Consider the following 114,362-nt stretch of genomic DNA (forward strand, 5'->3'; position numbering starts at 1 on the left):
GCAAGCAATTGTTATGTTTTACGTTCGTTCGTCATCCATTTTATTTCATTTAATTAATTGCTATGCTTTGTTGTAATTTTACAAAATTAGGTTTTAATTGAGACCGCCTTTATCAACTGATAATGATAAAATAAAAAAATCGTTATAAAGGCAAAAGGTATAATTTTTAGATAAAAAATCTTTTTGACGTCAATGCAAGTTTTCTTTAAAGCAAGAGCTATTTTTTTTGTCGAAGGAAAGCATTTAATTTAACACATTATTCCTTTAGAAGGTTTGTGAAATCCAAAATAATTGGTTGTTTAAATGCGCCTTCTTAGATATTTCATTAAAGAGTTTTGAAGCATATTATTTTTATTTGTTATGTTGAAACCGACCAACACCATGCTTTTTATTAGTTTGCTGGAAGACAAAATCTAAACCAATCGAAGCAGCCAAAGTACTAGAGTACCAATGAAAGGAATATAGGGGTCATTTGCCATTTATAAAGAATGCAGTCCAACGAAAAAAATGACATTTTTGTCAACAACAGATTAATCAGTATAAGAATGTCTATTTCAACAATCGTCAAAACCAATTTTAAAAGGCAATGATGTCATAATAAAGCAATTAACGCTAGTATTTCAAGACTTTCTGTTAAACATTTTATTTATTTTCATCACTAGATTTTATAAATTACATTAAAATGCTACATGTAAGATACATACAAAGATTATATACAGCACAAATACCTTTGGTATGGAGAAACGTGTGGGTTATTTCAAAAACCTCTTTTATAAAAGTACATATTATGTCATCAGTTTATGTTTCAGGAATGTTTTCTTTTCTAGCAAATAGTTCAATAAAATGTGATGCGTACTACATGTACTATTAATGTAAGTGTTATTTTGTTGTTTTGCAATAAACTGATACAACAAGAATGTAAATGAGATTTTATTGAAACATTTATTTCACAGTTCTAGTACAAAACACCTATTAAATCGATTGACGTTGTTTGATAGTGACAATTGGAACTGTTCTTTATTTGACTTATTATGCAACTGAAGAACCTAAAACCACGTTTTCACGTTTTATACCCATACTCGCAACTTTTATGTATGTATAAGTTGCAACCGGAACAAACGACACTAATAATTTCTTTAAAAGTGGATCGGAAAGAATGCTCTAAAATTAAAGCGCATGTTAATACTACATAAAAAGAACAACGTAAAAATACAATGTTGTTTATAGTTATTCAAAAGCAAACTTGTCTGATTATAGCTACCATTAGAAGATACCATATTTGGAATCATTAGCTTATCATTTAAACAGTAAGGAGAAACAAAAGATCTATAAAATATCTCTGTCGTTTTGTTGTTATAAATTTTAATGCTTTCCATTATAATAATTGTTTCAATCCTTATGTTTTGCAAATATAACTTGAACTCATATGATACTCATCAGCCGTGACGACCAGGGTTTATTAATAGAACGGCTGTTTCTGTTACCCTACCGGTCCATGCCCCAGTTTTTAGTGGAGTCCCAGTTGCTGATTTGCTTTTGTTACTTTGTATGTATGATGTTAGTTACTTTATGTTCTTTGTTCTGTATGTCTGTTTTCCATGTCTGGTCTTTGTCCCTGGGTTACATTCGTTTGATTACCGCTATAACCTTGGTTCCTTTGATTACTACTCTCTGTGCAAATCTTTTATTTTTCCTTTCCTTTTGTATTTTACGTTAGTCGTTTGGATGTTCCAAGCAATTTTGAACTTGTGTTATATTAGAAACTAGAGTTCTAATTTTGTTTGTGAAAGTATTCCTCTTCATCTCTTCATTGCATATTATTATTTTTTTCATGATGATTATTAAAGTAAGTTACAACAATTGATAGGTATATAAATGAGGACAAATTGTGACCCTTTTCAGATGTTTTTGTTCGATATCTTACTCTTGGAATTTTAACACCAATATGGGTCTTTTTTGAACCGGCCAAATTTAAAATGATTGTGATTATTAGTAATTAACCCCACCGCATATTTTTTGCACCTGCCTCAAGTCATGTTTGTCTTGTTGTTTTCACTTAAAGTTGACTTTAACGTAGATGGAGTCTATAAGGACAACTATATCGCTGTACCAGAGTATAATGTTGCTTTGAAAACAGCTGCAGTCTACCCTGTGTTGTGAGTGTTTCTTCGTCGGTCTTTGCAGATCCATGGTTGTCCTTGTGCTAACATTTGTTTTTATCCCATTTGGGTTGTTATCCTGTTGACATATTCATTAAATCCCTTCTCGTTATATTGAAGCAGGTACTGTTTTCAAAATATCATAATATTCGGAACTATTGTAGTTACATCACATTAAAACGAAATAGCAATTCTGAAATTCTATGCGCCTAGATTTAATTGACACAGTGATACAATTATAGCCTTATTTAATCTACAATAAAGCAATGTGTCGTATCTTTTTGTCGACAAAGATACGTCATAAGGAAAAAAGAAACCCCATTTGGCATCGTAAAAGTAGTTTAGGTGAGAATTTATTTGAAAGCAAGTCTACAGTTATTGCGATTCATTAAAGAATATGGCAGCATATAAACTTTCATTTAACAATAAAGAATAGTTCCCCATTGCATCGCGCCCAATAAAAACAAAATGTGAAGCCTAGAAATTCATTTATTTTAATTCAATGTGATTAATGAACGATCCCAATAAAAACAACTTATGTCAGAGGACTACGGATTACTTTAGTTCTTCTCCGCTTTGATCCCAAATGACTAATTAAATTTATATTTGTTATCAGATTTTTTGTAACGTCGTGAATGAATGACATGAATCGATTACAAATCAGACGTAAATACTCATAGTTCAAGGTAAATTTCAACTAAATACTTGTTATTAATCCACCTTATATAATATATGATATGTTTATTTTATATGTTTGCTACTGTTGGGGGAAACACGTGATCAGCATATCGAAAATAGCAATACATGTACATGTATATACATGTATGACTGGTATTTTTGTTTTTATTTCATCACAATTACACTTATAATAACAAAAATACACAGATTGCTCATGAAATTACGATTGATCGCAAAACCTTAAGAGGTTATCATCTAAAAATCTTGGCATTTAAAATTTTCAGTAGTTTGAATCGTAACCGTCTTAAAGTTTACATAGTATCGGCTGTGTTGCTAAATTGTAGGTATGGTTGAAAACAAATTGAAAGCGTAAAAATGCACCCAAAGCTAAGATGGGGATGTGACAAAATCATATATCATCTAACTTTTTATTTCATAATGATTTAGGTGTATCATTTTGTCTTAATTGCTTCACCTTGGTATCTGTTGTGGGAACTGATATCTGTAGACGACATTCGAGGAAATGGCAGACTCTCTCTCCCACTCGCACCAGATCATAACAATCTGCAGGATTCTTTCATTTATTCACAACCGTTATATCACACAACTGTACGGAAACTATCTTTGTTGTGAGATTTGGGACGACATAAAACTAGAGAAAAGCTATCAAATTATCATTGCTGGTAGCACCAGTTATGATTATAACTATAGCGTACGCTAAGATAGCGTTCACTTTATGGATGGGAATGAAATTAGATTCCAAATGTAAACACTGTAAATTCCTATGTAAACATCGTGGTATCATCGAATTGGATTGTATAAGGTTGTACATTTTAAGGGTATCAATTAACACAATATTAACATAAATACCATAACAAACAAAAACCAATAATTAAAACTATCGGACTAATGAAAGAGTAATCAAAGGAACCAAGGTTATAGCAGTAATCAAAAGAATGTAATCCAGGGACAAAGACCGGACACGGAAAACAGACATACACAACAAAAAACATAAAGTAACTAAATTCATACATACAAAGTAACAAAAGCATATGAGCAACAGGGACTCAACTGAAAACTGGGAGCATGGACCAGGTGCACCGATAGGGTAAGCGTCCTCTGCTTTTCTAGACCCACAGAGTTGCTCATAAAAATGTCAAGTCCGGGGTAGACAAACGAGCAAAGGAAAACTATGACCCGTTGAACAAATCAGTTTTCATGGTGCAGATGGATACACCTTAACGATCCACGAGTTCATGATGGCGACCATAAAACCTCTGTAGTGATGACTTCAATCTTGTAGCAACATAACCCTGTTTCAGAAGCGTTCAAAAACGTCTGCATAGTTTCGGCAAGCTCTGGCATAACCTATGAGTTGTGATATGAACACTGCATACGCAGGTGCTGAAGGAATGTTTCCACAGATGAAAGGAAATTTGACAATTCTGAATGAAAAGTCAGTCATCACGTTTGTCGTAAAGTTTGGTCAGTAGTTTTCATTTATCATAGATTTTAAGTGTAGGTCAAGATATGAGGCTGACTTCACAATGTCTGTAGTGTTCTTTAACTCAAGTTCTTTGGGGTAGACGCGATGTATCAAATCCCCCAAATTAGGATTATTTAAAGATAATACGTCATCTATATAGCGGAAATTAAGATTAAATGATATAGCTAAACGATATTCGTTCTTTCGGATCAGATCAGCTATAAAGTCAGCCTCATAAGAGTGAAGGAATAGGTCAGCAAGTAGAGGAGCACAATTTGTTTCCATTGGAATGCCGACCGTTTGTTGAAAAACGCGTCCAGCACACAGGACAAATATGTTGTTGATTAAAAATTCCAACATTTTGAAAACATCTTTTTCTGTATATTTGGAAGATGATTTGGAATTATGTCTTACAAAGTATGAGGAATCTCTACCAAGAATTATATATTTGTATCTAGATGTACCATCTTTTTTTTGGAAAAAATAACGATATATAATGTTTTTATGTCGGGATTTTAGCAGAGTATGGGGAATAGAAGTATACAGTGTTGACAAATCACAGGTTTCAATGCTATTATATTCTGATAATAGTCTTGAACTAATTGTCTCCAAAAGATCTTTCGATTTTTTTAGGATCCACATTGAATTAATACCACTACGGGAGTAACAAGTGTTGTGGTATGACTGCAGACACTCTTTGACAGCTGAGAGTATAGAAATTAAAAGTTCTGAATGAGGTTTGGTGGTATATATCTAGAAAAGCAGAGGACGCTTACCCTACCGGTGCACCTGGTCCATGCTCCCAGTTTTTAGTTGAGTCCGAGTTGCTCATTTACTTTTGTTACTTTGTATGTATGATTTTAGTTGCTTTATGTTCTTTGTTGTGTATGTCTGTTTTCCATGTCTAGTCTTTGTCCCTGGATTACATTCTTTTGATTACCGCTATAACCTTGGTTCCCTTAATTACTCTTGCAGATCCTGCTATGTAACGTTGTTTGTATAGATTTTTGTGGAGTTTATGAATTCAGTACATAGACGGTAAATCACAATCATCGTCCTTGGTAGAGAGACCAAAAGAGGATAGCACAGATTTATGGTTTTTCACAATCTCTTCTTTGGAGAGTGTGGTAGCAGTATAGGTCTTATAACTGCTATCATATTCTACGTCTACCTCTGATAATAAACATTTGATGAAAACGTTTTGCAGACAAAAACAATGTTGTTTTGGGCTTTGTCTGCTGGGACGACAACATATTTGTTATTTTTATTAGACAATTTTTTTGCTACATCGGGGTCTTTGAAAACTGATGTAGCTTTGGGGCTTACTGACCTACTTAAAACTTTCATGCGTTTCAAAATTAAAGACCTCACGGCCTTTAACCACTCTGACAGAGAATCAAGGTCTCTTTGTTCTCTTTTTATCCATTTTCTTGCATAGTCCTCGACGGCATCCATAAAAACTTTAAAGTCATAATTCCAATTTACGGAGCGTGGTTCACGGTACTTGGGACCTTTAGAAAGGATATTATGTAGAGATTCGTTTTCGATGATGGTTAAATCTCCTGTAACGACGTGCCCAGAAGGATCATATTTGAATGGAGAATTTTTGCAAGAACATTCAGGTGGTTTAGCCTTGAACTCCTCTATCTCGATGTTCTGTAATAGCCTTTTATAATTGAAAATTTTGGATGCAATGGATGAAGTATGGGAATATGAAATAACTGGTATGGATTTGTCTTTGAAATAAAGGGGAATTTTGTTGGTGACGTTTTTGTGATGGAGGATGTTAGCCAAATTATTTGCATCTATACATTTGTTGACAAACGGTAATGGAAGAAATGATCGTTTTTCTTCATCTTGACTTTTCACACAAACTGGTTTAAAGAATCTGTGGAAACCAATATCTAAAATGATGGCAACAAGTCTGTATAATGATGAGGTGGAGTCAGAAACAGGAGTGTCAAGACTTGTTTTGTAAAGGGAGTGTAGTAGGTGAGAGGTATAGAATAAAGTTTGGTTCTAATGTGATGAAATCCAAGAGGCTTGTATGAAAGGAAGGAGACCATCTATGGATACATCATGTAACTTAGGTGACGTATATTGGCGATGGCCATGTATCCTTTCCTGTCTTGGATTTTTGCAGCAAACAGAATATACAAGTGTAAACGGAAGAAAAGGAAAATTGGACATCAAACATACAGAACTAAAGCACTGGCTTAATAAGTGAGTGTGTACGTGTAGTAAATTTGATTAACGAACAGCACACATTATCACTGATATAAACAAAACATTTGTATACGTATTAATATTAGAATAGGAATACAAGTTGTCATAAAGGTCTATCACATTAAAGGAATGTGTTTCTTTGTTGTTACATTTCCTCAAAAAAATAATTCTTGATAAATAACTACACCGTGTACTTACTGAACCTTTGATATTAAGAGATCACCAACAAATACTAATGAATTCGTAGGGAGAAATGCCCTTTCTTAATAATTCAACTTTCCTCATTAGGTTCAATATTCGTTAAAGCAGAAATATTGATGCATGATGTTTTGCGTTTGTTGCCAAATCAATTTTTCAATTTTGGATGTATATTTAGGAAAACTCATTTCTTGAACTAAATTGCATTTTCTTGTTTGACATAAATGTAATATAAATCAACTAAATACTTCCAAATGATAAGTCGATGTTAATTGGTTTATCCAATTTTTGCCAAGGCGATTTCTCTATATGTATTGGAGTTCACATGTCTCTATATGTCATTTATTTGTCCTTTCGGCCAATGTATCTTCAGTTGGAATGATTAAGTTTGTTCTTACCAGATTAATTAATTGTTTTATCCATATTCTTTACCAGGAAAAAAATCTCCCTTCTCTTTTTTTTTTCAAACAAACGAAATTTGTTTTATCTTATGGCATTAGCCTTCATTTGGCTTTTTCTTCATTTACAATCCTGATTTGCCCTTTGCCCATTTCCATCTCCCAGATGGCAAAATTTTACTTCCTTGCATAATAAATTCTATTGAATTCAACATCTATTCTTCTTTATATATTAACATCCAGCGAGACGTTATTCCGATGTATATTGTAGCGAAAAAAAAAGGAAATTAATTATGTGTGGAGTAAAAATATTCATATAATTTACCATTGACTTGTCATTTATTTGAATAAATGAATATTCAGTTTAATGCACATCACACCGGACGTTAACGTACACTGATGATGGATTCAGTACACCTGAGTAATAATTTTGATGCTTTACGTCACCATTTATATTAACATATATGATCGATATGGCGGGCTGCCAATGTACACTAAGTTAAGAAATGTAGAAAACATAAATCAGGAATCAGATCATTCAAAATGGAAATAATTTACGGTGAATAATAGTAAAGCAATAATGTGCGTCTAAAATATTTTTTTCGATTTAATATTTGATACTTGATTTCAAAGCAATATCGAAAGGAATATTCACATGGCATTACATATATGTTTAAAAATATATTTTTATAAATCATCGTAAAAAAATTAATGATTTTAATAAGGTAAGGTTTTCTTGTTTCGTTGTTTTTTGTGCTACATCGGAAATTTCAGTCTATAATATGACAATGTTCCTCCTCGTCCACTGATGATCAAAAGTCCCTACATCGTTATGTATCATTGTACTCGGATTTACTTTTTAGCATCGCATCGTGATTAATGTGATTATTCTCTATTCTTACATGTCGTAGTTAATTTCATAATAATACGTTAATTGTCGATATTAAATAAAAAATAAATGACCACAAATGAGGCCACACAATGTCGTCGTCGATGGACCGACATGAGAAGAGAATGATAGTCTTAAATGTGTTTGTGTCTTCAGTGGTAAACAATGATGCTGCTTTTTTCAAATTGAAAGAAAATTGTAATAATGATAATGTAAGTAGTCTACAACTGGTAATACATTTCATCTGCATGGCGTAAAAATATTCTTACAAACACCCGATAAAAACAATATCAAAATTGAACAGACGTAAACTGATATCTGAACAAAAGTAAGAACAGATAAAAAGACATGCACAACGCAAAGCCGTAATGATTAAGGTCTCACTAACCACTTCTAATATTTCCATTACTTTGCATGTTAAAAAAGTACTTTTCAAAGTTTCGCTGTGAATTCCCAGGACAAATGACATCTTAAAGTTGCATACCGCTGCAAAGCTTGGAAAATAAGGCTTCCAAAAGCATTATGCTAATGGTACGATGATTGTAGAAATTCTTCACAAAATTTACTTGAATAAATAATACTGAAAATCCTCATTTTATGATTTTAAAGTACACATTCTCAGCTTTATTTTGAATACTTTATTAGTTTTATGGTCGTTATCATGAACTCGTGGATCGTTATGGTGTATCCATCAGCACCATGAAAACTGATTTATTCAACGGGTCATAGTTTTCCTTCCCTCGTTTGTCTACCCCGGACTTGACTTTTTATGAGCAACTCGGCGGGTGTTTCTAGAAAAGCAGAGGACGCTTACCCTACCGGTGCACCTGGTCCATGCTCCCAGTTTTTAGTGGAGTCCGAAGTGCTCATTGACTTATTACTTTGTATGTATGATTTTAGTTACTTTATGTTCTTTGTTGTGTATGTCTGTTTTCCATGTCTGGTCTTTGTCCCTGGATTACATTCTTTTGATTACCGCTATAACCTTGGTTCCCTTGATTATTCTTTAATCATAATACATACAAATAATGCAGTTATAATGCATATGTCTAGGTTCAGTGTGTTTTTGGTACTACATAAGGGGGTGGCCTTTTGACCCGGAAGTGGTTAGTGAGACCTAATGGTGGAAATGTATTAAACAATAAAGTTTCTATTAAGAGGAAGCCAGTGAGGCATGTTATTTTAGAGGAAGAAAGATACATGAAAAGTATAAAGAAAAACCGACCAACTCTTCACGTATTGGCAACCAAAGATAGCTTCGTCGTCATGTGTTTTTGTCGTTGTATAGTTAATTTTGTTTTATAGAATAATACTCGATTTAATGATACATATGTATCTTTGTCACATTTATCTTATATAATTTGAAACAGAAGATTGCATATATATGAATTACTATTTTGTAGGAGTACTCTGATAATAACTTATTTGTTGATACTGCCGTGTTGTACTGGGTGATGTTTTAACTAACCTTGATATGCAAGGCTTGATAGAACAACCGCTATGTGCCTGCGTAAAATGTTCAACTTAGAACGCCACTACATACATAACATATGCGAAAATGATTTTGAGTCATTCTTATTTCCGACCCCTTCACGAATTTGACGTTGCTGACGCTTTGTCCTTTATGAAACAGCATCAGTTGCATAATAGCTCAACCGACTCGATAAGTTCGACAGAAAGTCACGATGAAGCAACATGCCAATTCTTTTTCATTTATAAGGAGAAATAATCCGTGTATTTTTGTTTTAATTTTCACCATATTCGTTCAAAATAACAATAAACAATGAGTATTGCTTCTGTGGGTATTGTCTCTTCCGTTTTACACAATGAGTATTGCTTCTTTAGGGTACTATTTCTTCCGTTTTACACAATGAGTATTGCTTCGTTAGAGTACTATTTTATTCCGTTTTAAACAATGAGTGTTGCTTCTTTTGGGTATTATGTCTTCCGTTTTACACAAAGAGTATTGATTCTGAGGGTATTATTTCTTCCGTTTTACACAATGAGGATTGATTCTGTGGGTATTGTCTCTTCCGTTTTACACAATGAGTATTGCTTCATTTGGGTACAGTTTCTTCCGTTTTACACAATGAGTATTGCTTCATTTGGGTACAGTTTCTTCCGTTTTACACAATGCTTCTTTTAAAAGAACTACGTCAGAATTCATGTTATCGTCTGTGCACTATAATTTGGTCATTTTGTACATAAGATGTAAAGAAACATGGTCTGGTTAATAGTTGTAAACTCTAGATTTAATTTTCAGTTTGATGTACGCAATCCGTTATGATCTGCTTTGGACACTTAACCTATGAAATCATTGGAATAAACTGTTTCGTGTATTTACTTAGGTTTTAATTCATTGTTCGGACACAAATGCTTTATTATTTATTAGCGTTTTTCAAGATGAAACAACCTGAAGACGAGAAAGGGAAACCAAAGAAACCATCAAGCGAGTATCAAAACAACATAATCTAATGACAAGGTATATAGACATAGACATAGACAAGCTTTATTTAAAGGCGACAAGACGTAAAAACAATAAACATAAGCTCTTATGAGCTTTTGAACCGACAAACATAATATTTACAGTCATACATAATTATGCAGGTGAGTAAAACAAGACATACATATACACACAGAAGACATTTAGACTAACATAAAAACAAATATTCATATCAGTCAGTACTATGATAAAAACACTAAAAATATTACATTACTACTACTAGCTAAAGAATAAAATAATAAGCAGATCAGGAATAAAGGTATCGTGCAACTACAACAAAGTAACTAAAAATAATAATAAAACTGAACCAAAGTAAACACACACACACACACACACACACACACACACACACACACGTTCACACATGTACAAACACCAAAGAACTAGACAAAGCCAAAATAAACGCACATAGAAACAAAAGTAAATAAACAATCCGGAGCCGACTATAAATAGGAGTATTCTGGTAGGATAAGCGTCCTTTCTTTAAAGAAATAAGAATAAGTGACTGACGTCTTAGTGTCTTAAGTTTCCTTTATCTTAAGTGATTTGGGGTAGATTCGATGTATGAAATCCTCGAATCTAGGATTTCTTTTACAAGACAAAACGCATCTTTATAGCGGGAACGGAGATCCAACCATCTGGCTAAACGATTTGTCTTCTTTTGGATACGACCAGCTATAAAGTCTGCCTCATAAAATTGAAAGAATAGATAAAAAAATGAAAACAATCAATCAGTAATAGGAGATAATATGACGTTGATGGACAAAGCATGTTATACTAATGTTATACTGAATATTTTTTCTCTCAAATAACACAATAATTACAAGTCTAAGAAACAAATAAAACAATAATGAATTGGGTCTTTAAAAAAGTAACCAAGGAAATCAAGATTCTAGCGAAAATCAAAAGCATGTAATCCAGGGACGAAGACCAGACATTGAAAAGAGTAATCAAAGGAACCAAGGTTATAGCGGTAATCAAAAACATGTAATCCAGGGACAAAGACTAGACACACACAACAAAAAATATGAAATAATAAAAATAATGCATACAAAGTTTCAAAAGTAAATAAAAAAATCGGACTCCACTAAAACTAGGATCATGGACCAGGTGCACCGATATGGTAAGCGTCCTATGATTTTTTTTACAAATATCCAGCGAGTTGATCATAACAATACGAACAGACATATCTTCCTCGAATTAATGGCGTTATATTGAAAAACGTTGACATATAATTTTTTTTACCCGAAAATAACCGAAAGCTTAAAGGTAGAACGATACTATATCTGATGATATTCAAAATCTTTAATTCATTTCAGATTTTAACATAATTCTACTTGTAACAAAATGCATTTTGTTTTTTTTTGAAACCATTTAATAGAATATGTTTTTGTTTGAATGTGTGTACCAATGTCAGAAAAAGGGTTTGACATCAAACATTATCTGATTCAAATATAAACACAAATAAATGGTCTTGCATTGCATTTTAGTGAGGGCAATGAGGATATAAATGGAAAAAAGTCAATTTATGGTCCCGTCATTGTTTTTAAAATTTTAAAAGAAAGTTTCACTATTATCGCTTGTGGAGAATATATAGTACCGTTTCACCTACAGCATTTAATATAAAATGTAAAAGAACATTTTACCATTGTAATAAATATGTTTAAGTTATGGAGTTCGTCACACTAGAAATAAACATGTTAATAACGGCGGTAGTAGAAAGTAATTGAGATATACTAGACAGCATGCGGGGTAAATTGACTCAACAAATGATAACATTTCTGACAACGTCAGAAATTTAAACCTGATACACCAATTTAAAGACTTGAATAGAGCTATTAAATAAAAGTTACTGTTCGAAAAATATCGAACACAAAGAAGAAAGTCATTATATCTTGACTATGATTTAAGCAATTGACTTATACAACCTTCACTTATGATATAGCAATAGATTAACGAGTCTTTCGTTTTACATTTCATTCATAGTCATAAATATGGAGTCTGAATTTAATATTTGTTTGAAAAGTGAAGAATTATATATTCATTTGTGGTTTTGTTTCTTATTTTGTGCTTATATTTTTAGTCAATTTTACTTCTGTGTTCTATGAATCATATTTTGTAGCCTATTAAGGTTTTATCTACTCAGTTAACTTTATTGTAGGTTCAAGTCTTAAGTTTTAAGTTGAAATATAATGATAAATTTTGTTTGTGATCAAACGTTTTTGCTTTTGAGCTTGTTAATAAGTTCAAATTTTGTTTATGTTTTCATGAAGCTATTTTCGTGGAAACTGACAATATTTTTATATACCGTAAAATTTTATCAAAATTTTATATTTCTCCCTACAAACCGAGGATTTTTTAAATTCAACTGCGGCTCGGCGTACTTGCAGTCAGAAATTTTCATTTAGCGAAATATCCTGCCCCGTTATTGAGTGTACACTGGAAAGAGCGGCAACTCCAGTATTGCTCAAATGGAGACCGGGTAAAAAAGTCGACCATGTATTAGAAGTACACGGTCTTCGTGCCTTGCTAATACCGGGAAGAGATTCACTGATTTATATCAGAGGTGGGGTTAATAAATATATAAGCACCATTTCAATATCAATTCTGTAGATCATTATTACACGAACAACATACATTTAAAGCCTTTTCTTGAAAATGGACACTCGAATGCTATGAAAAAAAGTGACTTACACATGTTTGACTTCACAATTTAATACAATAATTTTCATTGTTGTATAATGAAAATTGCTATGGAAATCACAAGACAACAAAACGGTAAAGGATTTTTGACCTTTTGAGAAGAATGACAAAATCTATGGAAGATGGATGTGATATGTGGTAAAGATGTTTTAACTTATACCACTTCTTCAATGATTAATTAATACAATATCGTGAAACAAGTCTTAAAAGCACCCCGAATAAATTTCTTTTTATTTATCTTAATGTCAGTTAAAATGCAGCTAGAACCTAGCAATCATGACATTTGCCTTAATCAGAGTTTCAGTTCTAAAGAAAAGAAACCGCGGTTCCACTGTGAAATCGAATGACGATATGTTAAATGTCATTTTTGAATTTAATGTACAATGTTCTGTACATAACACAACACCTGATGGGCACTGCATCAAGTTGGATGTTTAGAAACATGTCATGATTGTAAGTTATGAAGATAAATCAGCATGAAAACAAATGGTTTATCTTTCTAGTAGATAAAAACCTTAATTCATTTCTAACTCATCAAAATATTGTAGAAAAAAATATCCTGAAATAAACAGCTGCATGCGATGTTCTTGGGTACCGACTGAAATAGAATGGTCGAAATGGGACATTTTAAAAATAGTTAGGACAGAGGTTAACTATTTACGATGTATTCTTATTGAATCGTTTATTAGCATTGAGATAGATTTATTTCATGGGGATGTAACCTGTGCAAAATTATTTATCCTGTAGATGTTTCCGTGTGCCACGAAATGTTCATCAAATCAATACAACATATTCTATTTAATATTGTAATATCAAAAATTTTGTCAAATAAATTTTAAACGGCACAAAAAATAGATCATAAGTTTTAAGCAATAGCAGACCAAGAAATAGACCACAGTATTAAAGATTGGCAGAACAAAAAATAGACCACAGTTTTAAACAATGGCAGACCAAGAAATAGATCACAGTTTTAAACAATGGCAGAACAAGACATAGATCACAGTTTCAAAGATTGGCAGAACAAGAAATATATCACAAGTTTAAAAATCAGTTACTATACCTAATCAAACTAAGTTCGCCTCAGTTGCCTTAGATGAGTAGGATGATTATGATAACAAAGCAGTTTCATTCATATTAGCATCTTGAAAATAATTTTGCACAAAGGAAACAGTTTTAAGGTGCAAACTTGATCAGTTCAATTTGCATGGATTTATGTGATGTAGCTCAAATGTCAATGGCCAAGAAAGTGGTTAATTAAGTTCCCGTATATTTAAAAAAAAGCATGGATCGATATTTCTTAGATATCGGCTTTGAAGGATGCTTGTTAAATAGACAAATTGTTTACTGATTAATATACTGATATGTATATTTGTGTTGAGCACGTCTTCCATCTTTGAATTAAGCATATAACAAGTTCCTCATATGACCACCAAATGTTAAAAGAAAATAGGAGATATAATATATAATTTTAGAAGACGATGAATTATTCAAATGCGAGTTCTGCGATTATCCAGTACCGTATACCGGACCTAAATTTAGAATGGACAGTAATGATACCATTCTATTGTTTGATATTTGTTTTGGCGGTTGTTGGTAACTTAATTGTAATAGTGACACTGGTACAGAATAAACGAATGAGAACTGTGACTAATATGTTCCTACTCAATTTGGCAATCAGTGACTTATTGATAGCAATATTGTGTATGCCGTTTAATACAATAACTTATATCTTACATAACTTCGTTTTTGGAAAGTTTGTATGTATTTCAGTACGATATCTACAAGGTAAGTAAGATATCTTGTCAACAAAAGACAAAAACGCGGTTACAATACAAAGTGCTTGATATTTTACAATTCATTTACAGAACATCCAACCATTGTCTTTTACTAGAACTTTTTCGGCCTTTTAAACCAGTTCTAGTTGGTTAATTGATTGCAACAGTTTTCTGTAACCTAACTGACTGTTAATAATACGCCTCTTAGTAATAAGTAATTCCTCATGTTTTAAGTTTTAAATTTATTGTTTTAAGAATAAGAAATTCAATACAATTTAGAAATTGTATTACCCTTTTTTGAGATACAGTGTGTATCTCTTCACATGTATTAATATATATATATATATATATATATATATATATATAGAAAGGTCTGAAAAATTCCCAACGATGTTAGAACTGTCAAATTTGCGATGCAAATTTTTTGTCGTTCCCTCCGCGGGACTCGAACTCGTACTGCTGTGACGTCTATGGCAACACCGTCTGCACAAAGTCCAGCGCCCTAGACCACTCGGCCAGCTAGGCTATATAAAAAAAAAGCTTTCGCTGGCCGGGTCATTCCTCCTCGTAGGATTAATCTAGGGCTGTAACTTAGTACACAATGTATGGTGGTACGGGACAGTTCATTTAGATGTTAATATGTAGGATAGAGGATCAAATTAATGATGCATGTCACAACAAATCAATATTATACAACGTCTCAGAATGTGACGACTCTATTTGCTACACTGCTCCATCGGATCAAATTGATACAGGGAAGATATATAAACGTATAGAAAGGTCTGAAGAGTCGTCACATTCTGAGACGTTTTATATATATATATATATAGCCATTGTATGTTTATGTTTTATGATTTTTTTTAAAATCATCGAAGATTCGCCTTTCATTTTATGTTATAACTCACTTACGAAAAATATAAATTTATTTTCTTTTCATTTATGCAGTCAAAAATTGTTTCTTTCTCCTTTTTCACGCACACTTTTTCCATGTGAACATTTATATTAGTAAAATATGATAATACCATCTTGTAAATCACTACATGATGAAAACAATCCCTTCTATTGCTTCTTTACTACTACAATAATCAAATCCACAGTTAAAAAAGCGAAATGGCATGGCTGTTTCTATCAACCTTCGACAGTATAGATATGGAAAGCATCACAATTATTGGACTTCTTTTCAAACTTAAGTTGGCTGAGTGTTGTACATCCCGGAGTTTCAGAGTTTTTTCAAGCACGACTGCATTTATGGTAATGTTTAGAATTCGTCTGCATAAAAGGTAACTACAAAATTATGCAATAGACTTATGAAGATTTTAATTATCAACTTTGAGGTGAAAGGGCAAACATGAAACGCAATGTATTTTGTTTACATTATCTCCTTACAAAGAATTGCAAATTATGGGTACTTGTTCCTCTGGAGACAGAGCGCTTAAAACACAGAATATTCATATATAAATTATTTACATGTTATTACTTTCGACTATTTTCTGCGGAAATGAACTTTTATCAACAAAAATCGATGTTAGAAAAACTTAGACTCTAGCGTTAAACCGTTGAATATGCGATTGACGTTAAGTACAGTGATTCCTTTGAAAATCAAAGACTGAATTCTCAAAGTCGCTAATCGTCAAATATTCCATGCCACTTATTTGTCCTGTTTTCAACAACCGAATGCCACGAATGCGATATGCTCTAAAATCTTGGTTCCTTGATATTAGTATTCCTTCGTAACCGAGATGACACGAATGTTTTTTTCTATAACAACAACTGGTTACCAGGAAGTGCGGGTAATGTTTTTGTTCCACAAATTTCTCTCATATATTAAATGATCTTTGGGTCGCTTTAACTAGAATAATTCAAGCCCTCTCCGATTAATATTGTAGTGATCGATAGTGAGTGAAAAATATTGATTGAATTATTCTGGTTAGTCTTATGATATTGACCAGGGAACCAGATTAGAAACCAGATAAAAAAAAAACAAACTGACAATGGCTATATATAAATATCGGGCCTTGATAATGTATATGACCTATATTGTCAATTGTAACGAGTCACTGAGTATTTTTTAATGCTTACCGAGTATTTCATGTTTAAATGTAAACTTCCTGTTGTCATACAAGCAATAAACACACGTAGAACACATGTGAATGATATTTAAGAAATACAGCTTGATCTCGTATGATGCTAGAACTATAAAACGATATGGCAGTAAATACGGCAGATTACTGTGGAGTAGCAATATATGATTATGCAAATCATATAAGAAAGTAAAGTACTGTATAATTCTAATCATGAGATTCGTCATGCTTATAGCCGTTTTTGATTGTTCGAGAACGTCTTTGCCAGAAAGTTCGTACTTGTATGAACTTCGCCAGATCGTTCATACATGCATGAAAACCAGTCAACTTGAAACCAATATGGCGGCTGTGTACTTCGGAAGAGTGTGGCAAAAAACTAAACGGCATAATATAGCCGTAAGAATATTTTATTTGACCACATTTGACACCGGTCAAGTTTGTTTACAGAGAGCAATTTTCACTCGGGGAAAGAAACTTATAAATGCTTTTAAAAGTCTAACTACCAGTAAATTCGCCCCAAAATTAAATTGTCCCAGAAATAGGTTTTATTAAAAAAAAATAATTCCCAAACATCGGAATAGAATTATAAGGATGAAACAGCTATTTTTGGTCGTTCATGCATATATAAACGGATTTCTCCACTTTTATACATTACATGAACGGCCTTCGTACAATACTTTTTTTTTTCAAAATACTGTTACAGTATATGACATTTTCAGTAATAATTTTGTTGTGAAATTACATTTTAATACATACACACATTTTCAATATTGATATGGTTGGCATTTTTTGTACTTAATAACTAAAGGTCCAACAAATACGGTACGTTGACTTGTTTTCCCCAAATGTATATCATATTCTATTTATCTGCAGTATTACAAATTTTAAAATGCCTAAAACACTGAGGCTTCGTTCCTTGTATTTCAGTTGGTAGAACCTCTAGGGGATAAATTTGGCCTCGATATATTTTCGATATATTTTGTTTTGAGTACTTCTTGTATATTTTTACTTGAGTTTAATTCTGCTCCTTAAATTATGTGTACTGCATATCGAAATTTGTAATATTAATATGACTGGTATTTATGTTTTAGATGACAAAAATTAGCTAAACTAGTATGAAAATAGCACAATCTACCTGCGCTTCAAAATATATCAGAAGTTTAAAAAAAGTGTAAGTTATATTGTAAAAGTTTGTAAACAGAAATTATCATAAATTATCAAAATAAAGAGTGTTAATGCAGGTACATGTTCTGCGTAATGATGGAGTCAAAGTACATATGCGTAATTTACGCCATTTTGCTTATAAAAAGACAAAGAGATATTTATACTTATGCATCGAAGGCAAAGCTATAATCATTTACATGTGTATAAATTAAAAGTTTAATCAGACATTTATCATATTCATTCTTGTTATATTTCTTTTTATAAAACCCGATCAAACCTTGACCTTCGTATGTTGCAACATTTCAATTGAGTTATAACTTTTTCTAGAATTCCATTCATCCCTTCATACATTTACTTTTGCATATATAATCTTGCTCGATATTTCTTTCTTCAAAGATATTAAAATATTCAACAGCTTTCATTAACAAATTCCTGGATATCGATGTGTATTTATACAAACATAAGACGTAAATCACATCATACAGCTTATTAAGCCCGTCCAATTTGTATTTTAGATATTCATCAGATGATTTTGATGTCGGCTTTGAATTGAGATAAGTATTGCAGTCTTGATTTGATTTATTTTTACCGCATTATATTCTTGAGTGTAGACAAAGCAATTATACAATAATTAACAACGGATATTTTATTTTTTAAGGCACATCATTTATAAAATGAATGCCTATTATCTATTTTCAATATAAGTATACGGGAATGAACATGGTGAATTACGCAAGGATGCAACAACCCTATTGGGATGGAAAATGTCAGCCCAAGGCCACTCATCATTCTTCAATGAACGACAGGTAAACCCACACATCGCAGGACCGGATAACTAAAGCAAACTAATTATTCTAATATTTTGGTAAACGAACTAGTTTGTTAGACCAGCATCGTAATGTCTGGATTGAACGGAAATGAGCATAAGGCGACTTATCAAGTAGTGTGGTTTCATAACGGCCTTACTGTGTATCATCCAGTACTCAACATGCTGAGTTTGACTTAGAACTTAGAAAAGCGCTTTTATAAGATAAATTTCCCATTGATTGAGATCAAGATTCTAAATAAAAAACTAGAATGATACTTTTACTTTTGTGTGTTAAACTATTCCATGTTTGTCAACAGGACTGTCGTATAAATGTGGGTTCGGAATTGATTTAGGAATTATATAGAATGAAAAAGAATTATAATAGCTTTTAAAAAGTAATTATATATACTGTAAGATTATTAAGAATGCTCATTTCAGAGTTGTGATGAAATGGAAATTGTCTTTTGTCAAAGTACAGAATGCTGTCTCGAATTTGTTTTATCTATTACAAATGGGATTGGTTTGTGAATAAACAGCGGATTAAAATGCATTCCCTTAGCTTTGTTTGACCTATTAAATGAGTAAATGGATGATTGTCATTCAGTTAGAATGACAGGTTATATTCTTTCACTTTAATGCTATTGCTTGTTCTGATTTTCTTTGAAGATACTAAATAAAGTCTTGTTACATTCCTCCGACAAATCGTTCCTATAAATGAGTTATGATAATATTGATACATAGCACGACAGATTTGGTCTCTTTAAGAAAATACTAAAAATGTCCTTCTAATAATCCATGTCAAAGAGTAATCAAAGGAACCAAGATTTTAGCGGAAATATGAAAAATGGAATTCAGGGACAAAGACCAGACATGGAAAACAGACGAACACAACAAAGAACATATAGTAACTTAAATAATGCACAAAAAGAAAAATAAATGAGCAACTCGGACTCCACTAAAAACTGGGAGCATGGACCAGGTGCACCGGTAGGGTAAGCGTCCTCTGCTTTCTAGAAACACCCGCCGAGTTGCTCATAAAAAGTCAAGTCCGGGGTAGACAAACAAGTAAAGGAAAACTATGAACCGTTGAATAAATCAGTTTTCATGGTGCAGATGGATATACGATCCATGAGTTCATGATGACGACCATAAAACTTCTGTAGTGATGATTTCAATCTTGTAGCAACATAACCCTGTTCCAGAAACCTAATTATTAGATGTCTAGCGCGATACAAAAGGTCTGCATAGTTACGGCAAGTTCTGGCATAACGTATGAGTTGTGATATGAAAACTCAATACGCAGGTGGGGAAGGAGCAAAGGAAATTTTACAATTCCGAATGTAAAGTCATCATTTTTGTCGTAAAATTTGAACAATAGTTTTTCTTCAAAATCGATCTTTCACCATCGACAAATGAAAATTTTGAATACTAATTGCTATTTTAATTATAGAATGGATATTCATAATGACCAATGTAATGCTATGCTATCTAGACGATATCTTGGACAGGATAATTATATAAACAAGTGTATTTTGAAATATATATTGTTTTTGTAAATATATGACACTCGTCCGTCCAGCGATAGCTATAAAAAGTCTACAAAATGACTTACAAAGTTTCAGATATTAAACTGCGAAACAAATCATAAAAATGACGACTGACTTCAATATGAGTAGAATCCTATAGTTTCATGATTACTGAGACTTTTTTGCCTACTAATGCTGATTTCCCTGTCACCAAGGTGAACAGTCCATTTACGGATATTCGTCTTTTTCCTTAAGGATGAATTCAAACTCTCATTGATCCATAGGTTTAATAAGTGTAAAATACTGGGGTCTATAATGACTCAATATTCTATAATACTCATCAACTCCTAAATCTAATCTAATCTAATACAACTTTAAACGAACTGTTTCACCATACACCATCTCTGCTTTCACATTTATTTAATCTTTAATTGGATTTTTCATCATTATATTGCTTCATCACAGATTTGCAATTGAAAAGGGTAATTATTGGCTTTTACTCATATATAATCTGGTGAGTGCCGCTGTCGATGGAAAACATGCTTACCCTTCCGAGGCACTTGATGACTTGAACCGTTCTTTTTTGTTTGAGGTGAATTTGCAAGTGCTTTATATATGTAAGTAAATCATATTTTTGGTCTGTACTGTATAATTCTCCTCTTCTCATGTTTTGTGTCGTCCTTCTATTTTGATAGGTCTATTTTTTCCAGTATTTTTCAATTTAAATTATTTTAGTCTTAATTTCAAATATTTTAATCATTGTCTGACATGAAATAAAATATCTTTTGATGTTAGTTTTAACAGTAAATACTATTGTTTTTGTCAGATATATTTCATTTTTAAGCACTTCTTCTATAAACAAATGCTTAGACTGAACCTTGTTTTGGAATATAAATCAAAGGAACCAGACGCTATTCGATCTAAATGGAAACTTATTGTATTTCATATGCACTTGAAGTTAACTTCTGTTTATGTTTACGGTTTCCACTGATTTATTTTTTTTATTTATGATGGAGAAACCGAGTTCTAAACGATCATTTAGGTAAAGCAGAATAACTTTAATATAATGTCGTTTTCTTTCCTCTATTGGACTTGGTAGATTTTCTCGGTGCTGGATTTGGCTTTCCTATTTCGATATTTGTGGTTTTGATCATTTGTTAACAATTTATTTGTGGATTCGACCTTCCATGTTATTTTTTGTAATTATATATTTTTTTAAAAATAATTCATTGCTGTTTTAAAATTAATTTTATTTTTTGTGATCAATGAAATCATAAAGTAGAAAGAGTAAAGTGATAATACGTTTTTGCGAGAGAAGGACCGATAGAGAAAGTACATAACTTATCAAACAATCGAATTAATAACTTATTACACAGAAAATATTCGTCAACGCCCTTTTACCATAGAAAAGGGAACGATTTTGTAAACCAAAACCTATCAAAAAACAAAACGGTGAACCAAGAGCATACTTTCTCTGATATGTAGTGGTATTTTGGCTATAACGTGCATAGGCTGTATCTGTCTGAAGATTTGACTGTCCGGTGTATTTTTTTTTATTGCAAAGAGATACAAATCACACAAAATGCTGACTGTAATTGAATCTCACCTTTACCGCAAATCAATACCAACACATACATTCATCTTATTATTTGCTTGAATTAATATATATATTATATATCCAGAGTTAACTAATCACGTGTCAACTTGCATCACTTAAAAAAACTTCTGGAAACAAAATGAATGGACGTTATAAAAGTTCAACCAATCTTAGAAATAGTCCAACAAAAAAGAAATCAAGTATGTCTTAAGGCTACTTCGACAAATTAGATTATGGTTCCGCTGATTGAGTTAAAATATAATTACTCTGAGTTTAAGGTGTTTCACATTGATCACACTGCGTCTCTCTTTAGTTAATTGCAACTGTAGGTTGAACTAATTCTTAATATCTTCAAATTTACAGTGTTATACGACCCCAAACAATTTGTGTACGTAAAATGGTTTCATGCTGTCATCGTAGTCTGCTTCATCGTCATCTGTCTTTCGTAAACTTTTTGATTTCCGAATGATAACTTAATTAAAAGTGTATTCATCTTTCTGAATTTATATCACAAATGCCGTACCAGAAAAAAGAAAGACTGTGATCAATTGTGACGGATATCACTCGAACCGTTCAGGAATTATGGAAACAAGCAATTTTCATCAGATTCGGACAATAACTTGTGTATTTGCGAATGGATCGTTATGAAATTATACCACGAGGGGTCATATCTTAAAAGAATGGCTGGGATTGAATTTTAATGGTTGTTGCTGAAACTTTTTATGAATAAGGGACGAAAAAAAGACCACTTAGATTATCGTCAAATTCTTTTCCTGTGTAAAATATTTCAGGCTCAACCTCTGCGGTCGTATCCAGTTTCGCTCATCAAAGCATTTAACTTTTGTTTAATTTGTTACAATTGTCCTTTGAAGGAATTGCTGTAAAATTACTAAAAGAAAAACCGTAAATGATCAAATGAAACAGAGACCTCCATTGTAAACCTTTAAATATGATAGACTTTTGATAGTGCAAATAATTGAAGTCAATCTAAATATCTTTTGTTGCAGTATAATTACATTTTTATTATTTTCCTTTATGTAATTCCTAGGTTCACTGTCTATAATGTGTACGCATACGTGGGGTTATTTTACAATATTTGTAACTGATATTTCAAAATATACTTGACGGTGTGCATTTAAATAAAGGTACTATAAACGTATTAATTTTCGCGGATTCTGTACTATGAAAACATTCGTGGGTACCAATTTTCGCGGTTTAAAAAATTGCATATGTTTCATTGTGATTTTTCGTTACCTTAGTCTAATTTTGTCACTTTCGGATAGTTATCCAAGTTATCTACTACGCTTAAAGTATAACGAGAATAGGTATAGTGAACATGTCAAAGAGACATCAAGTCCACAGGGATGAAATGTCAGCCCAAGGTTACCCATTGGTCTTCAATGAACGCCGAGGAAACCCTCACCCACAGGATAGGCTGCACTGGCTCAAAAACATCATTATACACAGATACAGCGAAAGAGATGCCCCTATATACTGAAGTAAGATAAAAGAAAACTAATTGTTAGAACGAAATAAGACATTCAGAGGTAAAGAATTCCAGAATTGGGACAGGCATGATACTTAGTTAAAATGAATGATGACACCGTAAAATAGATAGTGGTTGACTCGTGTCGCTGAGTTTTATAACTGTTTCTATATCATTACCTGATGAAAATCACTTGCAATATGGCGGTTATCGCTATTGGAGCAGGACACGTGTACATTTCCGGAGCAATTGATATCACTCGCGGTTTTTTTTGTGGGAGTTCATATTGCTACTTGGTTAGTTATCTGTGCGACCTGCCTTCAATTTTGATGTGTAATCTATTTTATTCAGTATGCTACTTTGTGTATGTAGATTGGCTCTGTTTCATGTGTTCACGTTTAGGTCAAATATTTGGGTTTGGACGTATTTGAATCATCCTACAGCAGACGCTACGGTTTTCTTGTTGCCGATATTTACAAGACAGTTATCACCTTATTCCTATCTCCTTGAAAGTCTCGCCTATAAAACACTGAAAAGAACCTAGGACGTAAACTGCTGGGTCTGTTGCTAAAATTATCAGATATACAGACCTCATATAGGACGTTTCGTGCATTGCTCAACCGTTAACAATGATGACGTTATAAACGGACGTTCTCTAGTATTTCATATGTCATATTGATTTCTTGTTGCTTATATTGCTTAAGATTAGAGACATCTAGATAATCATCGTATAAAACTTTATCATTTTGTATTGAGTATCTATACATGTACGTAAATCTTAATTTGAATTTGCATATTGCATTATTAATGCATTTCAAGCGTTCTTTTTTTCATGCCACGATAAAACAATTTATCTGGTCTTTTTTAATATTGGATGAAGTCCTGTTTCGCATCTTATTTTTAATTTTTAAGGTTACAATTCCTTTTGAAATAGTACATGTGGTTTATGTTAAAGATTTATTTGAAAAACGTCATATTATTATTGCAATTCTCAGATTATTGTTGGCAAATAATTTACTGTAAATTGAAAATAAGAAAGAATTCAACTTTGTGTTGCTTTTAATATAGTCATGAATTTAAAAACCGAGAAATTAATTACAATTTAGTGGATTGGATGAAACAGCAAGAACAATAAAACATCTGCTTTGATCCTTAAAACAATTGTTATGGTAGTTATTAAATTGTATCCAAAGATGTAAACTAATTAAATTAACTTAAAACATTAACCAAAATGGAACATCTCGAGTGCAAATCTTTCTCTTTTAGTTGCTAATGATAAATGAACATCTAAATAATCTCTTGTGTTAAATGCTCAGCAATGAATCAAAAAACAAACAAACAAACAAACCAAAGATGATAACGATTTAAAGCCGGGGTACAATATTGCCTGGCTATGAAATCAATTTTATCAGTTGGATTGATAGTTGTCTAATTCATTTGAAGGTTGGAAAGTCAAACGTATGTAAAGGGTAAAAACAAAATTACCTAATTGATAGAATCTAGTCAATGAGCACAAGATTAGGATTTACATAATGAAATGGATAAAACACGAAATCTAGTTTAGTCAAAGAGTAATCAAGGGAACCAAGGTTATAGCGGTAATCAAAAGAATGTAATCAAGGGACAAAGACCAGACATGGAAAACGGACATACACAACAAAGAACATAAAGTAACTAAAATCATACATACAAAGTAACAAAAGCAAATTAGCAACTCGGACTCCACTAAAAACTGGGAGTATGGACCAGGTGCACCGGTAGGGTAAGTGTCCTCTGCTTTTCTAGTAACACCCGCCTAATTGCTCCTAAAAAGTCAAGTCCGGAATAGACAAACGAGGAAAGATAAACTATGACCCGTTGAATAAATCAGTTTTCATGGTGCAGATGGATACAACATAACGTATCCACGATTTCATGATGACGACCATAAAACTTCTGTAGTGATGACTTCAATCTTGTAGCAGCATAACCCTGTTCCAGAAGCCTTTTTGTTAGAGTTCTAACGCGATACAAAAAGTCTGCGTAGTTTCGGCAAGCTCTGGCATAACGTATGAGTTGTGATATGAATACTCCATACGCAGGAGCTGAAGGCATGTTGCCACAGATGAAAGGAAAGTTGACAATTCTGAATGAAAAGTCATCACGTTTGTCGTAAAGTTTGGTCAATATTATTTCTTTATCATCGATTTCTAAGTGTAGGTCAAGATATGAGGCCGACTTCACAGTGTCTGTAGTATCCTTTATCTCAAGTTCTTTTGGGTAGATGCGATGTATCAAATCCCCGAAATTAGGATTGTTTTAAGATAATACGCCATCTATATAGCGGAAACTGAAATTGAAGGGTCTAGCCAAACGATATTCTTTCTTTCTGATCAGATCAGCTATAAAGTCAGCCTCATAAGAGTAAAGGAATAGGTCAACAAGTAAAGGAGCACAATTTGTTCCCATGGAATGCTTGCCTGAAAACCAGGCAGAAGATTATGATTAGTTATTTGACGCATATCCCAAATCAAAAAATCTGTTGATTGGAAATCTTTCAGTAGGCCTAATAGAAATCGTATTCAACAATAGGAGCGCAAATGAAAGTTGGTTACTGGGGATATTGATACTTAAAGTTTGGTAAGATTTTTTTGAACTATAACTAGTCAGAAACGATTTCACAGTAAATTGGAGAAAGTAGGAAATGAGTGCAGAAAATGTTGTTTTAGGAGGTTACATTTGTATTTGAACAGTTTCATTGGTTACGAGATATGATGAATTACCCACTGCCTGATTTGTATATAGACGAATTGTTAATATTTAACAAAACCAAAATTTTGCAATAAAGAAAATTACTGTTCTTTAATGTCGTAATTTATACATTCAGCCAAATATACTCTGATATATTTTTTCAGGTGTGTTATTTTGTGTTAACTGCTTTACCTTGGTAGCAATTTCTTTGGAGAGATACTTTGGCCTTTGTAGACCACTGCATTCCCGGAAATGGCAAACGATATCACACTCCCACAAGATCATAACTATTTGCTGGGTCCTTTCATTCATTCTTGTCATTCCATCTGCCATCCACAATCGTTATATAGAACAGCCATACGGGAATTACCTCTGCCGTGAGATTTGGGACGACATAGAACTAGAGAAAGGCTATCAGATTATCCTCGTCATATCATTGCTGGTAGCACCTATTATTATTATGACAATAGCGTACTCCCGGATAGCGTTCACTTTATGGATGGGAATGAAATTAGACCCACAAAGTGGACAAGGTAAATATCTAAAAAAGACGCTTACATAAAGATATTCGAACGCCTTAAAATTACATATTAAGTAATCTTTAAATCAAAACGCTGCACGATATGGTAGAATATTGCAAAGGGCAATCTATAGTAGACACTTTTATTAGAAACTAACAAAAATGATAACACATGATAAAATTATTTCAAATGAAAGCAAGACCCCAAAAAGTGAAGTTATTGACATGTTTAGAATAATACAGTGGAACTGAAATATAATATATTGTTCATATCTGTACTTTTTCATTTCAGAAATTTTTGGACTAGTGTTAGAACCTGCCCGTAAACCAGGTAAAGATCCATGTGAGAAAACGACATCATCTCGATTAAATAATGCCAATGTTATGCGAACTAGCAATGGTGAACGAATACGATCTTCAAAGAAACGTGTGGTTAAAATGTTGTTTGTGGTTGTTTTTGAATTTTTCATATTTTGGACTCCGTCTGTCATAGTACAATCTTGGATAACTATCGATAACAAATCCGCCGTATATTACGTAACGAATGAAATATCATCTGCTTTTCTTCTACTGTCTTACGCCAGCACTTGTTGTAATCCTATCACATATTGTTTCATGAATCGTAGTTTTAGACAGGGCTTTCTGTCAGCGTTTAAATGTTGTCGCCGACGTCATTTAAACCAGCATTCCCGCTGCAGATTTTTAAACAGGGAAAATGAAAATTCTAACAAGAACTCAAGAGTAGGAAGCGTTTTATTAAGTAAGCGTGTCAATATGTTTACAAAACAAAATGTTTCATGGGATACACACCTATGCGATCATTAGATGATAACAATAAGTCTTTTCATTTAAAGACAATAATACAATATAACACAATATACGTTGTATTATTATACGGTAAAATCTAGAACATGATCAGTTAACTTTTTTCTTTGCTCAAGTAATATCATTATGTTCAATCTTTTTTACAATATTCATTTTACATATGAATTTACTAATATACCTTATTTAGCTGGATAAACACGTGGTGTATTATTTGCATCATTTATTAGTCATCCATAAAAAGAATACAAAAATGTGAAAAAGCTACATTCCACAAGTCAATGTATGGAAGAGTAATGAAGGGAACCGAGGTTATAGCGGTAATCAAAAGAATGTAATCCAGGGACACTGACCAGACATGGAAAATAGACATACACAACAAAAAACATAAAGTAACTAAAATCATACATACAAAGTAACAAAAGCAAATGAGCAACTTGGACTCTACTAAAAACTGGGAGCATGGACCAGGTGCACCGATGGGGCAAGCGTCCTCTGCCCCTCTAGAAACACCCGCCGAGCTGCCCATAAAAGAGTCAAGTCCGTGGCAAACGAAAGAGGTAAGGAAAATTATGACAGGTTGAAAAAAATAAGTTTTCATGGCGCAGATGGATACACCGTAACGATCCACGATGACGACCAGGAAACCTCTTTAGTGATGACTTAAATCCCGTAGCAACACAAACCTGTTCCAGAAGCTTATTTGTTAGATTTCCAGCGCGATACAAAAAGTCTGCGTAGTTGTGGCAAGCTCTGGCATAACGTATGAGTTGTGATATGAACACTCCATACGCAGGAGCTGAAGGGACGTTGCCACAGATGAAATGAAAGTTGACAATTCTGAATGAAAAATCATCACGTTTGTCGTAAAGTTTAGTCAAAAGTTTTCCTTTACCACCGATTTCTTAGTGTAGGTCAAGATGTGAGGCGTTTTCAAATGGCAACTCGTACTTTATGGCATATCGTTAACATATTATAAAAATAATAAGGTCCTAATATACTTCCTTGAGGAACTCCACAAGATATATTTTGAAAAACTTGATTCTACTCTGTTTACACGAATCTTTTGTTTTATACCAGTAAGATAAAACTCAAACTATTTTGTAGATTTCACACCCATAACCTTTTACTTACTACATAATTTGTTGTGGTAAACTGTACAAAAGCTTTCTGTAGGTCAAGCATTATCATACCAGTGTATAGGCCCATAGATTGTTGTGATTTTATATGATCCAACAAATGTATCAAGCATGTATCAGTGGATTGTGAATTTCTAAAACCGGACTGTAAGCTGTATAATAAATTGTTTCGGACTAAATATGTTTCTAGTTGGGAATAAAATAATCTTTCCAACATTTAGAGACTACAACATAAAATATCAGCGCCATCTTTAAAAAGAAAACGTGATGGAATTCCATCTAAACCTCTTACTGAGGTTAAGTACCCGCAACTCTTTATTCACATAATCTTCTTTGACAGGCGACAACCTAAAAAAAAAATCATACCATAATTACAAACTTTATAATAAAATTTTCTAAAAATCTTACAACTGTAGTGAAAATGTTTTGTTGTCTTTGGTAGTTTTCTACAAGTGAAGAGGCTACAGTAGCAAAGAAAGTATTAAAATAATTGATAGGATGACATTGGTATCATGTATAAATAAAGTTGATATTAATACTCGAAATTTGTACATGACTGAAAGCAATTTAAAAAAAAGCCAGCAAGCTAGTTATAATTGATAGTTGTTTGGTATATGAAGATCTATATCCACATTTCACAATTTTTTTTCTAATACAAATATCTACTATGTCATTTATCACACTCTTCAAGAGGGCTTTGATAAAGTAACTAGTTAGTAGATAAGGAAACAGATCAATTATTCATTTAACAATACTTTATATACGTTAAGACCAGCTATAACAAATGTTTGTATCCTACAAAATAATTATGATTTTTAATTTCTTGTAAGGGAGCTTAAGCAAAATAATAGGAGAAAAAAAAATCATTTAGTCAATTTCCAAGTTTGTTGGAAGCAATACTATATATTTTTATAAGAAAGGTCGAATATCTAGCTATTTTAGATGTGCTTGCATATATCCTAGATAACGACAAATAAATCATTTTATTGGCAAAGTATTTAAAGTAGCAAAGGAATTTTTCTTATCTACATTTATTTTTTACATGTATAATTGAAGTAGTTTATTCGTATGGTAAATCATAACCTTCACCATATAAGCTACTCACGCACAATTTATAATTATAATAACCTTTTCACGTATAATACCCTAATATTAGTGTTTTTGACCAACAGCAAAAGAAAAGGGTGAGTAAAAACTGTTTTCTTTCTTTCTGATACTCTTATAAATCAACATATGGCCACTAAATTTCCAATAGTATTAGCAAATATTAAACCAAATAAATATCGACAAAACTACCGAAGCGTCTGCAGTTGCATGATACAAACAAGTCAAAATGATAATTATAAAAGACTAGTTTATTCTCATATATCTCATAATACAAATAATAGAAATATGGAATGTTTTCCATAAAGAAATAAATTGGTAGTCAAAACAAATAGGCGGAAAAAAACTCAATATACATGTACTGAATAAAAAAAGCACACTGGTCACAACAATACGGCAACATACAAAAGATGTACCTATTGGAAAGGCAGATTATAGATGTAAGAATACCACTCCTAAGGGAATTCGATGATAGAGTTTGAAAAGTAATGAATGTGGGAAATACACATCTGAAATACACATGTAAAGATGAATTCATATTGGCAGTCGTTCAAATACTGATATGTGCATGTAAGATAGGAATGTGTCAAAAAAAGAAAAGAGATAACAAATCTACCAAAATATGGACAATAAACAACTAAAGGCAGTCTATTGGCCTTCAATTAACGGTAAGAAATTTGAACGTCTGCCTTTACCATCAACGTATAAAATACAGTGTTCTAAGTCGCACACTGTTAAAAAAAAAGATATCCTTTCCTTGGGACAGGTGCAAAAAAAGTTTTTATGTTGAAGTAATCAGACAAGGCCTAAACTTTAACTCTACTTCAAACAATTGCAGATACACATTAGCACAAGAAATTACTTCATCAAAAAAGTAAAAATTGAAATTATAGCAAACAAAACATAAAAATATCAACGCAATACTACTTCTACTACTGACAAGTCAGCTCCAGACCTCAATTGAACCAATGCTTGTATCACATCACTTATAACATTTGCCTTTAACGTTAAGTACAATGTTATAATTAACTACCTTAGAAAAAACAGTCAATGATTAGATTAAAAATATTATTAATTTCGATAAATGGCGCTACTCGGAATAGCTTATCATTTTATATTTTCTGGTATTGATTACAATTTTTCTTCAAGTTTACAAAATGCATAATTTGGAAACTTGTGAATTCTGCATTTTAGCCGCAACTTCAAGAAACCGTACTATGTGATCAATAATGTCAACAATTAGGTCAACAATATCGTTCTTAATTGCGATATACAACTCCTGGTAGAGAAACAGTTGATAACTTCAAATCTGTGTAGATATATCGTTTTAGAGGCTATATTTTTTGTAGCATTGTTTTTATTGTTCTTAAAGGGGATACGGCTATCAAGAGAGTCCAACTCCGAACGTATAAAACGTCTAAAAGTAGAATTATACATTTTGGAATTATGTTTTTGTAGCGACGGTGAAATTACATAATATCGAAACCCTTGATGTTGCATTTTTTAAAGGGAATCACACAACGTAGACAAGTTATTGCAAATACGAATAATTCTGAAAGGATGTGAAACATCACCGACATATGAAGGTACTAGAGATTCATCAGCAACCAAAAAAAACGACCGATAAACTATGGGACATGTAAGAGTAATCAAGGGAACAAGATTCTAGCGGAAATCAAAAGAACGTAATCCAGGGACAAAGACCAGACATGGAAAACAGACAAAAACAACAAAGGAACCTAAAATAACTAAAATAATACATACAAAGTAACGAAAGTTAATGAGTAACTCGGACTCCAAGATCCTGATGCCTGTAATAGCTTTTATTTCAAAGTAAATTCTGACTGATATATGTTTTTGGATCTTTCTTTTTTTGTGTCTACTTCAACGCACAACATGTGTGGTGGACGTGTTTTTCAGCAAACGGTTGGCATTCCAACAAGAACCAATTGTGGTCCTTTACTTGCTGACCTATTCCTTCACTCTTATGAGGCTGACATTATAGCTGATCTGATCCGAAAGAAAGAATATCGGTTAGCTAGATCCTTTATTCTCAGTTTCCGCTATATAGATGACGTATTATCTTTAAACAATCCTAATTTCCGGGATTTAATACATAGCATTTACCCTAAAGAACTTGAGATAAAGGATACTACAGACACTGTGAAATCAGCCTCATATCTCGACCTATACTTAGAAATCGATGGTAAAGGAATAAAATTGACCAAACTTTACGACACACGTAATGACTTTTCATTCAGAATTGTCAACTTTTCTTTCATCAGTGGCAATATCCCTTCGGCTCCTGCGTATGGAGTGTTCATATCACAACTCATACGTTATGTCAGAGCTTGCCGAAACTGCGCAGACTTTTTGTATCGCGCTAGAAATCTAACAAATAAGCTTCTGGAACAGGGTTATGCTACTGCAAGAATGAAGTCATCACTACAGATGTTTTAAGGTCGTCATCATGACTTCATGATTTTACCCATCTGAACCATGGGAACCGTTTTGTTTACCATGTTATAGTTTTCTTTTCTTCTTTCATCTATCGCGGTTCACATTCATACTGGTCGCAGGCTCGGCCCACATTAACTTTACCTAATTTGTGGGTTAATCTTAACCCGGGTTCACTTTGAAATATCCCGGTTAATTTATTTTGGTAAATCCCGGAGTAAATAGCATAGGGTGAACGGGGACTATGTTTGCAACAACTAACAAAAAAAATGTTAAAAACTATTTCAAAATATCTATATACATTACCGGTTACAATTTTGAATACAAAATTACCAATTTCATCAGCAGCATTAAAATCAAATATGTAGGATGATCTCAGTCAAATGTACACAAGAAGTACTTAAGACAAAACAGTTGCAATCCAACACTGAGAGGCTCTACCATGTGCAATACAATGATGCCTCAGTATTTTAGGTGCAAATTTCGATTAAAACAAAGGTATCATTCACACAAATCATGGAAACATGCAGATTAAACTAAAATTAGCTAAACTATAAAAACTGCAAACCTCTCAAACAGGTATATGTTTAGTTTAATCATTGAGAAAACAAAACAATTTCGTTCATCAAGAAGAAAAGACATTGAATTAACCATAACAGCAGCAACACTGATAAATATTTAAAGATATTGATCAAACTTTGCTGTACCCAACCTACTATCTTCAGTTTACTCCTTATAAAAAATCGGTTCTAGATTACACTATTTGATTACTTCCACGAAAATAGAAAAGAGAGAGAAAAAGAAGACATCCCCTTTTGTAATCAAGGTATATAACCCATGCTAAACATTTCTAGACCGAAAAGATATCTCGAATATGTTAAGGATTTCATTTGTTGGCCCTCTCTTTGCATTTGAATATTACCCAAAATACAAGATACAAAAGAAGTTGAAAATTGTGAAATATGCATCCATCATTAGGTTAATATTATCAATGTGTAAACATTTCGATTAAATGTTCAGGTGTATAAACCCAAGGCCCAGAACCATTGATCGGTCAAAAGGAATGTACCTGGTTTATCATTATGTTTCTCTTCGAAGAAAAGACTAATTTTTGAGTGTTTGTTTTAAGTATTTTATTAGTATTTAGTTTCATTTGCCTTTCAAAAAAGACTACTTTTGACGAATTTAATAGTCATACGTATGATAAAATAAGCAACGTAAATTATTATCATTATTGCAACACATCAAGTATGATATACGTTTAAAAAATCTATGCGGAAGGTGGCACCTTACAAGCCAGCAAATGATTTATTTCATTTTATACTCTGTCGAGGTCGACATGTGCCTAATTTCTTGGTTTGGTCATGTAACCGACGATATTTTTGAAAAATATGGCCGCTGTTACTAAAATAGACCATAGGGGTCAAGCAGAATTGCTAAAACCTTTTGGCTTAGCAAAATTGAAGGAACTTTATTAATTGTTAAACAGTAAAAAAATGACTTAATTTTGACGTAGAGATGCAATTACGAGTCGACTAACTCTATTTGTGATACCAAGGTTCAAAGAATAGACAACAATTTGAAAATCGCGCCCTTCACGAATAAATTTATATATGACAGTTTTTTTCTATCGGATTTGTTTCAAAGAATGTGCTTTATAGACTATATTTCCGTACACAATTTAACTAAGATTATGTTATAGTATCAAAGCTTAGCTACGGTAAAAAATACAAGACCGCACAAGGAAAACAGACGAACAAAACAAAAAACATAAATTAACCAACATAAAACATACAAGGTAATGTTTTTAAATGAGCAACCCCACTTGAAATAGGAGCATTGACCAGGTACACCGGTAAGGTAAGTCTCCTCTGCTTTACTAGAGCTGCTCATATAAAGCCAAGTCCGGGGTGTATGAAAGAGGAAATGAAAACTATGGCACGTTGAATAAATCATTTTTCTAGGTGCAGATGGATATATGGTACTGATCCACGAGTTCATGACGACGACTACAAAACTTCTGTAATGATAACTTCAATCTTCAAGCAACATAACCCTGTTCCAGTGGCCTAATTGACAGTGTAGTGCGATACAAAAAGTCTTTGTAATTGAAGCAAGCTCTTGCATAATTTAAGTTGTGATATGAAAACTTCAAACGCAGGTACTGAAGGGATGTTGCCACAGATAAATGATAAAAGTGATGACAATACGGAATGAAAGTCATCGAAAAAAAAGAAAAAGTTTTTAGAAGTTTGTGATGTCGATTGGCCTGGTGCAAAAATCTTTTTTGTGAGGAATCCGCTGCGTTCATTGAAATCTGACACTGTTTTACAAAAATGGGCAAAAATTGTCAATGTAAAAACTGAAGGGGAGTGCTTATGAATTATCACCATCTAGGAATAGAAAAATTACAATGTGAAAATTAAAATTATGTAAACAATTATTTTCATAACATTTTTGCAGAAGTTGTTTATTGTGGTAAGAGTAGAAGTTGTGGTATCCAGTATAATGTCAGAACGAGCATATGATCAATGTTAGTACACACAAAACAGCTGATTTATTTTTACGACATATAATAACCATGTTAGCCGCTTTATCTGCAAACCAAATTCCTTCCTAGGTTTAACTATTTTTTTTACACTACTTTTTGTGATTTTCAAGTCTTTTACAATGTCAATGAATTATCTGTTTTTTTCTTCTAATTTGTCGTTTTCAGCAAGCATTTCCTGAATCGTGGATAGTGTTACAACATTTTAAGTCAATCAATTTCGAAAGGAGGACGCTATTTAGGTACTTTGGCCCTTCGGGAAAATGTATCGTATGTGCTAGACTCATAGGCGAAGTCAAGGAAGTAAAAAGCCAAAGCCTAATTATCCTCGGGTAAACGTATCTCTGGGGAAGCAGTATGAGGCTTCAATTTTTACAAGGCAATATCAAAGTGACAGTTAACTTTTCAAATTTGACCTCGGAATGACAGATAAAACATTAACATAGTTATCAAAGGGATGTATCTGTTGAATTTCAACACAAATTTTAAATCGTAATCAAAGAGAACCGACAAAAAAAGGGAGATTATTAAAAGTCAACTAAATTGAATTAGTAATACTCAACAACAACAATATACCATAATGTCTGAATCAATTGGTCTCAAAAGATAGAAAACACACGTAGTGCAAATGTTTAAAGTTAGTCTTTTTATATGAGCCCCTTTACTCGTCCAAATATAAATGGGTATGATTGCAACACAACAAATGCTTCTCAAGACCTTTGCATTTTTATAAAAATACAAATTTTGTCACAATTCTTAAAACGTACATATTCCAATGTAACGTTTGTGACTTAATCATACTAATTTTCAACGTCCCATTTTCCATCAATAGTGTACGAATTGTAGTTTAAAAGCTCTTCGCAAATAAATATTGATCATATAATCTCTAAAAGGATGACTTTTAGTGTCCACAAAAGTTAAATTCTTTCCTTGTTATTAAAAAAGATACTAATTTTCCACAAAGTAAAGTTTTTAGACGACAAAAAAGTTCGGAAATGTTAGTTTTCAGTTGATGAGTTTTGTTGTGGTCAATTAAGAGAAAAAAAGTAACTTTATTTGTCTTTAAATTAAATTAAATTAAATCATCAAATTAGATTCATGTATGTAAGTATAATACATGTACATGCACTATCCACATGTCTGTCATGACATTATACATAATACAGTGAAAATAAAAAATAAAGAAAAATAAATAAACGATTGAAAGTATGCTTAATACTAAAAATTTAAAATATTGGTAGGTTTAAGATAATATAAAATTACAAATACTCACGATAAAAAACTTATTGACAAATAATCAATACAATCATATTTTCCATTCGCTATAAATGTATCCTATGTAAAAAATAACGTCACGTGATGATGAGTTATGGGAAATATTTTTTTACGTAATCGATGTCTAAAACAGAAGGCATAAGTCAACAAACAAAAAATACAAGTAATAAAGCTGTACTGAATTGTATACAAGTTGTACCCTAACATAACATATTCATATGGACAGTTTGTCCTTGTAGGAAAACCAAGGAAATCCATTTATGTTGAAACATCTTGTTATCACAAAAGTTCAGCTTAGTTTTGTTAACAAAAATTATCATTCATACTTTAATATCAGAGTAATCAAGATATCCAAGATCGAACAAAGATCAAATAAATAGAATACAATGATACAGACAGGGCAGGAAAAACATAGCAAGAGCAATACGGCCTCAACTTGAATCGGAGAGCATGGAACAGGTGCACCTCCGTTTTTTTTAGAAACATCAACCAAAGTGTAATAAAATATTAAGTCCAGATAGACGAAAACGAAAACGAAAAGGAAAACTATGACACGGTGCACAAATCGACTCTCATGGTGTAGATGGATACACCGTATTGATCCATGATGACGACCATAAAACTTCTGTAGTGATGACTTCAATCTTGTAGCAACATAGTCTGTAGCATGAATACATATTTACAAATACATTGATACCTATAATAAAAGTGTTGCACATTTAGGTGTTTTAAGGAGTAACCTTAGGAAATTCAATTTTCAAAGAAATAGGTAGCCAAAGTAAGACACGATAACTTCTACAAATCATATGTTTTCATTGTTGGAATACATTTATTCCAACTCAACAGGACAGATATATTATATTCAAGTACTTGTACCCTGCTTGTCGTACACATATATATGTGACAAAACTTATTCGAATATCAACAATTGTTTTAATTAGACATAACATAACTGTCGTGATATTTTGTCACCTGAGGTAAGAGGAACAAGCGGTTCATATGAAAGGTTCGGATGTTGTTATTAAAAGGAAGATATCATTTTGATAAGAAATTAATACTACAAAAAGAAGCTGAAGTTACAATGTTATCGAAATTGAATACTAAATAATAATAATAATAATAATAATAAAAATTCTTATCTAGACATGATTCAAAGAATATGTAGTTATATCTATTTATATTCATACAGCACATGGAGTTTCTAATTTACATCATTCATCTAAAAGAAAGATCAGTATTTCATTATAACTAACGGTAAACTATCTGTTAGAGTTACTATTGCGTTAAAGGTGGTAACTGTAATTACGTTTAATATCATACATTGGCAATAAGCATTCCTTATAAATACTCAAAATTGCTAATTCTCAAAGTAGAACATCTGGTTAGCATGAACAAAAATTCCCAATAGTATATATATCAGATGTGTTGGTCAAGATTGCACATGATAATACTATTTATTATACTAGCCTTGACATCAATAAATGTTCTAGATGGTTAAAAACAATGTCACTATCTAATTTACATGCGGGATTAACGCCAGGAAGGATAATGATACGTATATATGGCTCCAGCTGGCAAGGTGGGCGATTACTTAATAAGATCTCAATAGTTGACACGAATGAAAAGAAATTAAAGTGACCAATGCTATATATCTATAAACCGTTTTATCAACTGGACGTATAGGGTTGATTTATTGGCAAGCACGTTCATATTTTACGTAAACAGTTCTAAAGACAAAAGTGGCTGTTATTAATCAAAGGTAATCTGCTGATTTTGTCTCCCTCGAGAAACAGGTTTAAATGTATTATACTTAGACCATATCAATTATATTTGCGACTTGATTGCTATATCTAACGTTTAAAAAGGTGTTGCAGTGATTGGTATAATTTCACTGTGGTGATTGATCTGGAGTACTATTGGTCTAACCGCTGATTGGCTAATGATGATTCCGTATTTATTTTATTACCATGTTTATCCAGTAATTATATTTCTTCGTAGGCTGTCAGGAGAATTGGACGACTTTCTGGAGATAATAAACTGTGTGTATTTCAACCAAATGTTTTTGTCGTATAAGGCTTAGTGAAATATTAATATATCATAGGACTTCTTTGATGTACGTACAGTAGTATGAGGCATTGAAATAAAAGATGCAATTCAAATCGTACTTTTTATAAGGAATTTCAAGAATCATGAATAATTCAACGACAAATACAAGTATTCAATCATACCGTATACCGGACCTGAATTTAGAATGGACGGTCTTGATACCATTTTACTGTCTAATATTTGTTTTATCAGTTGTGGGAAACATTCTTGTAATAGTAACATTAGTACAGAACAAACGACTGCGAACCGTAACTAATGTGTTTCTTCTCAATTTGGCGATCAGTGACTTATTTATTGCAATATTGTGCATGCCATTCAACACGATACCTCAGATACTGGAAAACTTCATTTTTGGAAAGTTCGTGTGCCTTTCAGTGCGTTACTTACAAGGTAAGATTTGTTGAAGCTAACTATTATGATTTATCTAACAATCAGTTACTTCATTGACTTCTGGAAAAATTCAAATTTGAATAGTGTTTAAATGATTATACATTTATCAATGTGAGCAACTTAAAAAAAAAACATTGGAAATAAGATCTGAGAAAAAAATGAAAAGAATATATACCAAGAATAAAGACTAAACACACTACAAAGAACATGCAATAGTAATAATTAAAAAAAAACACGCATCAAAAACTGAGAGCATGCACTAAGTGCACAGGAAAGGGAAGCGTCCTCTGCTTTTCTAGAAACGCCTGCCGAGTTGCTCATAAAAATGTGCATCTGTCCTTATTATAAGAATGTCATCTCCTGTGTGGACGAAAGAGGAAAGGAAAGTATGACATCGTGAACAATTCGGTTTTCATGGTGCGGATGGATACACTAATACGATCCAGGAGTTCATGAAAACGACTATAAAAGTTTTGTAATGGTGCCTTTAGTTTTGTACTTACATAACCCTGTTCCAAAAGACTTATAGACTAGCATAGTATAAAAAGCCCACATTGTTTCTCCAAGTTGTGTCTTCACTTATGAATTTTATATGACGACTCCAAAGGATAGTTGACAATAGAAAATAAGAAGTCATCTCATTTATTGTATAGTTTGGTCATGTGTTTTCCTTTTCCATCGATCTCCAAGTGAAGGTCAAGATATAAGGCCGACTTCAAAGTGTCTGTAGTGTCCTTTATCCCAAGTTTTTTGGGTTAGATGCGATGGATGTAATCCCTAAAACTAGGGTTTTAAATTCCAAATGAGCCAGCATAGTTGTGCATGTTAATCTGGTCTAACAATCAAAATATGAAATTTCCACAACTGAACAACTTTAGAATGCAGGGTTTCTTAGCAAGTTAAAATCGTACTTATACAAATTTAATTCAACACTTTTCCCGAAAATTCTAAGAAAGAATTTATAAAGTTATTAAGTAGAAGTACTAATTGGGCCTAGGACTATAGTTGCATGTCGCATTTTTTTTCAAATAAGGCAATTCTTAGTGGAATATTTATCATACGAGAATCTTGACATAAAGTAGAATTATCCGATTATGTTTACAAAGATATCTAACATTATAATCACTTGTTGGTATAATATTCAAAATACATGTACTATTGTTTACCTCTTATAGTAACTTGCATATCATATCGAATTTGTTGTGTATAAATGCAAAATGTAAAAATATGTCTTCGGAACATCACTACAACAAAATTAACGAAATCGAATCCTAAACCCACTCTTTAGAAAATCTGATATCGAGAACAAATGAAACAATTATATTTCAAATAATGTAATCATGCAGGAAAAGAGCAATTGCACAATTCTTAATGGAAGTTATCATGAGAACTATTCCCTCTGCATAAACACATTTGACGTTTAGTTTTAATACCAAGACTCCAACTGTTGCATAGCCTGAATCAGTCAAGCAAGTGTTGAAAATGTCAGTTATTTCTGTCAATTAGTTTTATCAATCTACGTTTTCATGCAATCTTACTTGAATAAAGTCTTAATTGAACTTACTTTCCTCATTTGCGAACTGATTAAATTGGAGATGAAAGAAAGAAATTTTTAGTATAAATAGAATTGGGTAAATTTTCAAATTTTTCTTTAAGTCATTTTCTGATATGACAGGACTAGTTTTATCAAAATAACTAGAACTCGTATTTTAATTGCTTTGGCAGATTTTTTTGTGGTTCTTGAATTGATGAATTTCATTTATGTGTTACTTGATTTTGTTATTTAATGATGTGAAAGATGCTAGATCTTCAATTTTACATTGTGGTTATTAGAATTATTGTGTCTTTTGTTCGATATCATGTTTATTCAGTGATAGCAAGTTTCTTTTAAATTTATATATTCACACTGCGCAAAACATATCGTAGGGTAATTCATACTTAAAACAGTTAAGATATGTTTGCATATGTCCACTAATGCTAGGTGTCGGGTCAAATAATGGTTAGTGTATCATCTTAAGCATTATATATAAATAGAAGAAGAAAGACGTTTAATTACTTCAGAGCACTGAGCATATTGCAATAACGTTAACTTGTCAGCGTCTAACGATAAATGCTGCCAACAAGACACACTCTGAAAACATGCCGTGCAAACTCTCATCTTTTAGCCAATAATAGTGCACTGACTTGAACTGAAAATTATATACGGATGGGGATAAGAAACCAGGGGAATGTGCACCTTTTTCGTATATTAAAGTTTTTTGTGACATAAAAATACAATGTATGTAACTTTTGTGACGTCACAACAGAAAGTTATCTTCAGTCAGTGACCTGGTATCATTTGTACACGGTCAAAGCATTTTGTCAACTCAAATAGAATGGTTGCAGTATGAATCATATTACCAGTGCATTAAAAAAAGGACTTAAGAACATGACGATTGACTCTCAAAAATACAGCTGTAGTCAATTAATTTTGAGGATGTTCTTTCTTGCGAATTATGGTGAGGAAGATTATTATTAATATTTATAGATGTTATCGAATAATATATATTTAATTGAAGTTAATACGTTTTGTGTATCATTTTCCATCGGAAATATAGGAATTACAACCGTTAACATGAACTTTGTTTGATCCAATAAAATGACGTTTACAAAAGTCAGTCCATATCAGAAGAGGTGTTGTTAAAAAGTTCATTAATGATATGTAAATTATGATAATGTTGTTTTGTAAAAAAATGCCTATTCTGTGGTCTCAATACGAAAAAAACATCTAACATTATGATTTCCGAAAAATGACAAAATGAAACAATAAATAGTAGAAATTTAAAGAAACGCATAAGTTATTTTATGCTATTTTATAGAAAAACAACATCCACCTGTATACAAATGTGTTTTCTCATCAAAGCAGAAACATAGAAGTATTTTGTTTACTACTACGAAACTTATTCAAACTAAGTTTTTCAAAGATCTTCTATTTAATACTAGAAACATTTGAACCAAAAACAATATGTACAGCTTCACATCACCTGACAAGTCCTCGATATTTGATTTTCGTAATGCTTTTGCAAATTTGTGATGATGATGATTTTTACCGCTTACATTTCATTAAGTTAAAGTAGACAATAGCACTATCAATCTAAATGAGAAGGAAGATTCCGAGAGAATGATACGTCGTCACTGAAAATTCTAAAATCAGAGCATCACTTAAATAATACTCTATGATGACAATAAACCTTGAAAAGGGTAACATTAGATAATTTATAAAGTTTGCCAAGGTAACATTAGACAAAAGATGTAAATGTCATTTACAATTTTCATTTTGCTGTTAAATAAGCTATGCATTACTGAGTTGAATCATACACATTTGAAGTTTTCGGAAATAGACCCAAATTAATTTTTTGTTATATATATATATGGTACATATGTCTGCCTCAGAGCCATATGCACGCTCTCAATCATTTTCCTTATTGAACGTTTACATTGGAACATGATAAAAGGAAACATATGAAGACTATTACGATTTAATTAAGGAACAATATGAATACAAAAATTTATTATGGAGCACTGGTCATGAGAATGCACAACAAGGGATCTACGTTAAATTCTATAGAATTATCTTGAATAGCGCGAGTCTGGCGCTGATCTCACGGCAATTAGCGATTACTTGGATAACAATACATTTACAAATAAGTTCAATCTTTACCTGTTCTGGTTTTTTTCTTACAAACAAGAATGTGACATTGATTATGAGAAATTGATATTTTAATTATTTAGAAGAATCTTAAAGTCGAAAGATTAATGCACAATTACAAAAACTGGCATGAAAGAACTGTTGTATATATATATTGTTATATATATATATATATATATATATATATATATAAAGGTCTGAAAAATTACCAACGATGTTAGAACTGTCAAATTTGCGATGCAAATTTTTTGTCGTTTCCACCGTGGGACTCGAACTGGTACCGCCTGCACAAAGACTAGGGCGCTGGACTTTTATTATATTATGTATTATATATATATACACATGCAGCTTTAATACACTTGTCAGTTGTTTCATAAAGCAAGTAACGGGTAAACCGATGAAAATTTCTTCGTCAGATACGATTTTGTTTCCACTCGAACTATTCACATCGATCAAAGCATTGAATTATTACATTCAATATGACGCATTAACTTTTAATAACTTATTCTATCATTTATCGTCTTTTTAAATGAAACACACATGGTTTTTTTTATCACCTGTCTTTCCCTATCTAGAGTGGCTAAAAATCTATTTTCAAATGTCATAATATTCGTTAAAGGTAACAATGTCTCTTAGTAAAATCAAAGTAAAGTTACAGTGATTAATAGATAATATAAAAAAACATCCAATCATTAGGTTTTTCATTAAGTACAGATTAATGTAAAAACAATACAGATTTTGTAAGTGTATTGAATGATTTTTCATGAGAAAAACTTTTGCTAAATAATTGTAGTGAATGCATCTAATTCAGCATAATAATAACCATATTACATTTTGATTTGCTAAACAAATTTCCAATCATTTTTATTGAAATGCACTGCCAATTTTTACACTTCATCACTTCTTATGATGATTTCCTATATTACCAGTCAAAATTCAGTATTCTTCTTTAGACCTTTCCCACAGTTTTGTTTCTAATAAGGAAGTGTCATTTACCTGATGTATTTAATTGGTTTCGGCAATTGTTCTCTAATAATAACCCCCTGCCTAATTTTGTTATAGTTCGTGCTTACAATTCCTAAGAAATATAGTTGCTACTACATATTCAACGTTACGATACCAATTATATCATGAAACTACCTTTATTTCCAACTGAAATGTGTCTCATTCAAATTTCTCAAGGGGAACAAAAATAAACGTATTGAACCGAAATATTCATTGAACGAATTGTTAATTCAACATGAACATATATATGTGCATGTCTTTACAATATATCAACTGACTGTACATGTACAAAAAGGACAGTCGAAAAAAAAGTTGGACCAGACATGGCAGGTAGTTGAAAATTTACCTTGTTACATTTATCGGCGATACAAAAAGTTTGAAACGCGCATTGTTCTTCAAGATATTGTACATTAGCCTGATCATGAAACGTTACAGGAAATAAGCCGATGAGGTGAAAATTCACTTGAAAAGATTAAATGAATTTGTTTGATCGACATATTGAATCATTAATCATTATGGAAGACGATTAACTATTTCTCTGTTCGCAGTTCTGTCTCATCCACCAAATTGCAAGATAACTACAAGTACTTCAAAATGCTCAATATTGTAAAAAAAGTATTACATTTAAATATTTAAGTCTGTTTAAAAACATAAATAAAATAATGCCATTAAATATACATTGTTTTATATACAATTTTTCATGTAGTTACATGTATGACATATATATGTCCTATCCTTTGGACATTAATTTTGCTTTCACAATCAATAATGGAAAATGTATGACAAAAAATTGAACTTATTGTGGCTATCAATTGTCAAACAATGAGCTTCACAAATATGGTAGAATAATACCTTACACGCAAATAGCAAAGGATAAACATCAAGTCAGTTTGATAGAATCATCAGAAAAATAATATCTATTGAAATATAATATAATAAGTTCAGGTACATGTTCACCTAGGAATCAGGCATATGTAGTATAAACCGGAATCTTCTATAGTAAAGACACTAATTCAAAATTCCTTTGAAAAAAATACTTCACGCGATATTTCAAACTTGAGATCCTTTTATGACTAGTCAATTTTGTCTTCACTTTTCCAACCACCTTAATCAATTTTATCCCTTCTGGAATCACCTAGGCAAAATTAGGCAAACCTGCACTTAAATAAGTCTGGAATTTCTTAGTGATAAAAAATGAAGGAAATACAAGACAGTGCACTAGTTCAATATCAAATATGAATTATAACTCCAAAAACATTGAATTGCTGCAACTGTAAATATAAGACGATGATTTTTGCATCTGCGTTATTGTCAGAAGCATGATATGATAATTCATATATTCTGGAACAAAAGTTGTGTTTGCTCCGGTAATTAAAAATTACCAACAGATTTTTTGGCGAGAATCTCATGACATTTATCTGTTAACTCTACCTTAAGTCTGAATGCAACAGTTTGTAAATAATAAAAGGCAGAATATATAAATGTACAAAGATATGATTGACTACCTTCTTACCATCTACGAAGTATGCTAAGGTACATGTAGTAACATTTATAAAGTTAAAAAACTCAGATGCTTTTTTTAACAAATGAATAGTTCATACCTTGAGTAAAAAGCTTGTCAATTTTTAGATAATATGATTAATGCACTTAAAGCAAAGCTGGTATTACCGAAGCAATACACGCCTATATGGCCCTTTATCCAAATACACGTTTTTATTTATGTTTTTAAGGGTTTATATTGTATATGTAGAGGGAAAGAAACCAAGGAAAATAAACTGAAAAAAAAACCTATTGATCCCAATCGAATGTGTAATAGAGAATTTAATTCAAGTACTACGGAAACAGGAAATTACAAAAGCAAGTGAAGTAAATGAAATAAATACACAGAAAATCAAAAATATAATAGGCAACTCAGACACGTTCGTACTTCACAGAAAATTCTTTTTTTTAAACTTTAAATCTATTCCAGTCGAAATATTAACAATGAGTTCGTATTCAGAACGTTACTTATTGTTTTGTATCGGACCAGTCGCGATTACTGACGTCACCTTATAGAAGTCATGTTATACAAAATAATCGGGTTTGCCCAAAGAGAACCAACCAATCAAAAACTGATTAAAGTTAAATTAAATAATTAACAAATACCATGTTTCAAAACAGTCGCTGATACAGTAATTTTAAACGTATTTTATATATTATTACCTTATATTATTTTAAGTGTTTTTTTTTCGAAATCACATTTAACATTTTCAATCCCTTGTTAAGCATATTCGACAACAAGCGAAGACCTAACCCTCAAATAACTATTGAGTGGAGCATACTTTATACTGCAGCAGCTGAGTCTGTTGAACAATAATCAAAAATTATACCTAACACAGTGAGAAGAGACTACCACGTAACAAGGTAGATACAAACAATAAATAAAGCGTAATACTAACCCCAAATACAGTACACCAGTTGTTGCATTGGAAAAAAAATGTTTTCTGTTTGATTTTAAGAAATTAATATCTGCCAAATGCTTTTTTTAAATACACATCAGAGTATAAGTCTATTGAAGTGACCAATAACATCCTAACAGAGGGCAACATGTTATAAACCTTTTGATTAGATTATACAAATGAATATTTTAGATGATTGATGCCTCTATGATATAAAATATAGCATCATTATTTTTAGAAAATAATGTTATTGGTTAGACCTGTAAGTAGTGGTTTTCTTTGTTAACTATAACCCATTTAGCTCTTACTGAAACATACATATATCATTCTCTTATTCAACTTTGATGATCTCAAAAGGTTAAGTACAAGCTAATAATGCAAGGTGCGATTTACATGTCTTTACAATTAACTTAATTGAGTTGCCGATGAGGGGTTATTACTTGCAACCTGTGTACAGCATACCGACATGTCACTATTTATGTTATTGGTATTTTAAATAAAGTAAAGCACATTGGCATGGAGAATCATGAAACTGCTGGCTTATTAGTTGACCTTACCGGATAATGCCGCAAGAGGGTTCATTTACTCCCAAGCGAAACAGCTATTTTCCCGATTTATTCCCTCCCATGTACAAAACTTCATAAATATAATAAGATCAAAACGCATCATGAAAACAAAATTACTATGAAGCATAAAACCAAAATGTGGCAATGGAAAAGTTCAAAACCCATTGTCGGTTTACTGTAACAGTATATGGCTACATACATATGATTATCTAGACCCTGTTTCCACTCAATTATTATTAAAATTAACATTTAAAAAAGGTGTGGATAGAACAGTAACTCGTATACGTAGGAAGTGGTTGTTTTCCTAAGTCTTTACTTTTATCAATGAAAAAATGGAAATACCGGGATGTCAATAAAAATGTATTATTACAGATATGAAATATATAAATACGCTCTAAGATGATTAATTTGAATCCAACCAAATATCCAAGCTGACGTTAGATACGGAATTGTAAATAGGACCTTGTTTGTCATGCTGCGGGATTAAGGTCATATCCGGTAGAGAGTATGAACTTTGCGACATATCTGCATAATATTACTTTGAAGTATGTCATGGTGACGACGGTTGAACTTTTGATGTCATGCTAAGAGTCATGCTAAAAGTGTCATGCTAAAAGTGTTTTTACAAAATACCCTTGTTCAAATAATTTCTGTGCAAGCTGCGTAACCCCTACAAAACCAAATTTCAATTCAAAAATAACATAAAACGTTTTTATGTGGTATTCGAGATAAAAATAAAATGCTTAGAAGAAGACATAAGATAATTAGATTTACCAAGAAAATGTCATACATGTGCACAATAAAATACAAAAAGAGGTAAGAAAATCTAAACCCACAGTACGATACACTGTATTTTATCATGCAGGTTGGTTCCGCCTTGGATCTAAAAATAACAGCAATAAAACAAACGTGCTATCAGTGCATGTAAACCTTGCCACTTGATCTTTTGTCTGTAAAATTCTCCTAATTGTTGATGAAAGATTAATCAAGGGAACCAAGGTTATAGCGGTAATCAAAAGAATGTAATCCAAGGACAAAGACCAGACATGGAAAACAGACATACACAACAAAGAACATAAAGTAATTAAAATTATACATACAAAGTAACAAAAGTAAATGAGCAACTGGGACTCAACTAAAAACTGGGAGCAAGGACCAGGTGCACCGGTAGGGTAAGCGTCCTCTGCTTTTCTAGAAACACCCGCCGAGGTGCTCATAAAAAGTCAAGTCCAGGGTAGACAAACGAGGAAAGGAAAACTATGACCCGTTGAATAAATCAGTTTTCATGGTGCTGATGGATACACCATAACGATCCACGAGTTCATGATGACGACCATAAAACTTCTGTAGTGATGACTTCAATCTTGTAGCAACATAACCCTGTTCCAGAAGCCTATTTGTTAGAGTTCTAGCGCGATACAAAAAGTCTGCGTAGTTTCGGCAAGCGCTAGCTTAACGTATGAGTTGTGATATGAACACTCCATACGCAGGAGCCGAAGGGATGTTGAAAAGTCATCACGTTTGTCGTAAAGGTTGGTCAATAGTTTTCCTTTACCATCGATTTCTAAGTGTAAGTCAAGATATGAGGCTGACTTCACAGTGTCTGTAGTATCCTTTATCTCAAGTTCTTTTTGGTAGATGCGATGTATCAAAAGATAATAAAGTGATACTTTAATGCCATTGCAATGTATCTTCAAAGAATTTATACGATTAAGTTTTTCGATGTGACGTATTAAGTCGCACGCATCTTTCTAAATATATGTACCACAAAGAAAACCGACGCATTGTAATTAATCATTTGTGGACGATCATATTATATCATTTGATGAATACCTGACCAGTTTGGCGGTATTTTAGGAAAAGCGATGGACGCTTACTCTTCCGGTGCACCCGGTCCATGCTCCTATTTTTCATGGAGTCCGAAAAGCTCATTAGATATTGTTTCGTTGTACTTGTTCTTTTTGTTTATTTCATGTTCTTTGCTGAGTGTGAATGTCTTTGTCCTACGATTATGTCATCTCGATTTCTGCTCGAATCTTGCTTCACTCTTAAACATGTCTCTTAGTGTTTTTTGGCACTATTTCATATTTGGTTTTTGTAGTTGTAGTGGGTAATTTGTGATTTATACAGTTAGAATTATAAAGCACGTGTACCCAGTCAATACATGTATATAATTTAAGAAAAGGTATACGTAGCACACGAACTTTCAGAAAAAACAGTCCACCTTTTCACATCATGAACATTAAATGCTATTCGTTAAAAATAAAACTTACATGCAGTAAGATAAAACATAGAAATAATGAATATGTATTTGCTTTTTATAATGATATAAGTTGTATGATGTAACTGCAGTACTAATTTGCCTTGCATTGAAAACACTCGTCTTTCAAGGACATTGGTCCTCCAATGAATGATAAGCTCGTATAATGCAATTACAAAAAAGGAGAACAAATCCAGATTATAGAAAACACATTGTTGTCACTTTCTATGGCGAACAATGTCTTTACATCGTCTTAGTGAGCGGAAAGGATAGGCTTTTGTATGATGTTCAAGTTGATTAAGTTGCATTTCTATATCATTGTTCAACTTTTGAAATGCAGAAAGAGTGGAGTGTCATTAAGTAGAGAAGGCAGGTTAAAGTCGTGCATGTCATTCGTGAGTACGTTTTTTTTTGCTGTTCTCCATATTCCTGAAACAGATTCTAATCTATCATGCAAACCAACCCGTAACGTTAACGCTTGATTAAATATTGCAGTCGTTCAGTAGTAAACATAGTTATTCATAAATATTTTTTTCTGGAATGGCGATATTTTAACAATTGGGGTTACAACCCCACAGATTGGGAACGTATAAAATATTATACGTGAGTTAACACGTGACACAATATATGACTTTTATTACTAGTCGTTTACTATAAAATCGATCATTTACTATTTTTATCATAGAAATATTGATGAAGCCACTTTAATTAAAAGCTTTCTCTTTATAAGAGATTTTGACCACACATTAAAATGACCTGACAATTATTTGCTTTGGCTACCAGTTCAGTATTGCGTTATTACTTCATTGCAGGTAATTTTTAATTTAAAAAAATCAGAATATAAAAACACAAATACAATCAAACAAACAAACAAAACAAGAACAAACAAAAAACGTCAATCTTTAGATGCATATATTTACGTTGAATCAACGGGGATGTAAGAGAGCATTTAAATAAATTGAAGAATGGTCGCAGACTCTATTTAAATAGTGAAGACAATCTCATTTGGAAAAGTACTTGTAACAGTTTCCTAAAACATGATTTAGTTTCGAGTTAATATTTGGAATTTCAAACAAAAGAGTCGACTATGAAATGTAAGATTGATTGATAAAGACGATTTTTCTATTTCATTAAGTTCTATTTAATATAGTGAAAGGGAACATTTTCATCCTTAAATGTAAATGAATCGTTCGTCTGTGACATGTGTAAATGTTACCATTTTATAATACAAATGAACGGCTGGCCATTTTTGAAAATGCCAACAAGAACTTTATCCATTGTACAAAGAGCAATCAAGGATTCTAGCAGAAATCAAAAGAATGTAATCCAGGGACAAAGATTAGACATGGAAAACAGACATACACAACAAACATAAAACATACAAAATAAAACGTACAAAGCAACAAAGGTAAATGAGCAAAGGAAAGAACAAATATCACATATCGGTAAATATGACTTTACAGTATCTGTAGCATATCATAAAAAATGAATACGCCTTTTTAAATATAAAAACGACGGTGTACTATACTGAAATTTTTTTATTCTACCAAGTAAGTATCCCATAACATAAAATTTATGATTTCTGCCACCTCTTTTTCCTTATGAATAATAATGGATAAAAATATTTGTAAAGAATAAAGTAAGGCTTACCGGAAGAGCTTTGATACGAAAAAAAAATGAAATGTTTAACAATTTAAAGAGTTTGATAAGTAACACTACTCGACAAAATAATGATTGATATGGCCATCCACAGTCGTTGTTTGACTGATACAGACACACATGTCTCAATCAACACTTCTGTCTGTGTAAAATACATGTTGTCTACCACATCGGTAAAAAGTTTTGTATCAGTCATTTGGTTAAGTTAGACAAAAACATGTCTACATCAACACTTTTTGCGTTTGGTAGACAAAATGTGTCTACCTTAGCGCAACAGAATGTTGTGTTAGATGTAGACACTTTGTGTCCTACTCATCACTTTAAATGCTTTGATGTTGGTCATAGTTTTCCTTTCCTCGTTTGTCTACTCCGGACTTGCATTTTTATGAGCAACTCGGCGGGTGTTTAGGAAAGCAAAGAACGCTTACCCTACCGGTGCACCTGGTCCATGCTCTCAGTTTTTAGTGGAGTCCGATTTGCTCATTTGCTTTTGTTACTTCGTATGTATGATTTTAGTTACTTTATGTTCTTTGTTGTGTATGTCTGTTTTCCATGTCTGGTCTTTGTCCATGGATTGCATTCTTTTGATTACCGCTATAACCTTGGTTCCCTTGATTACTCTTTAAGATTGTCTACTAGGACGCATATTTGGGTTGAGTTCGACAAATTGTGTTTTAATGGACATTTTAAGTGTTGATATGGTTTTAGATGTATTCTTTATGTTTTTTTTAAAGCAAACTACATTATTTATGGTCTCTTAAAGACACGAAGTTTCAGTTGCACTTTTTCATTCTGTTTGTGAATATTGACAAAAAGCTGGTTATGATGTGAATCAAGTATTCGAAGTCAATAAATATTAGAAGGATTATTCTATAATTTTAAAACAGATATCTGAGCTAGTCATTTTGTTTATTCTAGACATAAAGTCAATGATGGCAACGTCCACGACGTTATGTTCTTTTTTACGATGCTGAATTTAGTTTTGGCATAAAAAAAGAAGAGAATTTTTCAAATGTTTTTTTCAACCGATACAAACAAGAGAATAAAAAAAAAAAAAAGATGTCGCTTAACGTTAAATTTTTATTATCACATATTAATCCACACGAAGAACGAAATTTTTTATTCCTTGTACATTACATTTTCATGGGAAGAAAGGGCAGGAAGAATGTATAAGTTTTATTAACATATTCTATGATGTTTTTGAAATAGTGCAGTTATGCCATACATGTTTTGTGCGATGAATGGGAGAAACGGAAAAGACAAGCGTGTTTTTTTTATTTGTTTAAAAAACAAATAAAACAATAATGCCCTTTCAATGTAATGATGTAATTATGTCTCTAGGTATAAATAGATTTGAAAACAAATTCTTAGTTTTCTACCTATCTACAGCCATATTTGACTTAAGCATCCTTTGTCATTTGGAAGAACCCAAAGCTATGTTTACTGATTATATGTTTATTGATTGTAGAACAATTGTTATACATTTAATATGAGTTTAAATCTTTGTCAAAAAAGGCTTGTTATTGAAGAATAGTTATTATTTTGTCCATCAATAAAAGTATTATGAACTGACACGAATATGTAATTATCACATTATAATTATTGTATGTTTTTATTGGCACTATATATAAACATTGAAGGTGCACTGACAATGAGGCAAGCCTGAGGTCAATACAGGTATAAGAACTTAATTATCACTGAAGTATGCGATAATTATTTTCTTATTGGGTGGATGGTGGATATGTTGCACTCTACTTGAGTGCTTTAGTGTAGTACAGAATTTGATATGTATTCGGGTGATTACTTGTCATAGAGTACATGACATCGTGTTTTTGTTTTTGACGGTTCAAATATACTTTTAGTCTCCCTTTAAAATATGATGTTTTTCATCTTATACAAAGTGCAACAGTAATGTTTAAAAGCAAATATTATTCGCAATAAAAAAAATAACCATGACACACTGCATAAAACATAGATTCTTTGTTTCCGTTTTCTTTTGGAAAAAGACAGTTGAAATATGGGTTCATTAATTAGATGGATTGGTATTCTGTCTCAGTTCAGGACAGGTAAAGTATTTTCTGGTATGCCTTCCTGATAATTCTCTACAATATACTACGAAAAGTCATTGAGGGCAATGTGATAAAAAAGTGAAGTTGGGCAAAACCTGACACGATTTAAGCTTTTGTTGAATATTGGAATGAACAATAAGTAATGAGATAATGCACTTTGAATGTACACTAGTGATGCATTTGATTCAATTAATTATTTATCGTCTGATACATCTTTTAAGTAGATCACACCTAATCGGTTGAACAATCTCCCTGTCATGATAATGTATCATGCTACTTACTTTTTTTTTTAATTTAAACCATCTTAAATCCTGTGAATAAAAAAAAAACTGTAATGAAGGAATCGTTTTTTTCCAAAATATCCTGATTATATGCATATAAAGTACTGTCTCTGTTTCTTTTAGTATTGTTTAATTAGATTCTGAGCTTTAAAGAAGGGATTATCTAATTCACGTTTGATAATGTTTATCTTTATCTATATTCATATATTGTCTTTAGAGGTACGAAGAGACGAAATCCATTTTTTAAAATTTTTAAACGAATATGTGCATTATACTACGTAGGTACAAAATAAGATTCTACAAACATATATATTTTGCTAATCGTAATACATGAAAGAAATTAGCCATATTCAAATACTGATGTTTATTAACATTAACAGTATACAGGGGAAGCCAACGAGTGCTTGATTTATCAGTTTTTAATCAGCATTTCCAATTATACAGATACCGAACTGGTTTGTCGGTTTCAATTAAGTTAAAAGGTGGAAATACACGTTCGTAAGTCTAGAAGTTTGGGGAAAATATTGAATTGATGAGATAGTTGGTTATACACATGTAATTACAATATAAAAGAAAAGGTTTATTAATTACAATGGAAGTATATTCACTTCTTAGCAATTGTCTAATTGTTTGTACTTTCTTTAAATTATCAGAGACTCCGAGTATGAATTCTCAACGGCCTCTCTCAATCTTTTTCATTCGGTTTGCTACATATTGTATGTAGATCGTCTGTGTTACACGTTTAGACCGTTTTTATTTATAATGACGTATTTTGTGTTTTAGTGATCAGGAATTGTTGCATGTATATTATGCCACGAAGGGAGATAACAGGATATAATTTTTTACCACAACATGATAAGAGAAATTAAAGTTTTAATAGCAACCACGGTCTTTACAAACACAACAAATATATAACAACATATCCTGATACACGTTTTCTGATTGCGAAAATAGAATAGTAATGCGTTCATATTCCATATAGTCCAATACGAATACGTGGTATGGACTGTCGAGTTTAAAACAAAACACTTGCTGTAGCACTGCATTTTGTTGCACAATGCGGTCTTAGAAATCAAATTATGTTTTGTTTGAGAAAGGTGGAATAATTGTAAACATCTTTGTATTTGCGTTTTTCAAAGTTATGACAATCTGCAAAATGTAAGATGCCTTTCAAATAATTTTGAAAATAATAATCTCTCTTCATTCACGTCTGCATATCTGGCCTATACTCTCAAGTAAGTTTGAACAAAACCACCAAATGACGTAAGAATGCATTGCTTAAATGAGACACACATATGTTCAAATCCTGAACTCGATTATTTCTTCTTTTATGCTGCCACATATATCTGTCCTTTCTAAATAACATCTACTACATGTAGTAATGCCTTATATTTCTTGTTGTAAGTTCCATCGAAATCCCTTGAGTTGTTTAATGTGAGTTGCATCTCAAAGATATTGTGACCGAAAGGACAATATATCAGACAGAAAAACAGGTGAATTATAAGTTACACAAAACTGTGTTCCCTATGTGTATTTTTTGCCTTAAATTTCCCTGGGCCCACTATCTATTTATTTATTTTCACCTTTTCCTGATGTGATTGGTCATACTTTTGGGGTTCCCTCAGATTTAACGATGCTGAAAGATGTTTGAAGTGAACAAACACGGGCATAAAATGTCGCTTAATTTGGGGTACTTCAGGATAGTAATTTTGCAAGTATAGTGAAATTTATCGTGTTGCTCATTTGTCTGTTCCATTAGTGATTTTATTTCTTTTTCAAATGAATGTTACAAAACAATTGTATGGTCACTGAATGTTACGTTTGATTTGATTGTTATAGATTGAACAAAACCCACAGAAAACTTAAGAAAACATTGCTCCAATGAGAAACACATTTGCTCAAATCCTGGACTTTGATTATTTCTTTTTTTTATGCCGCCAAATATATTTGTGTTTCAAAGAGCAATCAAGAGAACCAAGGTTATAGCGTTAATCAAAAGAATGTAGTTCAGGGACAAAGACCAGCCATGGGAAACAGACATAAACAACAAAGAACATAAAGTAACTAAAATCATACATACAAAGTAATAAAAGCAAATGAGCAACTCGGACTACACTAAAAAGCTGGCAGCATGGACCAGGTGCACCGGTAGGGTGCAAAGAAATAACACAAAGAACGTGACGGCATAAAGAAGATATAATCAAAGTTCAGGATTTAAACAAACTATGTTGGCAGGGTTAAAATGTTTGTAAGCGTACATTTTCTCCTAACCTGGGACATTGGTGGAAAATACAACAATAAAATGAATTAATTTGGATGTAACTCTTGAGATTGATACAGAATACAAACACCTTTACAGAAGGCAAAAAGCAGTACCTTCCTCGAAATAGTACTCAATGTTTCTGAAAGCTAATTCAAGAAACAAAGGCAACTGATAAGCTCACATATTTAACTAAAAAGTATCCATTAAAACACGTCTAAAAGGATTAAGTGAAAATATTTCATAAAATGTGAAAACATTTTCTAAAATGTCTAAAACTGCGCTAATACCAGGATAAAAGTATTGATAGGAATTAGGATGAAACATAATAAAGTTAATTCATATCTAATTTACATTACAACTATTAAACATAATTGAAATATTTAACAATGATACAGTGAATATAACTCTTATAGATAAGTTTATTTATATCTAATTGCAGCAATACTTCGATAAGTTTATTTATACCTAATTGCAGCAATACTTCGATACGTTTATTTATACCTAATTGCAGCAATACTTCGATAAGTTTATTTATACCTATTTGCAGCAATACGTCGATAAGTTTATTTATACCTAATTGCAGCAATACTTCGATAAGTTTATTTATACCTAATTGCAGCAATACGTCTTGTCTACATCTGTTTTTGTTTTGATATTCCTATGAAAACATTATTAATTCTTTAGCTGCTTATTAATCCACAAAAATCCTTTATTCATATGTAAATGTAGCTGATTTCCTTTTATTTTTAATCATAGAACAATTTTCAAGATTGAACAAAGGAATAGTAAATTGAAATTGTTGAAAATTACAATTATTTGACCTTTATTTATTGGTAATCGATGTGATAGGCGGCAGTTATTTTCGCGAAAATATTCGGTAAAATGCGGAGATGTTGCTTTACCATTAAATGAAATCATTATAAACTGCATACGCAAAAATTGATGTTTAAGACGGTTGCACAATCAATCAAACACGATAAGTATCTTCTCTGTTCAAAGTCACTCACCTCCTTAATTCAACTAAGAAAGATTTCTTTTTCACTTTAAGTTAAAGAGTGTCATCTGGATAACACTATATAATTCTGTACATTCTCTCTTCGTTGGTGAGAAGAATATTTCTGATGCCGATAGCAGATCATTTCATGATTCCATACTGTCTATCAGAAGAATGATAAACGGTTGATATTTCTATGCCGTTGTTGATATAGTAAAAAAACAATCTTGTCATAAGATCAAGATTAGTACGATGATGAATATAACAAGTCTGACCAACAAGATATCCGCTCTTTTTTGTTGATTAACATGCATATCTTTCAGCGGGAACTTTCAAGTAACACGGTTCAAAGATATCATGCATATGTATGCCGTTGGCACACCTTTTTTGATAATAGTATGACGTTTAACTTAACCAGAATAAAAACACCTAAACAATTTGTAGAAATCACGGAATTTTGTACCTGCAAATTCACCTGCACTACATAGTTGTAAAAGCTGGTTATCAAATAGAATCCATGATGGATTTGATACGAGTTCGTGTCATTGTAATGGATGTTTGTTCATTTTTATAAGAGTTAAAGTTACAAAAATAAATAGACCTTATTACCAAACTAAACTTAATCTAAAAAAACGCATAAACAGAAAAAAGAGATGTCATTTTTCTGGAAATCAAGAAAACAGTTACTAAATGTATAATTCAAGGCAATGGTTTATCACTACATGTTTTAGTTTACTGGCAAGACGATGGAAAATAAAATATATCGGAAAGTATGATAATACAACTATTACAACAACCACAGCTTTTACTACTATAATATGGAAACATAATTTATACTCGTAATAACTTCACTTGAGCTAAGTCTAAAATGCAACCATTAAAAATATATTTTGTATCTTTTATAACAAAAAAAATACTTGACACAATTTGTTTTTCTGCAGAATATTAATTGAAAACAAATTTTGAAGTATTTAAATATGAAAATCTTTTAACTTAAAACCACTTTTCCCACATACACTCGTTTGTTATTTTCTCACAATAAAGTAGAATAGTAGTTTTGAATGAGTTATATACTGATCATGTTGTTCATCCTTTTGTCTATCCTCAGTTCTTATTCGAAACTCCTCTGAAATAGCTGAATGCAATTCAATAACACTTTACTTTCACATACTCTTTATCAAATGATACCAATGTGAACCTCCTATTTTGTTTGTCAATCTGATTGTTCCCAATATGACTTCTCGGGAAGGAGCACGAGGTATAACCAAGTGATCTCGCTCAAAGTTTTTTTTTCAAGATTTTTAAATTATTTAAACTCTGAAAGCTTATTTTGTTTAGCTTCGCTTGTCATTAAAAATCATTTTATCAATTTATAAATATGAAAATATGAATATCTATGGTTAACCAATATATGTCATCCTGGCGAAGGTCAACAATAACTATTGCTCTTAGTAATTGAACATTACAAAATGAAATTGACACAATCTTGGTTCTAGCAGACTTAAGAATGAATTCTAGTAGCCAATTATCTTTAAAGGATTCTATGATAAATCAAATTGCGGTAATTCAGATTGAGTGTAAATCACATTACTGTGATTCGAAAGTGTTACAAGATTTAAATTAAGGCTTTCATTGTACATGTATTTAATTACTTTCTTTGCCTTTTATTGCCTACTGAACTTCGATACAGATTTGACTGACATACGGTTTATAGTGTCGATTAACTAACTAGAGAATCCAGGTCAATTTCGGTAAACCTTTTAGTCTGTCATATTCGTTTAGCGGATAAACCTGTTGCGCCAAGTATTTAGGCGCATGTATAAAATCAATAATATGACATATACGCGTCAATAGATGTCATATAACATTTGTACGATGATGAGAAAGGTACTAGTATTCGGTCGAGATATAATTTGGAACAACATAGAGTCGTAATATATGATGTGATCTCCTGATAAGATTCCAGTATTCAAAATTTTAACATCGATGTACAGCTCCCATGTTCTCGGAAAATTTACAAAAAAATATACTAAATTCTTTTAGGTTATTGAGTGTTATTTTCTTTGAGTGTTGTCTTTAGTTGTTTATACTTCGTTATATTCATTGAAGATAATGAATGGTGAAAACAAGTTATAAGATTTTCTTCCATATTTATATTTTTTATCATTTAAGTTTCGCAAGAACTTGTTAAACGTTTAAATCTACCATTCTTGGACCTTGTCTGTAGAGAGCGCAGATATTATTAAATAAACTTCTTAATCAAGGGTATTTTCAGCCTTTGTAAATACCATCACTACAGAAGTTTACCCGTCAACATCAATATTTGATTGAACAATAAGAAGTTTCAATGTAAAAAAATCAGACAAGATATCTGCAAAAACAATCGACGTATTACCGGATTGACTACCTGCTGAACTGACTACATGGCTAGGTCATATGATTCACTACGGTTCTCTTACACATTTGTAAATTACACTGCTATCCTGGAGAGATAAACTATTTTATACTGATTTTTCTTTTCATTTTAATGACTGTGTTCTTGTCTTCGATATTATGGCTTTGAATAATCGAAACGCATTTTATTTCGACTTTTAGTCTATACATAATCATATAAATCTTTTTTTTTTTAAATTATGTCCAATATTCGAGGTACACGATAGTGAGACTAAAATAAATATTAAGAATTTCGCATAAACTCATTTTATCAGTTTTTAGTGGAGTTCGAGTTGCTCATTTGTTTTTGTTGCTCTGTGTGTATGATTTTAGTTACTTTGTGTTCTTTGTTGTGTATGTCTGTTTTCCATGTCTCGTCTTTGTCCCTGGATTGCATTCTTTTGACTACAGATATAACCTTGGTTCCCTTGATTACTATTTCAATGTTTAATCTGTTTTATTCGATTTGCTTTATTGTGTAAGTAGATCGTCTTTGTTTTATGCCTTTGCGTTTAGGCCATTTTTTTATAATGACGTATTTTTGTCATCTCACTACTGACGCTTCGATATTTTTTGCCGAAGTTCAATATATATTGCCATTTGTATCTCATTCATAATAACTACAAGCAATAACTTCGATTCAGTTACATGTGCTCAGATTTAATTGACGCCATGAAATGATTTGTAGATTACTAGATACCAAATACAGCATCTTTTTTTATAAAAATAACTGAGTAATAAGAAGGGAAAAAGTTTGATAGGCAGTTTTATAAAGTTCGATGATTACATAAAAGTTTTATTCGAAAAACCAAATATATAATTATTATTTATTATTAACCTGTGTAATTTTATATGAAAGATAAGACAATTTCTCATTCGATCACGCCTAATAATCACAAAACTAAGAGCCAAGAAATTCATTCATTTCAATTCAATGAAATATAATATCTATACTTTATTAAAAGACATTTTATACAAAGATAAGATGTCTTCCATGCTTTTAGTCTTTAAAATACAATCCGTTTTAATTATTTCAATAGAAATTTTAATGCAATACAACTGACATTAAATCAAATTGAATGTCAAATGCACAAATATATAGGTTGGATCGAACCGTATCAGATATGTATGATATCACCTTGATTACATTATTTGTTACATAAACATTTCATGTATTAAAGAAAACGGTTTTGGCAAATTATTGTTGACACAAAATGAAGGGTGTTTATAAACTTATGATTAGTGCTGATGAAACTTAAGTAGATGTAAAAGGTTATAACGGCTTAAGTTATGCAATATTTTCCAGTGATGTACATTTACCATTTATGTCAGATATTTTCAACAAGAATGCGTCATCTGATATAAAGATTGCAAACTTTAATTAAATTCGATCCTGAAAAATTTAAAAGGTTTTCTGGAATCCCTCAGTTATAGATTATTATCAGTATACAACAGCATTAAAACCTATGTTTATACTTATATTCCCTATACTAAGTTGAAAATCAAAAACATTATACATCGATGTTACGCCACATACAACCTACATACAAATATTTTTTTCTTAGTAGAGATTACTCATTTGTGAAAAATAACTACAAATCATCTTCTAAATATACAGAAGAAAATGTTTTAAAAATACTGGAATTTTTGATCGACAACATATTTGCGCAGTGTGATGGAGGCGTTTTCTAACAAACGGTCGGCATTCAAATGAGAACACATTGTGCTCTCCTACTTGCCGACATCGTTTAGCTAGATCTTTCAATCTCAGTTTCCGTTATATAGATGACGTGTCATCGTTAAACAATCATAGTTTCGGGGATTTAATACATCACCAAAGAACTTAAGACATTGTGAAGTCAGCCTCTTATCTTGACCTACACTTATAGACCGATGGCAAAGGAAAACTATAAACTAAACTATACGACAAACGCGATGACTTTCCATTCCGTATAGTCAACTTTCCTTTCATCTGTGGCAATATCCCTTCAGCACCTGCGTATGGAGTTTTCATATCACAACTCTTACGTTATGCCCGAGCTTGCTGTAACTACTCTGACATTTTGTATCGCGCTAGACTTCTTATAGATGGACTTCAAGAACAGGGTTATATTGCTATAAGATTGAAGTCATCATTACAGAAGTTTTATGGTCGTCATCATGAACTCTTGGATCTTTACGGTGAATCTGTCTGCACCATGAGAATTGATTTGTTCAACGTGACAAATTTTCCTTTCCTCTTCTCGTCTACCATAGACTTGAATTGGGAACCAAGGTTGTAGCGGTAATGAAAAGAATGTAATCAAGGGACAAAGACCAGACATGGAAAACAGACATTCACAATAAAGAACATAAAGTAACTAAAATCATACATACAAAGTAACATAAGTAAATGAGCAACTCGGACTCCACTAAAAACTGGGAGCATGTACCAGGTGCACCGGTAGGGTAAGAGTCCTCTGCTTTTCTAGAAACACCCGCCGAGGTGCTCATAAAAAGTGAAGTCCGGGGTAGACAAACGAGGAAAGGAAAACTATGACCCGTTGAATACGTCAGTTTTCACTTTAAAAAGTCAGATGACGCTTACCCTACCGTTGCACCTGGTCTATGCTCCAAGTTTTCAAGTTATCATGAGTGCGATTTACTTATTCACGTTTGTTACTGTGAAAGAACTATTGTTTGTGGATATCAATTTTTGTTGTTTTCGTGGCTAGACGATAGCACAAAATTTGATTCCCAACGAAAGGGAGATTTCCATTGATATGTATACAGAACACTTCAAAACCACGAATTCAAGAATCTGCGAACATTTTTCTTCCACAATCCACAAAAATTGGTATCCACGAATGAAAGTACTTTCACAGCATTTTTTATGAAATACTTTTGTTATTTTATGTTCTTTGTTTGTCTGTTTTTTTTTATGTCTAGTCGTTGTCCCTGGATATATTTCCGCTAGAATCTCTTCAAATTGAGAAACGATGTAACTTTGAACACAAGTTGCCATCTGTTTTGTCATGGTACTCTAGGAACTACTTTCAATTTACTACCGATTTTAGGAGCATAATTACATTATGGCGCTTTTTTTTACTACTTTTTGTTTTAGTACTGCAAACTCCTTTTCAAATACAAAAAAATACCAGTTTTATATGTTGTAAATTTCGATATGCTGTACACGTGTTTCAAGGAGTAAACTCTCATTAGCAGCATTAAAATCAAATATGTAGGAAAATCATAATCAAAATATTAGTTGTATACAAGAAGTACTCATAACCAAAACTACGAAAGAGGAAGCCAAATCCATCACCGAAAAGTTCTACCATATGCATTGCAAGGAATGAAGCCTCGGTGTTTTACGTATTTAAAAATTTGAAATACTGCAAGATTTCATAAATAGTGTAGATAAAATATGATATTATTCGGGGTCAGACAAATCTGACTACTGGGTTGGTGAATACGCAGGTCCACCAGCAGTGGTATCGACCAAGTGGTTCTTACGTTTGCTACAATGCTAACACCAAATGCTATTGTAAAAATATAACAAAAGTATATAATTAATTATTAGATTATTCATGTTTTAAGTGAAGGGTATTATGTATATGATATGTGAGAGTAATCGAGGCAATCAAAATTCGAGTCGAAATAAAAAGAATATATTTCAAGGAAAATGACTAGACTGTAAACACTCACCCACACACACCCACACACACACCCACACCCACACCCACGTCCACACACACACACACACACACACACACACACACACACACACACACACACACACACACACACACACACACACACACACACACACACACACACACACACACACACACACACACACACACACACAACCACCCACCCACCCACCCACCCACACCCACACTCAAGCCCACACACACACACACAAACACACCACAGAACATGGAATAACCAAACTAGCACGTAGAAAGAAACAAAAGTAAATGAGCAACCCCAACACAGAGCATTCACCATGTGCACCGGTATGTGAAACATGCCTTGTTTTTTTTTCACTAGAAAATGTCGTGCTTTTCGAGTTTGAATGTATAAGGAATAACTTTACATTTTCTTTTCCGACCTATGAAAAAATCGCTATCATGTAGTATGCACTAAATGACCTGTGTTATTTAAAATATAATGAAAACAATACAACAGTCTATGTTTTTAATATGATTTTATTATTCAAAATTCAAAGAAAATTCAATTAAAAACGTTGATAACATCGAAGTCATATTAAGAAATGTGATCTATGAGATGATGGACAAATTTTTTATCCAACCAGAAAGCGCAATACTTCTGAAATCAAATTTTGTAAAATGTTTGTGAGGCATGTATAGGTAGGCGTCTAAAACTGTAAATGAAATATACTATATGTAAACATAAATGAATGTGTGTGTATGTATAAACGTACTTTTTATAAAGAAAGGAAAAGAAATCACGAAATGTCTACAAAGTTTTATCCCCTATCGTATCTTTTTAGGTGTGTTCTTCTGTGTTGGCTGTTTTACCCTTGTTACCATATCGTTGGAACGATACTTTGCCATCTGTAGACCACTGCATTCCAGGAAATGGCAGACTATTTCCCACTCGTACAAGATCATCACAATCTGTTGGATCCTTTCATTTTTTCTCATGATACCATCAGCTGTTCACAACCGCTACATCGCATTATCTTATGGGAACAATGTCTGTCGTGAGATTTGGGAGGATATCAAATTGGAGAAAGGATACCAGATAATGCTTGTCATATTCTTGCTCGTAGCACCTGTTATAATAATGACGATAGCGTACGCTTTAATCGCGTTTACCCTTTGGATGGGAATGAAATTGGATTCCCAAAGCGAACAAGGTTTTTACGTTTACTTTCTAAAAAAAATTAAATAAAATAATAAACTGCATTTTCATCTCAGAAATAAATCATATCAGTAATTCAGCACATTTATTCTATCGAAAAATTATAAAGAATTTTTTTCAACGAGTTCATGAAGTACAATACTTGGCAAACAAAGCAAAATTTAAGATTTGTTACCAAAACAGTGTGAGACGGCATAGTTATCACAATAAACTAAAAATTACTGGATATAATATCATAAAGACAAACAAAAACACATTGGCTTATTTCACTTGTTTTATTTCAGAATCAGTTTCTGGACCTATGCTTGGATCAGCCCGCAATCCAGATGTTGTTCCTACTTCAAGCACAAAAGGGCGTTTTGATGCTCCTCGTGGTATGCGCACAAGCAATGGTGAAAGAAGCCGAACTTCAAAGAAGCGAGTAATCAAAATGTTATTTGCCGTTGTATTTGAGTTTTTCGTTTGCTGGACTCCGTCATTCATAGTACAGACTTGGATAACTATTGATTATGAATCTGCTAGATATTACGTCACAAACGAAATGTCGTCAGCGTTTCTACTTTTGTCATACGTTAGCACGTGTTGTAATCCTATTACATACTGTTTCATGAATCGGAATTTTCGACAGGGTTTTATGGCTGCATTTAGATGTTGTCGACGACATCGTATCTACCGACATCACTGTAGCAGTCTATCATACACTGGACATTCTTTCATGAACACTAGACTTAGTAAAACAGGATCGTATGAACGTGCGAATGGAAACCATTACGAAAGCCACCATAACTCTGAGGACGCTCAATAGTTACAATTTTAATTATAGTAACTTTTAGACAATCACTTTGACGTTGTACTATTGAATTTATTATTAATATTTTAACTTGTGACCTTAAACTAAAACTATTGTCATTGTAAAAATTGTATTATGAATATAAAATCTGATTGTAAATTAAAATTTATGTGTTCTGTTGTAACGATGTATTTAAGTTTTATCTAGTTCTGAAGTTTTAATGTTGCTTTCGTACATATTCTTAATGCACAAAAGTAGAAAGCATAAAATCTGATATATATTCCCACGTAAGAGTAATCAAGGGAACTACGATTCTAGTGGGAACCAACAGAATGCAGTCCAGAGACAAATACCAGACATGCATTGAAAACAGACAACACACAACAAAGAATATAAAATAACTAAAAGAACATATACAAAGTAACAAAAGTAAATGAGCAACTCGGACTCCACTGTACGAAACGAACAGGTAGTAAAACACCTCCTCATCTTTGCGTTAATCTTTGTTACTGTAATGCATTCATCATGGACCATAGAAAATGCTCTAACAATAATATGGAGTAAGCATACAAATTGCCTATAAATGCAAGTTCCAAGATATTCAACATTTTTTAACTATATCATTTAACTTTACCAGCTATATCATTTTAAGATTAAGCGGGTATAATTCAGAATATGTATAAAAGACCTGTTTTGTCCTTGGTATGTTAAAATGTTTTCTTTTAATGAATGACATCTTTTAAAATACCAATAATAGGTCACTAATATTAAATAGAAAATAATTTATACTTTACAAAAATGTTTGAGGTGATGCATATTGGTAAAATGTTAGTATAAAAAACGACTTAAGCTACAAATTCAGTGGTAATTATAACAGTAAAAGTGAAATTGCTATTGTAGCAGAAGTAAAATTTGGACATTAATACATTAATATGAGATATCACAGAGACGTGGCGGAAGATTAAAACAGAAACGGTCATCAACATTTTTTTTATTTAAGACCTAGACAGCGTTAACACAAACAATGGAAAACGAACCACAGTTATCTTTTACTTTGTATCACAACCTATATTATACTGAAGGGTTGATTTCGCTTCATCTAACGAATCAGCATAACTGGCTTAATTATCAGTGACATAATGATGAAATTACATCAATGAAGACTAATAAAACGAATGTTTTCCTATAATGGACTTCTTTAGTTTCTTTTCAATATCTCTTTACCTTATTGTTCAGAATCTAAGAAATTCGTTCCTACTTTCTGTAATGGCTTTATGGTCCTAATTTATTCATTTTACGACCTTTATACCACAGTTGTGTCTACAAATTATGGTCAAAACTATTTCCGATGTTTTTCCCCCAAAGGAGCCATTAAATCTAGCAAATATATATCTGATATTAGGAAGAAGTCGTCTTTTAATCTATCTATATTTGGTAATAAACCTTAGATAATACCAATTTTCGAAGATTCGATTACAGTGAAAAGAGTAATTATGAATCCCATTTGTCGTATCTCCGAACATAGTTGTTATGTTATTGCGTTTATTGCCTGACTATTTCTTGGCTAGTCAACTATCATACATTCAACTTTCTGAATACATTCATTATTTATAAGAAACAGTGAAACGCTTTTTGTGTTTAATTGTTAACAATGTTTAGGAAATCATCGGTTTTCCACGAGTCTTCTTTATAATTACAATGTTAGAATTTGTTTTTTTTTTACCAATTATCTAAAATTAAACATTTTATGAATATACAATGAAATCATTCATTATGCAGACTACGGCAAATGACATCATATGGAAGCAATAATGTTAGGATTACACCTGATCCACATATTTGTTCCCGATTCTTGTTAATTTTTGCATATTTGTCTGCTTGACTTCTTTTTTGTGTCATTAATTTTCAATGAAATTTCATGATCAGATGATATCCCTTCTGTGTTTTTGTTTGACACATTATAAAAATTATTTGTGATCGTGTTTCTGTGGTTTTCTGTTATTGATAAAATCAAATATTTTTTCGATAAAATAGCATTAGTAAGAACAAATTGTGATTTAATTTATCAAGAAACCCAGATTTAAGACAACAAAAGTCTTTTAATAACATTTTGACGCAACAAAAACGAAATGATACCGAACCAGCTCACACCTAATTTTCCGGTAGTCGTTAATTTTTTATAGTTTAATTTTCCGAAAAAGCAATTTTATGATCGCAGGATAAAATTAGTCTCTTGTCATGTTTATGTTAATTTTATATTGTTGAATCACTTTCCTATCCTCTCCTCCTTATCTCATTGAGAACAAAGTTACCAAGTGCACACTCTTTGAGACCATGTATAATTTCATATTATTCGAATCATCTACGATGAAATATCACCATTATAATCCAACTACAAGAACCTTAACGACCATCTTGATACTCATTACGAACAGATTCGGAAATAGCAGGCAATAAAACGATGATAAATGGGAGTCCATCTACATTTAGACAAAATTTCATGCAAGTAATTATATCGTAGCTGCCACATACCAAACAGAGTCAAATGTCTGCTATCTATTCTTCACACAATAATACTATTACTTTCGTTTTTTAAACTTTACTTCTCATTATAAACCAATGTCTAGACGTAACTGATCCTGTCACTTTTTGCTGAGATAGTGGAGAGAATATAAAAAAAAAAATCACAGCCAGTCTTCAACAATATAGGTAAAATAACAAAGAACAATCAAATTGTTTTAACTTTAAGATTGCATAGCTTTTGCAAGTGTGCTTCATGGTTTTAAAGAAAACATTCAAAGATTTCTGACTGATATCGAGTGTTTCAATAAAGGATGCCATAATAGAAAAGTATTGAACTTTAAAGAAGCGTTCTTTCCAACTACTACATGACCTTGACCTTGATTGTATATATTTTTGTTTCGCTTTATGGACTTGTTCCATATAGACGTGGGTTTTAATGGATGGAAATGAAATAAACATAAAATGTAGTTATGTATTGGTGCACTACATTGTGGTTAAATATAAGAAAATGTTTAAAATTTCATTTTTACACAAAAAATATTTTTCCAAGGTACATGTACTTTTTAATACCTTGTTATCAAGCCTTTTGAAACGTATATATCATATAAAAAGTAACTGGAAGCAATTTTATGTTTGCTATTTTAACCCTTGGCAACACATTTTACTAAAGTACCATTGTAATAAAAAAAGATCGAGATGACATTGAACTTTGGTCATTCACGTAACATTGTGTTTGCAACGAGTTACACTTTATAATATTTACAAATATTACTCTATACAGTAAAACATAGCATTGTTTGAGGATTGAAAATCACATGTCTGTATTTTCCTATCCTTACAGGGAATGATTCTTAAAGGAACACTGAAATGCCTATGTCTCTAGAACATAAGCATATCAAATTAACATTATAACTTCAGAGAAAGATTTGATACATATTTGTTAGGTAGTCCAATTTTTTAATCTTGATTTCTAAATGGTTTTGTCATCTTTTAATATCTAGACAATAGTTATACAAAAAAAAGTTAAATTAAGATTACTCGGACAATGAATTAGCAGAAAAAAAAACAATTACATTGCTATATATAATAGCAACGGACAGCAATCTACGATTGTTTTTCGAATATTGTTTTCCATCAGATAATCTGGATAAATGCAGTTCAAAATTAACGTCTTTTGCTGTCACTTTCCCCTAACTTACGTTATCTGAGTCAACGTCTTATCACGTTATACCAGACGTATTGATAAATATTGTCATATTTGACAAGAAATGAGGGATTCTCGCAACATCAATTCCCCGTTTTCTAATTTATCTTGTCATTTCGGTTATGTAAACTTATAAAATAATCATTCACCACCAAAATTAAATTGAAATGCTCCGACATAAACAACAAAAACGCTTAATTGCTATAGCAATAAGATTTTACAAAACATATCAAATATAATGAAATTGCCAACTTCTAAATGCCTTAAAAAGGAACGTGTTTTAATATATCTGCACTTATTCATTATATAATAGTCTAAGTTTACATAATCTGATATTAAATAACATTTACAAATCAAATTTCCTTATAGATATCATTCTTAAAGAAGTGAAATAACCTTTTGAGAACCAAAGAGTCTATTTTTCTTATTTAAAAGGTACATCGATTGCCAAATATCAGCTAACAGTCACATAAACATATCAGCATGAACCTCACATAGGCATAGACTTATCAACTTTATAGAAACCAACCAAATCTAACTCACTATAATAAAGACAGACTCTATATATTAAGGAATTATAGCGTAAATAGTTTATCCCAAAATTTGTCAAAATGCAATTTTTAATTTTAGCAAGACACGGCTTGTTTTATTGTGATTCAAAAATAGGAAAACAAAATAGTTAAACCTGGAACTTAATCTATAGTGTACAATGAAATAAAGACAAGTATACCCTTTCATTTTTGTTGAGAAAGTAATTCACAACAAACTTTAGCAAGAGTTTTGCAACTGACAGAAAATGGTTAGAGCAATACCAAATGGAAGTTGACCACTATTTTCCAATAAAGAAATTTGGTAAAAAAGCAATGAAAAAAATAAAACATATAAAACAAACTAACACAAAATAACCATTCAGCAAATGAATAATCGACAGAGGAACTAAGATTCTGCCAAATTAATTTAAAAAAAAAGTAAAAGAAAACGTGGGTGTATAGAGATAAAGAGTATAAAGGGGGAAACTGAAATAACGTTAAATGAAAGAGGCATGCAGTGTTAGAAAAAAAAAGTAAAATTCGGAGAAAAAAAGGTACAATTCTTGAGAGAAAGAAGGTCGTCTTGTTCGATAAAAAAGTCCAGTGGGTAGTAATTTAAGGAACAGGGGTATTGTACGGAGACAAAGGATGTAAATACTATCAGAAAGTATGTAGTAAAGTGGGGAGAAAGAGGGTGTAGTGATTTTTGATGACAGGGAATAGTAATGTAGCAGATGTTTGGTAGTATTATAAGCAGGAATAAGATATTGTGATGTAGGGATTAAGAAGGTAGTTATACTGGGCGATAGAGGGTTGTACACGTAATATATCAATACAAAGTATTATTACAGGACAAAGGATGTATTACAATAGAAAAATAATGTAATGTCGGAAAAAGGAGGTTGTAATATTGGAATTAAAGAGGTAAATGGAAGGAGAGGGGAGACAATGATGTAAAGTGAAAGAGAGAGGAGGCAATAAAGTAAGGAGAAGGAGAGAGGAGACAATAATGTAAAGTGAAGGAGAGAGGAGGGAATAATGTAAGGTGCAGAAGAAAGGAGGCAATAATGTAAAGTGGAGGAGAAAGGATGCAATTATTTAAGGAGAAGGAAAGAGGAGGCAATAATGTAAGGTGAAGGAGAAAGGAGGCATGAATGTAAAGTGAGAGAGAGAAGGAAGGCAATAATGTAAATTGAAGGTGAGAGGAGGCAATAATGTAAAGTGAAGGAGAGGGGAGGCAATAATGTAAGGAGAAGGAGAGAGGAGGCAATGATATAAGGATAAGGGGAAATGAGGCGATAAAGTAAAGTGAAGGAGAGAGGAGGGAATAATGCAAAGAGAAGGAGAGGTGAATCAATAATGTAAGGAGAAAGAGAGAGGAGGCAATGGTATAAGGATAAGGGGAAATGAGGCGATAAAGTAAAGTGAAAAAGAGAGGAGACAATAATGCAAAGAGAAGGAGAGAGGAATCAGTAATGTAAGGAGAAAGAGAGAGAAGGCAATAATGTAAAGTGAAGGACAGAGGAGGCAATTATGTAAGGAGAATGAGAAAGGAGGTAATAATGTAAGGAGAAAATGATAATCAAATCATTACAAACAGAAAAGTCATTTTTTATTAGTGAGAAACAACATTCAATTCTTAAGCCTTATGCAATGGAAAATAAAAAAAGTAATGATTACAAGAAATGTTTGATGGAATTAACATTGACATTTCGAGAGTTGTATTCACAGAAATAAAAGGCTTAAGCATAAGGCCTTATTGAAAGAAAATATATTGGTAATTTTTCATACAGATTGTTTGCTTAATGAAATTTTGTTGGGAAAAGACGTTAGGTTATTTTCATTCATTTTACAGTTATTTTATCGAATTTAAATTTGTAGAAAAATATTGGTTTACTTTTTTTCATTTCGTTATAGCTTGGTATTTAACGCGCGGAAGAAGAAAATGTGCAAGTTTATTATCATTAAAACTTATTAGAATAAGCGATATTATAATATTGATACGAACAGTATGTATTAATAAGTTTCAATTGAAAGGGTAATACATGTTAATATGAAAATGTAAGGCATGCATTTCATTAATTTGGTTCCTTTGTCAATTATTGTTTTTCAATTTGAAATTTACTTGAAATTTAAAAGAAAACTATGAAAAAGAATAAATCTTCCAATTTACAGAAATGAAATCACAATACTTTTTCCCTCAAAACAAACACACATAACATAGAACATACAATAACAAAATGCATAAATATAAAGATACAAAAAGCAACCCGCACTCCACTTCGGGGTGGAAACTTAAAGTCATATAGTCAAAGGATAAAGAGTAATCAAGGGAACCAAGGTTATAGCGGTAATCAAAAGAATGTAATCCAGGGACAAAGACCAGACATGGAAAACAGACATACACAACAAAGAACATAAAGTAACTAAAATCATACATATAAACTAACAAAAGCAAATGAGCAACTCGGACTCCACTTAAAATTGGGACTATGGACCAGGTACACCAGTAGGGTAAGTGTCCATCTGTTTTTCTATAAACACCCGACGTATTGCTCATAAAATACCCTGTCCATGATAGACAAAGAAAAGATAAAGTACGACATTGTGAACAAAAATATTTCATGGTGAAGATAGATACACCATAACGATCAACGGGTTTATGTTGAATACCATAAAAAAAATTGTAGTGATGACTTTAATCTTGCAGCACAACAACCCTGTTCCAGAAATCTAATTGGTAAATATAACGAAATGGAAAGTGTAGCATGGTACAAAAATTCTGCGTAGTTGCGGCAAGCTCTGTCAAGCATAAGGTATAAGTTGTGACATGGAATCTCCATACGCAGGTGCTAATGTAATTTGTCTTTTACCAGTATCTACATTTTGCCTTTGGCCTGTACCTGCCTTTGATGTGTAACTGTAGTTTGCCTTTGACGTGAATCTGCAGTTTGGCTTTGACCTGTACCTGCATTTTACCTTAGACGTGTACCCGTAGTTTGCCTTGGACGTGAATCTGCAGTTTGTCTTTGACCTGTACCTGCATTTTACCTTAGACGTGTACCTGTAGTTTGCCTTTGATTTGTACCTGCAGTTTGCCTTTGATTTGTACCTGCAGTTTGCTTTTGACGTTTACCTGCAGTTTGCCCTTTGACTTGTACCTGCAGTTTGCCCTTCACTTGTACCTGAAGTTTGCCTTTGACGTGTACCTGTAGTTTGCCTTTTACTAGTACCTGTAGTTTGCCTTTGACCTTTACCTGAAGTTTGCCTTTGAATCCCTACCTGTAGTAAACTTTTGGCATTTACCTGTAGTTTGCCTTTCAGTGCGGCAATTTTTAAAAACATTGTAAACTTTGTATACTCTAATAAAATTGGATCACACATTAACTGAATCTTCGTCGTATAACATCCTGAACAAAGAGCAATCAAAGGAACCAAGATTCTAGCGGAAATCGAAACACCAGACACGAAAACACACAAACACATCAAAGAAGACATAGCAACCAAACCAATACATACAAAACAACAAAAGAAAATGCGCAACTCGGACTCCACTAAAAACTGGGAGCATGGATCAGGTGCAATGGTAGGTAAGCGTCCTGTTTTTTTTCTAGAAATATTCGCCGAGTTGCTTATAAAAAGTCATGTCCACGATAGACGAAAAAGGGGAAAGGAAAACTATGATACGTTGAAAAAATCAGTTTTAATGGTGCAGGTGGATACACCGTAACGATCCACGAGTTCATGATAACGACCTTGAAACGACTGCAGTGATGACTTCAATATTGTAGCAACATAACCCTGTTCCAGAAGCCTAATTGTATACGGCAAGCTCTTGCACAACGTATAAGTTGTGATATGAAAACCCCATACGCAGGTGCTGAAGGGATGTTGCCACAGATGAAAGGGAAGTTGACAATTCTGAATGAAAAGTTGTCGTAAAATTTGGTCAGTAGTTTTCCTTTACCATCGATCTTTAAGTGTAGGTCAAGATATGAGGCTGACTTTACCGTGTTAGTATCTGGGTTTTTGGGGGGTAGATGCGTTGCACTATTTTAACGATAATACGTCATTTATATAGCGGAAAGTAAGATTAAAGGATCTAGCTAACGATGTTCTTTCTTTCGGATCAGATCAGCTAGCTATCAAAACAGCCTCATAAGAGTGCCGACCGTTTGTTGAAAAATGCTTCCACTACACTGGATAAATATATTGTCGATAAAAATTTTTTTCAGGATACACATTGAATTAATACCACTACGAAAGTAACAAGTGTTGTAGTGGACAGCTTTGAGTATAGAAGTTAAAAGTTTTAAAAGAGGTTTGGTGGTACATTTTGCAGATCTAGCTATGTAACGTTGTTTTTTATGGTTTCTTGTGGAGTTTAGGAATCCAGTACATAGACGGTAAATCACAATCATCGTCTTTGGTGGAAAAACCAAAGATGATAGCACAGATTGATGGTCTTCTACTATGTCTTCTTTGGAGTGTAGTGGCAGTATAGGTCTTATCTCTATTATTTTCTACGTCTATCTCAACAGATTAATTGTCTGTACTACAAAAACGTCAGATGTCTACTTTCAGTAGTATTTCAAGATGTCTAAACTATATTTTGCGAAAGTCTAAAACAATAAAGATGCCTTAAACAAATTTCGGTTTCCGGTTGAAATACAAAACCTGCGAACGAATTACAATTTATTTTATTACTTTTGTCGACAGGTTGTAAACGAATGCAATAAAATGCAGAAAGTAATTTTCTATTTCCCTATTCAACTGTTAGTAAGCGAAGCCGTCAAATCGATGTAAAGAAAGCTGTAACCTTTTTTTCCCAACAGACAATTAAGACATTCCGTTTGTTAAAGGAAAGCTTGTTTTCCAAAACTGATATATCTTTATAACACGATTAACTAGATGTTAAGGACATTAAACACAGAAACAGATATGATTTCGACCTATCAGACATTTTATGATAACATTTTTGTATCGTCCAATCTCAAGTTATTGGAGGCTGAATGATCTACCCTGTCGTTACAATGTCTGCCAGATAAGATTTTGAATATCATCATTGTGACGATATATCATTGTGATATTATTTATTGGAATAGGCTGCCTCGACGAGTCGCTATACATTTTTGTATTGAGGTTAAACAGTTATTTCCGAAATTGAAACTAACCGACATTAAAATCACATTAAATAACAACAAATGTCGTTCTGTATATTCTGGTTCAAAATTAATTATAAAATTGAAATAACCTGTAAGTGCATTTTGATACTCTGCTACGAGAAATACTATGTTCTTCAAATCGAAATGCAAAACACTTTCAGTTTATAATGGTGAGTTTTTCTGACAGTCTTGTTAAAAAAATGTTTTACCTTATAAGTAAACTAGTATTTAATTTTGAACCAGTTATATTTATCTATTAATTTGTTTTATTCAAACAAAGGTAATATACATCTTATTTTCAAATCTTTTCCACTCTGCATTTTTTTCTAAATCTACCCTTCATCTGTACTAAGCTGTTCTATTTATATTATCCATCGGATAGTTTTAACAAATAACTTAAGATTGAATGATATAAATAATGAAGTGGCGTAGTTAACGTTAAAAAGAGTAATCAAGGGAACCAAGATACGAGCACAAATACAATGCATTTAAAACTTAAAACCAAAAACAAAAATACAAATGAAGAGCCAATAAGACGTTGCATTATGTTTTGTATTAAATAAAAAATATATATATACTTATATATAAATCGTTTAATACATTTTCGCTGTCAATTTCAGAACGAATTTGTTATTTGCCGGGAAGGATTAAATCGTCTATACAGATACGAGGGTATATTGCTCCGAGCTTTCACGGCTTTTCAATTGAAATAGACAATTATTACAACATATCGAATGTTTATTGTACCAAGCTCAGTGTAATGATTAATATCCCAAGAAAATAAAAAAGTAGTATTTTATTAACACAATTTTAACAGTATTGTAACAATTGCTATGCTTCCGGTTTGAGGATGCTAGCTAGAGGTTTGTTACCGATCATAATACTCAATTCATATTTTTCTAGCGATTAACCACATCACAAGACAGATAGAGTATATAATACTAAATATGGTCCGCGAATAAGCACATTTCTTAGAAATACATGTCATATTATATGGCGATATTAGTTATAAAAAGAAGGGTATAGTTTGCCAACTAGGGCAAAACTAAACATCGGCAAAAATACCACTGTGTCAATAATTGGATTTATCAACATTCTAGTACATTGCCAATCGTGAAATCGTGAAACACTACATACACGTGAAGAAACAAGAATGAACTATATTTGTCTAGTAACATAAAAAATGCAGGTAACGAAAACAAAACATCACACATAAACTTAAAAAAATAATAGTTTGAAATCCCCAAAAACAAAACTCCTACTCCGCCAGTTTCTAGTTTGGCTACAATAATGTAACGCCCCAACACATATTGTTAGAAAAGACAACAAAGACGTTCCACTTATAACCATTACAAAAATTATGAAAGGAAGTAGATGTTTTACTTCATATGTTTCTTAGGGGACGTTTACAGTTTCACCATCCTCATATTATTCTTATGTAATATTGAAAAATACATTCATTAGTTTTGCATTCAGGAACACATTTGGTAAATATTTCGAAATAATCATATTACAAATGGTTCTGTTATTTAGGAAAACTGGTTGGATAATTAAATTGTCAAGATGAAGGTCTTTAGGTCATTTTAATTTAAAGTAAATCAATCAACTTAATGTATTTAGTATAACATTTAAAGAAATAATGATTTCATTTGGATGATAAAGGAAGAGTTTAGTTGAACTTTAAGTTCAAATTTACTTAGCAATGACACTTAATCAGAACCATTGTACAGAACTGCATTTTAATCAAACATTCAGAAAAGTAAGAGAGAGAGAGAGAGAGAGAGAGAGAGAGAGAGAGAGAGAGAGAGAGAGAGAGAGAGAGGGAACAAACAAAAAATATTGGTTAACCTCATTGAGTCGTCACATTCTGAGACATTAGTATAATATTGATTTGTTGTGACATGTATCGTTAATTTGATTCTACATAACAACACCTAGATGTAGGCGGTATTACCATAGATGTTAGAGCGAGTTCGAAGTCCAGCGGCGCAACTCGTACCGCTGTGACACCTATGGCAATACCGCCTGCACAAAGTCCAGCGCCCTAGACCACTCGGCCAGCTAGGCTATATAAAAATATAACTTTCGCTGGCCGGGTCATTCCTCCTCGTAGGATTAATCTAGGGATGTAACTTAGTACACGATGCATGGTAGTACGGGGCAGTTCATTTAGATAATATTATGTAGGATAGAGGATCAAATTAATGATGCATGTCACAACAAATCAATATTTGATGATACATGGTACATGAATCTATTTTTCCAGCAAAAATGTCAAAGAATACTATTATCAGTTTAACTAGATATAATAGAAATCAACAGAAATCCTGTTTTGATTGATTTATTTTCCACTAACTACTTCTAGATAGGAAAGTAACATTCGTTATTACTTACCTTTATTGTACATACGTATTAAATTAATTCGGAAAGCTTCAAGTTTATTAAAAAAACAAGACTGAAATATAAGGTTCCTTCAAATAACTATGAATTAAACAGAACGAAATTTATTATATTTAACTCAAAATTACAGGCATGTCCATTGTCCAAAAGTCGAAATAAGCTTTTCGTGCATGTATTTATTAAGATCATGCTACAAGAAAAGATAAATTACTTTATGATGGGAGTTACTTTTAGTGATGACGCAAAGTGGAACGATCACACGAAAATCTATCTACCTCAAGTAGAAAGCATCTGACTATTCTTCAAATATTTATAATTGTGGGATAATTGTGGGATAGTAAACACTCAAAAACTAGAAACTTTACATTTCGAAGCTGGTAAATAAATACCTGGCCTACCGATATTCACCAAGTATATCGCGAAATTGGATGGGAAAAAACTAAAAGATCGAAGAAAATGTAAGAAATTAAATTTATAAAAATATGGCTTCGGATTGTTTACAAGATCTAATGCCATCATCGGTCGGTGACTCAACGTCATAATTCTTCATCCTTTTTAAACTTTGATCTATATAACGTCAATATTATACAGTTCGTCGTGTCATTGTGGTCATACGTACGAGACTGCTCACCATTAATTTTTGCATGCTTTCTTTATAACAATGCAAGTACCAAACTAATGAGCGACCTACACTGGGTTCTTGAATTTTGCAATATAAACATACATCTACTTGTTGGTATTGCAGAAAATGTATCAGAAAAACAATATCAGGTTGTGTTGGACCGTGTACATCCCTTCGTTAAATGCACTAAGAGATTCCTTATTGCTTGAGCTGAATTAATACACATCACATCACATCACATCTCACCATATCACCTAATGTTATATTTTTACTGTCTCATCTTATCTTTGTAAAACATAAATAACTCTATACTGTGTTGGTATTATCATTATTATTTCAGGAGAAGACTTTATAAGTAATCTATTTACTTGTGTCTGATCCATTGTGTTTATTACAAATAAAATATGTTTAAACTAACAGGGAAAATCCTCTTCTACCGCTTTCCCATTTAATTTGAGGAAACATGAAAAATGTGTTGCAAGCTTTAGGTCAATTGAATTCAGTGTATCAAATGTTCTTGAAATGAACTTTCTGTATGGCCATATGTTTCGTCTTCTATATCAGACCAACATGATCTGATGACATCCATTTTGATACTATCATTGACTGTCGTCGTTATATGTCTTTACATTGTGATTTAAAACTACTGTATGGTTTTCGACAAAATGAAATCACAACACTATGGAAGTATTAACTTCACAAGTGTTTCGATACTGATTGTGAAATTCCTAATATAAACATTTTATTTGCTTTGAAAGGAACAGATAAGTTATTGCAACCAACACTTTGGATTGTACAATCGCTGTATGAGTTTTTAATTTGGTGCATTAACTTACCTTTTTATACTAATACGAGATATTGTCCCTGAAACATTTATTATGGCGATTTTGTAACGATTCCTTTTAGTAAAATTTTATAGCTTATCAACCATAAAACATAGAATGAAAGTAACTAAGCGTGTTATGATACTCTATAATTTTGGTAATACTTGGCTTCTATTTCCCAAACTATTTCTGAAAGGAAGGAACTAATTTTGACTAGGCATACGAAGCCGTTGTAAATGAGAGATTATAACAAAATTCCGAACTGTTAAAATCTAGACATTAGCCAAAAGGAATAGTTTAAAAGGAATGTTCGTATTACAAATGTCAATATTGTTATAATCCTGAAAGTTGGAAACCACCGCAATTGTCCTGACTTGGTACAGGCATTGCAAAATGGAAGGTGGTTTAAAACTTGTTTTATAGCGCACTAAACATCCTGGAGAGTTTCCGGAATGGAGTAATAAATGACAAATCGGAAAACATTGAAACAATAACAAATCTTTATATTATGGCAGAGTTTTGTACATTCTTATTTGTTTATTTAGACAATGTAATAATCCTGTTATAAGTACAGAGAAGTTAACCTTGAAGTTATGTACACTAACATAAACATGTGCTGAAGTAACTTTAAATGCACAACGTGATCGATTATGTTTACAGTTTAGTATACTATTTCAAACTGTCGCACAACCAAGCATCTCTAATGTATATCGTAAACAGACAGTAGATGAATATAACAAGAGAAGATATGGTGAGTATGTTAAAGAGATTACAACCACACTGGAATGAAAAATGTCAAGACAATTTGCACCCTATTTTCACCATACAAATGCTATAAAATTAAATAAGGTTAACTGTTTTTTGCCTTAAGTTAATAGTAGTAAGTATAATTGTGAATCACTCCTTAGTTTAGGATGGAGACTCTGCTTTGTCAGTTTGCAATATGACAGATGGTGCTTGCTTGGTAGGACATGCGAAATGTTCCATAGCATCTGTTGTGTCTCCCGGCTTTTTTAGATACCATATTGCTCGTGATGTATTTGTGATGTCTTGTTTTCCTTCAGTTTTTGTATGTTATTGTATTTCCTGTGAATTTTAATTGTCTTTTTTCTTGTTTTTACGTTCAGGGAATGAACATTGTGTTTTATCTTGATTTTCTGAATCAACACATAAAACATTAAAAACAAACAAACAATACACACAAAAGATACAAACAAGCGAAACAAGTTTTTTTGTCGACTGAGACATAGGTAGCAAGCAAGCACTGACGTTGAATCAAATTGAGTCCTAAAATTTAATAAAAATGTAAATTAAGCCAATGAGATTGTCATATAGCCTTAAATTATTATATAAAGTCGTCAATATGTTTTTAGCATGTGACATATTGTTATCGCTAATTGAACAAAACATGAAAACTACTGACGGCATTAGGAATATTAGGCGTCTGATTAAGTTTTTGTTAAGGTTCTGTAGATTATTCAAATTCAAAATATCAGAGCTAATGAAGCTGATGGGAATAACAACTTTACTCCACTGATCTGGACAATAACTTGATTAACGACATACAATGTTTCCACCTGATTTCCGGTATAACAATTCAATCATAAGATAAAGACCGCTCAAATCAAAGAGTAATCAAACTATTTACAACAAAAAGAAAAAAAAAATCAGCAGCCCTCTTAAAGTTATATATATAGAGCCGACGTATTAGATAAATTATAATATTTCTTCTTTAAAATAGCACTACAGCGTATAGTACACTATCTACAAGAAAGTGTAATTGCATGTAATCTTCCGTTATTTTGTGAAACTTTAAAGTGAATCTGAATCACTTTTGAGTGGCATGTTCAGGTTCGTAAGAAATTTATTTTTCGATTAATATTGTGTGTCAATCTCTATCAAGTCCATATAATCATTTCATTCGTCATTGTTTCCTCATTTCTTTAAAATAGTACAAGGCTTGTTATCAAGTAAATCAAAATGAGTTTATGAATTATAGGTCATTTAGCCCGTAAAGGTCGTTCAATTTTTTCCAATAAAGCCTTTTTAAATCAAATTCTGTATATTAAAAAGCCATGAACAATTCAAAAAGTTAGGAAATGAATGATGGGTTATTACGACAAATACAAAAAGGTATCGTGAAAACTTGCATTTATTTGACACAAAAATCAGCAAATTAACTTTAAGAATAATATAATATCTCGTCAACATTTATGTCACACGTAGGCGGTGCTCTTCGTAGATTAAACAAGAAGCATTTTCTAAGCTTCGAGTTTAAACCTGCCAATTGAATATAGCTCAGTGTCAACGGAAATAATTTTCGTGAACCTACATAAAAAAGTTAAGCGCCCATTCTACCTTTCCTTAACGGATTATAAGAAATATTGCTTGCCCAAGGCTCTTAAAATCAATGTCAGAGTAAGGTTACAAAATTATATATGAACACAGCAAAGTAGAATCATAACGACAGTCGCATTGCCGTTTAAAACGAACGATTTCAAGACACAATGCCCCCATATATATAGTACAGATATTCTTTAATTAGCCACATTTTCTTTCCACACTATTTAGGAAAGGTCATTTATTAATGAGGGAAAAGAGAATAAACATGAAGAAATGCAACAAATGCCCAAGCGTACAACCTAATTTTATTATAGTAAACTCTTGTATTGATCACCATAAGGTCTTTAAAAAAGTAAACACAGTAAGAACCCTAGGGCTTCGACAACGATAACAGTTATTCATATTTAATTATAAAATAACGAAACAATAAAAAGACACATAAATGACCATTAATTGACAAAATCTGCGGTTCAACGAGTGTTATAAAACCTTTTGATGTAAAATGAATAATGAACTGAAACAACAAACACGTCATAATTCATATAATAATACACCCAATTCTCTCATTGAAAAAACTCATTTTTCACCATGTAAACAAAATAAGATATCCATTTATGTTCACAATTACTGAACGTTAGCTGTGTTCATAATAAAGAATGATAATACAATCAAAAAAAAAATATATCGATACTACAATTCTAATGGACTGAGTAGTAACGTCAATGCAAATTCTAGTGGACTAAATTACGAGAACCCAGGTCAAAGCACGTTTCCAGGTAGTAAAAAAATCACAAATAACTTAGTTTTTACACAAGGATTCAATTAGAGTTATCTCTTTATTGAAAAAAATAGGTTTAAAGAAAAGACAAAATTAATTTGAAAATCGCATCCCTTACAAATAAAGTATTAAGGACAGTTAATAAACCCATATGACTATGTTTGAAAGATATATCGAGAATAAGTATGGTGAAAATGTCAAAAAACAACAACCCAACCTGGATAAAAGTGTCAGTCCAAGGCCATGGCCACATATTAGTCTCCAATGAACGACGAGGAAACCCTCACACCAGCTGGCCCCAAAACATCATTATACACAAAATCTACTTTATAGACTATATTTCCGTAAAAAAAACTGAAAAAATACCATTTTTAATGAAGCACCTGCAAGTGGTATTATATTTTTGTTTCAAAATTGGTAACGGTAAGGAACTTACTTAATATTTTCGGAAGTTTCTGATATCGATATCCCTGGTGCAAAACGTATTTCTGTAAGGAATTAAAATTAGATACTTCACTGAAAATACGAACAAAACAGACCAGTTGTAAAATAAACAAAACCAGGAACATCACCAGCAAAGCATGGAAAAATAACTATAGAAAGTCATCTCTTTTATCATAAAGTTTAGTATGAAGACTGTCATTTTCTACGGTAATATCTTATTCATGAAAAAGTTGTGTGAATACTTTTTGTTGTAAGATTTAATCAACTTAAGTTCTTTTGGGCAGATATCTTGAACAATGTATTCGAAGGATTATATTTTTTTTTATCTCGTCTTAAATTAAACTTACATTATAGTCATTACAAGAAATGAATTATTATCAAATGACATAACTATCTACCAAATCACACGAACCTAGAAAATTATGAAGTCGCTGTAATACTCAAAATGAATTGTTAACACCCAAAACACTCATGTATTCGAGTTTTTGTTTTTGTCTTGATAATAGTTCTTAAATTGTACAATAAAATTTTCCTCTTTTTCATCAACAATAAGTTAATGAAAACATACCATTTAAACAATATTAGTATAAGAAAAAAAGTTTCCACCTCTAGATTTGTTAACTTTTTCATAATCCATTTGTCAACTTTGAGAAACTCTTTTTCCATTAAAATCACAAAATATCTGTTGCAAGCAAGATGAATCCAATTTAAACTTAATATAAAAAATAAGAGCTGACATTTACCGACAAATCGTATTTAGATGTCCTTTCAAAATATTCAACAGACCTCATATTAAACATTAATGTATACATATATAGCATCGACTAGTCTGTTTGTTTCTGCTACATACTTCCTGAATTAACTTAATTGTCGAGCACAATAGTTCTTTATAAAGATAATATTTATATTTATCTCTGATTGACACAAAAAATTGGTTCATAGATCGTTCACAGTAATAGATTCCCTGAATGAATTCGCAAGTGTTATTTTTAAAAAGTTCTTACAAACGGATCAAGATAATTGTACTCATTAGCTAAATACATTTTCAATACATTGCCCGATTAAGTATAATTTAATTTAATTTACAATTTGATTGGTTTTTGTTCCTTAGGATATTAAGGAAAATTTTCAAACTTGGCTAATTTTTCCATGCACAATTAACATATGACAATTGAGTAGTCGATTTTACGAAAAAGTAATTAGTGTTAATTAGTCTTATGCAAGTACGCCGTTAAAAATAGCATTGTGACGTCATATCTTACGACGAATAACACACCTACGACTTCTTGTGAAAAGGGTTAAATGTGTACTTGAAAAGATTCACCCCTTGTATCGTTTTGAATTTTCCCGCTTTTTCTTTGACTACCACCAAAAGTTTATCAGTGGTAGTTATGTTATTACCCTTCATTTTCTTGATTTTTCACTGAACGAAAATTTTGATCTCAAATAGAAAATGCCATTTAAAACTTTCTCAAAACGTATAAATAAAGTTTTTAAAGTAATTTATGATAATTAAGTATTCCAAATAAAATGAGCCCTTTCGTGGCGTAAATAATTTTATATTACTTAAAAAGCTAAAACATTAGCTCTAAGATGTTACAGTTTATGAAGTCGAATGCCGTCCACATGTGTTTATTCAATGTTCATTGTAGAACTCAGATATTCATTCATACCTCAGTTCAGTTGTTTTAATACTAAAAAGGAAATACAAAATGCAAAGGCACATATGTAACATGTCTTCAATCAATATACAATATGTTGTTTTGCAATATTTTTCAAGTTTTTAAGTTTAACGATTTATAAATGTGATAATGTGGGACTATATACGGATTAGTAGAAATCATACCGACTGAAAAGTCGATGATAAACCAATATCAAGGGACCTTGAATATAAAAATTATATTTATTATTCTGTTACGGGATTAATTTCAATATAAATTCTTTATCAATTATTCTGTTATAACATGATATATTGGCCACTTAGGAAAGACATGATTACCAACTAACAATTTATGCGATAACACTCATCCCATTATATTGTATCTGTTAAGATCGGTATGATATTGATGATATATTGGATAAAAAAAACAAAGCAAGTCAAAATGTCTTATATTTTTGTAGACCTGAATGAAGTGACGAAATAACTGGCCTGAAATGAAAGTAACTAAAATCATACATACAAAGTAACAAAAGCAAATGAGCAACTCGGACTCCACTAAAAACTGGGAGCATGGACCAGGTGCACCGGTAGGGTAAGCGTCCTCTGCTTTTCTAGAAATACCAGCCGAGTTGCTCATAAAAAGTCAAGTCTGTGGTTGATGAGAGAGGAAAGGAAAACTATGAAAATATGAGCATGCATATTTTGTGTTTTAACAAATATTACATATTCAGGTATATCAAGTGACGAATATAGATTCACCTTCAATAAAACAAAAACTACTTTTCATTTTACTTTTATGTCGGTATTTCGTCAGACGGATTGTAACTACAAAGTATTGTCATCTCCAGTTACCTTCGACGGAGTGTCGAAATTAGGAGGTTTAAGCCTATGGTTTAGTAGAAGGAATTAGTAGCCTTTTGTCATGTTGCTACAAGATTAAAGACATCACTACAGAAGTTTTATGGTCGTCATCATGAACTCGTGGATGGTTATGGTGTATCAATCTGCACCATGAAAACTGATTTATTCAACGGGTCATAGTTTTCCTTTCCTCGTTTGTCTACCCCGGACTTGACTTTTTATGAGCAACTCGGCGGTTGTTTCTAGAAAAGCAGAGGACGCTTATCCTACCAGTGCACCTGGTCCATGTCCCAGTTTTTAGTGGAGTCCGAGTTGCTTATTTGCTTTTGTTACTTTGTATGTATGATTTTAGTTGCTTTATGTTCTTTGTTGTGTATGTCTGTTTTCCATGCCTGGTCTTTATCCCTGGATTACATTCTTTTGCTTACCGCTATAACCTTGGTTCCCTTGATTACCCTTTCAATGAGCAATGATTGCCTTTGGTTTGTTATTCTAAAATATAAGGAAGAAAATGGGTAATTGAAGACTAGGTGCAGCAATTTATCGCATTTTTGAAAAATAAAAACTTAACATGTAATGATTAAATTTGATAATTTTGTTGGCGTTTCTGAAAGCAACCTAAAAGTACAAATTCTTGTTTTTTTTTAATTTAGATATCGGCAAATCGATTTATTTTTAAACATATACTTGTACTTCAGGAATGTGAAATAGATGACAGCTCGTCAAAACGGTTTGTAATTTTCTTTAAAATAGTTGTTTCTATGGGAAGACTTTTGATTTAATTCGATTTATTGTTCTTCAGTCCGACATATTGATAGGTTAACCAATGCACGACATTTTTACCAAATACAAGTAGATTGAAAATAAGTGAATAAATAAAAATGATGATAATAATAATTATAAAAGTTGAAAAAAAACTACAAATACAACAACAAAAAATAAAGAGACTAAGACACAAATACATTACAACACAAATACTGATAAAGAGGTGAATTATAACGTTAAATGTAGAAAATTAATAACGCAAATTATCATGATTTTACTTCTGTAAATGTGATGTGACGAGGGTGCAGGAAAAGCTTACCTTTTTGGAGTACCTATTGTTACTTCCAGAATTTGGCAGAGTTGACACTACAAGTGCTTCTCTTTGTTTTTGTGCTATCTTGTGTATGTATAACGTTCTTCTGTTTCTAATTTTCACATTTTGGTCTTATACACCTGGATTTCAGACATCTAATTTGTCCTTTTATTTGAATGCTATACAGGGAAATATATTGTTCTCGTGAAACTTGTAATGTAATCTGTACATTAAATGGGGGTGACTTATACATAGCATTCATGTATTTTCACGTGCAATTCAAGTAACATAAAATTTGTGTGAAATGTTCACATGAAAGAGTAATCAAGGGAACTAAAGTTATAGCGGTAATCAAAAGAATGTAATCCAGGGACAAAGACCAGACATGGAAAACAGACATACACAACAAAGAACGTAAAGTAACTAAAATCATACATACAAAGTAACAAAAGTAAATGAGCAACTCGGACTCCACTAAAAACTGGGAGCATGGATCAGGTGCACCGGTGGGGTAAGCGTCCTCTGCTTTTCTAGAAATACCCGCCGAGTTCCTCATAAAAAGTCAAGTACAGGGTAGACAAACGAGGAAAGGAAAACTATGACCCGTTGAATAAATCAGTTTTCATGGTGCTGATGGATACACCATAACTATCCACGAGTTCATGATGACGACCATAGAACTTTTGTAATGATGAATTCAATCTTGTAGCAACATAACCCTGTTCCAGAAGCCTATTTGTTAGAGTTCTAGCGCGATAAAAAAGTCTGCGTAGTTTCGGCAAGCTCTGGCATAACGAATGAGTTGTGATATGAACACTCCATACGCAGGAGCCGAAGGGTTGTTGCCACAGAAGAAAGGAAAGTTGATAATTTTGAATGAAAAGTCATCACGTTTGTCGTAAAGTTTTGTCAATAGTTTTCATCTACCATCGATTTCTAAGTGTAGGTCAAGATATGAAGCTGACTTCACAGTGTTTGTTGTATCCTTTATCTCAAGTTCTTTTGGGTAGATGCGATGTATCAAATCCCCGAAAATAGGATTGTTTAAAGATAATACGTCATCTATATAGCGGAAACTCAGATTGAAGAATCTGGCCAAACGATATTCTTTCTTTCTGATCAGATCAGGTATAAAGTCAGCCTCATAAGACTGACGGAATAGGTCAGCAAGTAAAGGGGCACAATTTGTTCCCAATGGAATGCCGACCGTTTGTTGAAAAACACGTCCACCACACTGGGCAAATATGTTCTCGATTAAAAATTCCAGCATTTTGTAAACATCTTTCTCTGGATATTTAGAAGATGGTTTGGAATTATTTCTTACAAAGTATGAGGAATCTCTACCAAGAACTATATATTTGTATCTAGGTGTACCATCTTTTTTGGAAAAACAACGATGTATAATATTTTTAAGTCGGGATTTTAACTGAGTATGGGGAATAGAAGTATACAGTGTTGAAAATTCATAGGTTTTAATGCTATTATATTCAGATAATAGTCTTGAACTGATTGTCTCCAAAAGATCGTTCGAATTTTTCAGGATCGACATTGAATTAATACCACTACGGGAGTAACACATTCACGTTAAGGCCCGTTTTATATTAATTGTAAGTTATTTCTGTCACATATACAATTTCTTGATTCAGATGAAAATAATGGTAAATTTTATATGACAATGATGTGAAATAATGTTGCCTGTTTTCATTATTTTGCCAATACTTTCAAGTAATTTCTCTTAAATATTGTTTTGGTGTTTTCAACAACTTTTGCAAAGGATCATTAACCAATATATCACGGAGGACACTTAGATGTATGCTTAGTCGCGTAAATTGTGACAGACATTAAGATTATGTTTTTATTTTGGCGCCCACATACACAATCAACAACATCATTGCATGAATTGATCAAGAAGTAATATATAATATGCTAGATTTTCGTGTGATGTAACTTAATTTGAAGATCATATAGAAAGTAATAATCAATCTTGTCATAATTCATTGTGTAACATGATATTCGATTTATGATTTATATGTCGTTCAGAGTGACACATTGGAAAATTATACCTCACACAATTTGAGTCCAGGTATCATATCATAACGAAATTCAGCCAAACAATAATAACATAATAAACAGAATGAGGAAAATACATAATGAGTTGGTGTAACTCAGTCTTTATCAAAAACAAAGCTGTTTACTGACATATATATCAAGACATCAAGTTTCAAACATCGGCCAAATACATTTTAAAAATAAAAAAAGGACATTATTTAACAAATATAAGAACTTACAACAAATATATATTCGAATCTAAAAAGAGTCTTTGCTATATTGAGTCATCACTCATTTAAGAGATAATTATATACGCACTGTCGGTCTAGATGTAAAAAATAGGATTCCAGTGAAGATGTCAGTGTGAACACGTTATTTGTAATTTTAAAAGATTAATCAATCGATAGAACAATAGTTTAATTCGCCTTAGAACAAAAGCCTTTGGAACTTTCATCAGAAACAATTTTACTTCTTGCACCATTGACCATCGACAAAATACACAAGAATGGTAAACATTTACTGCATATACACAAACAAGTATATGGCAATAAAATGATACTGCATGACTCTTGTTGGTAAAATGAATGACTTATTTGTATAATTGTCTGTCTGCCTGTTTGGCGCTATTATTTCTTTCACGTAGTTAGTGTCAAAGGCGTTCTTAGTTTCCTTTGTTCATGCTCAATCTCACTCTTTTGTGTTTCTTGGGTAGAAAAGGTCAATTATCAAATAAAAAATTGAAATGAAAGTTTCATACAGAAGCAATACAAAACATCTGTCAAAATCAATGTGCAAAAAATAGAAAAAATGTCGTTCAATCTTTGGCATTTTCGATATAAAGGATAAAAATAATTCAAAGTACCAAACATTTCTCTGTTCTTGTGCATTCAATTTACGAAATAATGTACAAGTAATTTACATAATGTACAATGAATTCTTGCTGGCAGTGGTCCGTTAAGAATTGTAAGGTTTTATATTTATACAAGCACATAATCGAACTGACATTTCATGCATAGTGAAAAGTGGTATTAACATCCTTGGAGTTTTATTATACAACAAGGAGTTCACCAAGAAAATACCTACAACATTCATTAAATACAAACAAATATCAACAAAATCAATCATTATTATAATGAATGATTCTCCGATTAACACGGCTTGTATTTGATGTGATATAAATAACATAATTTGAGTTTCTATTGGGTATTTTACCATAGTCGGTATTTCGTCAGATGGATATTGATGTAATGTTTGAATTGTTTTGAGGTAAACCTTGTACTTGTAATTATGTTCCTATCAATAGTATAGACATTTTGTAGAGGGATCATTTAGGGGTATTGTTACCCTTGGATTATATACTCCCCCCTTGTGATCAGGTTAAAACATAGTCATATAATATTAGTTTTTATGAATATCTTTTAACATTATATATTCATTTATCAATAATGAAATGAGAACTCAAGGCATTCGGAACAATTGATTAGTCTTCCCGCACACCTGATTCAACTCCAGGTTTTCTTTTATTGGAGTTCATATTCCTGGCACTTTTTGTTCCTCTTATCTTCAGTTTTCATATGTATTATTTCTTTATTCAATTCACTACTTGTTTATGTAGATCGTGTCTGTTTTATGTGTCCACTTTAGGCAAGATTTTGACGTATTTGAATCATCCCACTATCGATGCTTCGGTATTTTATGCCGATATTGATGTAACGATGTCAGCTTACAATGTATGTTATTCATACTTTGTATGTATGAGTTACTTTATGTTCTTTGTTGTGTATATCTGTTTTCCATGTCTGGTCTTTGTCACTGGTTTGCATTCTTTTGATTACCGCTATACCTTTGGTTCCTTTGATTACTCTTCCTGTATCTTTTCAAAATTTAAATTTGATTTTCGCTCCATAAAACTGAGGTGTCTCTTGGTATCTCAATTATTGATATCATGCATTTCATACTATTTAAGTTAAACTATGAATAACGATACATAAATGAATTTGCTAAATCTTCAGGAGGAAGATAATGTATAATCATATCTTTTATAAAAAAAATCATTATAAATTTGAACGCTTTATTCAATATGGACCAAAAATGAATACGGAGTTAAATATGATGTATGTCATATCATAGACGACATAACAAAAATCACTGTTTCACTGACATACAACTTACAATAGTACTAATATTATCTTATACCAAAATGTACCACTATCAAACTTCTTTGATCATTTAACTTATGACAAAAAGCAAAAGTACCCATAAAATATGCTTCGTAATTGAGTTCTGGACTGCAATCATGTATCACTCGAATGATAAAAATACCGAATCATTTAAAGTCAACACTCTGTAGAACTTAAATAATTAATCTGAAAATTATTTATGCAACATTTCCAAGAAAGAGAAAAAAAGTTTCGGAGATGCTTGTTAAACATGTTGTAAAGTATACTTAACACAAATATGATTGTAATCAGGTCATTATTCATTCTCATGACATTTTATATCTCATTACGAAGTTATACTTATGAAATTTCTGTATGTTGTATCTCAATACGAAAAATGCAATCATATATAAATATTGCTACTTTCGTCATGATAAACAGGTAGTACACAGGCTAAGATATGCCATGTGGGTCCTCAATCAACATTCAATTCCATTAGGATTTTAAGGTGACCTTATACCAACTATTTACAAATTATTTGTCGTCAGAAAAATAAACCTAAGTATTTTCGTATTTTATAGCCATTTATTTTACCTATTTTATTAAATCCATTTTTTTGTTGTTTAATTCTTCAACATAAGTTAGTTAACATATGTAAAATCACCAGGCAGTTCAATATCTCATTTTACCAATGGCACCATAAAGTACACTTAAGGTTAGTGAGTTATGTGCAGAAGTATCAAAGAGAAATCAAGGGAACCAAGGTTATAGTCGGTAATAAAAAGCATGTAATCCAGGGACAAAGGCCAGACATGGAAAACAGACATACACAACAAAGAACATAAAGTAACTAAAATCACACATACAAAGTAACAAAAGCAAATGAGCAACTTGGAAGGGTAAGCGTCCTCTGCTTTTCTAGAAACAACAGCCGAGTTGCTCATAAAAAGTTAAGTTCGGGGTAGACAAACGAGGAAAGAAAAACTATGACCCGATGAATAAATCAGTTTTCATGGTGCAGATGGATACACTATAACGATCCACGAGTTCATGATCAATTGTGATTAACAGAACATACAAAATAATTCATGTTTACCGTATCATAATACTCTAGGAGTTTTGACATAAAAAATATATGTCAATTTAAGCGGTCTGTCGTTAGGTTAGGTGTATATCGTAAGTATTACGGCAACCTTCGTGATATTATTGGAGAGCTGAGACATTGCGATACGTCATTATACATTTATATTTTATATTCTTACTTGTTTTCCAAAGATGACGTAGACGCTCGAACAATGGAGTCAGAAAAATCTTGACAAACATACTCTTATATTGAAAAAGAATCTGATAATATTCTTTGGCGACGAATTGATTCTTTCATGGGAGGTATAATGGTACTAAAAAATCATCAGGAAATTTAGGAGTGGAAGGGATTTCACCGTGGGTCCTCCAAGTTCATGGATTAATGTGTCTCAGTTTCCGCTATATAGATAAAGTATTATCTTTAAACAATCCTAATTTCGGGGATTTGATACATCGCATCTACCCAAAAGAACTTGAGATAAAGGATACTACAGGCACTGTGAAGTCAGCCTCATGTCGTGACCTACATTTAGAAATCGATGGTAAAGGAAAACTATTGACCAAACTTTACGACAAACGTGATGACTTTTCATTCAAAATTGTCAATTTCCTTTTCATCTGTGAAAACATCCCATCAGCACCTGCGTATGGAGTGTTCATATCACAACTCATACATTATGCCAGAGCTTGCCGAAACTACGCAGAATTTTTGTATCGCGGTAGAACTCTAACAAATAGGCTTCTAGAACAGGGTTATGTTGCTACAAAATTGAATTCATCACTACAAAAGTTTTATGGTCGCCATCGTGAACTCGTGGACCGTTATGGTGTATCCATCAGCACCATGAAAACTGATTTAATTAACGGATCATAGTTTTCCTTGCTCGTTTGTCTACCCCGGACTTGACTTTTTATGAGCAACTCGGCGGGTGTTTATAGAAAAGCAAAGGACGCTTAACCTACCGGTGCACCTGATCCATGCTCCCAGTTTTTAGTGGAGTCCGAGTTGCTCATTTGCTTTTGTTACTTTGTATGTATGATTTAATTACTTTATGTTCATTGTTGTGTATATCTGTTTTCCATGTCTGGTCTTTGTCCCTGGATTGCATTCTTTTGATTACCGCTATAACCTTGGTTCCCTTGATTACTCTTTAACAACACTTGGAGGAAGCCACTTGGAGAAAGACCATATAAACAGGACATACTCTCTAAATAAAAAACAATCGTTTATGGCATTTGAAGAAAATAAAAATCGATATTTTCTGTATGTTCTATAGTACATATTAGGTCTTCCTCTACAGCTTTAGAACAAACTACTTAGAAAGAGGTGAAAAATTTATTTGCATGGAAGAAAATGCTCAAAAACCAAAAACATCGAAAAAGGAAGCCAAATTTGGCCCAGCGAAGTTAGTTCTAAAATGTGCATTTGAAAGAATGAAGCCATGATGTTCAAGGTAATTTTGGATTTTGTGAAATTGCCAAATTTACGAATAAAATAATTTGTGGGAATGTCAGATCTGTAACTCTCCTTTAAGATGCTGTTTGTGTTCGAGAGAGAGGACAGGTTTATTTTAAATTCCAACAACATTATATAACATGCGAATCAAGCATAAAATGCCAATTCCCGATAGACTTTAATAAGGTTTGTAATGAATTGAAAGTATCTAGACTTGTTTATTGTAAATGATACACTATAACATGAGATTCGGGTTTTCGATTAAATTGCCTATGCAACATAACTGGTGACGTAACAGGAAGTAATTTAAATCATTTTTACTGGAAAACTACATTCCCAAACAATAGTTTAATCAATCGGTAGGCACGCATCTGAATGTTTATTTACAAGAAAGCAAAATACAAAATAAAAAGCATTATATACTAGTTAACATGACTAATGATTAATTAAACATTGGTCTACGATGATTTTCTCATTAAGACTTGCCTCAGTTACATCATGAAACTAATTGTTGTGGTTGCGACGATGCTTGAACTGACAATGCAGCTAACACTATTTCCCAAAACAAATTTGTTCTGTTATCATGTCTATAGAGTCTGCAAACGACCCTCTTCCAAATGAGTTTCATTTCTATTCCTATATGATGATGTGATGGATTGTAGAATATAAGTGTTTATCATGAGTATCTTACATTTTGTGATTAAGCAACTTAATTTGTACATGGTGAAGACAGTTTAAAAAGTCGAAAATTATTTGTTCGTCCAGATGTTTAAAAAAATAAATAGGATAAAACGTCTCGATTAAAATTCTGTAAACGCACTGATTTTTGCGGTATATTAACTTTCACTATTTTCTCGGTGGATAGAAAACCGAGAAAGTATCCACAGAGTGTGGCAAGTGTATAGGCAAAAATGGCGTAAACATATTCACCATAAGAACATTTGTTTTTCAAAAGAAGTCATGTGGTGCAGAATAATACATCGAATGGAATTATCCAGGGTCTCCAATAGTTTTTGATTGTGATAATACAACTTGGAAAGATAAGACTCTTTGCATAAACATTTTATAGTATGAAGATAGCAATAAATAGAAAATTTAAAAAAATTATTTCGAGACTAAGGGAATTAGATTTCCATTCGTGTGTCAAAACAATTTGCTGACAGTATTTATAAAATACAAGTAATATGAGTTGGCACAAAGGCTGTCCATAGCATCACAACTTTGGGGATGCTATTCAATGATGTTTGCGGTTGGCATGCGGTTCATTCGGTTCCATTTGACTCAGTTATATATATATTTTTACAACACAACCGTTTCTGTCATTGTTTGTTCAAACGAGGGAAGATATTTCAAGGGAATCTTCTGTTTACAATATTTTAGTTTAAAGTGTCGTTTTTAATATACACCTGATTAAGAAGTGAATGTCCTTTTGAGTTGATGTAAATTTGTTTAAGATAAATGTTTGAATAAAGTACAAAGCAACATCCCAATTCATTATATTCAATTGGAAGCGAAAATTAAGGTACATTTATGAAAAAGTATTTCAATCATATCGATATTCTATTGCAGATATCTATATGTTTTAGTTTAGTCAGATAGGAAGATAGAAAGATAGAAAAAAAAAGATCAGTCGCTAAGATCGTCTGCCCCCTGTGATTATACTTTATGCAATACATGCTTTATTGTAGGTATTTTATTTTTAGATTCAATGTTATTTGTCAAAATTAAACCATGATGTGAAGGGTCTACCAATGTGACATTTATCTGTCTGATGATTTACCTATAAGAGACGGATGTACTTGTTTCCAAATAACATTTGATTTGTTAATAATGCATCATTTTGATGTTATATCGTTAATGTCTTTACTAACCGGAATATGCAAGACACACGTTGTCCACACAATCGCTTTCTTACTGCATATGTCATTATCGGAATACATCATTTCCCACAGAACATCTGTGAGTCGTTTATGTTAAACGACATCTACATATTCACTGGCACTTCGTTTGTTATATGATTTTAGGCTTTGGCTATAAAGGAGCTATTTACACACAAGTAACACTAACATATTGGCGATAATGCCCGATTAAGTTGCCAATACAAAGTCAGGACCACTGCTGTGGTTTTCAGTTTTAGGGTTTTTACACTGATGTTGCCATTTGTTATACGAACTTTCCTTTTGTAAACTGCATAGATTTTTAAGCAGTTCGGTAATTTTGATACTGCCCTTTATCGCTGATGTATCGACCGACAGTGAAGACTGCATATAACACATATATATTGTTTGTCTGTGTCAAGAGTTCAAAACGCTACCTTTCTGATTCTATACGTCATGCTCTACATTCGTCACTTCCGACTGAACGATTTCAATTCATGATAAGTATCTCAACACCAAGTAAGAGTAATCAAGGAAACAAGGATTTGAGCAGAAATCAAAAGAATATGATAAAAAGGTAAACACCAAACTGAGAAAACAAACACACACAAACACACAACAACAAAGAACATTAAATAATTATTATTATACGAAACAAAGAAACAAAAGCAAATGAGCAACTCGGACTCCACCAAAAAATAAAAATAAAAAAAGGAAAACAACAAAAAACTGGGAGCGTGGACTCGGTCCCTGGTAGGTTAAGCGTCCTCACCCGCCGAGTTGCTCATTAAGTCAAGTCCAGGGTAGACGAAAGAGGAATGGAATACATTGACAAGGTGCAGATGGATACATCGTAACGATCCTTCTGTTGTACATTACGAAGCTCGTGTACATTTAAAAGATTCATAAAATAAAAAGCAAAAGTTCAGGACTTCTGCAAGAGAAGAAGTTCATCTAAGTTTTCTACATTAAAAAAACAATTATTTATGATTGAAATCTTACTGGTTTTATCAATACATTACATTTCTCTATGATTACTTTTAACGCATGTTTCGTTAAAAATACTTGGTTACTAAATATGTGATTGTTATATCCTACAGTTTTGTTATACTGTAAAGCTGGTATAAAATTCAATTATTCTTAGTTATAGGCCTAAGATTGTTCATATTGCCTGACCGAGGACCTATCTACACGTAAGGAAATTCTAAGATTTAATTAGATTGATCTTTTTTTCTGTAAAAGGGTTGCATTATCAACAATATTCATTCAGTGAACAAAGATGTCTATTTTGAAAAAAATCATAATGTATTCATTAAATTCATTTTATTTTTGTTTTAATTTTTTTTAAAATAACACGTAAGAATTCCACCATAAATCATGTTTCTCTTCGAATTTATGCCTATAGCTTTTTCCGTCAATAACTTCTAACAAAAGGGGCGTGAAAGTTCAAATATTTTTATTTTGTAATAGCACTATCGATGGCAGTAAAATCCGTACATGATATGATTTAAATTTTACTTTGAATGCTACCTATAGTATCAACTCTACCAGTTCATGCACTGAATCTAACTATAGGAAAACAACACAATATCCAACATTACAGTTTCACAAAACGGACTTTTAATGTAATATTGACATAATCTATTGTTTGAGGTAAACTCAAGAGAGTTAGAACGCACTAATACTGGCTCCGTCGCCATGTGCTGTCAAATGTTGGCATAAAACCTGCTATATTGCCTCTGTTCAGTGGTTTTATTTAATTAGATCTTTTTTCAATAATTTATTTCAATATTAATCTATTGGTTGTGTCTACATCATTGTATGACCTGATGATAAATTTTAACAGTTATTGTTTTTTCTTCAATAGGAAATGACTTTTCATGACATGATTAGGGTGATAGATTAAATTGAGTTGATTAGCTTTGGTAGAACAACGTGAATAGAAATAATAATTAATAATAATAATATAATAAGCAATGCGTTTATCAATTTTGGCATTGTTTTAATTTTTACACTGAACAATACACTACAAAAAACAGAAACAAAAACAAAAAACAAAAAAATAAGAAAAAGAGAAAAAAAAAGAAAACCAAAAAATCAGAAGGAAAAAAAATTAAATTATTTTGTCCCTGACTCAGTTATTATATCAATCGTATTTGTCTCAAAAAAACTTGAGATAAAGGAGACTACAGACTTATTATTATGCGATGTATGTTGACCGACCCTTACATATTGAAATATTGACAAAGGGGGAAACTCATGACACAGCTGTATTATTATCATTATGACCCTTTCCTTTCCACCGACCGTTGAGTAGTATCATTCTATATGATCCTAGTACATAAGACGTTAAAAGGTAATTGGAGCCTTTTACGGCCGTTATCATTTCCTTTTAGTTGATGTGGATCTTTCATCACGATGTTGACAGAATGTCATATATATTATTGTCAACATGAACTCGTCTGCACTAGTAGAACTGATTTGTTCAAAATGTCATAGTTTTACTTACTTCTTTCGTTTATCCCGGACTTGACTTTTTTATGACCAGCTCGGCGGGTGTTTCCAGAAAAGCACAGGACGTTCATTTACCTTTGTACATATCATTTTGGTTATTTTATGTCCTATGTTGTGGATGTCTGTTTTCCATGTCTTGTTTTTGTCCCTGGATTATATTCTCTTGATTTCCCTTAGAATCTTGGTTCCCTTGATTAGTCTTTCATTTACCTTATACCGTGCTAGACATGACATGAGCATTTCGATGGTTGTTCTAAAATTGCAACCCGCCTCTCATCGGAAGGATCTAGGTCTATGTTCCTAGTATGACTTGCTCGTTTGTTGTTGTTGTGTATTTATTGTTTCTGTATTCCTTTACATACCTACTGACTTAAGGTCAAGTAAGATTAATAATTTTTCATCAAATAACAATCCTTGTCTTCCCTGTGACATTATATGATGCCTTTTTTCCGATGATTAGTGGGTGCTTATTTATTCAAGCTGTATGTTAATCAATATTGTAAACATTCGAATTAGTTGCAATTATTTCATCGTTCATTAGAAATATAACAAATCAAGCCAGGAAAACATTATAGTAAACACATCATTATATTTCAGCACAGCACACCTTCCAATTTATTATCCTTTAATTATTTATGAAATGGAAATACCTACGCTAATGATGGAACAATAGCGACGAGAAATGAAACTTAAAAATAACTATGTCTGTCTGTTATTGATCATTGAATGGTTATCATTTACAGTGCAATTATTTATAAGTTAGAAAACAATATCTTAAAATTTTTCGTTTTCTGGTATTTTTGCTAGAATTGATAATTAATTTATTAAAAGAAATATCGATAGAAGATTTGTAAGCTTTGTTCCGAGGGTATAGTCAACATTGTTTCACCGAAATTTATTGAAAAATTGCAGTGATACAAATTTCAAAATTCCTTATACACTATGGCTTCTTTCCCTGTATTTCTCCTGGTATATGTTTTGGCTTCGAGACGTTTGGTTTTGAGTATTTATTATTTCAATTCATGTTTTGATTTAGATCTTCCTATCTTTTTTATTTTAATTAGAAAGGTGATAAAACATGCACAGCGTAATAAAATGTATATGATTGGAATTTTGTAGTTGTTGAAATATATGAAATACTACTTACTATATTCTAATGACAACCTATTTAGTTAGTTATTGTCTTGACATTGTTATTGTAAGCATGAATACAGATGTGCACGAAATTGTATAAAACCGATAATAAAAACACTTAAATACAAGTTTAAAGGTATATTATGTTACATAAATTAAGTTTTTGAAAATACTACTACAGTTATAGAAATATATTCGTACTCGAAAGAACTGTGATGTTCATAACTAAATTATATCTTGGACTAAAAATATATATGTTTCTATTGGCACTTAAGTTGTCAATTAATTGCACCCTCCTATATCATGTAGACATCAGTAACTATAAAAATTGACTGAAAAGTTAGTGTACTTAAATGTACAAAGTGGGAAGAAATATACAATAAATATAAAGACATACAATGAAAATATTCAAGACAACTAGAAACAAACAAAACAATTTGAATATATAAACTTATATCATAAAGACACATAAATGTTCAAATAACTATTGTTTCACAGTTTAAATTTGTTTTTTCGTGTGTGATTTTTTGTATCAATATACAATTACATTCACTTTAGGCAATACATGTACTGAACAGATCAAATATCGTAAGAGATAGAGGAAATGCGAGTTTTCATCGAGTAAATGTCAACCAAATTTCCAATTTATTACTAAACAAATCCATTACAGAAAGTACAACAAGTGTTTATTAAACACCATACCCAGCAATTCACCTCTCACAAAGTTGAGTGCAAACAAATCGAATGTATTTATGGTAGCAAAAACTAAAACATTTATGGATGTATAAGAACCATGTTATTGAGTATTCATGATTTCATAACCTTAGGATGAAAGAATCTGAACTTCACGTTGATAATCTGTCATTTAGATGAACGCCAGTAAAATATGATAAAAGATTCTCACATATAATGCCCCATATAGAAAAAGAAAAGATGTGTTTATATCCACTGCTGGAAAAACATGGTTTTTATATGGTACATAAGTTTAGTTAACAACTATTTATTCTGAAAAAAAAAAAAAATAGAGTGTATTCACAAAAATAAAGATACTTTCGGATTTTATTTAACCAATAAAATAATTTTTCAAACGTTATTTCTGATAGTTCTAACTTACATTTTACACACCAAATATGAATCAAGTGAACTAATCGACACGGTCTATAAATTGTGACATTGCATAGGTGTTACTCTTGAAGTTTTAATTTACCGGAGGAAGACCTAATATGTACTATAAAATGTACAGAAAATATCGATTTTTATTTTCTTCAAATGTCATAAACGATTGTTTTTTATTTAGAGAGTATGTCCTGTTTATATGGTCTTTCTCCAAGTGGCTTCCTCCAAGTGTTGTAATCAAGGGAACCAAGGTTATAGCGGTAATCAAAAGAATGCAATCCAGGGACAAAGACCAGACATAGAAAACAGACATACACAACAAAGAACATAAAGTAACTAAAATCATACATACAAAGTAACAAAAGCAAATGAGCTCGGACTCCACTAAAAACTGGGAGCATGGACCAAGTGCACCGGTAGGGTAAGCGTCCTCTGCTTTTCTATAAACACCCTCTGAGTTGCTCATAAAAAGTCAAGTCCGGGGTAGACAAACGAGGAAAGGAAAACTATGACCCGTTGAATAAATCAGTTTTCATGGTGCAGATGGATACACCATAACAATCCACGAATTCATGATGACGACCATAGAACTTCTGTAGTGATGACTTCAATCTTGTAGCAACATAACCCTGTTCCAGAAGCCTATTTGTTAGAGTTCTAGTGCGATACAAAAAGTCTGCGTAGTTTCGGCAAGCTCTGGCATAACGTATGAGTTGTGATATGAACACTCCATACGCAGGTGCTGAAGGGATGTTGCCACAGATGAAAGTAATTACTTTGTTTTTGATGTAGCAATCGTGTTTTTCATGCTTGCTGACAATGTATCATTAAAAATACTGGGGTTCGTTGTCTGCCTTACTGATCACTTAGTCACCAGTATGTAATAAACTAGCTCTCCAAGAAGACATTGAAAACTCGTGTCTGGAAAGATAAATGAAGGTAATGGTAGGAAATAACTTACCGGGACACATCATTAGCTTAAGACAAAATAACATTACTCTTTCTCAGTTTTCATTCAAATCATTAATAACTGAATGGGAGGTCGTGACACAAATATGTCATCATGCCATTTTACTTATTACTGATTCTACATGTTTGCTTCAATACAAAAGAAAGGAAAAAACATCCAATTTCTTCAATTGATAATTTTGCTTTTATATTTAGGGTTTTTTTTTTTTTTTTTTTTTTTTTTTTTTTTTTTTTTTATTTAGGGTTACTGTAAATAATATAAGAAAATCTCTTTGTGAATGCCTGATGTACTTTTTTGTATTAGTCATCTATGTAATTTCATCTTTACGAATGAACCTAAATTTAATGAAAGAAGTTTTAAGAAAGGAATTCGTCCTTCAGAAATCCATATAGACATTCAACTCAACAAGTTAACATTTCTGTGACTTAGAAAAGGGTTCTTCAGTAAAAAAGATATGTCTTAGAATATTGGAGTTTCCATTTTTGATACAAGTTCCCACGTGTAAAACACCTGCCTCGAATGATAAGATAAGGTTTTAAGCCTCGCCGCTACAAGCCTACAGCAATTGTTATGGTTATGGTTTGTAGGACATTAGATTGGTCCCATTGATGTTTAAATGATTGATGATTTATTGCGTAAGAAATTCCTTAAAGTGGGAAAGCATTTATGATACTTCCTAGCACAGAATTAATTGACGCGTAAAAATACCATGTCAGAATATAATACGTGTAAGTAATTCATTACATTCGTACATAAATCTACTTACACCAAATTGGTTTCTCAGCTCCTGATAATTAGAGAGAAATTAAATGAATACAATATATCATAAACAACCCCTTAATTTCCCTGTGCCTTAACAGTATATAATCTAATGTTAATTTTGATCTTTCTACGTAAAAATCAACAATAATGAAACTCATTTGCTTTATTTATTGATATTACGCTATCGTCAAAAGATTTAATCTGGTGTTACATTTCTTGCATTGAGTGAAATTCGCATTTAATTGTTTGTTACAAGGGCAGTGGTGAATGGTGAAAGGGATTTTGTCTATTAGATAGGTTGAGTTTATAAGTTTATAAAGTTTTCTTTGCTAAAAGAAATAGAAAACAAACAAACTGTGATAGGACAAAAGTTTTTTTTTGTTTTTGTTTTTGTTTTTTTTTTTTCAACTTGCATGGTATTTTCCCCTTCAACCTTGGTTCCCTTGATTACTCTTTCTATACATAGAAGCATGCGACAATTGAACTATCATTTCTTATGGACATTAACATGCAAAACACCAACAATAATAATAGTAGAAAAACGAGGTGTACATTTTGAACTTGACAACAGTATACACTTTTTTGACAAATGACTTATTAACTTATGGGGAAGCGTTTCGATTTTTTTTCATATCTTCATACCTCATCAGAAAGGTTAATAGACTCTTATCAACTCAAGTGAGCAAAAGAACATTAATTTCTATACGGCTAGATTTAAATTATGACAAAGAATTTCTCGGATCTTAGAATAACTTGGACTTTCCATGAAAAAGGGAAAATGATCTTCACTCAGTGCTCCACATCTGCATCTTGGATTTGACATATTATATACTTTCAAAAGTTCAGCATTAGGGTATAAAGCTGAACATCGAAGTTACGAAGTTGACTTAATTTGATATCAACTTTACGGGGGGAGGGTGTGTGGGTAGTAAGATGGTTTGTTCTGTATAAACGAGGTAGCTGATGCAACAATTCATTTTTGTATTTACAAGAGGACTGTAGTTCGCGAGTAGATCTATCAAGTTTATTCCATTCTATTGATAACCGCGGATTCATTCGTCCGTCAACCACGGGTTTTGACAACAAATTTGACAGTTCTAACATCGTTGGGAATTTTTCAGACCTTTCCATGCTTACATTATCTGCCCTGTATCAATTTGATCTGATGGAGCAGTGAAGCAAATAGAATCGTCACATTCTGAGACGTTTGTATCAAATTGATTTGTTGTGACATGAATTGTTAATTTGATCTTCTATCCTACATAATAACACCTAAATGAGCTGTCTGTTCCGTATTATCATACATCATGTACTAAATTAGAGCCTTAGATTAATATTACGAGGATGAATAACCCGGCCAGCAAAAGCTATATCTTTATATAGCCTAGCTGGCCGAGTGGTCTAGGGCGCTGGACTTTGTGCAGGCGGTGTTGCCATAGATGGCACAGCTGTACAAGTAGTCCCGTGGAGGAAACGACCAAACATTTGCTTTGTGAATTTGACAGTTCGTCGATCGTTGGGAAATTTTTAAACCCCTTATATATAAATAAATAAAAAAGGTCTTAATACCGAACCCTTGTGTACACCTGCATTTATATTTTTACGTTTCGTTTCCTATCACTCAAATTATCTTGGACCAGTTGTGAAAATTGCCCACAAATTCATATGCGTTTAAAATTATGCAGAAGACTTTTATATCAAATTTAGTCAAAAGCATTAGAAAAGTCACACAAAATTAAAAAAAAAACAGCAGATTTCTCTCTTTCCTGATGAGTTTTAAACATTGTAAACGATTTTGATTAAGTGATGTACAGTTGAAAGTTTTAGTAATATCCCTAATTGGTTTTCATAAGGAAGATTGTATTCATCAAATGGCTATACACCTGTATATGAATTACTAGTTCTAATTTAACAGCGATGTTGATCGGTAATGTGAAGGGAGGGATTTGTTACTTTAGAAAAAATCGGATGGCATTTTTCAATGTGGTGGGAAATTTCACTCGTCGAACGGATAAGTTAAATGTAATGCGAAGTTGTTTTCTTATATATTGTAAAATAGTTTTAAGCAAACTGTGACTGATTTTTTTCTGGACCAGTAGCTTTATCGGAGTCAAAAATATATTTTATTCTCCGTATTGTTTATTTCGATTCTAATAGGTATCTACTAATTTGTTTTCCAACATTATTTTCTAATTAGCTTTGGGTTTTGAAATTGTCGATATCTTTTTTAAAGTACTTTTGTGTAACCGATCTTTGTTCCTTATTTATTTTCGTGTATCATTATTTATCCAAGGTTAATATTGCTCTTGTACTCATATAGTTTTTGTTGTTATCGCAGATCTAGATATTTAGAGAAAATTGTTTTGGAATTCGGAGCAAAAATCATCAAAATGACTATTTGTTCATAGCAATTTTCCCCAATCACTTACTCTCAGTTCCGTATTTACTATGTTATCATCCATGTTTTCATATAACCATACATCACGAACGAATAAACTTGGTGCTGACAATGAAGTATAAGAAATGCGATGGACGCATCATGTTTCTCAAGGTATTTGTATTTTGAATAAATGAAATACGGTAACGAAGCCAGCTTTAAATAAGTTATCTGTATGAAAATCATATTCATATTAAGCAAACTGGATTATCAAAATTCTGAAAAATTAAGAAATTTAATTGATAATGTAAAACTATAATGAAGGAAAGACAGTTGAGGTATTGGAGATTCTCTATGTGAAATGGAAGTAATAAATAAATGTAACAACAAAATTACTGAACACTAATCCATTTCATTACACTACTAAGTTATATAAGTCTGAATAGGTTACATTGTGTTCTAACTTGTGCTAACTCTGTCTTAACTTTTCTAAATATGTCTGAAAAATATTTGGATTGTCTTGACCGAGTCTCATCTTGTACAAACTAGTCTCAACTAGTCAGTCTCAACCGTGTCTCGACTTATCTTGACACAATCTTGACCTGTCTCCACCAAGTTTACACAAGTCTCAAACAGTCTTACATGTACCAGTCTCAAATAGTCTCAACTAAGTCTCAACCAGTCTCGACTAAGTCTTAAACTGTCTCAAAAAATTAATTCAAAGCTCGAACAGTACTATCAAGTCAAGTCAAAAATAAATCTAGCAAAATAGATATTAAACCATCTGAGCAGCTGGCACCGCAATGGTCCTGACTAGGTACCGGTACTTCAAACGAAATGGTGGGTTAAATCTAGTTTCACAGCGCGCTAACCTCCATCTTCCATTGAGGCGTGACTATCCCAGAGGTGATTAAAAGCATTTACATACCATTGTCATAATCGGTAAATCAGCGGTCACATCAACACAAAGAACAAACAAAAAACAAAAACAAAAAAAAACACACAAACAAACAAACAAACAAACAAAAAAAAACAAAAAAATAACCATTGCTCATTGTTTTAGAAGAAACTAAGTATTTTTGAACCAAGGACTGATATCTAAAAAAAAATTGGTAAAAAAGACTTTTAAGACGCATTTCCTCATATCCTATCCCTGATTCAGGAGTCTGTTACGCAGATATTACCGGCGTTAAAGGAAATCAGAGTAGTAAGTACTTGCTCTAGCGTATTGCTACACAGGTAAGAAAAAATTATGATATTGAAATTATAAGGTCGTCTCTTTTATCATAAATCTTAGCGCTGAGATGACAGTTCGATATGTAGGTCCAACAAGATGCAGAACAGGCTGTTTCTCGAGTTCTTGTGGATGTATTGACGATAACCAATTACCAAAAAGGGTTGTTGACGGACAATACATTATCAATATATCTGTACGTAAAGTATTTAGCATCCTTTTAATTTTTATTCTTAAGGGTTTTCTGAAGATTTAAATCAAATCTCGTATGAATATGAAACAGATCGTCTAGGAGAGAAGAACAGTTAGTACCAACTGGGATATGAAAAGCATTTTGTATCAACTTTAAAACCATTGAAAGTCTGTAATTTATATTACCAAGACAGGTATTCAATTTTCGAATGAATTAATTAATTGAGAAGGTAAAACTACAAAACGTGTAGGGAAGAAAATGAAGCTAAGCTTTAAGAATAAGCTTAAAGAAAGAATATCGTTTAGCTAGATCCTTTGATTTCAGTTTCCGCTATATAGATGACGTATTATATTTAAACAATCCTAATTTCGGGGATTTGATACATCGCATCTACCCCAAAGAACTTCAGATAAAGGATACTACAGACTCTGTGAGGTCAGCCTTGACTCTTCTTGACCTACATTCCGAAATCAATGGTAAATGAAAACTATTGACCAAATTTTACGACACACGTGATGACTTTCCTTTCAGAGTTGTCAACTTTTTTTTCATCTATGCAAAAAAGCCTTCAGCACCTACGTATGGAGTGTTGATATCACAGCTCATATGTCATGTAAGAGCTTGCCGAAACTACGCAGACTTTTTGTATCGCACTAGAATTCTAAATAATATGCTTCTGGTACAGGGTTATGTTGCTACAAGATTGAAGTCACTACTACAGAAGTTTTATGGTCGTTATCATGAACGGAATATCAATTTGCACCATGTAAAATGATTTGTTCAACGTGCCATAGTTTTCCTTTCCTCTTTCGTCTACCCTTGACGACTTTTTATGAGCAACTCAGAGGGTGTTTATAGAAAAGCAGAGAACGCTTACCCTACCGGTACATCTGGTCCATACTCCCAGTTTTTAGTAGAGTCCGAGTTGTTCATTTGCTTTTGGGACTTTGTATATATGATTTTAATTACTTTATCTTCTTTGTTGTGTATGTCTGTTTTCCATGTCTGGTCCTTTTCCCTTGATTACATTCTTTTGATTACCGCTATAATCTTGGTTCTCTTTATTACTTTTTAACAGTTAAGGTGTTTTCAAAGTCAAAATTGGGGATACATACACACATAATAATGTCAATACCTTCATCATTTCTATACTTAATGAGCTGAAAGGTTGTGTAAATTTTCATACTTTGCACGCTTTTGTTTTTTTCAAAAAAATGTATGGTAATGTGATCTTTTGATGTTATATTTTGGAGTATTTTTTGTATAAAAATGAATGCACTGTTGCATCTACACGCTCACTAACATTTTGTATACTTGCCGCAATGTTGATACTGACCCTGGCCTTTGCTCTATGACGTAATTATCGTTTAATCGTTTAAGGAGTTGTCTTCGATATACCTTTTGTGCTTTTATTGTAGGTTTTGTGTAATTAAAATGTATTTTGGCGACAACAGTGTCTTAACAATTGTTTGTTTAACAGAATTGTTTCATCTAGTTCTGACAAATATTTATTTACAACTAGACAAACGAACACCTGAAGTTACAGGACAAAACACATCCTTTGATCGATTATTCAAGATAATACCATGACTAACATCTATAAGATGGCGAAGGCAACGAAATACTCTGTAAAAAATGTAAATATGTCAGATTGGTATCGATGAAGACAAAAAGTCATCGCTTTAGATTAGTTTTATGACATATCATTTATAACACTCTGTATTACAATCAATGTGTGTTTTTCTCTATAACTATGACAAATAGAACCTATTTTCGATTTCAAAATATTTCGCTTGTTCTTTAGAATTAGTGTAATGAAGCTGATCAATACAATAATTGTTTCGATACGTTTTCTATTTCGTTCTGAATGCCTAGATGGACGTAATTGTTCTTGTTTTTAAGAGTAATCAAGGAAACCAAGATTCTAGCGGAAATCAAAAGAATATCATCCAGGGAAACAACAGACATGGAAAACAGACAAACACAACAAAGGACGTAAACTAACCAAAAAATAAATAAATAAATAATAAAATAAAATTAAAAAAGACACGTACAAAGCTACAAAAGTAGACGACTTCATGACAGTAAAGAGATGAGAGAAATCCTAAATCGATAAGTTTTTACATTCTTAATTCAATTGTAATATAATAGAAAACTTGCCCAAACTACACTCCATCACCGTGAAATCTCGTAGCCAAATGAATGAATATGAAAAAGCAAAGTAACAAACTGAGTGAAGGTTTTAATTGACCATAAAAGTACTTAATCTCGCTGGTTTCAGAGCATCACGAACCAGTCAGGAAGCGTGTGAACATAACGCAGGGAGATATCAATATATCTAACTATTATACGTATTATTCTGGTGTTGTGTTCACAGTCTTTGAAATACTAAACAAAAAAACACAAATTTCAACATTTAAGACGACCCCTTTTCTGTTCACACCCTAATTCATTCTATAACCCATCAAACACACTCTATGACTCAAAACACATTTCTTTTTGTTGAAACTGCAACATGTTGAAATAAAGAAATTTGAAACTTTTATGATGGTCATGATGACTGATGTAGGTGCCTTTTACCTCTTTAGGTATTATCAGACATCGGGATTACTCAAGAATAGAAAACAGGTCCATAAGATAAAAACACATTATATTACTCTGTCATATAACATTTATGCATAAGACAGTTACATTATAGTAAACATGAATAAAGCGCATGTCATTTTAAATGGAAGACTTTTTTTCAAAATGACAGTAGGGAAACAATTATACTATAAATTAGCTTGTTAGTACATTTATTCAGATTATTTGAACCCAAACCCTTTTGTCAGGTGTCTTTTAATCATAATACTCAACTCAAAAATTACACATACATTATACATATAACATATACATAACGCGCCAGCCCGCCACAATGTAAAGCGAGAGGAATGAACGTGAAAATTTCTATAATAGAAATAAAGAAGAACAGTTTGAACGTGAATGGAGGCTGTCTATGATCATTAATATGGAGTTTTGTCTTGTCACTTATGCTTGATGAAATAGCCGCTGTTGTATTGACAATAAAATACATGTATGTTTAAGCGAAATTGAACAGAAGCCAATGTGTCTTTTGTACAACATTTTGAATGTTATTCTTAAAAATGAAATACTTTGTTAATATTAGATAGCCTTTAAAATTCAGGCACATTGTAAAAATCTTAATAAAATGGTTTCATTTCTCTGATAAAAAAAACACAGGGCAAAGTGTTGCCAGCTGCATCTTTAACTTTCAAAATCAATGAAACATTAGTCCATTTTCTTTGTAAATGGAGATCATGTCGACAGACACAAAAATTGTTTTGTTTGTAAAAGTTGCTGTACCTGTTGAAAAGTAACACAAATACACAAATTAAATGAAAATCTTCTAATCAGCGGTTCACGATCCTTCACGTCCTCCATTCTCGATTAGGCTGTAGGAATTTACTTTTATTGTTAATATTTTCACGTGCATTTCCATAATTGGCAGTGTGACGAGGATAAACGTGCTATCCCAATGCTCTAGATTTACTTACAAGGAAGTAACACTCGGTTAATTAAAGTTTTTTTCTTTATAGCCTAGTTGACCAAGTGGTCTAGAACGTTGAACTTTTTGTGTCTACCCGAAATTAGCCTTCCTTTTTTCAACGAGATTACTACGGATAGACATGTCCTTCGCCGCCTAAAAAAGATTAAGTGCAAACGTCTCATAACTCTTGTATAATTTGAAGTATTATAATCAAAGCTATGTTCAATATCATCAACTATACATTGTGACTCATAATCTTTCAAAATTTGAACAAAATCCAAATAGCGCCATTATAGGTCTACGATGAGTTGCATCCACAAAAGTGTTTCTATAAAGTAGCATGATCATAGTCAACATAGTTCTAATATTCCTTTAAAATTTCTCAAATGAATATAGTTGCACAATCAGTTCAACAATCTTACAAAACATAGAGTATTTATAAGTAGACATTAAACATTAAACAAATTCATACAAAAATGGTAAAAATTGAATTGTTGAGGATCTTGTTCTTTGATATAATGCACCTGATTATCATCCACTAACCTTATCATGACCTTTCTAAACTTCCACAAAACTTACTCAAAAAACGCATTTACCTTACTCAATCTGACTTACACAATATCTTCAATAAGATTCAAAATATGGTGTATATCTTTATATCTTTCCATCTACATTTCCTTGATCTATTTGTATGGGCCACCTTTTTCTCATGGAACAACCAGACAAATAAATAAAGACTTTAGAAATAAATGCAAATATTTCAAATGCATAAATAGAATATTTACCTGCAACTTTTTTTTTCATCACATGACTATGTACTTCTCTATAGGGCCAGTTATTAAGATAATAGCTAGGCGAACATTACTTCGACAAATGTTCATCATTCACATTTGCAGATCCAGTGATTTTGGAAAGACAGAGTTCCAGTCATGTTCGATAAAAAAGGAGGTTTCCATCCTTTGATTCGCCAATTATTCTCCAAATTTCGCAAATTTAACAAATTTCTCAAAAAGGTGAGTACCGACCTCAAAAAGAATAATCAAGGAAACCACGATTGTTGCGGTAATCAAAAGAATTATGTCAGGGACAAACACCAGATATCGACATCCATAACAAAGAACATAATGTAACTAAAATAATACATACTAAGTAACAAAAGCAAATGAGCAACTCGGACCCCACTAAAAACTGTGAGTATGGACCAGGTGCACCGGTAGGGAAAACGTCCTCTGCTTTTCTTGAAACATGTTGAGCAAATCAATTTTCAAGGTGCAGATGGATACACCATTACGATCCACGAGTTCATGATGACGACCATAAACCTTCTGTAGTGATGACTTCAATCTGAGCCCTGTTCCAGAAGCCTATTTATAATAATTCTAGCGCGATAAAAACGTCTGCGTAGTTTCGGCAAGCTCTGGCATCACGTATGAGCAGTGATATGAAAACTCCATACGCAGGTGCTGAAGGGATTTTGCCACAGATGAAAAGAAAGTTGACAACTCTGGATGAAAAGGCATCACGTGTGTCGTAAAAGTTGGTTAATACAATAGTTTTCCTTTATCATCGATTTCTAAATGTAGGTCAAGATATGAGGCTGACTTCACAGTGTCTTTAGTATCTTTATCTCACGTTCTTTGGGGTAGATGCGATGTATCAAATCCCCGACATTAGGATTGTTTAAAGATTATACGTCATCTATATAGAAGAAGCTGAGATTAAAGGATCTAGCTAAACGATATTATTTCTTTCGGATCAGGTCAGCTATAAAGTCAGCCTCAAAAGAGTAAAGGAATAGGTCAGCAAGAAGAGGATCACAATTTTTTCCCATTGGAAGATGATTTGGAATTATTTCTTACAAAGCATGAGGAATCTATACCAAGAGTAATCAAGGAAACCAAGTTGTTTGCGGTAATCAAACGAATGTAATCCAGGGACAAAGACCAGATATAGAAAACAGACATACACTACAAAGAAGATAAAGTAACTAAAATAATACATACAAAGTAACAAAAGTAAATGAGAAACTCGGACTCCACTAAAAACTGGGAGCATCGAGCAAGTGCACTTGTAGGGTAAGCGTACTGTTCTTTTCTAGACACACACGCGAAAAAATTGGTATTTATATTTCAAATAAATTTTTAATTTGTTCGCACCCGATTGCTCTAAATCTGTGAAAAATTCAGATAATCATACATGAATAATTGATATATTGTAATACACAGAGAACAACACGAATTGAATTTTGATTTCTCTCCGTTTGGTCAGAGCATTTATGCGTGAGCCTACATTTTTTACTTCTGAATGTCGCATCTTTCAACGATAACTTGTTTATCTCAAGGACAAAGAAGTTGTATCTCATAAAGAAAATTATTTAATTTTAAAGATGACTCTCGATACAAAATCCTAATTCATTATGAAACTTTTAAAACCTTCTGATCTATAAGCAAAATTTTAAATTTATTTTCTGACCAACTACCTACATAAGATTTGTACGTATTTTCTTCTTTAATCGGACATTTGACTTGTAAAGGTATAAAATGCTTGGTACATCAATTATTTTTTGCACACTTTTCTTGGAAAATCTTCTCTCGTAAGCAGTATATTTGGTTTAGTGAATCATGCATTTTAAGCCATGAGAAGGAGCAGATTCATACATTGTCAAAATGACACAACAATTGATGAGCGGAATGAACAGTTAAACACTGTAAATATCTCTATAGGGAATGTAAAGCAAGAAAATATAATTTGAGCTTTTTTATCTCTCTCTTTAAAATTCAACATGAAAATGCTTTATTGTTCCGGTCCTTGTTTTATAACATGCTGTTAAATTCAAGAAAAAAACATAGTCGTTATTATGCAAATATACCCATGAGAATAGTCTTGAAGGAGGTCTTAGAGATGCATCTTATTAGCAATATATTCTAAGGTGCATCTATATGATCTCTTTTTTTTCCCTTTCGAAAACGCTCTGATAATTAAACGAATTCCAATGTCTATAAATTACACACTAAGCACTTCTATGTCTCAAAGGAAACTTTTTGATTGTAATACGCAAACAAGTCATTATAAAGAATATGCACTCCGTCGAACGTCATCAGGTTCAATATATTGTAAAAACTACTTCTGTTTGTGTGGATTTTATTACTGTTGAAGCTTTCATTTTAAAGTGTGTTTAAACTTAAAAAAAAACTTTTATTGACCTCTGAAAGTATTTAGTTCACCAACTTCAATAAAACTACATTGGAAAGTTTATTTTTGAATGTTCGAGAAAGTTATTCCAAAATAACTACAGGAAATACTTTGAAGACACAGCTCCATTCATAATGTTTTAGTGGGAATGACTACTAAAATCCTTCAAATTTGTCAAATGCATATGACAATCTCAAAGATGTTAAATTTATGAAAGGATGACAAATTTAAATGTCACCCTGAAGTTCCAAAGAAATATTTGTTTATCATCTTTGAAAAAATCAAAACGTTCTAAGTAACATCATTAAAGTTGTCTTGGAGTACACACGGTTTCGCTTTCTGTCCGTTTTTTTTCTTTGTATCTTGTAATGCGATTTATTCTTTGTCCATTGTCTTTTCAGTGTTGAACCCTCGTTGATATTGCTTCCTTTTACACTAACTATAAGATGTACAATTATCATTCAGAAATAAAAATGTCAAACCTTTTTCCTTTTAATCTTCTAATTGATTCCTCATTACATGTATGTGAAATACTAATGAAGGGAACGAACATTCTAGCGGAAACCAAGAGAATGTAACCCAGGGACAAATACCAGACATGGAAGAGTAATCAAGGGAACCAAGGTTATAGCGGTAATCAAAAGAATGTATTCCAGGGACAAAGACCAGACATGGAAAACAGACATACACAACAAAGAACATAAAATAACTAAAATCATACATACAAAGTAACAAAAGTAAATGAGCAACTCTGACTCCACTAAAAACTAGGAGCATGGACCAGGTGCACCGGTAGGGTAAGCGTCCTCTGCTTTTCCAAAAACACCCGCCGAGTTGCTCATAAAAAGTCAAGTCCGGGGTAGACAAACGAGGAAAGGAAAACTATGACCCGTTGAATAAATCAGTTTTCATGGTGCTGATGGATACACCATAACGATCCACGAGTTCATGATGACGACCATAAAACTTCTGTAGTGATGACTTCAATCTTGTAGCATCATAACCCTGTTCCAGAAGCCTATTCGTTAGAGTTCTAGCGCGATACAAAAAGTCTGCGTAGTTTCGGCAGGCTCTGGCATAACGTATGATTTGTGATATGAACACTCCATACGCAGGAGCCGAAGGGATGTTGCCACAGATGAAAGGAAAGTTCACAATTCTGAATGAAAAGTCATCATGTTTGTCGTAAAGTTTGGTCAATAGTTTTCCTTTACCATCGCTTTCTAAGTGTAGGTCAAGATACTTTACCTTGGAAAACAGCCAAACACAACCAAGAACATAAAATAACCAACATAATACGTATAAAAAAGTGAATGGTACTAAGCAACTCGGACTCCACTAAAATTGTAAGCGTGGACCAAGTGCACTGGAAGGGTAAGCATCCTCTGTTTTTTCTAGAACACCCGCCCAGTTGCTCATAAAAATAAGTCGGGAGTATACGAAAGAAGATAAAAAAAACTATGACATGTCTAACAAGGCGGATGAAATGGTGCAGAAGGATACACCGTAACGATCCACAGATTCATCATGATGTAGAAATAATTTACTTTATTTATATAGACGATGCTTTGTAAGAGTAATCAAGGGAACCAAGGTTATAGCGGTAATCAAAAGAATGCAATCCAGGGACAAAGACCAGACATGGAAAACAGACATACACAACAAAGAACATAAAGTAACTAAATTCATACATACAAAGTAACAAAAGTAAATGAGCAACTCGGACTCCACTAAAAACTAGGACCATGGACCAGGTGCACCGGTAGGGTAAGTGTCCTCTGCTTTTCTAGAAACACACGCCGAGTTGCTCATAAAAAGTCAAGTCCGGGGTAGACAAACGAGGAAAGGAAAACTATGACCCGTTGAATAAATCAGTTTTCATGGTGCTGATGGATACACCATAACGATCCACGAGTTCATGATGACGACCATAAAACTTCTGTAGTGATGACTTCAATCTTGTAGCAACATAAAAGAGTCCGGGGTAATATCATGAGCTGTTTATCATCAAAGAGAAATAAACTATGCAAGCTCAACAAGGAAAAATGTTATCAACAAATCCTAGAAAAAGATGGAATTTACTCCTTTAACTATCTTAACAGTAGATTAACATAGCAAATACCAAAATAACTGGAATTAACACACCATGTCATGTATACGAAAACCGCTTCAGAGAATGGTACAGTAATTTACCTCAGAACTACTCTTGAAAGACAAAGTCAATAATCTTCTTACTAAATACGGGAATTTCACTAATTTCCAATAAAAAAAACAAATTCCCATTTCACATGCTATTTTTTTTTCAAATTCATGGATTTCGTCATTTTCAACTAAAAAAAACCATTCAGGCATAACATTTAACCAAACTATGCTTAGAAGTTATGTTCTTTTAAATCTCAGAATTCTTACTAAAAGTTAAGAACCATGCAAAATATGTAATATGTGATACACCCCCAAAAATGTTACACATTTTTATTTTTTTGTTATTAAGTTGTTTTATATGAAGAAATGTATAATCATTCATTTCAATTTGTCTGTTCTCTAGGGGATGATCCACATTGAAAACTCAATAGTTCCTATTGTTTTTCAGTACTATTTACAGAGTTATCTCCTTTAATTTTGAATTCTATTGTATAATCTTTGTAGCTTATATTTCCTATGAACAGGGATTATATTAAAAGCCAAAGTAAAAAATATATCAAAAATAATAAAAAAAAATATGTCTTTTCAACCATGAATCACAATTTGCATGATACTAGTTAGATCTTGGATTATTTTCTATTGTACACAATTGTGGTGCATTGAAAGAAAACAATTATTACAGTTTAGAATTTAATAAAGACACGCTTAATGTAACAAAATTATCAATTGTTTATTTCCTTATTATTTTTCTCATTTGAAGATGAGGTAGGGTTCGTATTATTAGGGTCATACGCAAGAATGAAAACCAGATCGTATAAACCAAATAAATAGGTCTAATTTCCATTTCTTTTCCTATCTGTATAGTGCTGTGGACGGCTAAGGATTTTTCTAACTTTAATGGGCCAAGAGGGTATACGGCTATCTCGTATGTCAATGGAAAGATAAATCAATGTAGTTTTTGAATCTCATTCTTTTCTATGTGAAAGGTGGTAAAGTCTCCTGTTATTTTGCATTATTTAGAGGAGTAATCGTTCGTTGTAGGTATCGGAAACAAGTAACATGTGAACAGGTCATATGTATAGAATTTAAAAGAAAATATAAAAAAGCTTATTATCACTACTTAATCACAAAACAAAAATGCCCTTAAAATTGGTTGCATTTTAGTGCATTTTCAATGATTAAAAGATAATAAGACACCGAAGGATATTACAATGCATATCTAAGTGTTCTTTACTGAATAAGTAATAAAATAAACAAAACGTTCTCGATTCGATATTCAACATGGCCTTTGCAAAACGAGTTTGAAGTTGCAAGTATTCACATATGTGGACTACCAATTGTACTAAGGTTGCACGATACAAATGGGATTTAGGTGAACTGTTTCGTACACAAAACTTACCCGGTCTAATTTTCTAAAACTTAAAAATAAAAATTGAAACTTGGTGGAAATATTGATTGTGTGTAGTAGAGCAATCGTACATACATAGATGCAATACTTGTGAAGGTAAAGAGGTGTAAAATGCATGCTTTAAGCTATCCGGAAAGATTCAGGTCCTCACCGGATTTTGGTTCTCTTCCCTGCACAAACTGACTGCTTTTCAAAAATGCAAAATTTCGCACGAACTTTAAGAATCAAAATCATAAACAAATGAGCAGAAAAAGGTACACTTTTTATTTGCTTTTTTTTTCAACACTGTATACTTCTATTCCCCATACTCAGTTAAAATCCCGACTTAAAAACATTATACATCGTTGTTTTTTCCAAAAAAGATGGTACACCTAGATACAAATATATAGTTCTTCGAAGAGATACCTCATTATGTAAGAAATAATTCCAAATCATCTTCCAAATATATAGAGGAAGATGTTTACAAAATGCTGGAATTTTTAATCGACAACATATTTTTCAAGTGTGGTGGACGTGTTTTTCAACAAACGGTCGGCATTCCCATGGGAACAAATTGTGCTCCTTTACTTGATGACCTGTTTCTTTTCTCTTATGAGACTGACGTTATGGTTGATTTGATCAGAAAGGAAGA

At 32.2% G+C, this 114,362-nt stretch overlaps 2 protein-coding genes across 2 annotated transcripts; both read left to right on the forward strand.

Moving 5' to 3' along the window:
- Positions 1 to 14,416: 14,416 nt before the first annotated feature.
- On the forward strand, positions 14,417 to 27,842 carry LOC148604144 (cholecystokinin receptor type A-like). Its single transcript, XM_088550690.1, has 3 exons — positions 14,417 to 15,025; positions 26,572 to 26,940; positions 27,220 to 27,842. The coding sequence occupies exons 1-3, from the start codon at positions 14,719 to 14,721 to the stop codon at positions 27,750 to 27,752; spliced, it is 1,209 nt and encodes a 402-aa protein (XP_088406816.1). The 5' UTR covers positions 14,417 to 14,718; the 3' UTR covers positions 27,753 to 27,842.
- Positions 27,843 to 38,258: 10,416 nt separating this feature from the next.
- On the forward strand, positions 38,259 to 64,270 carry LOC148604145 (cholecystokinin receptor type A-like). The gene is made up of 3 exons (XM_088550525.1): positions 38,259 to 38,768; positions 62,923 to 63,291; positions 63,581 to 64,270. Exons 1-3 carry the CDS (start codon positions 38,462 to 38,464, stop codon positions 64,099 to 64,101), a joined length of 1,197 nt encoding a protein of 398 aa, XP_088406651.1. The 5' UTR covers positions 38,259 to 38,461; the 3' UTR covers positions 64,102 to 64,270.
- Positions 64,271 to 114,362: the final 50,092 nt, after the last annotated feature.

The sequence above is a fragment of the Perna viridis genome, chromosome 10, assembly GCF_037379345.1.
Source record: "Perna viridis isolate PV_CMFRI_1.1 ecotype Kerala chromosome 10, ASM3737934v1, whole genome shotgun sequence".
Classification (NCBI taxonomy): domain Eukaryota; kingdom Metazoa; phylum Mollusca; class Bivalvia; order Mytilida; family Mytilidae; genus Perna; species Perna viridis.

What these genes read in the sequence shown, in the direction of transcription:
- LOC148604144 (XM_088550690.1), top strand. Translation starts at nt 14,719, where the DNA reads ATGAATTATTCAAATGCGAGTTCTGCGATTATCCAGTACCGTATACCG. An exon ending in TTCAGTACGATATCTACAAG is followed by an intron (nt 15,026 to 26,571) that starts GTAAGTAAGATA and finishes ATATTTTTTCAG; the next exon opens with GTGTGTTATTTTGTGTTAAC. An exon ending in AGACCCACAAAGTGGACAAG is followed by an intron (nt 26,941 to 27,219) that starts GTAAATATCTAA and finishes TTTTCATTTCAG; the next exon opens with AAATTTTTGGACTAGTGTTA.
- LOC148604145 (XM_088550525.1), top strand. Translation starts at nt 38,462, where the DNA reads ATGAATAATTCAACGACAAATACAAGTATTCAATCATACCGTATACCG. An exon ending in TTCAGTGCGTTACTTACAAG is followed by an intron (nt 38,769 to 62,922) that starts GTAAGATTTGTT and finishes GTATCTTTTTAG; the next exon opens with GTGTGTTCTTCTGTGTTGGC. An exon ending in GGATTCCCAAAGCGAACAAG is followed by an intron (nt 63,292 to 63,580) that starts GTTTTTACGTTT and finishes GTTTTATTTCAG; the next exon opens with AATCAGTTTCTGGACCTATG.